Source organism: Pleurodeles waltl, chromosome 4_1 (assembly GCF_031143425.1).
Source record: "Pleurodeles waltl isolate 20211129_DDA chromosome 4_1, aPleWal1.hap1.20221129, whole genome shotgun sequence".
Classification (NCBI taxonomy): Eukaryota; Metazoa; Chordata; class Amphibia; order Caudata; family Salamandridae; genus Pleurodeles; species Pleurodeles waltl.
The window spans coordinates 140,958,278-141,096,740 of NC_090442.1; the positions used below are offsets into that span (position 1 = coordinate 140,958,278).

The 138,463-nt window shown below is 44.2% G+C and overlaps 1 protein-coding gene across 1 annotated transcript; it reads left to right on the plus strand.

Moving 5' to 3' along the window:
* Positions 1–39,154: 39,154 nt before the first annotated feature.
* Positions 39,155–100,406, plus strand: LOC138287478 (aldo-keto reductase family 1 member B1-like). Its single transcript, XM_069227921.1, has 10 exons — positions 39,155–39,308; positions 49,677–49,844; positions 62,020–62,136; positions 62,556–62,633; positions 63,524–63,646; positions 66,711–66,817; positions 75,488–75,569; positions 89,188–89,271; positions 92,715–92,797; positions 98,127–100,406. Exons 1-10 carry the CDS (start codon positions 39,243–39,245, stop codon positions 98,167–98,169), a joined length of 951 nt encoding a protein of 316 aa, XP_069084022.1. The 5' UTR covers positions 39,155–39,242; the 3' UTR covers positions 98,170–100,406.
* The last annotated feature ends 38,057 nt before the right edge of the window (positions 100,407–138,463 follow it).

Consider the following 138,463-nt stretch of genomic DNA (forward strand, 5'->3'; position numbering starts at 1 on the left):
CATCTTAGCAACACCATAAACCAGTGTACTACATTTACTAACATTAGGTGCTACATTTGCCCATATGTCAACACTAAGCTTACACAAAGCAACATGGTATTTGCCTTCTCTACTTTTCAGAGTAGTACACCCACATCAGTAGACCATTCCACTACATATACATATGGATGTATATGGTATTTCTATAGCATGAACCTAGCAAAAGTCAGCCAAGCACTGGACATGGTCAAAGACAAGAATAAAGTCAACCAGTAATAGGAGAGAAAGCTGGGTTGTGGACAGTTAATGCATTGTGCTGTAGTGTTCTTTAAAGAGGTGAGTCTGCAATATTGAAGCAGCATTGGGGCGGTCTTGATGGATATGAGGATGTTGTCTTAGATCTTGGGTGCAGAGATGGTAAAGGCTTGCTGCCTTGTTTTCTCTTTTTTGCACTTATTGGTTTGCAGTCTGATGATGTACTGGCTGCGGGTGTGCAGGGAACTACCAGAAATGGCGGCTGTGTTTGCAAGGTAAGCGTTGGTGCTGTTTGTGATGGCTTTGTAAGTGAGGCAGCTGTTTTGGAAGATGGTGGAGGGCAGAAAGGGAAGCCAATAAAATGCCATAAGTATGGGGTGTTTTGCTCATATTTATGCAGGCCCTAGATTAGATGTGCTGTATTGTATAATGCCCCAAAGGGGTGTCAGTGTGGAGTCTGGGAGGCTACAGAGTAGGACATTACTATCATCCAAATGCAAGAGTACGAGGGCTTGAACAGCAGTTCTGAATTTGCATTCTGAAAGAAATAGTTTGACTTTCTTTAGAAAGAGACAGTTGGTGTCATACTGTCTTTGTTTTTTCGCAGTATGTTCCTTGAGGGCGAGATTGCTTCCATGATTAATCCAAGTGACTTGGTATTCAGTTGAAGTTGAGATTCAAAGTTTTCTCGGTGTATGTAATTGAGACAGGTTGGTATTGTATCTTCTTTGTTGTTCTTGCAAATAACATGATTCTTTTTTAGTTGAGTTGAGCTTCATGTAGGACTGGGGTCCAGATTTACAAAGAAATCACACAACACAGCAAGTAAAGTTGCTGCGCTTTGGTGTGTGAATGGGAGAAAGCATAACAGTGCCACATCTACTAAGATGTAGCACTGTTTTCATCTATTGCTTCGCTAGTGCACTTTAAGCATCCATGTGCTAATGCAGACACTCTTGTGCTACAGCATTGTGGTCCCTTTCTGTACACAAATTATGGTATTAGGCATTTCCCTCTTTGTACGTTTGCTGTAGAATGCAGCACATTTACAAACAGGAAAAAGCAAGGAGACTTGAAAATATTTCTTCTCTTTAAGGATGCCTCAGAGAGACGCAGGGTTTTGGTGGCAATTTCTGTGTACAACTCTGTGTAGATAAGAGTCAAAACTCATGGGTGTTTGCACTAAAACACTCATGCACCACCCATGGAGCGCATTGTGCAGCTTTTGGTTTACATATGCTTACAATACAATCCAAATCGCAATCTGCATTGGATTTTAAGTATCAACACAACTCTCTATGTAGCCTTTGTGTTGGAAAAGTAACGCAAACCTAACACAAATTATTTTAAAATCTGGGCCTGGATTTCAGAAGCAGAGGAGACTTTCAAGTAGAGTTGTGTGTCATTGGCATATTGGTGAATCTTTTTGTGTGTCTTTTTTTTATTGACATACCGATATATCAATGTAACACAAAGTGCAATGATGGTACATGTCATAATTAGCAGGAAACATCAAATATGCCAGAAAGGTAATGTTTCACAACTTGAGCCATAAAGAACCAATCATCAGCAGGGAGTACAATGTAAAGCATTCCAACGTTCTAAAGAATCAACCTAAAATCATGATTTACCAAGAGAGTGCCTCAGTTTTCCCAGTCTCCTCTGACCTGTAGCCCTTTAAAGTGCACGATCATTGAGAAGTAAGTCTTCCAAGGAGCACAAAATCAGTGCGAGTGTAACAAAGGGAACGGAGTTAGGCAACAGAAAACAGCTATGTGCAGTTATTACTTCAGTTCTCCACAGCTGGAGGTATGTCTCTATGTAAGGTCCCCCTTATTTCTTTACATAACTGTAAAATGTCCTTCATTTTTTCAGATCAGCTTTTCAAATGTTGCCATGTTATGCATATTTTCTGACCAGGTCTGGAACGCCAGTACTATGCTTGTTTTCCAGTGGTGCAATATGCCTGTTTTAGCGAAACTCAAAGCTGTAGCCATCCATCTATTTGAGTGAGATTGGGGAGGGCCAAGTCATCGTGCAGAAGTCCCATATGCGCTGTCAAAGCGGTAGCCGTCTAAAGTTCAGCTTTCAAACAGTCCTACACCTTATGCCAGAATTCACTGATGTTCAGGCAATCCCATATACACAATGTTACTACTGTGTGGTCCACATTTCCAACAGCGGGAGTCAGTACAGCGTTTAGCCATATACAGCTTTACTGGTGACCAATGCCAGTGGGGGAGAATCTTGACAAAAGTTGTATTTCAAGCGAGACTCCTTCACACCTTTGTTATAGTCAGCAAGTATGTTTTCCCACTCTTCTTTCCATTATTAGGTAATGTTTCTAATTATGTGCATAATGTGGAAGAGGTGTCTTGGGAAAAACAGTGATCTAGCAATGTGACGTGTAGCCTTGATAGTGCCCCTCGGTATACTTTCCGTGTATGTCAGTACTGTAAAACAGGAGACCTTTCAGGGGCAATAAGTGGCCATCCTAATTTGCCATTAAGCACATGGCACAGTTGGAAATATTTCTGTGTGTTGCGATTCTGACATCTTAGCTAAGCTTAGGATGTCACCAGTATATCTTATTTTATGTGTTTACCAAATAGACCAATTCATTTACTCCCTTCCTACTGCAAATTCTGCATTACTTCGTAAGGACGCTTTTGAGTGTATGTGTTCTGGCACCTTCAATAGTTTGCAGCCGTCTTCCACACCAATTAGGAGGTGGCTATGATCGGGTTATCAAGGGGGTTTTCAAGGTTAGTTTGTGTAATACAGGACTTGTGCGCCCCTTGTGTTTAAGATATGTCATTTAATAGTAACTCATTGTGGGACCTCTGTGAGTTTTCATCATAGATTTAGGGAAGCAATTTTTTGTGCCAACCAATGTACTTCCATATGAGGTCAGAAGAGACCTCCCTCATCTGTGGTACCATGTAACTTAGAACTCTTTAAACTTGTTTCTTCCCCATTCAAAGTTAGAAATACTTTTCACTATTCATCTAAAAAGGGTCTTGGAGATTAAGAGGGGTAACATACCAAAAACATAATTACAATTTTGAGTGTCATTTTAATGATATGGACTCTACTACAGAGAGACAGATTCAGGTGTGCCCATTTTGAGATATTGTCCAGTATCATGTCCTGGAGTCCTTAATTTATGTAAACTTCTAAGTATTTCAGTTACCTGTGTAGTCACGTAAAGGGTAGGTCACCTAAGGATTCTTTTGTGGTAGTGGGGATTAATTCTATTGCCTTACATTTGGCCAATTTGTCTTGTATCCTGAAAATTGTTAGGAGGAATCCAATTGATTCACCAATGAAACTGCAGACTCATTGGGATAGGATATGGACATTAAAATGTCATCCTTGTGAAAGAGTGCCTTAGGCTCCTTTGTGGTTGTCATTGTCACCCTAATTTGCTTGTTTGCGCACATGGTGATCACCAAGCTTCCAGGGCCAAGAGAAATAATAAGGGTGATGGAGACAACGGAAGGCAGTTCCCCGGTGCATCTCGAAGCAGGGTGTTCTGCTTAGCTTCAAACTAAAAGGGAACATGGCTAAAGAATGCAGCACTCTTAGTCTGAGTAATGAATTTATTAAGACACATTTCTCAGGTCTCAAACGCGGGCATAAAAAAATATTAACATGAGCATTTAACTTGAATGCAGTAAAACATGTGGAGATACTAAAATAATCACAGAAGTTGAAAATAATAAGCAGAAAAAGTACAATACATCGACAGTGAATATGTATGCAGTGAATATATATTTATGCATGCACACAGCAAAGCTATATAATTAAGAATTAAAAATGCAGCACCATGGGGATCGAATCCAACATCATCCTTGTCCTCGCCAACTTTAAGCTGTGGAACCCTGGACAGCTGAGACAGGAGAAATATTCCCCAAAGGGACTCTATTTTTTTGAGCAGTGCGTCCACCCTCAAAAATGAGTTCCTTCTGCCTCATCGCCATGCTTTTTACCCTTATGTACGTTTTGCACAAACCCAAGAGGAAGGTTCTGGTAACCTTCCTCCCTCCCTCCCTTCAGGTAAGTTGTGAAATTCAAGCGCTGGCTGAACTTGGTCTGTGTTGAAAACATACAAAAGAACTGGCCAGATCCCAATGTGCATTCCAAAGACAGAGCCGTACCTTTCTCTGCTATAAACATTCTCATCCTGGTACACTCTATCACCTTCACATCCCCCACAATATGTTCCCTTCGCTGGTTCGAAGAGCAAAAACATGTTAAATGTAGAAAACAAGCTGTGTGTGGAAAAATACCTGCACCATCTATGTGACGGCATTTAAAGCTAAGCTAAGCACAAAATGTCAGTGGTCTAGATGCAATCAGTGGTTAAGTACAGATAACATTACATAGGCTGAGCCATAACCTTCATAGTTTAATGACGCAGTGGGATTATGATACATTTCTGTAGTTAGTGTAATGACACTCTGACCAATGAGCATCCTTTCCTTTGTCCAGAATAGATTACTCCATTTTATCCAATCAAATGTCTTTTTGACATTTAAGGATAAGAGGACTTTCTCATCAGGATCTTCCCTCACTTTTCATAAAATATATGAGTGAGTGCATAGGTGATTTGTTGAGAAACGATGGGTAGTAAGCCCACTTGTGATGAGTGAATCACTAGGGCTACAGTCCTCATAAACCGATTCGCTAGGACCGTAGGTAGAATCTTTACGTCCACATTTATAAGCAAAATTGGTCTATAGCTAGAACACTTTAGTGGGTCTTTGGCCAGTTTAGAGATTATGGATATTCTTTCTCTTATGAATTAGTCATTCAAATGCCCTTTGACAAGGGCTTCTTTGAACACTAAAGGTAGTGTAAAACTCCACTGCAAAGTCATCCCCTGCAGGGGCTTTAATTGTGACTGTATCATCAATTGGGCTTGCGATCTCTTCTTCTGAGATTTCGTTCTCCATGACATCAGGTTCTTCCGTAATGCATTTGGGCACCTACAACCCTTTGAAAAAATGTGGCTCTTTGTCTGTCCCTGAATAACCATTAGCCACATGGAGGGTCTTGTAGTACTTCTGAGATTCTTTTGCTATATATATTGGATGTGTTAGGATGTCTTCTCCAGTATTTCGGAGGGCTAAAACATTTTGGATGATTTGATTTGCCATGCTGTGACACCAAAAACTGGCCTGTCTTTCCCCCCCCCTCATAGTGATGTCGGCTTAAACAGAAGAGAGATGTAACGGACATTCAAGTTTGTTTTACCTTTGAGTAGATCTTGTAGAGTATCTTGTGTAGGGGATTTACAGTAGTTAGAAGTCAAAGATCAGATCTTAGATGCTAATTGGAGCCTTGTCTGATTAACTTGTGTTTGTTTATAGCTGAGTCTCTCATTAAAAAAAAGTCTCTTACACAGGCTTTCTCCACACCCCCATAATGTCTGTGTGAATTTTACTGAATCTTTATTCTCCATGGCAGCATAAGCGTGCCTTATCGCTTGGGTCTTTATAGTTAGAGTTATTTACTAGCCAGAGTTGCTTGGTGGTGCCATCAAATCCAAATCTATGTGTTGGTCAATAAGATCATGGTCTGACACGCTGCATGGTATTATTGAAGTGTTCACCAATTGCTAGAGAAGGTTAGGCATTATCAAGAAATAGTAAATTCTGGTCCCCATATTGGGAGGGCATGAGGTAAAAATTTAAACTCTCTCTCATTTTCCTGTAAACATCTAACAAAACATATCTATCTCTGTTATGGCGTGTGCCCAAATCTAGCCAGAATTGGGTCTATGGTTACATTCCATTCCCTTCCAAAAAGAACTCTTGTGTTCCCAAATGAGGTGAGCAGTCTACTTATATTGGAGAGGACCCAAGATTTGTCACTGATAGGGGCATATATGGAGCTCACAATTATGTACTCATCAGGTATTCAGAGTTTTGCAAAGACTCTCCATCTACATATAACCACGTTTGTATTACTTTAAAAGGAAGTGATTTGTGTAATAATATTGCTACTCCTCTTTTCCTGGTGGTCATGAAGGTAGCCCAGTAGTTTCCCCCATTTAGAGTGGAGCTAACGTGTTTGACACAAACCTTGTCACCCTCCTCCGGTGTAAGATGAGTCTCCTATAGAAAAGAGGCTTTCTACAGCTAAGAAACTTAAGCACTTTTTTCATTTTAGTCTAGTAATGTTAAAGGATGTCACCATTAACTGTTTCCGAACCTGTGGAGGCATGTGTTTGTGTAGGATCTAAGTTGTGTTATCTGATATAAGTCCTGTATGTCGAGAGGAAGTATTACTGATGTCTTGGGAGAGGGTTGTAGTCTTGGAATATGATGGTTCATAAATGTCCTGAGGGCTGTAAACAATTAAAGCCTTACAGGGGGGAACTGGTATTTATCCCTCGCCCCTGTGGGCTCCCATGTCCGCTGCTTGCCTCCTTCGTCGGACCATTTATGCGCCATCTTTTCCCATAGTAGGTGTTTTTCTTGGTCAGTGTGTTCTTTTCTGTCCAAGTACCTGGCCAGTTTGTCCTTGGATTTTTTTTTTCAATGATGCTGTGTCTATATTCGTGTCATCCAGTTCTTCTAAGAAAGTCTCCAATATCTCTGGCTCATTGTGTTCCATCCTTCGGCCATGGACCGTTATTAACATAAATGCAGGTTCCAGAGGTCCATATTTAATTTGTTTCTTCCACAACCTTGGGTGTAAGTCTTTGAACCGTTTCCTCTTGGCATTTGTATTTGGGGGCAGGGGGTGGGGTGAAGGGGTGGGAGGTAGTCCCACAAGACAAAGACATAATATTGTCATATTGATATGGGCCATGTTTTTTGCCGTCATGATGATTTGCCGTGTTTGCTGATGCCGTAAACAGCAGCCTAGGATATGTCAGGGTTGACTTCCAATGGAGGTGTTGCAAGACCGTTCTCGATGTGCCCTTTGAAACTCCAGTGGGGGAGGGGAGAGGAGGGAAAGTCAAACTGATGTTAAGTTGCCCAGGAAAGCATTCATATTATCTTTTTTGGCATGTTACAGTATCCACGAGATTATTGTCCCTGCGCCTGTGATATTCCAGGGCAATACCCTTTTTGTGTAGTCTCCCTAGTTCTTGGCCCCAGTCTTCTTGGAGTGCTTTTCCACTCCAGAAATTCCTCCTTCAACCAATGTCATTTATTTTTGGAATGTAGTGCTGTCTTCCTCATGGGAACTGCATTATGTGATCGTCGTACTCACTGCAGAGTTGATGGTGCCAATGGAGACCCTGATGTCCGCTGATCCTTTTCAAAGAAGGACTATTGCTGAGTCTGATAGATCAAGTGTGTCTGTCATCTCTGGCACTGGTGGTTTCGCTTGTGTTCAGTTCGCCACAGCTTCAGAGAAAAGGAGTTGTTGTACTTGTCTGACCCTCAACATGATTGTACCTGTATTGTCTTTTTTTGTATCTGGGCCAGTTCAAGACACATGGGGCCAGATGTATCAAACAATTTTGCATTCGCAAACGGTGCGAATCGCAAAATTCCACTGTTTGCGAATGCAAAATAGCCTTTCAGGATTTATGAAAGGCATTTACAGTGCAATTTTAAGGAATCCCTAAAATAGTGACTCAATTTAGCGAATCGCAAATTACGATTTCCTAAATAGGTAATCGCAAATAGGAAATACCTATTTGTGATTACCTATGCACATTCATCATGCATTTCCTAAATGTGAACTGGGAATTTAGGAAATGTAATTACCACCAAATCCAATTTGGTGGTAACCATGTGCAATTTAAAAAATGCATTAAAAATGCATTTTTAAAAGTGCCATGCAGCGCACACATGCCTTTAAGGGCATATATGCGCTTTATATGTGCACAATGTTTGAGGGGATGGGGTGCATCAAAGGCAGCCTTAGCCCCCCCTTCACCCTTGGATTTCCATTACCCAATTTGCGAATTCGCCTTCAGGCCCATAGTGATGAATGGGGTCCCATTCCCTAATAGCAATTCCCTAATTGCGATTGCAAATTCAAAGAAATCGCTATTAGGGATTTGCTATTTTCTTACATACCATTTTTCATTTCTTAAATAGAGATTTCTTAAAATTGTCTATTTAGGAAATGCAAATCGGTACTTTGATACATTTGGCCCTTGGTTCTGGAAATTGCTATTTTCACCTGGCAGGGATTGGAAATCAGAGATCAACAGATGTGCCACAAGTTGGAAAGTTCACCAGTGGTTGTTATAATATGTAATTGTGGACGCAGCGATGTTAGTGGTAAGTGGAGCCTGGGTTAATCAATATAGTATTTGTGGATAGTGAGTTAGACAATCCGGTTAGTGGCTGATAGGCGGCACTTTGTTCATTTACTGATTCTTCCAGTCAAGGTCTAAGCAAAGATAGAACGTTGGCATTGCTGGCATGTAGCATAATTATGCCCAAGTATTGGGCACATTAAACTCATCTTGTGTACAATGGAAGCTTGTGTTCAGCTTAGTAACTGCGTATGCAACTGCTTACACAAAGAAGTGCAGTGTTAAATCTAAACCCTCTTTATGCCACGTTTACAAAGAGGTTAGTCCCTTCCTCTTTCTGTGACCTTACCTACTGCACACTGGGTGCCGGTTCTGGCCTGCCTTCTTCATCAGTGAACAAACCCCTGCACCTTCCTGACAGTACATGCAGGCATCATGCAACCTCCTGGTGCTGGAGGTGAGAAGTTGGCTTATTTTGAAAGGGAGTCATCCTTTGCGGTAACAACTCCCGCCGGGGGAAAGAGGTATCAGCCTCAATTTGGTGTTTTGGTTTTAGAGGGGTCTCCTTGAGCCTTGGAATGGCAGGTTAATGTGATCGTCTTTGTAAGGGTTCCGGTGGGACATGATGTTAACCCTTATGCATGTGGCCTCAGAGGGATTCTAAGGCTGAGTTTGTTGGCGGCTAGAGATGAAACCATCATCGGGTTTCCACCTGAGCAAGCTGGCGTCAGTTGGAAAGGTAGGAGGAGAACCAGTGAAGGACACTGCCCATGAATCCCAGTGGAGACTCCAGGGTATGTGGGATGGTGGAAAGGTTGACTGTGTTGAAGGCAGTTCAGAGATCCAGCAGTATCAGGAGGCTGGGCAGATCTTCATCTATGGTCAAGAGGATATCGTCTATGATGTCTAAGGTAGTGATCTTCGTGGTGCAGTGTGATCTGAAGCCAGACTGTTAGTTGTACTGGAGATGGTTATCACTGATGCGATCTTGGAGTTGAACATAGACTACTTTTTGAGTGATCTTGCAGATGAATGGTAGGTGCCCATCAGACCCTTCCCCATTCTAACAACCAGACTATCCCTCTGTCAACAAATATGTCCAAATTAACTTGAAGGAGGGTACTTTCAACCTTCCCCAACCTTGAATGAATGCTCATTTTGTTTCCTTCTACCAAAGGATCGACCGCTGACTGCTCCAGGACGCCTGCAAAACCGCAACAAAGTAGCAAGATGACTACCAGCAACATTGTAGCGCCTCATCCTGCTGGCTTTCTTGACTGTTTCCTGGTGGTGCATGCTCTGGGGGCTGTCTGCCTTCACCCTGCGCTGGAAGCCAAGAAGAAATCTCCCGTGGGTCGACGGAATCTTCCCCCTGCTAACGCAGGCACCAAAAGACTGCATCACCGGTCCTCTGGGTCCCCTCTCATCCTGTAATAGAGGTGTTTCTGGCAGCTTAGGCTGATAGAAGGTAGCTATGGCAAAGCAGCTTAGGCTGAACTAGGAGACATGCAAAGCTCCTACTATACCACTTATATCATATAGCACAATATCATAAGAAAACACAATACACTGAGTTACTAAAAATAAAGGTACTTTATTTTTATGACAATATGCCACAAGTATCTCAGTGAGTACCCTCAGTAAGAAGGTAAGTAATATACACAAGTTATATGTACACAAACCCAAAACAGGTAAGTAATAGTAAGAAAAGTAATGCAAACAGTGTAGAATTACAATAGGATGCAATAGGTGAATATAGGTCTAGGGGCAACACAAACCATTGAAGATGGATTCCTGGACCTGAGGACCTACAAGGCAAGGGGACCAAGTCCAAGAGTCGAGATAGTGTCCAGGGGGGGCAGGAGCCCAGGAAACCCCAGATGAAGGTGCAAGAAGGCTGCCTCCGGATGGAAGAAGCCTAGGATTCTGCAACAACGAAGAGAGACAGGAACTTCTCCTTTGGATGGAAGATGTCCCACAGTGTGCTGGAGGTTGTAGAAGTGTTTCCACGCAGAAATACCACAAACAAGCCTTGCTAGCTGCAAGGGTTGCGGTAGAGGTTTTTGGGTGCTGCTGGGGACCAGGAAGGACCAGGATGTCTCCCCTTGGAGGAGGCGACAGAGGGGGTGCTCAGCAACTCAGAGAGCCCCCACAGAAGCAGGCAGCACCCACAGAAGTCCCAGAGCAGGCACTTGGAAGATTTGTGAACCGGAGCTGGCTCAGAGTCACAAAGGAGGGTCCCACGACGTCGGAGTCCAACTCAGAGGGTTGAGCACTGCAGGACGGAGTGCCGGGCACCCAGGCTTGGCTGTACACGAAGGAAATCCTGGAAGAGTGCACAGGAGCCGGAGCAGCTGCAAATCACGCGGTACACAGCTTTGCAGTCTAGCCTGGGGAGGCAAGGACTTACCTCCACCAAACTTGGACTGAAGAGTCACTGGACTGTGGGAGTCACTTGGACAGAGTTGCTGTGTTCCAGGGACCACGCTCGTCAGGATGAGAGGGGTTCCAGAGAACCAGTGTTGCAGTCTTTTGGTGCCTGTGTTAGCAGGGGGAAGATTCCATCGACCCACGGGAGATTTCTTCGGAACTTCTGGTGCAGGGTGAAGGCAGGCTACCCCCTCAGCATACACCACCTGGAAACAGTTGAGAAAGCCGTCAGGATTAGGCGCTACTATGTTGCTGGTAGTCGTCTTACTACTTTGTTGCAGTTTTGTAGGCGTCCTGGAGCAGTCAGCGGTCGATCCTTTGGTAGAAGGTGAAGAGGGAGATGCAGAGGAACTCTGGTGAGCTCTTGCATTCGTTATCTGAAGAATTCACCAAAGCAGAGACCCTAAATAGCCAGAAAAGGAGGTTTGGCTACCAGGTTAGGAGGATTGGCTACCAAGAGAGGTAAGAGCCTATCAGAAGGAGCCTCTGACGTCGCCTGCTGGCACTGGCCACTCAGAGCAGTCCAGTGTGCCCCCAACACCTCTGTTTCCAAGATGGCAGAGGTCTGGGACACACTGGAGGAGCTCTGGGCACCTCCCCTGGGAGGTGCAGGTCAGGGGTGTGGTCACTCCCCTTTCCTTTGTCCAGTTTCGCGCCAGAGCAGGGCTGGGGGATCCCTGAACCGGTGTAGACTGGCTTATGCAGAGATGGGCACCATCTGTGCCCATCAAAGCATTTCCAGAGGCTGGGGGAGGCTACTCCTCCCCAGCCCTTCACACCTATTTCCAAAGGGAGAGGGTGTAACACCCTCTCTCAGAGAAAATCCTTTGTTCTGCCTTCCTGGGCCAGGGCTGCCTGGACCCCAGGAGGGCAGAAACCTGTCTGAGGGGTTGGCAGCAGCTGCAGTGGAGACCCCGGAAAGGCAGTTTGGCAGTACACGCGTTCTGTGCTAGAGACCCGGGGGATCATGGAATTGTCACCCCAATACCAAAATGGTATTGGGGTGACAATTCCATGATCTTAGACATGTTACATGGCCATGTTCGGAGTTACCATTGTGACGCTATACATAGGTAGTGACCTATGTATAGCGCACGCGTGTAATGGTGTCCCCGCACTCACAAAGTCTGGGGAATTTGCCCTGAACGATGTGGGGGCACCTTGGCTAGTGCCAGGGTGCCCACAGACTAAATAACTTTGCACCCAACCTTCACCAGTTGAAGGTTAGACATATAGGTGACTTATAAGTTACTTAAGTGCAGTGGTAAATGGCTGTGAAATAACATGGATGTTATTTCACGCAGGCTGCACTGGCAGGCTTGTGTAAGAATTGTCAGAGCTCCCTATGGGTGGCAAAAGAAATGCTGCAGCCCATAGGGATTTCCAGGAAGCCCAATACTCTGGGTACCTCAGTAACATATACTAGGGAATTATATGGGTGTACCAGTATGCCAATGTGAATTGGTAAATTTAGTCACTAGCCTGTTAGTGACAAATTTGGAAAGCAGAGAGAGCATAACCACTGAGGTTCTGGTTAGCAGAGCCTCAGTGAGACAGTTAGGCATCACACAGGGAATACATACAGGGCACATGCTTATGAGCACTGGGGCCCTGCCTGGCAGGGTCCCAGTGACACATAGATTAAAACAACATATATACAGTGAAATATGGGGGTAACATGCCAGGCAAGATGGTACTTTCCTCCAGTCATTGATACTTTACCCCTAAAAACATGTCACAGACTCAAAACACCATCCACGCCGGCACATAAAAACATATTATCACCCTTACACTCTGCCCATCCCTGAACCTTAAAAAATCGTCACCATCTATTAACTCCACTCATTCCTGAACCATACAAAACGCTAACCACCCTACATTCCACCCATCCCTGAACCCTAAAGCTCCTCATCACACCTAAACTCCACCCAACTGTGACCCGTAAAACCCCTACACCATGCCTAAGCTCCACCCTTTTCAGACCATATATTTAGGGATGTAAGATTGTATGTACCATCATAAGTGTTCTGAATTCAACTCTAGATCATGTGGCAGTCTGGGCAGGGTTCTTAGGAATGGCGGATGCATTTTGCAAGAGCTTAAATTGATGTCGGTGTTTTTCTGCGATGGCTAAATAAGCGGTTTCAATGTAATTCAATCCACATTAAATCAAGACTTTGACTACTGGCATGTGCCAGTGTTTTTTTCTTCCAAAAGTTGAGTTAGCCAAAGCACATACCAGCTACTTTTGTAACTTGAGGTTAGACTGTTAGATGGGAGTTTGGTTGGAGGCCCAGATTGTGTGTGCCCATGGGTGAGGATGGAGGAGATGGCATACATTTAGGCCAGCCAGCCATGAACCAGGAAGGATATTCTTTGGTCTTTGGCAGCTTCTCGGTTTGGGTAGAATGTATCTTCTGGAAGTTAGAAGATTTCCACTAGCATCCCCCCTTCCTCCTCCACTTTCCCCCCATTGGGTCCACAACGCTTGCTCTGGTGCCATTGGGATCGCAGACCACTCATAATCACTGCACACGTTTTTGTTGCCTCATGAGCTCGGGGTCTATATCATCAGAGAGGCATGCTTACGAGGAGGCGATGTGGCCCGGCACCACATACCTGCACTGTCTCCGAATGCCAAGGGAAATGGAGATACACTTTCCCAGTCTTCAATTGAACCGTCGTTGGTGTGCTCAGCCAATCCTGGTGCTTCTCTTATGCTGTTGTAGTAGGGATGATGAGAGCAGCAAGCATTAGGATAGGCTTGGATCTGGACTTAGTACAGACAAGCATTCTCAGCAGGCTATACATAAAATAGCTGAAATGTAGCGCTGGGGGAGGAGGTCGGTTAAAACATGTCCAGTCACTGTTTGGCTGCGTTTTGTATCTAAAGAGTGACTGGACATGTTTTTTACCATCCAGTTTGATGGCTCGTCCCTCTCTTTCATCATTCTTCCACCCACAGCATTGCCAACGATGGGACTGTGAGCCAAGCATAAGAAGGTGTTGGTGGACAATGTGAGACGACGTTCTGACTTTTCCCCTGCAGAACACAAGGTTTCCTGGTCCATGCATGATGGGCTGCTCCGTTCCATGTTTTTTCCTTTGAATTCTGGGACTTGTAGTCCTGTTTTTCCATTATAAAACAGGACTACAAGTCCCAGAATGCACAGAAAAAACCTGGATTGGAGCAGCACATCACGCATGGCCTGGGAATCTTGCCAGCCATGTGCTGGTTCCGGCTGTTCATGCTGTATTGAGGTTTCTTGAAGTAAGTAGCAACCTCTTTTGAAATAAACTGATGTCATTTCATATAGATGAGATATTTAGTGGAAAGCTACATCGCTGCATATAAGTGAGCGATGATTATTCTCCGTTTCCCATGTTTAGTTATTAACAATTACCCCCTCTCATTTATCCAGTGATGTAGTTTGACAAAAAAATATTTTCTGTGTACAGCATATAATCAATCTGCGTGTAAATGGTTTGAGAGCCACACCAACGGAGGGCGCAGGCTTTAAGAGCCTGTGCATGGACCAAGCCCTGAAAATAACCTGCTTGTAAATCATGCCACAAACATCATGTCAGAATATGATAAAGAGTCTGCAGAATTCAAAAGTGCATTTAGTTAACACTCGGTAGAGTTTCACCTTGGCACTTCAGATAGACATATCAAAAGTGAGAGTTTTTTAAAGAGGTGCCAAGAAACATTCATGCCCCTATCCTAATGAGAATGCTATTATTGAACTAAAAGGCAAGTCATTTGTTATGTGTATTTTATGTGGGGACTAGATTATGATTATGATTTTAAATCAAACACGAGTTTTATTTTTGTACAGTGCACATCCTGAACACAGGAATTTGAAGGTGCTCCGATATGGGATAATGAACAAAAAGGAGGGTCAGTAAAATATCTGCCTAGGATGAATCAAGCAGGGAAGCTTGGATTAATCCCAGATTTTCCAGTTTCACACTGTAATTCTACCAATAAATGGGTATCTCTTTCTGAGAGCAAAGTGTATTGCTTTTTACATACTTCTTGCAGGATCAGATTAGAGAAAGGATGATAGTCATAGTCTACATTTCATTTTGGGCATAGTGCAAACATTACCCAAGGACAGAGGGCTCTTCACGAGAGACAAACTGTGAAATGTGCTTTGTTTTTTACGACACAGTGAGATGTGCTAGCATTCACAGCATGCTGAGCTGAAGCTGGGATTCAACCCCAGTTCTCCGTGACACATGGTCAGCAGATAAAGCCACAAGGCCACGTCGCCTCCCGTGAAAGCTCGGCTTGTTTTCGACTCGCGATTCCAAGAGAACCTCGTACCGAGGCAGATCCCGGCTTCTGGCTCGACCCTGGATTGTGAACTTTCAGTGGCTTGTCCACCTCTGTAAAAGGCGCGAGTTTACAGTGCTGACAAATGCAGCTGTAGCCAGGGGGTGTCGTCTGGCGATGTTCCTGCACGATTACTATACGGAACCGGCTGAGCAGGCTTGACTGTGACCAGAGCCTCGGCCAAGGAGAGTCAAGGCACGCGGCACACCTCCATTGTCCCAAGTTTCTTCATGGAAAGGACGGTGCCCACCAATGCAGCGACAACCAGAAACATGTTTAACTGACGAATGTTACTCTTACGTGCAATGCTTTTACTATGGACCCATATGGGACTCCCTGTCGCCTGCAGGCTATACACATACTCTCAGGGAGTTTCTCTACCCACTGACCTGTGTTGACGGTGTATGTTTTACTTTATTCTACATATTTACATTACCAAATGAAAGTACTTATGGTTAAAAATGCTTATGAATGTATCTTGCAAAACATATTTTGAAAATAACTAGCACAGCAATCAAGGTAGCTCAGTTACTTAAAACACTGTTAGCCTCTGTAGGACGCAGGGTCCCCAGTAGGGAGGACACCTCAGTGTTCTATACTTCCTAAGTCTCTAAATGGAATATGGAGTACCATTAACTTGGAGACTAAGGCCTGTCAGATACAGCACATAGACCTGTTGATGCACCGAATGAAGTGCTATGATGTTATTTATTGGTAGTTGATATTGCTTTTTGGTATGGGATGTTACTTTTTTAACAGTGCAGGGGGAGGTAACCTATGCTGTCTGTAGGCCCTGTTCAGTTTGTTGCTGCTTCTTCGGATTCACACATCTTAGTTTCATTCCCATGGGAAAGAGGAAAATCACTTCAGATGTTTCTGCGTTAGCGCGCACAGCCACAATATCAAACCACTGGTGACCGAATTGTGGATGTGCCCCTTATTAAGACACGACAGATTGTTTAAGCCTGTTTTTCTTACATATGGATGGCTTTTACATTTATGCACCCATGATATAGAACATCCCAGTATCCATAAGGACTGCCCCAACGCTGCTTCCATTTAGGAAAGGGTTGAAGACTCGCGTCTTAAAGAACACCGCATCTCGATGCATTAACAATCCAATAATCAGCCACCTTTCCTAAAACTCCTTGACTGTATGCTTACCTCTGACCCTGTACAGACCTCTGCTGCCTTCCTGGCTAGTTTCAGGACATAGAAAGGCTTGTGTTTATATGATAGTTATGAATTTTTCTGCAAAGAGCAAATAATGCCATTGTCACAAGCTCCAGTGCTCTTCAATGGGCCCATCATTCACTCCCTAAATATTCCTTGAAAATGAGGCAACGGTGTCTACATTTCATGGTAATACAGTAAGAAGTGTGGACTCACAATCAGCCAGATCTGAAGCAGGCAGGTCCAAGTGAAAAGCTTTCGCTGGATGAAGATCACTCTCAAGCGTTCCTCACAAAAGGCATGAATGGGAATGATCCGTTTGATCTTGAATAAGATGAGAGGGGCAAGTCTCATATCAGTGACCCACCCTGTGTTAATTGCGTCAGTGACAAAAAATTAGGAAGTCTCTGCTTCACTTAAAAACGCTTACAGAAATGTCATCTTTGCAATCTTTGTCACACTATCACAGTCCAGTGGGTTAATCTGCCTTCTGCATTAATCTCTGGGGGTTGAATGTTCTTGGACTCTATCGTAACCTTCTGTCCATGCTTTAAGTAGGCTGGTACTGAGTATGTGAACTTCTTTCATTTGAAAGAGAGCGTACCTGAATTTCTCAGAAGGGTTCAGTACATATAATGAGAGAGTATGGTTATTTCACATCAGCAAAATGACAAGAAGGTACTGTGGGATAGTGATGTCACTTCAAGATGCTGACCCACACCTTCAAGGCCCTGCACATGAACCAGCATTCATCAACAAACGCCTGACCTTCCACCCACCAATCAGACACCTCCAATCAGCTTCCCTCTCCCTCTCAGACACCCCCCGGATCCGTTGAGCCAACAGTGAAGGATGCTCCTTCTCGCATCTGGGAGCCAAAGCTTGCAACAACCTCCCCCTGCATCTCAGGACCACACCGTCACTCCAGCGATTCAAAGGAGAATTAAAGACCTGGACGTTCGAATGATCATACCTCCAAGCAACAGCATACCGCTCCAGTGCCTCAAGATCCTCATGGGTGATTTGTTGCGCTCTATAAATGTTTGATTGATTGATGACCAGCTATTCTATGTTTCCATTTCAATCATTGCTTCCAGTTCTAATATAAGTATCATTAAACTTTGACACAGACACAATTGCTTGCAACACTCTGCTTTCTCAAGACATCTGAAAATAGTTCTTGTTCAGAGGAGGTTAAATTTGGAGGAAGGATGGATGTTCTGGCAAATCCATACAAGTGAACATTTACATATAGCAGTCACAACACTGTCATATCTGTTTGAGAGGAAATGAATTGAAAATGTATTGTTCTGCTGCTATTTGATACATACTAATACTGAAGAGGTGGATAACACTTTGAATAAATATCTGACTTCAAATATGATTCAGTGTTCTAAATGCATGGTAATCAGCACTGATGGGGTACTTGCCATGTCTGAGAGGCTAACTGGACTCATTCTCACTCTGCACTTGGACACTGGGGCGGAAGGCTGGGATGAACCACACCTCCCAGCTCAACCAGAGGGATGAGGCCGCCCACAACGCTCAGAAGCCCCAAAGGCTCCATAATTGGGACTCGCACTTCCGCTGAGTGCATCTCACTGCACTTGGACACGGGGCGGAATGCTGGGCTGAACCACACCTCCCAGCTCAACCAGAGGGAGGAGGCCGCCCACAACCCTCCGAAGCGCCAAAGGCGCCATAATTGGGACTCGCGCTTCCGCTGCGCGCATCACTCTGAACTTAGACAAGGGGGCAGAAGGCTTGGCTGAACCATACCTCCCAGCTCAACCAGAGGGAGGAGGCTGCCCACAACGCTCAGAAGCGCCAAAGGCGCCATATTTGGGACTCGTGCCTCGGCTCCACGCATCACTCTGCACTTGGACACAGAGGCGGAAGGATGGGCTGAACCACACCTACCAGCTAAACCAGGGGGAGGAGGCCACCCACAACGCTCCAAAGCGCCAAAGGCGCCATAATTGGGACTTACGCTTACTTTGCACGGAACGCGCAAGGGACGCGCCCAGGCATATGCCTGGGCAAAGACCAGGCTAAGAGCAGGCCCGTTTGCACCCGTCAGCGGCCGACAGAGGCTGGGCTGGGCCCACCCTCTTGGTTTTACTTTTTAAGCTTTTATTCCCTTATGTTTTTATACTCACATATATGCATTGACTTTTTAAATTTTGCTATTATTTTAGGATACAGTATGCCAGGGTCTGAACTGTAATTAGGCCAGAGCTAACTATATAATCTCTGGATCTCAGGGTAAAAGCCATAGAGAGAATACGACTACTTAAGGAGGTGGTAAATCTATATCCATCATGGGTAAGAGAAAGGTGGGGGGGTCAAAAGGTGGACACGGAATCCGGCCGCACAACAATTGACTCCTTCCTAGTAAGAGCAGTAGGGTTCATCGCAAAAGAAATTGACCTTGCAGAAAGACGCTTATTTCTGTTGACAGCAGGATTGGGAGAGGCTGTAGGGGGAACCTTAGCACCACATGAATATACACCAGCTATCCACCGCCCAGCAGACACAGTGGCTATGATGAATGGTGATTCCTTTATAGTACCAACGCCCCCCACAAGCAATAACCCCATATCACCAAGTCAGTCACCCTTTATAAAAAGAAAAAAAAAGATGCAGAAGGGGGGCCGATAGCCAACTGGGCCCTGTCATGGGTGAAAATATGGTACCTACTGACTGGAAAGATCTCACACTCCTCCTTGATAATTTTCTTAAATCTATCCTTACGAAACTGGACAAATTGGAGGAGGAGGTGGGGAAAATTCTGAAGACCTGCCAGAAACCCCCTCCACCAACACTGCCCCCTAACCATATGAACCCTGCAGTACAGAACTCTATTCCTAATGTACCAAGCCACTCGCATGTTTCACAGGGCACTGAACATTAGACTTGCAAGGAACCGTAACGAACACTAACCTTAAAGCCCCTTTACAAGGGCAAGCTAGGGAAGCCCTAAATACAGCTCACCCTAGGCAACTGAGGGCGACCCAAGACACTGATCACCCTAGTTCGTGGAATATAGCCTCTAAGAACAGACCACGGGATTCCACCCCAGATGACCCTCACTTGAGACCTAAATATACAGCTGCAGGACACCTTTCCTCAAACCCCCCAAAATATAGCCCCCCCACCTCCATACAAGTGAAGAACTGCCTACTGTCAATTTACCCCGAGTCCTGTCCCTATGTAATTATCATGACCACAATCCCCCCTTTACGGGCTGACCAGACAGAGCAACAAGGAGACCCGAAGAACAAGGTTATGCATTGGTTAGTGCACAACAATCTTTTCTCAATGAATGATGCCCACCAGATAATCCTAACCCGGAGAGTAAGATGGGTGGGCCCCCAAGGGAAATATCAAGGGGGGGATTGTGTACTCATTAATTTCAGAAACCTCTGGATGGTTAGGGACATCCTGTGCAGGGCCTCTTTTCGCCCCCAAGATAGAAGCTCCCCGGAAGTGTTTCTGCTAGGTGTATTTTATAGACATGTACAACCAGGCCAGTCAGGACGTCGATCTGTGCCCAGTATGCCACTAAGGCCTATACTGACTTACCCAGGTCCCACTCTCACTAATAATGCACACACTACCATCCCATTACTCTTAAGCAATAAATATCAGATATTAAGTTCATTGTCAGATAATGACCAACCATAAGATGGATCCGAGCCCTAACAGGCTTCCATTACTGCTGCAGGACAAGGATGAGATGGACATAAGGGATATAATATACAATGGGGAACCAACTGAGGTAGCCCCAACTGCAGCAAGGTACGGCAGGGAGGAATCATGCAACCAGGAACCTGTTACTAACGCAATTGGGCGCCAATATCTTGCTACATGGAATGTGCAGGGCCTACGCAGCAAAACCGCGACTGAAGAGTGGGGTTCATTAATGAGTAAACTAGATGTGCTTTGCATCCAAGAAACCTGGTGTACTACACCTACCTATGTGCATGGACTTACCTCACACTCACTGCCAGCTACATCATCACCTTCATGGAGGGCCAAGGGGGGCTCTTTGTGCTTATTTCTAATAAACTCACTGTAGTGGATAAAAAGATCTCAATGGAGACCACACATTTTCAACTCTTGTGGCCGAAACACAAGAATAAGTTATATATAGTCATAATTACCTACTACAATAACATCTTTGACACCACCCGATGTATGGTTGCCCATGCCCTGAACCAAAGTTTAGACAAGTTTCTAAAATCCATCAGCTCCAACCCCATTATTATTTGGGCCCGGGACTTTAATATCCAGCCTTGCACACGCACCTCCCCCCGGTCTTGTGGATTTACTACCCCCCATGGGACAGGATATGATCATTTCTCTCACAATGAGTATGGAGAAGCCCTTAATCTTTTGCTGTCCACCTATGACCTAACGCTTATGGAACGCAAGCACGATGTTTCTGACAAAATTATCCCAACTCACAGGGGCCCCAACTCAACCTCTGTTATAGACCACATTATCCTGTCGTCTTTTGCACTAAATGGCACAGACACACCTTATACGGTGCTAACCCTTCTTAGTGATCATGACCCGATTATTCTTCCTACTTCCTTCTGTGGCCTAAGATATGTGTTTTATACTACCCCGAATCAGCTCGAAGTACATAGAACCATGGGGGTGAGACGGAAATGGGAGGACATTGTGCCTGCTTACATTCTGTGGGATGTTATATGTGACTGTCAGCAGGAAGTAGGTTATTGCCTGCAGGAGGATATTAAGGTCCCCAGGTAATTAAAATGTTTTGGGACTATTACCGCGTATATGCAGGGTCTGCTGACCCACATCTTAGATGACCTTTGCATAATAAGGGGTGGTTCGACCGGGCCTGCATGAAAGCTAGGAGGAATCTTAAACTAGCCCTGCAAACATCACCTAGAGACCCAGTAGTTATTATGTCCGTGAGAATAAAATATAGGAAGACACAGCAACGAAGGTAACAGGAACTAAGAGAAGAGGCAAGGTTCCAAATTATCCCTGGCGGCAGAGACTAACAGCACTAAACTGTTTTGGGAAACCATTAATGCCCCCTTTCTTTCAGAATGGATGCCATCAGATCTAGGATCCAGTGTAGACTGCGCAACATGGGTGGCCCATTACTCAGAGGTCTTCATGGAAGGGACTTGGTCTGTAGATACAATCATGCAGAACGAACAGGGCCAAAATGACTTTCTTGAGATCAGGACAGATGAGGTTCACTGTGCTATCCTTGCTGGAGCTGAAGGCAAGGCCCCAGGACCAGATGGTGTTCCATTGGTTGTTTTTAAATATAACATCACATTTCTGGGTACCAATTTTGACTAGAATATTCAACTTGGCCCTAGCCGGCGATATCCCGCTGACATGGTATACATCATCATCATACCAATTTATAAGAAGGGAGATAAGATTGACCCTAAAAAGTATCGACCAATCTAATAGCTGGATTCCTCCTTGAAAACATGTAGTAGAATAATATTGGAAAGATTAAATGACTGGGTCGTAGAAAATAAATAACATCTTATCTCCGGTTCAATATGGTTTTAGGAAAGGCCTAGGAACCATAGAACAATGTGTTAACCTAGACCTAATTATAGGAAAGTATACCAAGGCAAAGACATTTATGTTTTGCAGACCTTAGTAGTGCTTTTGACCTAGTTGAACATGCCCTTTTATGGTCCACCTTAATTGAGATAGGCGCTCCCAGGTATATCATCAACTTCTTGGTTGACCAGTATGGCGATCTGACATGCAAAGTCCGATTCGGCCAACTTGGAGAATGTACCACCTTTTAAGATAGGTACAGGTATCCGCCATGGTTGTGTCCTTGCCTCGTTATTGTTTTCTCTATACATCTACAATGGGGTAGACTAGCATTTGCAGGGCTTACAGGCCAACACCCCCATACATGGCCGGTCGCCCAGTGCCCGCCCTACTTTATGCAGACGATGTTGTCATGCTCTCTAGAACACCCATAGGGCTCCAAAAGTTAATGTGTGGTTTTGAACAGTTTATGCCATCTAAGGATATGATAACCAATAAATCCAAGTACAGTTGACTGCTTTAACTATCTGGGGGTAGTTAGCAACGGTAAGTGGGACCAGCTGGGTAGGAACAAACTTAAAAGAAACTCAGGTGCTATATTCAGATTTGCTAGCAAACTAGGGAGTCGTCCCATAGGCACCATGTTGGATATCTACAGGGCCAGAGTTATCTCTACGGTTGCGTATGGTGCCGGGGTGTGGGACCACACCAAAAGTGCTCCCCTACAAATAGAGAATAGCTTCTTAAAACGCATGTTATGTCTACCCACTTCAGCCGCTAATTGAATTACGTACCAGGAAATGGGTCTACAATAGTTGGAAGATGTGCTACAGGTGAGACCCCTGCTTCTTTGGCATAGTATATGGTCAAAGGAAGCGACTGGTTTCACTAAATATCTTATACTGGGTTGTATGAATTTGGATAATGCCTTGTGTATAATCTGGATAGCTTTTATTGAATCATCCTTTAATTCTGTTTTCAATAGATCTGTAATATATCATCCAGTGGACGTGCTGTCATTAAAAAAGAAATCCATTAAGGACACTTTTATGAATCTGAATCTACAAAAACCATTGTTGTTTTTTACTTATCATTCTTGCGGGATGTAAGTAGATTTGGCTATCTTTCAATAGTCACCAACATGCAGCACAGGTTTGTGTTAACTAGACTTAGGCTGGGAATAGCTCACCACCTAGTAGCATTTCCCCATACTAGGCATTGCCTTTTAGAGTCAGACAGATGTCCCTGTGATGCAGTTAGCAAACAAAGCACCTTGCACTTCGTTTTATTCTGTAAATTCTATGAATATATTATAGCCACCTATCTTAAACCACTCTGCCATGTATTTAATATAAGAACCTATCAGGAAGCATTAAAACTCCTGTTAGCCTTAGACTCCCGGAATGTATGCTACAGGGTAGCAAACTTTATCTTAAAAGCTATACATATCAGGAAAAGTCTTATCGTACTCAAAATTTTGTTTTATGTATCAGTCGAATTATACCTATCTAATTGTTTATTTTTTAACTCCTATGAGCTCACTGTTTTATGTTCTACTGTTTTATTGTATACTATTATGCACTTTTATGGCTTACTTATGGTAAAGCTGAATAAAGATTATGAACTGAACAGACTCATTGGGCGAATAAGGGAAAATAATATTTTATTTAGATGGCATTATTGTTGGATCTATTGAGAATCATTAGCCACTGAAAACATGACAAAAGAATTGAAAAATGACTTGGATGAATCAATTAAAATTGTAAATGTTATCAAAGCTAGGTCACTAAATTCAAGGCTTTATGAGCAGCTCTATCAGTCTATGGACAGTGATCGCCATCAGCTTTTACTGTGTACAGAAGTCCAATAGTTGTCTCACAGTAAAGTGTTGTCTCTGCTTTCCGAAATAAGAGATTAAAAGAAAGTGATCTGGAATGTCCATTTGCACTAACAGAGCGCTTAAATGACCATTTTTAATGTTGAAGACAAGATTGAGGCATTGGTCATAAAACTGGAACTGTGGGCTTATTACTTATCAAAAAAGAAATTTCCTGGATTATACTGATGAATTTTCAAACAATTATTATCATTACTATTAATTATTAATTGTTGGGAGTTTTTATTTAGCATCTGCAAGGTATGCAATGCAATTGTTGCGAGTGCCTTTCACTTTAAAAATTTGAAAAAAATATCCTTTTTATTTACTTATTGATGGGACTAATAGCAGCTAAAGAAAATGGCTTGATTGAAATCTGTATAAATAGTGAACTAAAACTTCAATTCAAGGGACATTTTCTCGCAAGGTTTTGCCTATATGTATGGACATATTATCCTATATTATCGTACAAATCACAGAACCACTGAGATGTTATATGCATAAAAAATAAATACAGAAAATGCTCCAGAACTGTAGACTATGACCTCAGGATTTAAGTTACAGAAATAAAACCAAACATTGAAAAACTAGTCACTAAAATGCAGCACCAATCTTCAGATTGAAATTAAAATTCTGTTGTTTGTCTATTTTTTGGTTGTGAATTAGTAAAATATTTTTTAGTCTGAGTGTTTGTTTGGTGCATAGTTGTTTATGTATTTTGGTGGGTTATGAATCGCTAAGGCAACTGGTCAAATCTTTCCATCTTGTGCAAGGTTCACATTTGCACAGAGATTAGGCATGCTAATTATGATTTGAGTGTAGTCTACATACATATAGAAATTGCCCCACCTAGGTGTTATAGGAGAGTGGAATTAAAAAGTAGTGGCCACAGCCAGCCCCAGCTCCCCTTCATTTTCACGATAGAATGGTTTATGGTACTAAAGGTCCCATCCCTTGGGGTGTTGTAAGGTTGCTGAGGAAGTGAAGGGGATTGGAATTCTGATGGACAGGGGAGGACCAAATGCAGCAGGGTTGAATAAATTATAAGGAAACAAAAGTCACATTGTGTGTCGTAATGCAGCATATTTATTTTGACAGGGTCAAAGCTTTGGAGATACATCTGAAAACTAGCTTTTCTTGGCTTACCTGATTTCAAATTACCGGTGGCAGCTATGTTGATATACTGTTATTTTATTTATATCATAGTCTCTACCACACTCTCTTCGTTCTCTGCCCGATTTGAGAGATTTTACTTTTTCTGCAAACTGGTGTTTTTTTGACCCATATAACTAAATCCCAAGAAGGTCTATTGAGATTACTTGGGCAGAATTGCAGTCCATGTTTCATTCCCTGTGTTACTACAGTGAGGGTGGGCAACCTTAAACAAATCAGTCTTGGGTCTGCTGAGACAGAAACTGTCCGACCATGGCATGTCATGTACCCGCTCAACTGAAACACAAACAAGACTGGTTAGGCCTCCTCAGATACATACAGGTTGAGGTCTATGCCCAGTGTGCTACAGAACTCACATTTGAGCATGCATCACCATTGCACTTAAAGAGTTTCACCGACAAGAGGGAAAAAGTGAAGAGTAGAATGCTTGAATTAATTTCAACACTTGTAATTGTTGAATTAAGCATTCCAAGCTATCATTATTTTCCCTAGTGTGCTACAGACGAGGATCAACCATGGACAAATCAGCTTTGGTCCTCATGCAGAAAAATACCAGCTTGTGTTCCTTTATTCAGTGTTTCTTCGGTTTATAAATGAAAATACTGGCCATGCCTGTAAAATACTAGCAGGTGGTAACTCTGGAAGTCTGATGTCTCTCCACTTGCAGCGATTTTCCAGCACTGTGAGACCCAAGGAAATTTGCTTTTTGGTGAAGAGGATTGAGACATTATTTAATTGCATTTGGGCATGTGCTTTTCAGGAGTGCTGGAAAACTGGGCACATCATTGTAAGTAAAATAAAGGGGATATATCTTTAAACTGTTAATTGGATCTGCATCATTCTAATTAGCAAAATTAAATACTGTCTAGATTTGCATACGTGTATACTAACAATTAGTATCATAACTTTAAGAGCTGAAGAGTGTGTTGATAGGTGTTTTGTGGCCATAGCTTACGGCACATTCCATTAAACCATTTTAGTGTACATATCATTGTATTCTGTAGTTTCTGGTATTTTACAGTGACTTGAGTGATGTCTTTAATAGATGTCAATCTATTTTCAAATCTTTTCATCTCTTTCTTGCTCAAAAATCGCTTGTGCCACACATCTTATCTTACAGTGGGTATCTGAAATACCATCTTAAAATTCTAATCCACACTTCCTTGTCCCAGTAATGGGATCCTAAACGCTTCAGCACATCCCATTTGGAGTCGAAGAGATTATGACCACATCACCCCACACACTTGGAAGTACACGGGCTCCATTGCCAGCCTTCACCTCCTTCAAAATCAACTGCAATATCTACAAAGCCATCCCGACTATCACCCCTGCCTATTCAGGTGACAAGCTCACCATCTCTGGTGGCTCTCTGCACACTAACAGCAAGCACACCTTTCAGGCTGAAGATACTGAAGAGCAAAAAAAGGAAAATCTCAAGGCAAAAAAAGGCCTTCCCAGTCCATGCACCAAGGATCTGGGATGATATACCCATATCCATTAGGACAGCCTAAACCCTGCTCTAATTTAGAAAACAGCTAAATGCTCACCACTTTAAAGAACACTACATCATTATGCAGTAAAAACCCACAAACCAGCTACCTCTCTGAGCATACTCAGACTCTGTCTTTGGCTTCAACCCTGTACAACTCTCTGCTGACTTTTGGCTAGGATTGCACTTTGCAAATACCACATTCATACATGAGAATGCACTAATCTGGAACTAATATATTAGCATTTAATTATAGATATGTTTTGGCGATTCCTATGCCAAACTTTTCCACCCAGTGTGACTAATTTCAAAATATATGTACTTATTAGGATTATTTGTTTCATTGTTTTAGTAATTTATGCACAAGGAAAGTTGCTTCTACCAAAGTTACTTCAACGATGCCAGAGGGCTAATAGTCAAATGATAGCACTTATTGTGATGTAATTTGCTGTTTTGTCATGTTGTGTGCAAATTAGAGGAGCTCACACATTCCTTTTCTGCCATAGGCCCCAAAACTCCTAGAACCGCTCTTGGGTGTCTATCATTGGCCTGAGAGAGTTTTAAAAGAACCCTATGTAGCTGAGGTCGGTCTAGCTCATAGGACTTTTAACTGGAGGGGAGAGGGTGGACTTTACTGTGTTCCCTGGAAGAGGGTGCAGACGCCTCAGTAAGTACTGATTTGGTTTATTTGTTGTGTCTACAGGCTGTCTTCATTTGTATGTATCATTTGAAGTGCGTAAAAAAGTATGGCAACTGTGATCCTGAGCCCTGTAGTGGCGGAGTCAAAGAATAGAGTAAAAATAATAAAATATTCTACAAGCATTTTGTTGTTCTTTTCACCTTTAAACAACTGCATATAAAATAACGCATACATGTTAAATGAAAAATAAATGCACATTAGACTAATCAGTGAGCGAGACACCCTTTTACATTATGAAACCTCAGTTGATTAATGCGATCACTCTCGGTGTCTGTTTCTGAGACCAGTGAGTTGCAGAATTATAACATGGTTGTCACAGTTTGGAATAGTGGCTTGTGTGTTTGGAATAGTAGCCTGTCATAGAAATCACAGTGAATATATTTCATTATTCTAAAATTGTGTTACGCACATAAGCAAGTCCACTCAAATTATGTGGTGGTGGGGGACCAAACTATGTAGCAGGGTTCAATACATTATGCAGCAAGAAAAGTCAGATTGTGTGTCGTAATCCAGCACATAATGTGATAGTATTACTTCATTTTTGTAGGTTCTACACATGGTAAGGCTGTCTGGGCCATGAGTTCACCTTATTAGTACCAGCTGAACACCCAAATACAGCAATAAGCAATTGAAATATGACCAGTCAACCTTTGTGTAGGCTTTTCACTGTGTGGGGACGTGTCAACATTTTTAGTAACTTTAGTTCTGTTCAAGCTTGAAACATTTTTTGTTAAAATCTGCAGATTATGGAGTTGACAGTGGATTATGTGGCAAATGTAGTAAATCTATGTAATACAGAAAATATTGAAGCCGCAGAACCGCATATTTCAAGTGGCCCCAAGAATAAGATAGGCTGCGATAAAATGATTTTGTGTTTAAGATACAAGTGCTTCCGAAGAATATGTTTTAGTAGTAGGTAATAAGACTGTAACACCTGCAAACATTTTATAAGTACATTGAAAACACAGTTGGTTATTAATGAAGCAAGTACAGTGGCTGTGGGGCCTGAAAGTGTGACGGGACCACTGCATCGCAGATATGGTTGTCTTACTTTACAGAATGGGCGTGGGGGCTCATTTTCCTCGTTAGAATTAGGGCTGGGGGCACCCTTGCTGCAAACAGACTTGCAACATGTGGAAGCTCCTTTTTCTCTGAAAGGGACAGTGCTTTTCAAGGTTGTTGTGAAGGTCAGGCATGGTGGGGAAAGCGTGAAAGAAGCAGAAAAGACAGCCTGCTACTCAGTGCTGCAGCTATAGTGCAGAAAATGCAGTTACACTGGGGCCCAGGAGCGTGAAGATCTCAAAACACCCCAGTTGTGGAGTGGAGTGTTTTGGGGGTTAATTTCTATTTTTTGTTTTAATTATTCATTCTTAGGTCTCTTATTCATTGGGAATTTATGAGCTAAAGTAGTGCCCATGGAATGATCTCAAACGCCCCTTCTCCCTGCGATCAGCCCTTCTATTCCCCTAAGCCTTGCCATATGTTTTGGAAGGGTGTCCTGATTTAAAAACATATTGCTTAGAGGGGCTGCGAGCAAAAAAGTGTGATTATCTCTGATCTAGCTTCTTACCTTATTAGTAGGGCACACGTGAAGGGTACTCTCGGGTAGACCGTTTTCATAGGGTGGACGTTGTCTAACCTGCCAAATGTTGGGCCTCTTGGAATCTTGGTAAACTTGGCCCAATGTAATTTTCAGACACGGGGACACATTCACCAGCACCTGCATGTTGTCTGCTTTGTTCCGAGTAACAACATGCAGGCGAGCAATAGACATCAGATTCCAGCTGGGCCCATAACAAGACCGAAGTTAAGGCGCCATAATGGCCCCCTTTTGTTGGAGTATCCTGGCTAGGAGCTATTCCAATAGACGGGAAACAAAGGCACACACAGCTTATCACTTAAATGGTACTTAAGAGAGCTTTACTTTCGGCTTTGTTCAAGAGATTCCATGCATTCTAAGAATGTCAGATGTTTTGGTCTGTCCACGTATTTACACAAACAACAATTTAAATATTACTAATTCTTTTATAGCACTACTCATCCCGTTGAAGGGTGTCATATCGCTTTACATCAGACGCACACATTATACATTGACAATAAATCTTATACGTTTAAATCAATGTATAGGATGTTTTACATTGGACGGTGAGGGTTACAAGGTGTAGTAGCCACATGTCCTTCATAGCTCACTGTGCTATATGAGAAAGATTACAATTTATGAAGTAAAGTAACAAAAGGATCTCTGTGTTAAAAGCAGAAACCCACTTACACATTTACACAAAATAAAAATGTGTCATCTGTATGTTACACAATGTGCTTTGGGGGAGAAATACTAACCCTCTATGCTACTTTGATTAAAAACTGGGACCAGACAAAACACAGATCTCTCCAGCAATTATGTTAACCTCCTTAGTCACTATTATTATTATTCCCTGAGGTTGATTTAATTAGCACACCAAGAGCTCTGTAGCACGTGCCTTAAACCCATAAGATATTGTGAAATGTAGACAATTATGCTGTCACGACTCACGTGCTGCTTGCGTCTGGAATTTGCAGATCTAGTGGCGTGGATCTTCGATGTTCGGCTTTGGCCCAAAAAGGGGCGACTCTTTCTGGTAGCCACGGTGCTGTAGGTGATGGAGACGCCAAGAACAGACCGTGGCCTTCAGAAAATAGCGCCAGAGGGAAAAAAACCCTTAGAACAAAAGGGGAAAAAACCTCTAAACAGGAGGACTCCTGAAAAACAAGAACAAAAAGCAGGAATCAAAAAGAGCAAAATTCAGGAAACACAGAGCGATGAAATCCAGAACCAAAAAGGCGAGGAAATCAGGAGCGAAGACACTATCTGAGCAGAAAGTGTTGCAGCGCAAGGAAATGAAGAAAACACAGCCCTTATATACCAAAAGACAGGAAGTGACCCACAGGAAGTAAAAGGACACCATATTAGACAGGGAGAGGTACATAGAACAAAACAGAATAGAAACCATAGAGAATAGGGAACAATGAATGCTGGGAAGAGAAAGGTAACCTGGGAAGGGAAGAAGACATAAAAAAAGTACAACAAAAAGACCCCAGAAAGAAGAAAAGAAAGAGAACAAGAAGGAAGAAAGAAGAACAGGTAAGGGGGTCAGGAGACCCCAGCAAGGCGGTGGAAAACGACAGAGCGAGGCCCCATGCAATGCCTGGGGCCTCGAAAAGTGCATGAAAGGCTGGGGGCGCGCCGCGTTTTAGAAACGCGCTGTGCGGCCCCAGCCGAACGCCCGGCTTGTGCCGAACATTCGGCTCGCGCCGCACCACGCGGTGCGACAGTAGGTCCCCCTCCCGAAGGTCCAGGTTTGAGAGGAAATAAACGGTGAAAGCGTTGAATCAGGAGAGGAGCGTGAACAGAAGATGCATCTTCCCAAGAGCATTCACTGAGAGGATAACCCTTCCAATGAATCAGATATTGAAGCCGTCTGTGAAATAGACGAGAGTCACAGATTTCTTGTACCTCATATTCAGGAACATCGTTCACCAACACAGGAGGAGGACAAGGAAACTGACGAGAGAAAGGGTAAGGTACGTAAGGTTTGAGCTGGGAAACATGAAAGACGGGATGAATCTTCCAAGTATGAGGTAAGCGAAGACGGACAGTGACAGGATTGATCAGCTGAAGAATACGGAAAGGTCCGTAGTAACGAGGTGTGAACTTGTTCAGAGAAAGACGTGAGGGTAGGAATTTGGATGAGAGCCAGACTTTATCTTGCGGGTGATAGTCTGGAGTGGTTCCACGTTTCTTGTCTGCAGCCTTCTTCATATATCTTTTGGTTTGTAACAGATTGGATCGAATTAGTCTATGGATCTGTAAAAGTCGTTTGGAGAGGTGAGTAATAGCGGGCAAAGGAGAGGTGGATGGAGGAGAAGTAGGAAAGGAGGTAGGATGAAAACCATAAGAGCAGAAAAAAGGAGTGACCTTGGAAGCACTGTGGACAGTATTATTGTAGGAAAATTCAGCAATAGGGAGATAAGTGTTCCAGTTGCTTTGGGTTGAATTGCAAAAACAGCGAAGGTATTGCTCTAGTCCTTGGTTCAGACGCTCGGTCTGTCCATTGGTCTGTGGATGGAACCCCGATGACAGGGCTCTGTTGATATTGAGTGTCTTACAGAAATACCTCCAAAACCGGGAAATGTATTGGGGTCCTCTATCAGATATAATGGTATGTGGAAGTCCATGAAGGCGGAAGATATGATCAATAAATATCTGGCTTAGTTCTTGAGATGTAGGCAGCCTTTTTAGGGCAGTGAAATGAGCCATCTTAGTAAAGGAATCCACAGTGACCATGATAACCCGGTTTCCTGCTGAAGGTGGGAGCGAACACATGAAATCGGTAGAGATGGTGTGCCATGGAGCTGGCGGAACAGGCAAGGGCTGTAGCAATCCTGCAGGTCTGGTACGGGGAATCTTGACTTGAGCACAAATAGGACAAGCCTGAACATATCTTTCAACATCCTGCTTCCAGGTAGGCCACCAGAAAAACCGTGAGAGAAGTTCTTGTGTGGCCTTGATGCCTCTATGACCAGCCACCGGTGAATCATGGCACATTTGTAATGCTTTTTCTTTCACTCTGTCAGTAGGGAGGAATATCAAGTTCTGATAATAATGGAATCCTTGTCTCTTATTCAACAAAGGTCTTAGGTTCTCTACTTCGTGGTCCGATAGTTTGGTGTATTCCAGTTGTACTTCCTCCAGAAAAGATTGAGCCACTCCAATGATCTTACTAGGTTCCAGTAGATACTGAGATGGGGAAGGAGTACAATTTGGATAACGACGAGACAGAGCATCAGCCAGAATGTTTTGAGATCCGGGAATATAGGTGACGTAAAAATCATACTGACTGAAGAAAAAGGCCCAACGAGCCTGGCGACTATTCTGGCACACAAAATTTCGTAAACATTGTAGGTTACGGTGGTCTGTTCTAACCTCAAAAGGCTCTTTGGAACCCATCAGAAACTGTCTCCACTCTAGGCAGGCTGTTTTCAAAGCCAATAATTCCCGTTCAAGTACAGAGTAATGTTGTTCTGCTGTAGAGAAGATATGAGACAAATAGAAAACAGGATGTTCAAGACCATCATCCTCTTGTTGTTGGAGTAAGACAGCTCCGATGGCTCTTTCAGAAGCGTCGGTGACAACAATAAATTGTTTGTTGGTATCTGGATGCCGTAAGATGGGAGCTTGTGTGAAAGCTTTCTTTAAACCTTGAAAGGCTGTTTCAGCCGCCTCAGTCCAGATAAACCCTTTCGTTAAATTCTCCTTCTTTAAGGTATGTGTTATGTGGCTAGTTTGTTTTGCAAAGTCCAATATAAACTGCCGATAAAAGTTTGCTAATCCTAAAAAACATTGTGCTTCTTTAATAGAAGAAGGAGAAGGCCAGTCTAGAATCGCTTGTACTTTTTCTTGGTCCATAGCTATGCCGGTGGAACTTAAATGATAACCCAGGTATTTTACCTCCGTCTTGTCGAACTCACATTTTTCTGGTTTGCAAAATAGTTGATGTGCCCGGAGTCTTTGAAGGACTTGTTTCACATGGGACGAATGGAGTTCAGGATCTCTGGAATAAATCAGAATATCATCTAGGTAAATGACCACTGTCTGGTTCAGAAGGTCAGAAAACACCGAATCCATAAATCTCTGGAAGATTGCGGGGGCATTAGTGAGACCAAACGCAATAACTCTGTATTCAAAGTGACCAAATGGGGTCCTGAAAGCTGTCTTCCACTCATCTCCTTCTTTTATGCGTAAAAGGTGATAGGCTCCTCGCAGATCAAGTTTAGTAAAACGTTGAGCCCCTCTAACTGCTTCTAGAATGTCCCTGATGAGAGGCAAAGGATAACGGTCTTTAATGGTTATCTTATTCAGACCTCTAAAGTCCAGGCAAGGACGAAGATCCTTTGTCTTCTTGGGTACAAAAAAGAGAGGAGCCCCGGCCGGAGAAGATGAGGGAACTATAAGACCACTCTGGACATTGTCATCCAGATATTCTTTTAGAACTTCTTTTTCAGGTTCCGTGAGGGAATACATCCTCCCAAAAGGAACGATTGTGCCAGGTTCTAAGGGAATAGCACAATCGTAGTCTCGATGTGGAGGTAACACAGGCTTGGATGGTTTTTGGAACACATCTTGAAACTCCAAATAGTGTTCAGGGACTCCTTGGACTGTATTAATGGAAGAACCAGTAATACTTTCAGTGACTATAGATCTTTTCGGTGACCAATACTTGTCGGAAGCAAAACAGTTTTCATGACAAAATTGCGAAGACAAGGAAACTGTCCGGGTTACCCAGTTCACATATGGATTATGTCTGATGAACCACGGAATTCCAAGAAAAATGGTATGGTTGGGGGACGTGATAAGATCAAAAGAGATGTGTTCTTGATGGTTTCCGATCTGTAAACTTAACATCAGGGTAGTGGTGTCCACTGGACCAGAGGATAATAAGGATCCATCCACGGTGTGCACCTGTTCGGGAACTTCTTTAGATTGTGTAGGAACTTGGTGAGTAGCAGCCCACGTCTGGTCCATGTATATTCCACTAGCACCACAATCTAGTAATGCCATAGTCTCTTCTTGACGACCGTCAGGAAGTTGCAACAAGACAGGAAAAATGAACAAGGAGGTTGTATTGTCATTAAAGGAGCTGATGGAAGGTATAGCTGTAGATCCCGTCCCCTCCCTTCTTACAGAGGACGGGAAGTGGCGTTTCCCGATGGCCTGGGCGGACGTACAGGACAGTTTCGAATTATGTGACCAGCAGAACCACAGTACAGGCACAACCCTTTCTTGCGTCTGTCTTCTCGCTCGCTGGCGGAGAGCGGACCTCGGATAGTATCTACCTGCATGGGTTCCCCTTCGACGTCTCTAGCAGGAGGGCGAGGTTCCTCAGAACGCTGCAGACCAGCTCGTGAGGTACTTGGCTGGGAGAACCCTCTACTCCTTCTCTTCTCCGATCTCCGTTCCTGAAGACGATATTCGATGGACAGTGCTTGATCCATCAGGCCACGAAGATCTTCCACTCTGGTAGAATGTACTAGTTCATCCTTTATTTCTTCTTTGAGTCCTCTGCGAAATAACGTTACCAGAGTACGTTCCACCCAAGTGGTCTCTGCTGCTAGCTGACGAAAACGGGTTATATATTGCAGAACATCTTGTGAGCCTTGGTGAATGTCGCATAAGGCTTCTTCTGCAGAGGCTTCCAATCCAGGTCGACTGAACATTTGTTTGAAGCGACTCACAAAGGTGGAATAGTCTGACAAAACTGGGTCATTGGATGACACCATCGGGGTTGCCCAGGCCAAGGCTGGACCGGATAAGGCACTGATGAGATAACCCACCTTGGTCCTGTCGTGGGAGAATTGGGTTGGTCGGAAGGCGAAGTACACCGTTAATGCATCCAGGAACTCACGAAGCTTGGTTGGTTCGCCGGAGAAACGAGGGGTAGAAGCGGAGATAGTCGGAACATCACTAGTGCGGAGAGCCAAAGCCTGTCGTAACGCAGCATTTTCATTGCGTAGTTGTTGCAATTCCTGAGCTTGTTGCTGAATCGTGGTCAAAAGAGATTGATCAGAATCTGCAGCAGCCGCCACTGTATTATCCATGGTGCTTGAGGACGTCGGAATGGTTGGGCGCTGCAATCTGTCACGATTCACGTGCTGCTTGCGTCTGGAATTTGCAGATCTAGTGGCGTGGATCTTCGATGTTCGGCTTTGGCCCAAAAAGGGGCGACTCTTTCTGGTAGCCACGGTGCTGTAGGTGATGGAGACGCCAAGAACAGACCGTGGCCTTCAGAAAATAGCGCCAGAGGGAAAAGAACCCTTAGAACAAAAGGGGAAAAAACCTCTAAACAGGAGGACTCCTGAAAAACAAGAACAAAAAGCAGGAATCAAAAAGAGCAAAATTCAGGAAACACAGAGCGATGAAATCCAGATCCAAAAAGGCGAGGAAATCAGGAGCGAAGACACTATCTGAGCAGAAAGTGTTGCAGCGCAAGGAAATGAAGAAAACACAGCCCTTATATACCAAAAGACAGGAAGTGACCCACAGGAAGTAAAAGGACACCATATTAGACAGGGAGAGGTACATAGAACAAAACAGAATAGAAACCATAGAGAATACGGAACAATGAATGCTGGGAAGAGAAAGGTAACCTGGGAAGGGAAGAAGACATAAAAAAAGTACAACAAAAAGACCCCAGAAAGAAGAAAAGAAAGAGAACAAGAAGGAAGAAAGAAGAACAGGTAAGGGGGTCAGGAGACCCCAGCAAGGCGGTGGAAAACGACAGAGCGAGGCCCCATGCAATGCCTGGGGCCTCGAAAAGTGCATGAAAGGCTGGGGGCGCGCCGCGTTTTAGAAACGCGCTGTGCGGCCCCAGCCGAACGCCCAGCTTGTGCCGAACATTCGGCTCGCGCCGCACCACGCGGCGCGACATATGCAGAACATATTTCGTACAATGTTTCTCCTTGTTGCCAATTGCTTTGTGGCAGTGTTTTTTTTAAATAAATGTATAAGTTGAGGCCCATATTTTGCCTCAGGGATTGCGTCATTTCTTGGGCACAACCCGATGCAAAATCTCCTTTGTTAATTGTTGTAATGCACTTATATGTACTCAGGATAGACCTGCTAAAGATATTCCTCAGAAGTCATGGGTTGTGCTGCCATGTGCGATGTCACTCGCCTCCATGTCACGTACTGTGATGTCACACTTTATGATGTCACTTGCATACTACCTAACTTGATTAGAACCCCCCTTCTTTTTTTACAACTTGTGCCCTGGTTATGCGGCCAAGCTGAAAATCTGGGGCCTTGTTGGGATGAGGTGCAATATAGCACAGGCTGTGACCATGCACCGCATGAATGTAACACAGTATGACATTTACGTTACTGCAAGAACTCAGGGCACAAAATGAGGGTATATGTGGGTATATGGCGTCTACCAACTCTTTTCACAGGGTGGACGCTCTTCTCCCCTGCCAAGAAGTTGGGCCCCACAGAATAATGGTGATCTATCTGTATGCACACCTTCAGCAGCACCTGCATGTTGCCTACTTCCATTTGAGACAGCAGCATGGTGGTGGCCAGGCCCAAAACAAGAGCTGAAGTTAAGGCACCATCAGACCTCCGTTCTTTTGAGTATCTTGGATGGGAGCTATCTGGAACCTCATACCTATCTGCAAATGCAATGGAGGGGAAAACAAAGAAATCACAGCTTATTAATGTGCTTAAAAGAGGCATGCATCTGACTTTAATCACTACATGTGAATATGACATCATGCTCTGTAAAAATGTCAGGTGTATTGGCCTGTCCCAGTATTTAGACAAATAACAATTTAAATACCACTATTTTATAGCACTGCTCATCCCAATCTAGGGTGTATGAGTGCTTTACATCACACATGGGTACTATACATTGACAATAAATAATGTGTGTAAATCAGTGTACAGGATGTGTTATACAAGACAGCGAGGGTTGCCAGGTGTAGGAGTCACATGTCCTTCTTAGGTCACTGTGCTTTATTAGACGGGTTACAATTTATGAACTGCGAGTTACAAAAGGATCTGTGTTAAAAGGAGTAGCCCACTTACCCATCTACATAAAATAATAATCTGGCATCTAAGTGTCATATGATGTGCTCTGTAGGACACATATAAAACCCTCTATGCCAGTGGTTCCCAACCTGTGGTCCGCGGACCCCCAGGGGTCCGTGACACATTCCCAGGGGGTCCGCAGACCTGGGCTGGGAGAAAGGCACTTCTCCAGCTGGGGCCTCCGACACACATGTGCGTGTTTTTATTACTTCCTTTATTCAGCAGTTTTAAAAGCACTGCAAAGCTCCGTGTGCAGCAAAAATGAAAGCGTCAAGATAACTCTAGTGATTAATGTACCTGCTGAAGAGGAAGGAGAGTTTTGGGCAATGGCAGTTTTGACTCAAAGGTAGCGCAGGTGGTTAATATGCCAGCGGCAAAGGACATGTATAATGCAAAGAACAGTAATGGATGTGTAGTGGATGGCACAGTGCGTTACTGCTTTTGTCAGAGATTCTTTTGTTACTGTGCAGTTCGTAATCGTAATATAGCACAGTGAACTATGAACTGCCATTAAAGAGCTGCATGCAAACTGCAGGTCACAAATTAGAAAGTTGTTTTTTCCTAGTCTTTCATTTTCCTTATGATGCTAAAAAAGGTTTGCTTGTGTAGAAATACATTCTTATCTTTAAAGACAATGCTAACAACTACGTTGTGTTCTGAATCCTGGGTTTGTGCTTCTCCAGACCAAGCACTCTTAGAAAATGCCTACCAGTGTGGATGACATGTGAATCCTACACCTTGTAGCCCCCTGTAAAGTGGTCTGACAGTGGTAGGAGAGGTGCTATAAAACAAATGAATTACATGTGACAGAGAGGGTAGAGAGAGATGAGAGGCCCTTATGATTTACTTCCTTTCCCCACCACATATTTATGTGAAAAAGCTTTCTCAGATCTTACTACCTAAAAAATAATAACAGAAATCGCCCGGAAAGTAAGAATCTGACCTGAGGATTCACCTTTCCTAAATAAAACTAAACATTGAAAAGTTAGTTGCCGAGATGCAGCACCAACCTTCCCAATAAAATGTTTCAATTTTTGCATATTTGTTCAATATAAAAGAATTATATCTTTAGTAATTTGAGTATTTGTTTGGTGTGTACTATTTATTGCGCATTACTGTTTGAATGTTTGAAATTTAAATTGTACAAATTGCTTGGGGGTCCCCGGCTTCCAGTAATGATGCAGTGGGGGTCCTCAGAAGTCAAAAGGTTGGGAACCACTGCTCTATGCTAATTTGAGTCAACACTGGGATTAGACAAAACACAGCTCTCCAGCAAGTGCATTGACCTCCAGAGTTAATATTATTCCCTGAGATTTACTGGGCACTCAGAGATCTATACAGCAGGTGCCTTAAACCCATAATATATTTTAAAATGCAGACGTTGCAACCAATTAGGCAGAACAGATTTACTGCCATGTTTCTCCTTGCTGCCAGTTTCTTTGTGGCAGAGTTTAAAAAAATTAATGCATATGTTGAGGGCCAGATTTTGTGTCAAAATTGCATCGCTTTTTCTGATGCAAAATCTAATTAGAAAAATGGTGTTATGCGCTCAAATGTACTCATGTGGAATGCTGAACAATGTCAAATATCAAATATTTCCAGTACAGAGATCTGGGCCTAAATCCATCATTTGTTTGCTACCCATGCTATTCCAGTTTGGACCCAGGCATATGGAAATCTGCCTTTACCCTGCTCCACATGGTAACAGTCTAGCCCGAACTGCCAAGCCAGGTCCGCCCTGGACCAGAAACAAGCATCACAGAACCGGTTTCAGAGTATCCTCCTTCATCAGCCAGGCTAGCTTATGATGCAATGTGCGACATCACGCACGGTGTCCTCACTTGATATGGCCTAACTTGCTTAGGCAACACCCACTTTTTTATTTTTATTTTAAACTTGTGCCCTGCAAGAACTCAACTTGTCCTCCAAACCTGCGAACTTCACTCGTAATTATTTTAACTAAAGACCCCGACATGAACTGAATTAAGTCTCCACACCCACTGGCGTGTGAACATATTTTCATCCTTTCCCATATACAGTCATTGTGAGGAAGGATATTAGAGCCCACTCGATGCTCTTGGGCCTGCTCGTCTACCACGGCCGGTCCAACTCCGCACCCCGAGTAGCCATTTGCTCCTCGTGGAACAGCATCCCCTCCCTCTCTTGTTACCGCTCTCGTGAGCGCGCTCGCGCTGCGAGGATCACCTGAGCCCCCTGTCAGTCATCTAGCTCGACCCACCGCGACTTGGCCAATGCGGAGCCTCGTCGCCCCTTCGCCGTCCAATGCCGGAGGTGGGAGGTGACAGCGCGCGCCCGCCGGGGAGCTAGAAGGCTCTGGGCGTCGCGTGCACAAGTTCACTTCCAGGTTCACTTCCAGGAGCGGTATTTCCTTAGCACGTCCAGCAGCCATGGCCACCAGAGTGAAGCTGAACACCGGGGCTCTCATGCCGGCGCTGGGGCTGGGCACGTGGAAGGTAAGGCGGGGGCTGAATATGCATAACTAAACAGGAAGGAAAGGAGGGGGCTGAATATGCATACTTTAAAAAAATTGTCTATGTATATATAAACATAGATGTGTGTACGTTCGAAATCTGACGGGACCAGACCACGGGCTCACTTTGCCCTGTATCTGAAATTGACCAGCCCTGTTTTATTTTTTTCCGTTTATGTTTGCACCTTTCCCCCTAGGAGCACAGGACTTTAAGTGCCAGGATGCGTGTTAACAAAAAAAAAGGGCACTGTGGGGTTACACGACAGATCTAGTGTTGTGTTTCTGTACAAGCCGGCGACGATAGTTAAGTGGCATTGTGCCTTCAATAAAATATGTATTCTTTAAAGTGAGGGGAGTTATGGGGTAGGCGTGGCGAGGTGAGAAGATGCCATTCATGTACACTTCGTTCCAGTCAGTCGCCATAATGTAATGTTCAAGGTCTATGAAATAGGAAACTCTTGAATATAGAACAGTAACTATTACGAAAATCACACCCTGGTTGCGATGCCGTCCCCTAGACATGGTCAGCGATCAGCAACGCATGAACCGGTTGTATAAAAGTGAATATTCTGCCAGTGCAACTGTTCTTTTAAATGGGTGCATGCTGCCTGGCCGTGCTTGATGTGTCTGACGTCTTTGGGATGCCGTTCTTTCAGTTGAAGGTCATAGTTGCTGATTTCCTCATATTACATTTCGAACAGTCATTTAGCGAAGGAGTATGTCTGACTTACAGCAAGTGTTGCCCCCTCGTTCTGGGTTTTGAGATTAATACCCTTAAGGTGGAAGAAAACTCCTGTTACTTTTCAATGCCTGATAAACCATGTTATCACAGGTTTGGGAGAGTTCTGTGTGGCCTTAGATGACATTGCTGTGTTCAGGGATTCATGGGAGGACCACATGAGGCACGTTGAGTAGGTGATGGACAGGTTACACAGCGCACAACTGACCTAGGTAAACTCTACCTAGAGCCTCAGGTGGGCAATGGAAACATTGGCCCATTGGATGTAAAAATACAGTCTGCTGCAGTGGGGAGTGTCCGCTACTTGGAGAGAAGTGAGTCTTTTTAAGACTCACTGTTTTCTATAGAAGCTTTATAGTTAGCTTTGGGACTTGAACCCTGGTAGTTCCATAAATGTGTAAGTGAAAAATGGTAGACAGGAGGCATGTATGAGATGGATCAGGCACAGATATGTAGTAACAAACAGTTCAACAATACTTGTGATAGGCAAAGGTGGGTGTTACAAATGGGGTCTCTAGTTGGCAGTGGTTTGCACCCTGTCCAAGTAGGGACCCTCACTCTAGTCAGGGTAAGTGAGTCACATTGCTACGATGACCCCTACTCATCCCCTTGGTAGCTTGGCACGAGCAGTCTGGCTTATCTCGTAGGCAATGTGTAAAGTATTTGTGTACACACACAAAGTGGAAACACTACAAAAATACTCCACACCAGTTAAGAATAATAGTCAGTTTTTTACCTGAGTAAAACGAGACCAAAACAACAAAAATCCAACATACACAAGTCAAGATATCACTTTCAAAAGCTTAAGCAAGTTTAGTTCGTAGAAATCAATGGCTGCGTTTGTTTTAGGGCAAAGTACTATAGATGGGTAAAAAAATCAAAGAATAGCAGGGGAGGTGAGGCAATGGAGTAGCAAGTAATGCACAAGTTTCTTATAGCCAGGGGAGGTGAAGCGTCGGTTCCTTACTGTTGCAAGGAGGTGATGTGTTGGTTCCTTACTGTTAAGGGAGGTGATGCATCTGTGTCCGGACCTACAGCCTTGGTTACTTACTGCAGTGCGGTGTCGATTAAGAAATTGGCGCATGTTAGAAATGGGGTTTTTGGTTGGCAGTCAGATTACCCCCTGTCCAAGCAAAAGCCCTCACTCTAGTCAGGGTAAGTCACACACAATCCAAGATTATCCTGTGCCCACCCTCTGGTAGCTTGGCACGAGCAGTCAGGCTTAACTTAGAAGGCAATGTGTAAAGTATTTGTGCAATAAATCGTACAATACCACCATATAGCACCACAAAAATACACCACACAGTGTTTAGAAAAATATATAATATTTATCAGGATAATTGTAGGTCAAAACGAATAAAGTTGCAATTTGAATTTGTAGAGATATCACTGAAAAGTGATATGAAGTGTCTTAAGTCTTTAAAAAGCAAACAAAGTCCTTTTCAAGCACAAAGTACCTGGTTTGGAGTGGAAAATCTCCTCCAAGGGCCACAGAAGAAGAGATACGTGGAAAAAATGGTGTGTGCGTCAATTTCTCCCCAGCACACACGGACTTGCGTTGTTATTTTCCACGCGGGGAAGTCGTGCGTCGTTTTCCGGCGCGCGGAAAGTTTCTTTCTGTGGATCGCAGGGATTGCCAGATGTCCTGGGTCTGTGCGTGGATTTTCCTGCTTGTTTTCCGGCTGCGCGTCGTTCTGCGGGGCTGCGTGTCGCAATTTCGAACTCGCGGCAGGCGTCGTGTCGATTTCTCCTCCGGAGGTCGGGCGGCGTTGTCTTTGCAAAGCCGTGCGTCGAAGTTTCGGTCGTCCCGAAGGCGTCGCTTCGGTGTGCGGCGTTTTTCTCGCCGCGGAACAAGCTGTGCATCAAATTTCGGCGCACGGAGCGTCCAAGTGAAAAAGAGAAGTCCTTTTTTAGTTCCTGAGACTTCAGGGAACAACAGAAAGCTCTATCCAAGCCCTTGGAGAGCACTTACTCAGCCAGAGAAGAGTTCAGCAAGGCAGCAGGCCAACAGCAAGGCAGCAGTCCTTTGTAGAAAGCAGACAGGTGAGTCCTTTGAGCAGCCAGGCAGTTCTTCTTGGCAGGATGTAGTTTCTGGTTCAGGTTTCTTCTCCAGCAAGTGTCTGATGAGGTAGGGCAGAGGCCCTGTTTTATACCCAAATGTGCCTTTGAAGTGGGGGAGGCTTCAAAGAGTGGCTAAGAAGTGCACCAGGTCCCCTTTCAGTTCAATCCTGTCTGCCAGGGTCCCAGTAGGGGGTGCGGCAGTCCTTTGTGTGAGGGCAGGCCCTCCACCCTCCCAGCCCAGGAAGACCCATTCAAAATGCAGATGTATGCAAGTGAGGCTGAGTACCCTGTGTTTGGGGTGTGTCTGAGTGAATGCACAAGGAGCTGTCAACTAAGCCCAGCCAGACGTGGATTGGAAGGCACAGAAAGATTTAAGTGCAAAGAAATGCTCACTTTCTAAAAGTGGCATTTCTAGAATAGTAATGTTAAATCCAACTTCACCAGTCAGCAGGATTTTATATTACCATTCTGGCCATACTAAATATGACCTTCCTACTCCTTTCAGATCAGCAGCTACCACTTCAATACTGTATGAGGGCAGCCCCAATGTTAACCTATGAAGGGAGCAGGCCTCACAGTAGTGCAAAAACGAATTTAGGAGTTTTACACTACCAGGACATGTAAACTACACAGGTACATGTCCTGCCTTTCACCCACACAGCACCCTGCTCTAGGGGTTACCTAGGGCACATCTTAGAGGTGGCTTATATGTGGAGAAAGGGGAGGTTTAGGCTTGGCAAGTACTTTTAAATGCCAAGTCGAGGTGACTTTAAAAACTGCACACACAGGCCCTGCAGTGGCAGGCCTGAGACAAGGAAAAGGGGTTACTTAAGGGGTTGGCACAACCAGTGCTGCCGGCCCACTAGTAGCATTTAATCTACAGGCCCTAGGCACATAGAGTGCACATTACTAGGGACTTATAAGTAAATTAAATAGCCCAATCAGGTATGATTCAAGGTTACCATGTTTTAAGGGAGAGAGCATATGCACTTTAGCACTGGTTAGCAGCGGTAAAGTGCGCAGAGTCTAAAAGCCAGCAAAAACAGTGTCCAAAAAGTTAGGCGTGACCACCCTAAGGCTGTCAGGTCTAACAGCGCCCAGGACAATGTGTCGAAAATCTAGAGACTCTTTGTTGGTCTACAGCGGTGAAGTAGGTGCTGTTGGTTCTGCAGCACAGGTGCAGCATCGATCCTCCCAACACTGGATCAATTTACAGCAGCGCTGAGAGTCGATGCATGGATTTTCTCCTTAAGCTCTCAAGAACCCACTTCCAAAGGTCTAGGGACTGGATTTGGCACCACTTGGCAGATCGGGACGCTCAGCAAGAGAACTCGGGTGCTGGCAGGTGAAGTCTTTGATAGCCTTGAGACTTCTTAAGAGGGAGCAAGCTCAACTCAATCCCTTGGCGAACTTTGGAAGCAGAATGTAGAAAGCAAAGTCCAGTCCTTTCACTCCCTGGACAGAAGCAGCAGGCCAGCATAAGAAAGCAATTGGGAGAGTGGCATTCTGTCTTACAGCATTCAGCTTTTCTTCCTGGAAGAATATCCTAATTCCAGAAGTGTTCTAACTATGTGGTGCCAGAGGTCCAGTACTTGTACCCATTTTTGTCTTTGAAGTAGGCAAACTTCAAAGAGATGTCTTTGTAGTGCACAAGACCTTGCCTTTCCCTGCAGTGGCCCCAGACACACTCTAGTGGGTTGGAGACTGCTTTGTGTAAGGACAGCCAGTGTCGGCTCCTCTCACCACTCTAGCTAAGGTAGACCCATCAGCCTGGTGATGGGTCATGGGGCTATGCAGAGCACACTTCAGCTCCATTTGTGTGACTGACTAGAGTGGATGGACAAACAGCCGAACTCTTATTCTGGCCCAGACATGCATTCAGCAGACAGGCAGAGGCACTGAATGGGTAAGCAAGAAAACCACCACTTTCTAAAAGTGGCATTTTCAAACTTACAATAAAAAAACTTCTTCACCAAAAGATGTATTTTTAAATTTTGAGTTCAGAGACCCCAAACTCCAAGTCTCTATCCTCTCCCAATGGGTAATTACACTTAAAGGATATTTCAAGGCAATCCCCATGTTATCCTCTGGGAGAGACAGGTCTAGCAAAACTAGCAGTGTTTCACTATCAGGACATGTAAAACACACCAGTACATGTCTTACCTTTTTAAATCCTCTGCCCTCTGCCCACGGGGCTACGTTGGGCCTACCTTAGGGGTGACTTACAGATAATAAAAGGTAAGGTTCAGGCCTGAAAAGTGGGTGCACTTTCCGGGTCGACATGGCAGTTTAAAGCTGCACACACAGGCACTGCAATGGCAGGCCTGAGACATGTTTGCAGGGCACAATCGGTGCTGCGTTTCATTTACAGTCCCTGGGTACACACTGTACGCTGTATTAGGGACTTATAAGTAAATCATATATGCCAATCATGGAGAAATCAATCGCCAATACATTTTAGACAGAGCATATGAACTTTAGCACTAGTTAGCAGTGAAAAGTGTCCAAAGTCCTAAAGCCAACAATAACTTGTCAGAAACAAATACAAGGAATATTGCAAAACGTTTGGGGATAACACTGCAAAAAGGGCCAGGTCCAACAGCGCAAATGGCAAAAATTGTCTAATGTCTGAAGGTGCAGGAGCGTCAAGACCACTGATCAGATTGGTTCTTGGAGTCAAATTAAAGTAGGGCAAATTGGGCCATGTCTTCCTCCTTGTCATTTGAAAAGCAGTGTTAACTAGTTTCTGCTTTATCTGCTCCCAAATGTGCAGCATTTTAGTCCGAGCCAGGAGTTAGGATGAGCCTCTTCCACAACTGTGGAGGCCTGTAGATGTTTTTGGATAATTCAGACTTCTCAAGTTGCTATAATGGCCAGAAGAGTAATACAACCCTGCATCTGAGCCTTTATTGGTTTGGTGTGGAGACCTCAGCACAGGAAATAGCTGTAGTCATTACGGGCATTGTCCCTTATAAAGCACTGGGCTTAGATAAAATCCCTGGGGATCTTTTTAAGAATTAAATTCAAGTATGGAGTAATTATTTTGCTCCTTTGTTCACTGTTTTATTGAAAGGGGCTCTACTTCCCGCCAATCTGGGTGGGGGCAGAAATTATTCCCAGGCCTAAAAAAAAATCATAAAAATGTTATTAGACCTGCAGGTCGAGTAACTTGAATAATTTACTCAACCATAACTGTAATGTACTTGACCTGTAAACAGGTCTCAAATTGTGTGATCCTAGTCCAATATTTTAGTTTAGAATCACCTTTTTCTTCGTTGTCACATGAGTGTACCTTCAAATATGTGAGCTCAGCATTTCTGCTGTACAAAACAAACATCTTTGTTTGATTAAATAGACTAAGGCCCTCATTACGACTTTGGCGGTCTTTCCAAAAGACCGCCGAAGCCGCGGGCGCCACTATACCGCCAATGCTGGCGGTATTGGTGGCTCCCTATTATGACTTTTCTGCTGGACCAGCGGACAGAAACAGCATTTCTGTCCGCTGGGCCAGCGGAAAAGTCACATCAACAGTGCAGCCGGCTCATAATAGAGCCGGCAGCAATGTTGACGTGCTGCAGCACCCGTCGCCCATTTCACTGCCCGAAATTCGGGCAGTGACATGCACGATGGGGCTGTGCTAGGGGCCCCTGCACTGCCCATGCCAAGTTCATGGCCAGTGCAGGGGCACCCAGAGTCCCCCTTACTGCCAGCCTTTCCATGGCGGTGTTTACAGCCATGTATAGGCTGGCGGTTGGGGATTATGACTGCCTGGCGCTCAAGTGGAGGGGCCGGCAGTATGGCCGTGGCTAATGCGCCACGGTCATAATACACTGGCGGAACACCACCAGCCTGTTGGCAGTGTTACTGCCAGTGTACCGCCGGCCGCCAGGGTCATAATGAGGCCCTAAATGTTTGCTCCATGTATAAAAAGAATCTAGCCCACATATAGGAAACTCATGATCCATTACGCGCCTCTTAGTTCACTATAGCATTGCCATCCGGGCAGGAGTGTTTCTCAGTTTTTCTAAACACTCACTTTTAATAAATATATGACTAATGCATTAATTGGTTGCACACTGTCACATACAGCCAGAACGTTTCCAATAAATGTCCAAAAACCTTACCACTAACTTGCAGCTTTACTGATAAAACTACATAATGTATTAACAATCTGTGAAAATCGGGTTGCAGAAAACATATTTATTCTTTGCACGTCGCCAAGTGAATCTGATTTGTTTTCATCCTATTAAAATATTTTTTTCCATCACATAGAAGTACAAACAATGGGATTTGATAGCTACTGAAATATATGTTGGAAATGTTTGTACAGTTGATTTAGCTATTTAAATGTTGTGTGTTAGGAAATACCGTAGCCTTTCATTTCACATAGGTCAGACAGTTCATCTTACAAAATACTGGAACTCTGCATCACAAGAAAAAGTATTTGCATTGCAAGAAGACAAACTGACTTTTGACCTCTGTCTCTGGACACTGCAAATGTGACAAGAATAAGATTTAAAGGCATCTTAATTGCCAGTTCAATTTCTGACTGAACAGGACACCTGTTCTTTGTCCACTGGCCAGAAGCATGAGTAGGATCTAAAAATAGCTCGGCCTCATGAAATAAGACTCACCATAGCAAGTGGTATTTTTTTTAAGCCCTGGATGGGTGTGCAGTGGGCGTGGTTAAAAGCCCACAGAGATTTTACAACAGGCCATAGTGCTTGCACGCTGGACCTAAAAACCTAATTCAAGACAAGTTTATTGAAATGATGAAAGTGGTACATTTTAGAAGAAGAATGAAAGGGGTGATCCCACTTGTACCTTCTGGAAACCCATAGCTATCTGATGAAAGCTTGTCCCTTCAGTAGAAATCTGTGAAACTTATGATCTTCAGAAACACTGGAGTTTTGGGGGCCTGGCACTGTCTGGCCACATCAGTATTGATTAGCAGTAGGATTCCATCTGGTTAGGCAACCTCTGTAGAGATACACCCTAAGCCAATCTGTTTGTCATCCAAAGAGAGTGCTTGTGTGCATTATTTGCTTTGGATTTCCTGCTATTTACTCAGTTTGGTAGAGACCATTCCTACAAAAGCGACTGTGAGGATAAAAAAATTATCACCATCCATTCTGCTGCCCTCCCTGTCCTAGAGGAGACAACTTTCTAAACATGCCAAGAACATGGAACAAAAGCAAGGAGCCAGTGACTCTCAGCTGTAGTTCTCCACCTCTGGAACAATCTTCCTCTGACATATGCAAATCCCCATCCGTTATCTCCGTAGTTGCATACTGAAACGGACCTTTGGCAACATCTCGACCAAGTTCCTCATTGCAGCTAGACTTGCATGGGTTCTGCACAGACACAAGAAAATATGTTTTTTCTTGTGTCATACTCGAGCTTTTACATTTTCATCGCCCTTCTCTACTATCCACTCTGACCTCACTGAGCATGACAGACCTAGCACACAGTCTCTCACCTACTTTTCTGTTACCTGGAATACACTTTTTGGTCACGAACTATGGCTGTTAGGCACATGTTGTTTTATTTACTTTTATTTTTGTGGCATCCCCTAGGTTGGGCACTGAATACCACCCTTTCAAGGCGGCAGCTGTATTCGATTTGCCATTAGAAGACGTGAGGTTAAGCACACAGAAGGGAAAATGCTGTCTGCAGTTTGCCCCTGATGAATACCTTCCATGTTCCCACAATGCTCCATTATATTGAGAGCTCTGGTCAATTTCAGAAGGAAAGCAGCACAATCGTACAAAGCTATGCTGTTGGTATTTGTATATTCTGTATTGTGCCATTAATCTGATTCCATAGTGCTTTCCATTCCAATGTTTCTCGCAGACCGCTGTCCAAAAAACTTTATACCATTGAAGGTTTTGTGGTCAATGTGCAACACTGAATGGACTTGCTTTGAGGCTGAAGAATATAACGCTTTTATTGCTCAGTGTGCTTAAAGTTGTAGGAGAGTAGAAGTAATTCAAAAACTTGACCGCCCAGGTTATGTCGCAACCAGTCAAATAAACCTTTTGACGTCTGAGGACCCCCATTTAATCACTACTGGAAGCCGGGGACCCCCAAACAATTTGTACAATTTAAATTTCAAACATGAAAACACTAATTCACAAAAAAAAGTACACACCACACAAATACTTGAATTACTAATGATATAATTATTTTATATCGAAAACTTATGCAGAAATCAAAACAATTTAATGAGAAGTTTGCTGCTGCATCTTGGTGACTAACTTTTCATTATTTGGTTTTATTCAGGAAAGCTGACTCCTCAGGTCAGATTCTACATTTCCCAAGTGATTTGTCTTTATTTTTTTAGGTATATAAGATCTGAGAAAGCTTTTTCACATAAATTTGTGGTGGGGAAAGGAAATACAACCATAAGGACCTCTCAAGTTTCCATAGCCTATCTGTCACATGTAATTCATTTGTTTATAGCACCTCTTATACCAGTGTAGGGTTTTGGAGCACTTTTCCAGTGACTACAAAGTGTAGAATTCACATGTCATTCACAATGGTAGGCCTTTTCTAAGAGTGCTTGGTCTGGAGAAGCACACTCAGGATTCAGAACATAAAGTGGTTAGCGTTGACTTTAATAAGAATGTATTTCTACGCAAGCATAACCCCCCCCCCCCTTCTTTTTTTTTTTTTTTTTTTTTTTCAGCATAAAGATAATGAAAGGCCGAGAAAAAAATTAAAATTTCTAATTTGTGCCATGCAGTTTGCATACAACTCTTTGGCAATTCATAGCTCACTGTGTTAGAATACTATTGTGACTTATGAACTGCACAATAACAAAATAATCTCTGACAGAAGCAGTAACCCACTGTGCTATGCACATAAAGTAATTTTCTTTGCATGATACACATTCTCGGCATCAGGCACATTAACCATCTGCCTACCCTAGAAACTGTCACTAGACAAAACTCCCATCTTTCTCCAGCAGGTGCATTAATCATCAAAGTTATCTTGATGCTTTTATTTTCACCCGAAAGTTGCTTGTTGTACAAGGAACTTTGAAGTGCTTTTACAACTACTGCACAAATAAAAACACGCAGGTGTTTCTGTCAGGCCCCAGCTGGAGAAGTATTTTTCTGTCATCCCAGGCCTACGGACCCCCTGGGAATGTGTCACGGACCCCTGGGGGTCCGTGGACCACAGTTTGGGAAACACTGCTTTAGATGTTATGGGAAGGAAAAGTTTGAAAAGGCACTTCTGAAGCCAGTGGGTATCCTTTGTAACTGAAATGCCTCTTCACTGGCCGGTGAGTTTTGGGTGCGTGTTTGGTATCGGTACTGGGAGAGTGCAAGGATGAGGTGGAATGTAGATGAATTAATTTATGAGTGATGGAGTGCCCGGATGGTCAGTTATGTAGATGCATAGAGGATTGTATAAGTGATCCCAATGAAGAGGCAGGCCGGACCTGTTGACTCTGCCAATGTGTGTTTTTATGGATCTCGTTTGAAACGCCACTCAATTGCATTAACGATTGTCCCCCCTTTTTTTATTTTTATTTTTTATCTTCAGTCACCTCCAGGAAAAGTAACAGATGCTGTGAAGGCTGCTATTGATGCAGGATATCGCCATATCGATGGTGCCTACGTGTACGAGAATGAAAACGAAGTAGGGGAAGGAGTTCGTCAGAAAATCCAGGAGGGGGTCGTCAAACGAGAGGACTTGTTTATCGTCAGCAAGGTACTGTTCTGAGGGAGATGCCGGGCAGACTCCATTCTTTACAAATATCTAAATATCAGTGTTGCAGTGCGGTTTATAGTTCCATTGTGACGAGGTTTGCTCTGGAGCATGAGAGCTCTCAAAACTGATTTCTTACACAAGTGGTGAATGCGAGTTATACAGGAGCTCCCTCCAGAGATAGAGGGGATTTGTACTGCCTAAATTATCTGGGCAACGCCCTGTCAACTTTATATATTTCAAGACCTCACATCAGTAATGATTGGCAGTAGGACTCCATCAAATCTGTCGGATGTGTGCAGGACATGATACTGGCAGCCACAATCTAACTTTGTGAATTTATTTTTTGTATAGCACAGCTCAAGCCCATAGTAAAGTGACCGAGCAGTTACATTTTACATTTGACGATCATAGTATATAAAGAATGTGGTGAAAATATAGACCATGTAAAAATTATAAAACATCTGAGGAAATATGACCGATATGGATCGTATAACCAATTACACAATTCCATCAATCTGCATGAATCTACAGCATTACAAGAAATTCCATGGGTTCGTTCAATAGATGTTGAAAACCCAACTGAAGGATTAACCTCATGCCACAAACTAGGCCGAACATTTACATGTTTATATACAACTTATGTGCTTCTTTAAACTTCCTCCAATATCCCTTCTGTCGTAAGTTAATTTAATAATCTATATCTCACCAAGTACAAAACTTAAGAGCCGGGCATATCCTTCTTCTGTGAGCCAATACGCTTTATCCTTATTTAATTAGTGCTTCTTCAGTGCAAGTCAAAGTTGGTTCATTCTTTACTGCCAGTTATCAGTCTGTTGTACTATAACTTTCCATGTTACATTAAGCACGAGATGCCTGCTTCAAAGGTCAAGTGTCAAGACTTGAGTGCCGCAGTTTGATGTTCCTTATTTGTCTTGTGCCCCTCAAGTCATATTCAGTAATGTATGGTTGTATATTAATCATATAGCAACCAGAAGATATGGAAGACCTTTTTAAGCAAAACTAAAGTCTGGAGAGCACAGTGTCTAGATTATGAAGATGGAGGTCTAGAAAAGCAGAGTCAGGTGTGGATGTGTCCATCTAGCCCAGAGAGTCTAGTAAGAATCTTTTCATCCCATTTCTGGACTGGGAGAATGTTGGTACTTTCTGTAGGCCAGCAGGGTACAAGTTTCACATTTGGAGCAATGCCAGAGAAAGCGTGTTTCAGTGTAGTGGTTTTCTTGACTTTAGACAACCTAGTTTTGTTCCTTTTTCAAGGGGAAGTTTGAAGGTGCAATATGATGGGGTGCATAAGTTTAAGGCCTTTTATGTGATGCAGGCAGTTTTATGTACACATTGACCCTCAAGAGGTAGCATGTCCATTAAATATAGGATTGGGGGTGATCTTGTCTAATTTTCTCTTGCCGGATGTAAACAGGGCATCAGAATTCAGCACCACTTTCAGAGGTGCAAGTCAGGATACAGGTTTATCTGTGAGCGAAGAGATGCTAAATTCAAATGAACTATGACTTGCACCAGTTTTATGTCAGATCTTGGGAGAAATTGGCATAGAATTCAGGGTGGTGGTTTGCTTCTTTGACAATAGCTTTGATGTGGGAGTTGACGCCTAGAGTCCAGTTACAGACGAAGTGAATTTGCTGTAGTGATTTTTCGTACTGATGCTTATGTCATTATGGTTTTCAATCTGTGGTGTTGGTAGGCAGTTGATAGTTTGGGGAGCGAGAGTAAGAAATTAACGTTTCTCAGAACTTCATATCATCCATTCAGTTGTGGATGTGGAAGAGGTAACTTATTAGTCTTGAGTGTCTATCCAGCAATCCATTTGTTTGTACGTCTAGGTGTCACCACCATATTGGTGGGAGGAGGCATCATGTTTGAAGAACTTTATGCGGCTCAACTCTGATTGAATAGGGTTGGAGACCTAAACCGAGCCGTGTGGTACTGTAAGTAGTGATGAGCTGAATTTGGAGGCAGAGTTGCAGTTTCTTACTTGCTGGAAACAGTTTGAAAGATGGGCTTTTTACCAGCTTCGACAAGTTCCAACAGTGTCTGTGTTATTGAAGGATGATACGATAAATTGCTTTCAAATGCAGGCAAAAGGTCCACTACAATAAGGAGACCGATTTTCCCTTGGCCAGAAAGTTGGAAAGAATCTGCGACAATCTTGGAATAACTTGCTCTGTTCTGGAGCCTGGTAGACTTCTAAAAGATGACTCTTAATAATGTGTTCATATTATTGTTAGACTGCACATTTTAAATCAACTTAGACAGAAGTAGGAGTCCAGTTATTAGTATGTAGGTTTCAGTTTCCATCGGAGCTTGGCTCCATTGTTAACATAGGATAAATGTGATTAGAGTCCGCTACAGAGCCTTGTGGAGGAAAGTATTAATGCAGTTTATTCACACTGGTGAGTTGGCATCTGAGCTCTTTGCCCAATGGAGAAAAAAGGGGAATATCTGCACAGTGTTATTGTTTAGTCTCCAATTATTTGTGGTTGCATATTCCTCAGCTCTTCCTGTTCTGAGGGTACAGTGAGTACAATCTAAGTGTCCATGCCACTACAGGGCATCAAAACATTTAAATAAGTAGATGTCATGCATGTTATTACATTTGGCGAATTTACTCTAAAATATTGCTTTTTAACCCTTTTGCTGCCCAGTGAACATACTTGTATGAAGTACCAAAGTATTTCCACTGGAAGTGGATAAATGCTTGCTGTGGAGCATGGAAGGGGTTAGATTGTAATCAAGATATCCAAGTTTGATTAACATCCCAGTAGCTCTTTGGATTGTGCTGTGGTGGAAAGTGCTCAGGTCTTCAGACAAAGGTTCTCCCAATGTCCAAGGAGATCTGCAGCCAAGTAAGGTAAACCAACACTATCTAAATATTCCTCTAGATGATCTCAATGCAAAGATGTGCCCTACTATATAGTGTTCTTCGAAGTGTTCATTCAACTTTCATTGTATACCATGTCCCCAGTAGGCTAGGTAATCCAAACAATACGATCAACTCTATTGCCTTTCACAAGCCACACTAACAACGTTGAAGATTGATCAGCTTCACCATGCCGTCATTTAATTACATGCTTGTTGATATCTTTACTTGGTAGTCATTGCTTTGTTTTGATGTGTCCTACATAATTGGACTGTGTCTCTGTGAGTTGTACTGTCTCTCTGACTATCTGGTTGCTCAGATTTTCTGCTTTTGGATCACCTGGTTTTTGACCTTTTACTGTGAGGGAGCCCCATAGTTTGGGACTCACCCACAGTAAATTCATGGTAAAATGGACTGCTCGTGTTTACTGCCGGTGCCTTCTTGTTAAGCCAAGTCTGCTGTGATTCAGCAAGTCAATGGCTGGTTACACGTGATCACATGTGCACACGTTGGCACCCGTGCGAGGGCTGCGCAAAAAGGATTCCTGTTGTGCGCAGCCCAAGAACTGAGCCTAGGAATCCTGGCGAAGGATATATTGTAACTTGCATTGCCAGAGTTTTCGTGAGTATGCCACAGACCCTTCTTGTTCTTTTGCGTTGGATCTCACGCTATGTCATGTTCCCACTTCTGACTAGTTGACTGCAAAGGATCATGTAGCGTGTATGCTAAGGACCAGGTGAACCATGTGATCAGTCTGCAGCCACTACCTATAGTGCGGAGCGTATGTACCAAGAGGTGTGATTGCAGCTCTGTGCGACTATCTGCCAGTCATTGCATTTTGGCCACCAATCTATGTTCTAGGAAGTGACCCACTGGTAAGTTGTAATTTGTCTGTAACTGCGTAAATGGGATGAGAACACAGTTTTGAAACAGGATGCCAAGGGTGTCCACTCCTGCGGCCTCCCATGCCTTCAGACCCTCTCTTCCATTCACGTTCCGGCAGGGTCGTATAGAACTAATGCAGATCTCTGAGGTGTATTGTGTTGTGGCTGGCAGTAAGTACAGGTTCCTGTAATAGCTGATTTGTGCTACTTGTAAGGTAAATTGGACTCTTCACTGTGGTAGGAAAGCCTCTTGCATAGTGCACTGCACTCAATCTGATGTGGGGGAATCCCAGTTCTTCTAGTAGGCATCCCGCTAACCAGCAAGATGGCTGATGCAATTGTGCCACCAAGTAATAATGTTCGAAGCTGAGGACTTTGAGTCCTCCTTTTTCCACTGAAAAGCAGGAGCTGTGTAGTGCTACACAGTGCCTGCTTTTAGTCTAAAGGAAGCCCGCATCCCCAAAACATGTTTTGCATAGCTAGAAATGTGCTGTGGGCTATATGCATTGGAAAGTTTAAAAAATAAATAAATTAGCAGGCACTGGAGAGTTATCATTTTAGGTAGGGACACTCTACCTTGGACGGTGAGTGGGAGTGTGGTGCTCCAGTATGTCATTTGGTATGCAAGGAGGCAATGGCCCTAGCAGGGTTTCCATCTATAAGGGCTTGGTGGTGTGGTAAATTTGGATGCCTAAGTTTCGGAAGGTGTGTGGCTCACAGTGGAGAGGATGTGGGTTTACCATCAAGTGCTGCGGCAGGCAGTCTGAGCAGAGTGGGAACAGACCAGATTTAGCCCAGTCCACCCCCTGCCCCCCACAAACATGAGACTGGCCAGAACTTCGCCAGGACATCTCTGACTGCTTCTATGCCATTTCGTATGGCTCTGATGTAGATGAGCACGTCGTCTGCGTATGGAGAGACAATTTGTATTTTGTCACTAATCGGTATGCCCCATGCCTGCCCCGGTTGTCTGCTAGTGGATCCATTGTTGGAGCAAAGAGGAATGGGGATAGAGGACACCCCTGTTGTGTTCCTCTGCTTATTATAATAGAGTCTGAAATGCACTGTCCAGTTTTCTCCCAGGGCATAGGATCCATGTAGAAGTCTAGTGAGGCACTAGAGCCTGCCTTTGGTGCCCATAGATGACGACAATGTTGCAAACATGTACTCGGAGTCTACTGTATCGAATGCCTTCTCCAAGTCCAGCACTAAACAGGTTGTATGTGGCCAGTGGACCAATGCCAGTTCCATCACTCTATGAAGTCTGCATATATTAAGGGTGGATGATTTACCTGGGATGAAACTGATTTGTTCCCTGTGGATCAGAGGGGGCTGGCACTCTAGGAGCGATGATCCTACTAAGTATTTTATAGTGGGTCCCCAGCATGGACAGTGGGTGATACGTCACCTCCAGGGGATCTGTATCTGGCTTTAGAAGAGAGACGATTAAGTATTCAGTGTCGGTGGATGTTTGCCTTCCCTTAAGGCACTTTGGTGGAGCTCGAGCATCTTAGGAATCAAAAGGTCCTCGTAGTCTTTAAAGAACTCTATTGGAAGTCCATCCAGTCCAGGAGTCCTACACATGGCAGATCCTCGAATGGTCCCCTCCTGATCGCCTGCTCTCTGATAGGCACATTGAGGTCCTCCCGGAACACACAGTTGACAATCGATGGTGTGATTCCGCTGAGGAAGTCTCAAATGTGCGTCTCAAGATTGATGGGGAGAATCGTAAAGGTAAATGGGCTGTGAATTCTGTGTGTATGTCTCTTTGACTAGTTACTAGGAAAGTCGTTGAATGTTGAATCATGGGCAGTTGGTGTTGTGCTATGTAGCAACCATGCCAGCAGATGGCTGGACTTTTCACTCTCTGCATGTGTTTTTGCCTTGTAGGCCCTAAACCTGAGTTGTCCAGTCAATCGGACATGACAGTCTTTGTCTGCCTTTAGTGTCTGGTGAATGGCAGGATCCTCACACGCTTCCACTTCCAGAGCACCAAGGGATGTCTCTAATCGGACCAAATCCTTATGAAGGCCAGCCCTACCGTTTTATAGGCCTGTTGGAAGTTGTGCTCCTCTTGTCTGCCAAGTAGCGGGACAGTGTTTCTCGAGTCGTATCACGAAATGCAGGGTCCTCCAACGTGGCTGGCTGTGTGTGTTTCTTGGAGGAATGCTATCTGGGTATCGCGTCGTCTAATGCAGCGTGCTGCTTGTTCACTGTCCCCATATCATGGACATTCCTTTTTATCTGCAGCCTAGCCATGACATCTTGCATTCAGAGACATTGGAGGAGGGACTGGTGGGGTTCTTGTGCCCTCAGGTGGTAGTGTAGGGGGCGGGTTAAGCCCAGGGCTGGACCGTGACATGCTGAATGACCTTAAAACTTGCAAAACTGATCCCTCAGCTCCCTTCCCAGGGTAGCTGTGAAAACTATGACTGTCTAAATACTAACAAACAGACCGGTGGGTGAGTAACTCCGGCATGTTAAGTTAACACATAGAACTCCAACCAGGGTGAGTGTTTCAGGGGGTGGCTGCTAAACCTCGGCTTAGTACTGCCTTACTGTCAGGTGCGTGAGACCTAAGTAGACAACGGGTAGTGACCTGTTGCGACATAATGAAATATAGGAGCAAAAAAATAAATGTGGTGGGTCTCTGCAAAAACAGACTTAAGAATCTTACTAGCCTGGACACCATCTCAGCATTGCTCAGTTAATCTCTGGTCTCTTCATCTGCAGTCTGCGGGGTGATGGCATGCAATACAAATGAAGGGGCACTATTTTACAAGGCACTAGAGCCAGTTCCCGAGAGTGCGTCGTAAGAGGCCTGCAGAGGGGAGAGTGCCGCTCTGACAGCAAGTTGGCTGCAACTGACAGTGCCTGACTTTGTTGTTCAGAGGCCTACACTGGGGTGGGAGCAAGCCTTGCTCTAGTCTCCCCAGCTCCTTGTCGCCGGTGTCTGTTCCGCCGACCATGTCTATCTATGCTGTGGTAAGGTGCTTGTGGGGTGAGGGACTCTTAGTGGTGCTGTTCCACCCAGTCCCTGGCATCCCCGGGCTCAGTGAAGAAATAATGTCTGATCAGTACTTTCAGTTTAGCTGGGAACAACAGCAAGTAGGTTATTCCCACCTGTCACAGTTGCTTCTTTACTCCCAAAAAGGAATCCTTGTGACACTGTTCCGCCAGTGTGAAGTCTAGAAATAGGAAGACACATGCGTTGTTGTATAGAAATTGTTCTGCAGCGCGAGCAGAGCTTAAGATGGTTTAAGATTGTCTCTGAAGTTCATAAGTCTGACCACTACTGGCCTGGGGTGTGACCCCCAGTGCCAGCACTCGATGAGCATGCTCCACAAGGTAATGAGCTGAAAGTTTCACTGGAGCCACTGCTTGTGCCAACCATGTTTCAAAGAAGGGCATTGGGTCCAAACCTTCTGCTCCTTTGGGAAACTTGACAGTTTGAAGGTTATTGTGGCTGTATCACCCTTCAGAATCCTTTGCCCTGTTCTCTAGATTGCACCTGGACACTCCAAGTCAGATACTGCGCCTCAAATTTCATCTAGTGGGCGCTCCGTTTACGTGACAAAGGCTGTGGGTTTTCTGTAGTTATCGCAGAGCAATCCTACTTCCACTGCCATTGCGTCGACCCGGTTGTGTAAATCTTGTGTCAGCTATTACCTCAATTTTGTCTAACTTATAGACACGGGTGCATCTGCCATTGGTATCTCTTGTTCAACCTGGTCAGTGGGCTCGAGTTCCAGGCATGCCAGTGATAGTGCAGCAGCAAGTGGAGCGACAGCAGTCTCCAGTGGAGTAGTGAAGGTGGTTGTGATCTTCCACCACCTCTCGGGCCAGATTGTTGTCGCAGTGTGCCTTTTCCTCCTGCAGTAGTGGACTTTCACCGGCCTCGGTTTAGTATGAGCCGAGTTTGAAACTTAAGTTCTTAATTGTGAGGAGAGCTGTAGGGCACAAAGTCGTGGTTCATAGGAGGAAACCCACAGCATTTATTTAGACTAGTCAATAATGTAAAGGAGGATATGCTGCTAGTGGGGCCCAAAAGCATTGTGGGGGAATGATGCGCACACCCCACTCTGTAGATAGGCTGTCACGGTGCACAAAACTCTGTATATTGGGGCCTCAATATTAAGTACTGGCAAGAACTTTGAGTGCTCAGTTTTCATAGTAGACCACGCTGACACTCGCGAGGAGGGGACCCACCCTCCCTATTCAAGAGTTTCACCAGCAAGGACGGGACGACTCCCTCCAGGAAGGCCTTGTGACGAGGTAGAAAGGGGGCACCTCCCCAGGAATCAAAACCACTGGTGCAGCAATGGGAACAGTTCGAATTATGTGCCACAGTTTTAGCTCCCCGGCACCAGGAGGTGTACTTGCTGTGGTCCTTGGTTATTGAGCAGAGGGTGCAGTCGGTGAGTGGGGGATGAGGAGACGTGTGGCATGGCTCGCACCTTGTACGGATGCGATTAATGGGCTGTCCAAGCCGCCTGGGCACGCACCTTTTTGTCTGTATGTTGCGGTGGTTTCCGCGTAGACATCTGTCTTACGCGATGTCCACTCAAAGGTGGGGAACTCCTCTGTGTGCAATACTGGAGGAGTCTGATTCAGGAGGTTCCCCCCTTCTCTGGTATAGTGTGCAGATCAGAGGCCCTCAAGGCTCCAGTGTACTGCTCCAAGAGACCCTCACTTGGGCCACATGGCCACTGGCAGGTAAGTGTTGCTCTGCCGCATGGCATCGCTGCAGTTCCACCAATCTATGGCTGTCTGCCCAGGGGTCACGCAAGTCAGGTGCTACCCCGCTAAGCAGCGCCAGCAGCCGTCCCAGGCCGCTGGGACATTCAGGCCTTCATGACAGTCCTAGGACGCCAGTCCAGGCCGCTCATTCATGACATGTCTCTTGGCATCTTGATCCAAGTCAAAATGCTCAAGTGATGTGTGGTCTCTACATTGTAGGCAGTTGCTGCCCGAGCTGCAACAGCCCGAATCACAGTGGATGTTGCTGGATCATGGATCTTGGAGCGAAGCGGTCCTAGGTCACGACCACCATCTTGCTGCGGCCAGCCACACCCCTTATGTTAATCACTAGATTTGTCAAAACAAACCCTGAGATGCATTTTGGAATTGTGAAGGCCTTTTGCTATTTAAAGTGCAGTTTATCTTTTTGATGTGGTGTTCCTATCGGAACGGTGTCCTTTTCTCTTTTAAAAATAGAAACGTATTTTTTTTAAAAAAAGGTTTGCACAGCAGTTCTGCTGCAATACATTATACTAATTTAGGCTTTCTAGTTTGTTTTAAATACATTGCTTTCACTTTAGAGGTAAATTGGGAAGAAATGCTATGTCGACATAAGCATTGTTTACAGCTGGATAGATTTATTTTTCGGAAATTTGTTCCTGCATCCCTCTCAAATATATTGATTAAAATGTATTTGCTTAGTAATTGTTGGATTTGAGTGCAAACAAGTGTTATAGGTTAGTTTTTTTCCTTCTATTTTAATGTAGGTGTCCATTTAAAATTTCCAAGCTTTTGTGTTGTAATGTTTCAGTTCTAATAAGGTTACAGAAGAGGGGATTGTAAGTTATTTTATTTTCCTTTATTACTCCAGCAATTCAAAGAATGATCTTAACAAGGTTTTTTTTTTTATCAATGGAAAATACAAAAAACTACATTTCCAATGGAACCAGGAAACAGTGTCATCAGAATTCTGAAATTGATGAATCCGCATAATACAGTTCATCATAATAAATATATTCCCTGATGCTTCCTCCTCTGGTTTAAGAGAATAAGCTTGTGATGATTGCAGTCAGAACAAACATCACCCCTGCTTCTGTCAGCAACTGTGATTAAAAGAATGGATAAACCCATAGAAATATAAAAGATTCACGGCAGTGTCAACACATGTGAGCAGTGGAAATCATAATAATTGCCCATCTAATATATAACATAAAATTTTAATATATGTTGATGTGAGGCCATGCAAACAACCTTCAAGCAGAGCAGTAAAGGAAGAATACTTATACGTTACTTGATAACGACTTCTAAAGACGGGAAAGGAAGCAAAAAATCATTATAGTTTACTATGTGGGGATAATCTTCAAGTTTGTGTCCTTAACAGAATTGAAACTTTATGTAATGAAAACTAGGACATTTTACATTCTGTGTCCCAATAAGACACGAGGATTATGCATGTTCAGAGTTTACCTATTACCAAAAAAGCCATCCTGGTCACCGGTTTGATATAAACTTGTTTGAAAATTCATTTGGAAGACCAATCCACAGCATTCATGATATCCCTCTGCCTCCCTCCCAAGGAAAAGGCTTGGATGTCATAGCGCTTCTCGGTGAATGGGCTCCAAAAATAGCAAAATACCTGCCTCTGACATAGGCAAATAGGCCCATCATGCAATAGTGTAGTGAATCCTGTCTGCTTTTAATGGGAAGCAGGAGTTAGCTTAGCCTTCTGGCTTGTAGACCTGTGCCCCCGTCACCCAGTGACTTTTACCCTACTTAGCTCGCTCTGTTTTAGCGCAATTATTTAATTATATGTTTCCAAGATGGCTGCATTGTTTTTAGTTAGGACAGTGTTTTAGTTTCCCGCTATCAGTGCCACTCTGCTAAGGCGTCGCTATCAGCGCCAGCAGATGGATAAAATGTAGGTATTCACATTGGGTACTTTCCCACTTTGGGCTTTTCGTGGTATTGTTTATTGTTTTATTGTCTTATCTATTGTTTGGGAACAGAACTACTTCAGGGGTCCAAGCAGATCTGTATAAATGCACCTCACATAGACAGATAGTCAGAGAGATTGCGACCAGATACCATCGCTGCTTTCAATGCTGCACGTTGCCTTGACGCTGACCCAGTCTTCGTGTCCCTATGTAGTCTGAATTAGAGACCTCATTCCAAGGTAACGAGGGTTGGCGGACTCTTCTCATGGACATGGCATTGGCAGATTAGATTTAACACACCTAACTTTCTTTGGGTTAAAGATTGGGTTCATCGTGCTAGGGTGTTAGGACATAGTTCATATTTTCATGTCACTTCATCTTATTGCAAGATGGTGGGGGTCTTTGTACTAATGACTCTCGTGTTCACAATTCTGTTTCTTTCATTATTGTTATCATTGCACCCCATGCAACTTACAGATTGCAGTGTTGTTAATAAAACCTATTGAAAACGTTACTGCATCTCCTTTATTGCCTGTGTTTGAGTGAGACATATTGTGCATGTGAAGAAAGGGGTAATCCCCGTTTAACCACGACACTCCCTGAGATGTCACACTCTTGAGTCCATGCGGAAAGGCTGCCACAAATCACCTTTTACTGTTTGAGTTTTTGGTGAGGTGCTGCTTGTGAGCTGGCAGGGTTGGGATGACAGTTGCGACTTGTAGGTTTGGCATAGTCGCCTACAAACATAAGTACTGTCATCCTTAAAACAGCAGCCTTGCCTAGAGGAAGAGTCAAACTACGACAATAGTGACTGAGAATGCTGTGTGGTATTTTTGTTTGTTTGTTTTGCTGGATATCTGTTGAGGAACAGGAATTCATTTAAAGACCAAAAATGTAACTGGTTCAGAACCCGAGTAACTTCCCAAAGATTGAAAAATATATCTGGGTTCTGGAGGTCTAGATGGTTTACTACCTCAATCCACTTTACAGGTGAGGGAATGATCTTCTGTCTGAGAGCCTGCTATCAGGAAGGTGATTAGCTGAAATTGTTGAGCTAAAATGGCAAAATAGAAAATTTACAGAAAATATGCCACATAATTTGCTTTTTGAATTTTTTGCTGTACTACTTAGCCTGGTGCATAACTTGGTCCTCCATTGCCCCATAATTCCAGAGGCCCTGATATTGGTACACTTGTGTAGTAGCAGCTCCTAATTCGTCTCCTACTGCAGAGGCAAGTTGCAGCAGTATTCCCTTTTTTTTGTTCATTGTCTAAATCTAATAATTCTTTTCAGTACATATGGTGTAACATTACATCACTCATGCACTTTTTTGCTGGTGAAAGATGCCTTCTATACTGTACTTGGAAACTGAAGTCTTCTAAGGAACTTGCTGCTTATTTCACAACTTCCTGCATCAACCCTGTGATGGAAGGAGAGAATAAGGGTAGTTCATTACTCTCTGGCAACAGAACACATGCCCACTTCAGCCAATCCGATTCCAATTTGACTCCAAAATGAAACCTTCATCTAGCCCACTGAATACACACTGGATGGGAATGCATTTCAAAATCTGTTCACTTGGTAAAGAACTGTGATTAGTCTTGTGTTTTTTTTTTTATTTATTTATATATTTTTATTTTTTTTCTTTCTAACCTTGCAGTGATCTCGAGCTTTCACGTGCATGAGCTTCAGGTATCCAGTAATGCAAATTATTTCTCTTGTAGCTGTGGTGCACATTTCATGAGAAGTCAATGGTGAAGGTTGGATGTCAGAAAACCCTAGATGCGCTGAAGCTGGACTATCTTGATATGTACCTGATGCACTGGCCGATGGGGTTCAAGGTGAGGCCTTCATGGCAATGATGCTGTTATTAATGGATTATATACTTTGTGACAGTTGACATAGACTTACTGTTTCAGTATTAGTTCTGTCCTATTGACACATTATTGGTGCTCCATCTTAGGTGAGGCCAGTTCCTTGCCTGCAGGAAGATTGCCAGGGAGTGTGTATTAATATAATGGGTGGACTACAAACCAGGATCAGTCTTGGCAAAAAAAAAAAAAAAGTACAGACTAGCCCCACAATGCAGGTACCTGGCACTATGATGGGTCAGGAAGGGCATGTCTGGGTTGTGAAGCTCGTCCTGGTCTGGAGCAGTCCCTTAGCCTACAGCCCACAGGAACAATTCCAGGGGGGACCAGTGGTCCAGCACTGATGTGCACCTTTCCTTGTTTGAAATGTCTTTATGTTCCTTTGACAGGCTGGCGACGAGCTGTTCCCCAGTGATGAAAATGGGAATGCAATTCCTAGCAACACTAGTATTCTAGAAACCTGGGAGGTAAGATTGTGGAGCCTGTGCTGGACTTGGAGGCCTTCAGTCAATGAAGTACAGTATAAATGGTGGAAGCATGCAGTGGTCTGCGCTGTCTGAAGACTGAATCTTTTGCTGTGTTTTGTCACCACTGTTTACTTTTTTGTGAATGGCATTAATTGTCCGCACAGAATTTGACTTCTTCCTATGATTGTCGGTTTAACTGAACGCATACTTTGGTGATAACTGTTGCTGAATGTAGTAGGCATGTTCTAAAAAAATTCGAAAGTTATTTTATTTTTCTGATTTTTTGCTTTTTGAATTTCTGGAATTCGTTCAGCTTATCCTAGTGGATTTTTGTATTTCTAAAATGTGACATTGCGAAAGCATTGCATGAAGAATGCAAATAAATGAACTAAGCCTCGATGCACTTTTTAAATAATTGCTGTGATTGTTTTTGATGACATTTCTTGTTTTGATTTCCGGGTGAAGCTTTGATGCTTCCCTTGAGCAGTGTGTGATTGCGCTGTTCTCTTGTGCGTCTGGGGTGTAGGATTATGTGTCTCTTCTTATGCCTCGCAAGATTGTCTTATGCGCTGCGGAACGTCTTTTGGGCTGTAACATTTTGTGAATTCTTTCTGCTGTATAAAGTTGTGCATCTGTGGTGCTGCACTGAATAGTGTACATTACGTGCTCAGTGGGCTATTGGACTTTGTTATTGGGGCTGTTCAGTGGACTGTGTGGGGAAGTAGCTCTTTTGTGCTTAGTGGGTCTTTTCTACTGGATATACTCTTGTAGCTCGGTGTTAAGGATCCTCATATTTGCTGTGTGTGGGATTGTGATTATTTCTGTCTGTGTGGTCGCAAAGTCTCTTAAATTTGATTGTTGGCACTCCTAACTCATCTTTCCTCTTGAAGGCCATGGAAGAGTTGGTGGATGCAGGTATGGTGAAGGGCATTGGAGTTTCCAATTTCAACCACTTACAAATAGAAGCCATCTTGAACAAGCCAGGACTAAAATACAAGCCAGCAACCAATCAGGTAAACTTTCTTCAGTGCTGGGTGGGATGGGTGGAGGGAGGAACTAAAATACACTAGTAAGTCTCATGCATTCCTGAGATGGTTTGCTAGTGTGATTTGGGGACCCTTAATCACTCATAACAAATTAACACTGTTTTGAGCCTTTCTCCTTCCAAGAAAAATGGTTTCATATCAGCTGCTTGTGATTTCTTTGTGCGTGCAGAAAAGTGGACTATTATGTGGTGTGGTTTTTGAGACTTCACCATGTAATAATTTCACAACCTCTATGAGGTCCAATTAGGTTTCTTAACAAAACCTTTTGCTCAGTGCTGGGTAGTTGTGACACAGAGCAGTCAGGCTTAGTCAAAGGAACAAGTGTCAAGCATTTAAAAGTCCCAAAACAAATAAGTAAGCAACACAACACAATAAAAAAATACACCAATTTATAACAGTAGTGTATTTTTTCTTAAATGAGACCAAAACGACACACATCTATCGAAGGGACTAGCATTATGATTTTTCAAAGGAAAGTAAAATACTTACGTTTTTTGATGCAATAAATTGTTAAATTGTTGTAAGAGGTTAATAGCCAACAGGCTGAAAAATACCTGTTAGTTTTCTTGAACTACCCACAGCACGCTCTGGCTAGTCACAGTGATCGCTCTGGTCCAGGGGAACAGTTTACATGTTGTAGTGCACAACCTTTAGGGTCCTTTGTGTGTGTGTTTTTTTTTTTTTTTTTTTTTTTTTTTTCTTTCTTCCCTTAAAGCAGTCCATTGAAGAAGTGGTCCTGATGCTAGGGATAAACAATGCTGAACATGCTGAAGAGATGCAGTGAGTTTTCCTCTTCTGGAACTTCCGGACTTGGCCAGCCAAGTGGCACCTAGTTATGCAGCGGTAGGCCAGTGTTCTGGGCATCTAGGCTTTTGATGGGTGCAGTGTCCTTTTGCTTGTCCTGGAGTTTAATAGGAGGCTAGCCACCTAGCCCATGGAGTCTCTTCTTCCATCTTGGCCCACCTAGAGTTCTTTTCCACTAATGGTCACAGCTGGCACAGCCCTCCATGCAGGTCCCTTGGGTGCAGAAGGTACACTCCAGTCTTGGGTGCAGCCTCTCTTTGCTGGGACCATGGAGCAACACGCTGTCCTTCTTCTGTCTTCCAGTCCATAGTGATCTGAGGACTGTGGGTCTAAAGTGCCACTTTTATGCCATTTTATCATTTGTGGGAGGAGAGGGCTTACTAGCCCGCTGGGCTGCTGTTCCCACAAGGCTGTCTTTTCCACTTTACATCACTTCTTGAGAGTTTTGCCAATAAACTGCCCCAAGTTATCCCTCTCTACCCTAAACCAAGATGGCAGAAGCCTTTCTTCCCTGTGATGAGCCCTAGGTACACCCATCGGGTGTACTCGGCATAACAAGCCCCTCCTCCTGCAAAACCGGTTCTGCAACAGGTTCCCCCCCACCCCCCCCTCTGGCGGAGATGCCAGCCTGTCTCCCTACTCAGAGAATTGGGAAGGCGAAGGTATGATTGCCATTTCATTCACCGGAGTAGTAGCCTCTTTGAAGTTGGGCCATCTGTGGCTGACGCCCAGTAGTCATCCTGCTAGAGGAGGTCACACTTCCTCCCACGATTCCTCTTTGTTCCTTGGTCGTGGGAGTGCTCTAATCTTCCTAGTGGCGGAGGTGGGCTACCTGTTGTTTCAGGTGACAACGTCTACAGACAGTAAGAAAGGGTTGGACAACAGCGTGGTGCCTTTCTAAAGTCACCTTTATCTTGAAAAGTTACCTTAAATCAGAATTCAGCTAGGAGTCAAATTGAATGCATTTTGATACCTTGATGTACCATGTTTGATGGTTCTGTATGGAAGATATAACTTAGTGTATGGGTAAGCGTGACCCCATGTTTGCCGATAGGGCTACTGGCCTTACTTCAGTAAAAACGACAATTTGAGTTTTTACCGTCTGGACACATAAGGTGTATTTTAGACATATATCCTCCTTTATAATATCTGCACCCTACATTATGGACGCATAAGCCCTACCTAGGGGTGACTTATAGATATTAAAAAGAGAGGTAAAAAGTAGACCTAGACCTGACAAAAGGATTTTTTGTCACTTTGAGTCGGCAGGCTGGAAACTGCTCGAACATGTTGCAGTGGCATACCTAGAGCCCTGTTTCCCCTTTGTCACAACAATGGTGGCACAAAAAGTGCTTCAGTCCACTAGCAATACTGAACTTTGTAGCTCTTTACCTTTTGTACCATATACTTGGGAATTATAGCAACGTTAAGTAGGCCAATTGGGCACTAACCAATTGTACCCAACTTGGAGAGACCAGAACACGTGCTCTGGGGACTGGCCAGCAAGGCCCAGTGCACTGCAGAGTTGGAAAAACCAGCAGCGTCAGTTCACAATTTGGGGTTGGGGGGTACAAAATGACACTGTAATTCGTTGATATAAAAAAAAATCTGTTTCCTGCCAGTGTACATAAATTTGAAAACGGAAAAATGCAAAAATTGGATCCTCTTTTAAATCTATATCTCAATGCTTTTAACTACAATGGACAGAGTTAAACATGATTTCTAATGAATGTCACGTTACTTCAGATATTCACATGCACTATAACTTTTAGCACGGTTTTCAGGTGATTGTATAGTATACAGACGTGCACTAAAAACCCTGTTGGGATAAATGTGTGTGCTCATTTATTATTTAAATACATTTGGAAATGTACTACTTGTAAGTTCATTTTTTTTTCACTAATAAAAAATTAAATATTAATACCATTGTGATGCAAAAAACATACTGATATAGAGAGAAGGATATGCACCGCATATAAAAAGCACCTTTAAAGACGACTATCGCAGATCATCCAGTATCTGTGCCAGAAGTGTAATCTGTGCTTGAAGGACAAAGACTGAATCATCAAGTCTTCACTACTCCTCCAGAGGCCTTGCATTGAGCTGAAAGAGCAATCCTATTTTTTTTTTTTTTTTTTGAGCGAGTGCCTTTGCTCATAAAGATTTAGATTTTTTCTTGTTGTCACTTTATGCGGTAACACTTGTCTTGACTTCTCTTTGCTTGCAGATTGAGTGTCACCCATACCTAACCCAGGTCAAGCTTGTGGAGTACTGCCAGTCAAAAGGAATTTTTGTGACAGCCTACAGCCCCTTAGGCTCCCCAGACAGGCCGTGGTGAGTGTTTGTGTGTTGTGTTTTTTTTTATTTTATTTTTTTATTGCAGTTTAAAACTAATAAACAATTGTTAACTGGCAAATGGGCCAACGGGTCGGTGAATTATTGACTATGTCGCCTACTCCAGTGATCTAAAGGTCCTAATTTGATTCACCCTTCTGCTTGCAAGGTTACATTTAGTAATCGTAGCACCTTAGTACAGTAACTTTTTCCATCACAGATGGTGAACGACTGCAACCTTATTTTGCGTCTGCTTTAAAAAGTTGACAGAGAAATATTGAAGCAAACCGGCATGTGCAACCTACTCTACTTAACTGTTATGTAGATTTGTAAAGATACTCTCACCGAGAAGCTATGATGGCACTAAATGTCAGAGTAAATGTTAGAGTTTACATGACCCAACACAAAAGCACAAATGTACTTCTGCTTCAGTGTATTCTGCCAACATCTCATGCACCCATTCTGCCAGTGTCCAGGGGACAAGTCCACTCTAAAACCTGCAAGATCTAAATTGTATAGAGACTGCCACAGGGAAATGGCAGCCCGTCAGACTCTGCATTGTGCGACTGCTGCACAAAGATGAATCACAAGGGCACTTGTGATCTCACAGCCAACGTTGCAGTTGGAGAATTCGTAAGGAAGCTGAAGACCAGGTCTCGTGCTAGGACGCGGGCTAAAAGTAAAAGTCCAAACATGGCCCCTGTTACTCCCTCTGCTTGCACCATTCAGAGTTGTTCAACACCTTGAATATTTCCAGGCTGCAAATTTCTGAACCGATCATGACACTAGTCCGGATTCACTCGACTTCCCTGGGCCATTGGCGACACTGAAACAGCTTAAACAGCTTAAAGAGCTGAAAATAGCCCTTAACAAAATATTTGGTACTCCTATGGATCCCTGTTGCACACCTACTGGCTCCAAAGATCCGAGGTGGCCTCCAGTTTGGTTACTCCTGCAGATTTGCCCCTGACACAGACTGTGCTGCTTGACATTGAGGCCAGCCCCTTGTTCAAGCTCAGTTCCTCTGCCTCCAGCGCAACATTGTGTGACCAACGCGGCTAACCCAAGTCTGAGTGCTAGCACAAATGACTGCAGCAGAGCCAATGGTTTTATTGGATTCCGAAGCACACCAGCACCCTCCCCCGAGGTCGCAAAAGGTTTGTCACTTTTGATATTGGGATCCTGACATCCATCACCACGGTGATGACTATAGGAGCTTTTTTTAATGATAACTTATTTCAGGATTTGCAACATGCTACTGGCCAGAACGATATGCCCCCTAAATATTGAAGCTAGAATATCGAGGGTTACAATTATCAAGAACAAAATATTGTATTCAAAATGTCGTAAAATAAGTATTTCTTTGTAAGTAAACGTAACTGTTGGTATGTATAGCTTCCACGTATGTAGTTGTATAGTTAGGAATAGTAAATCTGTACCTCCTCTAGATCCGCTTATTTTTTGATAATTGAATCTTTGATCTTTTATCCACATTATTATTGAATTTCGATATGCTTTCGGTATTCAGCACTACAATAACCCGGACACTTCTCCACCCTTTCCTCACCCAATTCTGACACAGAAACAGTGAAAGCAAGAAAGCATCGGAAGTGTTGGATTTCCCTCTGCCAACTACAGAGAGGTCCTCCAACCAGGACAGACTAACCAAGAACTTTTTCATGAGACACTTTCGATGTACTGATGGGCACTTGGGCAAAATAAAAATGTTGCCTTCCTGACAACAGAGATAACCAGGTGGCATGTCTGCCCCCTGGATTTCTTAACCCAACATCCCATCCCAGAGAGCAGTTATCTATGAGTTGTCTCAGTCCCAGTCCCATTGTCGCGCACGCTGCCACATAGGAAATCAAATTGAATGAAGTAATTTGTCAATTGTGTGTTGTCTGCCGACCTTGCCTTCAGATCTGTCAACACCAGCTGCCTCCTGGGGAAGTAGTGCTGCACTGTGGGACAGTGGCAGATATCTTTTCACCCATCCCACAGGCAAAGGCAAACTTGGCCTTGGGAATACTTAATGAGAGCAAAGCCACAGCGTGTTCTTTATACTTAGCTCCTCCTGTTCAACAGTTACCCCAGTAATTTCTGCAGGGGACATCAGCAGATGCAACATCAGAGTGTACCTCCAGTAGCGGGCCATTAAGTTCCCCCAGGTCAGAAGATCAGGCCGACGGTGACCAGGACTTGACCCTACCCTTGCCCTCATTTTACAAAAAAAAAACACTTTAGTCCCCCCCCCTTAGCAGCTCACAATTGCCCGGTGGGAGGCTACATCACTTTTTACCTCCCCTTTTGGAGGAGCATCCCTTCCAATCAATGGTGCTCCAGATTGTGCAACATGTATGCTCCCTATCCTTCCTGTTACATCACACAAATATGCCACCTGCATCACAACACTTCCAGGAAAAACACTTGTCCAGTTGTAGTTTTTTCATGGTTGAGAAGCGCAAACTCTCCTGGCTAAGAGAGACATAGAGAAGGTGCTGGCATTAGAATTTGGGGCTGATGTTAATCCCTTTAATTCGTGGTGCTGAAAAAGGATGGCATACTTTGTTCCACCTTCAGACGACAACTGGTTTGAAATTGTTTGGCTCTTCCTTCAACATGCCAAAGTCACACCCGACTCTTTCAAAACAGCTACTGTTCATCTGAGCCACCCTGAATAAAATGCTTTTCTTACCCTTTCCCCTGCCTGAAAAAGTCCGGGTTATTTGTACTACGATCCCAGAGTCGACAAGCCCATAAAGTCTTCAGGACAGCCCACGACCTTACCGAGTTCAGCTTCGAGTAGTCTCACTTTACCCAATGCTTGGCTAGACTCTCACCTGTTCAGCGCCAGGATAATCGCCTGGGTCATAGTGCGCTCAACAGATTTGGAAAGCGCAACATCCCAATGTTTCAGCCCTAGACCTGGGTCTCTGTGAGCATGGCTGTGAGGCTTCTTGGCCTCTTGTGTCCTGTTTAGAGACCATGCCAGGTAGCACATTCAGGCTCTGCAGTGGGCTCTGAAGTCTCTATGGGCTCAGCACCTGAGGAACGCGTGAAATTCTATCCAGTTATTTGAGGAGACACTGAACAACCTGCAGCTTTGGCTGCTCGACCACAGTTCGACCGGCAGCAGACCCCTCTCTCTAACCATCCAAAGCTAGCAGCTGTGACGGATGCATTGTTGCTGATTTGTTAAGGTTATCTGTGAGAGGTGCCGATCATAGGATCTGAGACTTGCCTACACATTAGCTTGCTGGATTTGAGAACGATTTGCTTGCCACTGAAGGCATTCTGTCCATCGGGGAGAACATGTACTGGTTCTCAAGGGCAACACAACCTTCACGAGGTATTTTAGCAAACAGGGTGGCATGGGTCCTGTGCATGAGACTGTCCATCTCTGACAGTGGCTGAGCACTTAAGGAATTTCCCTTATTACCCAGCACCTGGCAGGATCTTTAAATGCAAGTGCAGATGAGCTCAGCCAGTTGCCTAGCAGATCACTAATGGCAGTTACACTTTGAAGTGGCACACAGCCTTTTCCAACAATGCGGAGAATGCTGGCTTGATCTGTTCGGCACCACTCCAATCATGCAGTGTCCAAACTTTTGCATGTTGGTGTCCCGAAGGCAGATTTTCCTTGGAGATGCTTTACCCCTAAATCAGGATTTAAACTCCTATGGTACTCTGAGCATCTGACCATGAGCATTTGTACTCCAGTCAGGCTGCCCTCTCAGGAGACTCTCCTGTTGCGACAGCAGTCTGGGGTTCTACACCCAAGCCTGCCCAGCCCCCATGTGTGGAGAGTGAACAGCAATAGATTATGGCTTTCACCCCCTGAAACCCTAAAGTGGTTGATGTCATTGTGGCAGCCAGACGTTCCTCGACCAAAACTATACATGCAGTCACTGAGAGATGGTTGTTGTCTGGTGTTTTACCCATAATATTCAACCTTTACAAGCCAAGCTATCCAACATCCTAATATTTTGTTTTTCTCTAACCCAACAAGGCCTATCAAGGGTTATCTTTTGGACTTAAGTTGGCCATATCAGCCTGTCATAGGGCTCCTGTTGTAGTAACAAGACTGCTGGGTTTTGGTAGGCATCACCACCGGGCATAGGGGGACTGAGTCTGATCCCACATTGTGTGACAGCTGTCAGCCTAACACTTCAGGCTAGCTAGCAGCACCTCACCAGTACCAGAGGTAAAAGTGATTTGTGGCAGCCTATCATATGACACTAAGACTATGCAGGGAAGCTGTGATAGAATAGATTGTACCCCTTTCTCTCAGTTATACAAGTCTCCTAATTGCAAAGACAAACAGATGCAGGATCTTAGTTCAATAGGTTTTATTATAGCAACTACGTTCTTTGTAAAAAGGCATGAATTGCGATTATGAGGAAAATGAAATGCAACACTATCACAGCAGTGACTAGGAAAGTGAAACACGGGAAGAGTCCCACCATATTGTCACCATAGTGCACTAAGGTTCTACATGAGAGTAGATGGCAGTGGTATCCCAAATCTGCCCATCTAGTCCCAGGAAGGACTCCAATCCCCATACATGTTTTCAGAGGTCTGTTAGTCTGCCGAGAGTCCTCCCACGTAGACCAAGAGGAAGCCCGGAGTTTCAACAGAAACTGCGACAACGTGCAGCATAACATGGCAGGCTGGCTGGAATGTCCCCTCTGACTTTGTTTGGGCAGCATGTTGTTTTATAATAAAACATGTTGTTCAGAGATCTGCCCTGACGTGACCCATCTTTTCTGTGGAAGGTAGACATTGCAGTCTCTGGACTGGCAGTAGCCAGCAAACTATTGTGTGCAGCCTTGGAGTGAGCAAAGGATGAAATGTTGTGCACAGAAATGAATAACAAATTCTGCATGGAAGTGCAACTAATAAATAATAAAACATCACCACTAAAAATTAAGCCTTGCTATGATGATAAGGGGAATAAAATGACAAGTGACTATGTGAGAGGGCGCAGATCTCAGACCCAAGCTAAAATACATGTGCCTATATAAACACTAAAATAACCTCGCAGCAAGCCATGGTCCATTTCTTGAAAAGGCTAATCCACATCTTTCTGACAACAGCTTTTGTAATGCTGCAGTGGGACCTTTATTTTATTTCTCATGTACCTGATGCTCACGCACTTTGAACCGATGTACAGCTGCTCGCTTTACCAGCCGACCATAAAAACAGTGTTTCGTATCGATATACCGTCAGCTTGGTGAGTGAGCAAACTCCAAGTTTTGTCTGTGCAACGATCATGACTCTCTTCATGGACTTTAGTTGATCCTCCGGCCAAAAGCAGCATTCCTGGCAAAGGTATTCATGCCTTTCTATTGTAAGGTAATCCATCACCTTCCTGGCTTTTTACGTGGCAACTCTGCCCTACGGAGCAAGAAGGGCTCCAGTGCCTTAACCCTAAAAGGGCCCTCTGCTTTCATATCGATCAGGTCTATGACCATCGACTAGATGATCAGCTTTTTGTGGGCTTCTCTGGAGCAATCGAAAGGGCACACAAAGCAGAAGAGACCCATCCCGAGATCAATTGTATTATGCATAAAGAGCTGCTTGGGCTACCCAGAAAGAAACCCCCCAGAAGGCTTGTTCTCTTATGAGAGTAAAGGTTACTACTACTGCACTGTCATGCAGTGGTCATTTCTTGACATCTGCCATGCTGTGACATGAGCATCCCTCCAAGTTCACGAAGCATTACTGCCTGGATGGCCTGGAGGTACTGGCATTCTGCTAGATAAGTTTTGTAGAATTTCCTGCTCCACATATCCACCACCTTGGGAGGTACTGCTTTGGTGTCTGTACTCAAGGGGAGGAGCCTGTGGTTAGATGTCTCTATCAAAAGAACAAGTTACTTGCCTTCGGTAGTACCTTTTTCTGGTAGAGGCCCTATCTAAAGTAGATTCCTCATTGACCCACCCTCCAACCCGTTCTGTGGAATGGATCTAGAGATCTACATACAAGCATCATGGGCTCTGTGTCCAACAGTGCAAACCGAATCCAGAACAATACTGACTTCTGCACATCGAGGTGACACAGATACATTGTCCCCGATCCAACATCTAGATGGGAAGGATCAGATGCCGAGCTGCACAAGGGAATTGCTATCAAATTCTCTGGGTCCAGTCTGGCGCCTTAGGGTATATTCAAGGTGAGAAATTTGCAGTTAGATGGCAAATCTACCAGAAAAGATGTTACCAAAGGTTAGTAACTTGTTTGTGAAGTCCTTTGGTAAACCATGTTTATCGGTTAGAGGGTGACTTGGTTGCAGAGCTACTGATTGCCTCTATCTAGTCAAGAATGACCAGCTCCATTCCATCTCCCTTTGAGTAGGAGTGGATCGTTAACCATGTCATGGGAGCATAAGTGGTAATAATACAAAGTAAAGACTGCTAAGTACCACTTCTGTCAGCAAGGCAAGTGCTAATAGCAAGTTGAAAACCTGGCCATAAGCTCTGGGAACATTTCTTTAGAATCCTGCAAGTTGTGTGGCTTTCTTTATTTGTTCTTTTTTTCTTTCTTTCTACTCCAGTCCCGCTTCTTGTGCCCTCGTACGTGATGCAGCTCATCCCGAAGATGCTGCTGGCTTGCACAGAAGGGCTATTGTAGTTCTTTAATGGTTGAGATGATTCGGTCTAACAACATTTTGCTTATAAGTGATGCTACATCCTTTAGGATGCCTTTTGATGGGCCTGCATGAGGAAGAGAGCAGAAGAATTACTTCATCGGAGTGTGAGAGGCGGGCTGTTGTTCTGAAGTCGGCTACAAGGAAGAAAGGTTGCACTTTCATGAGGAGGGCATACTGATGCCATGCTGTCTTGGTTTTTGTGATCTGTTCTTTAAAGAAGAGGTTCTTGTAAAAAATGAATCCACAGGGTTTTGCGTTTGATGTCACTAGAAGAGTGAGGCCCTCATTATCACTTCTGGAGACCCAGACATGTATTTATTTGCAGTTCTATTTTACTGTTGGTGAACCGAAGAAATTCTGTTTTTACCTAATTGGATTCTAAGTGGGTGCCAGGCATCTACTTCTGAATGTAATTAAGGAGGGTTTTGTGTCACCAAAAGTTGTGGGTAGAGATTTTGCAATAGAGCATGTTATCAGCATACTGATGGATTTCCATTCTCTTATCTTCGACTAAGATTCCACTTTAAGGCTGCAGATAATGTAGGACAGAATAGAGCAATACTGAGACCACTGGAGACTGAAATGTTCTAGTATGTTGAGATTCCCTTTGGGATGATGTGGTGGGGTAGGAATTGAAATACTGCAGGGCCATGTTGTAGAAGCCCATGCATGACTGGTTTACTGGGGGATGGGAGGACCCAGTGTATCAGCTGGAGCTCTCCGTGTCCCCCAGAATCTATATCTGCTCTTTGACTCCCTGCTCCCTACAGCTATGGCTTCAGTAACTAAAGTGGTATTCCTTGCCTGGTGTGCGGCTCTGCGGCGCACTCTGTGTTGGGTCAGAGTGTTCATCCATTGACACCCCTCTGGCAGGGAACCTGGTTGAAAGAGTCCGCAGCCGTGCAAGGCTTTGGTAAATGGGACTTAATGGGCATTTCTCAACATGGGGATGTATGGGCTGGTACATCCATGAGATCCTTCCAGGACCTACAGGCTACCTATCAAATTTCCCACACTCAATTTCCCACACTCAATTTTACAAATATCTGCAACTCCGCCAAGCCCTCAATACAGCATGACTCCCTCCCAGAATACAGTCCGCTTGAGGCCAAGTTGCTTATGGTGGCACTGGGAAGGGGAGGTGTGTCTCAAGTGTACAAAATGCTGATTAACCATACGCCAGGCAATCTGATTCATGATAGAGTTTGATGGGAGCAGTGGATGGATCCCCTTGAGGAAGAAGACTGGCGAGATGCCTTGATGGCATCGAGGGTGATAACTATGTCTTCCAGGTTACAATTGCTACAACTGTATGTCTTACATGGGCCCTATCTCTTGCCCAGTGGACTATCCAGCAGGACTTCCTGCCCCCCCCCCCCCGCCCCCCCGACTCTAATGCCCTAGATGTTCGGCACCATCTGCAGACTTCTTCCACAGGATATGGGCTTGTCTACTCATTGCACGGTACTGGATGGAGATTCTGAGGGAACTCACTGATACAGTGGGGTGAGAGGTTCTACTGTCCCCATTGTTGTTCCTCTTGAGGACAATGGAAGGCATAGATGGTCCACAACCAGAATATTTTCTTGTAGGGATGGGCTTGATGGTGGCAAAGAGACATTGCAGTCAGTTGGATCAACTCAAGTCCACCATCTCTCTCGAAGTGGAGACGAGGAGTTGATTGATGTGCCCAACAGGAGAGACCAGTCTATGAAGCACAAGGGTGTCCTGTTTAAACCTGCCTGGGCGTGGGGGGAAATTGTTGGGCCATCTATCATGAACTTCCACGGGGCTGAAACGATTTTTGTGAACATGCCTGTTTTGACATGGCTGTGGATGATGAGGTGGTTATGCAGAGAAATGTGTAAATGTGGAAGGATTGGTGTTGGGGACTATTGTGGTTTCCCTTTTGTTTTCTTCGTTCAAAACTCCATAAAATTGTTTATAAAAAAAAAAATAGATCTGTGTAACCTGCATTATCTTAATTTTGTTATATTCTACACTGCTCCTGCTAGGGCCAAGCCTGAAGATCCTTCCCTTCTGGATGACCCTAGGATTAAGGAGATTGCAGCAAAGCACAAGAAGTCATCTGCTCAGGTAAGTGGTAAAAGTGATGTTTGTTTAGAAGTATGCTATGAAAGCGATACCTTGGTTTCCTCTGTTGCCTTTCTGGCACTGCTTCCATTTTTCCTGCACTATCTTTTTGTCTCTCACCTTCCCGGTACTGTGAGTCTCATGAAAGACTAGTGTGTTTGTGATTGAAATTGAATTACATGGAATAATAGATAGACCGCATCATGCTGTCATCTCATTTTGAGCTATTTTTTATCAGCATTAAAGCACCCAAAACCCTGAATGGCATCTCAATTCTGTTACAGGAGACTCTTTAGACACGAAGACAGTCTTCGAAGGCTGTACTTTCAACTTGTAGTTAGAAATGTTTGGTATCGGTAAGGTGAACTAACTTTGGTGCACAGGATCCTGCGGGAGCTATACACTTTTCTTTCCCTTGCTATTCTCCCCCCCCCCCCCTCCCCCCCCCCCCACCCGGTGACCACATACGTGGAATTATGAGGGGCAGTGTAGCAGCAGGAAAAAGGGAATTGGGTCTAAGAAGTCACAGGACTCCCTCATTCTGACTTATCTCCTCAGTTGGTCAAGGACCCCCGCAGGATTTAGTGGATATCTACAAGCGAAAAATGTATTTGTGATTGGATATATCTGTGTAACCAGCAGTCAGTACTTTGACATGAAACTGATAATTCACAAACCTAAACATTCAAAGGATCAGTATCTCAAATGTATACGTGCACTTACACTTCTGCCTATGATATGAATAATTGCCTCAAGCTTCGTCACTATGCACGTTCTTGAGGAAGATCAGTTTTAATGCCACCTTGACTTCAGAAGAACTGCAAGACAACCAGCTGTGTTAATCTGCACACGACGGTTCTAAATACTTCAGTGTATTGTCCATGTCTTGTGGTAACAAACCATTAGGAAGCAATAGGTCTTGGCAAGGGAAATCCGAAATCCGTGAAGCGAGGTTCTGGCAGAGCAGCATTGCATCACAAGCATCTCCTACCAGAGACTGTGAAACTCATGGGAAGTTATAACCTGTGACCCTAAATAGCTGTCGCCTTTCCTGGATAAGCGAGAGTTCATGGCCTGCTGGGAATTATTGGCTTGCTGCTACATAATGTGTTCTGCACACATGGAGAGTCCATTCAGACAACGCCAACATTCTTTAATGACCACCAGCCCTCCCTTCACTGAGAAACGTGGTACGAGTGGGTTTGGAGTACGTTTCTCCCTGCACTTGTGCCATACTCTGTATTACGCATAGTCTGTAGCCCTGCTTCCTGACAGTGTCTACACAAAGATGTAAAAATAAACTTGTTCCCCATGTAGTACCCACTCTTCACTGTACAAGGAAATGTCTCTTTCATATGATAAATGGACCAAAGAATGTGCTACAGCAAGCTCAGACCAATCCTGGATGCCATGCGACTATAAAGTATTGTCTGATTGCCACCAGTGTGGTCTGTAGTGCTTAGATAGATGCTTTTATGCCAGCGCTAGGAAGACATTTAGCCAAATCTCTCATTTTAGCAGTTGAGCTTGTACAGCATCCTATCACAAATACATCACTACTGGGATCGCCACACCCTTCCCTTGATCTGCTAAAGATCCACTTCAAAGTGAAACCACAAGGCTTTTTTTCATCTCCAATGGTACCAGAGCTTGCTTTTATTATATTCTACTTGTAGTTTTTTGGCAAATGAATACATATGAGCACTTCTATACATTCTGATGAACTCTTTGACACTGGTGTTAGAGATGTTGATATTTCTCAGTCTGGGTCGGAACTGTTTTAATTATTTGCCATTGCTCACATGAAAGCAAAATTAAGATGATCGAGACAATAGACTTTGTGTGCCAACATGATCAAGGCTTGGCTTCAAATTGTGGTGTACAGTACGCAATTGAGCGTGTCTCCTGATGCAAGTAAACTGGATGCATAAAGAACTCTTGTATTTATCGAACATTTGTATATCATGAACCTAGCCAAAGGCAATGGCGCTCTGTACAGGATCAAAGACAGAGTGCAGTCTGGTTTTCTCCCTCCAACATAAATGATGAGCTTCTTAGTCAGATATGGGTCTTGATAATTTTCTAAATGGTGCAGCTGGTTTTGAAGATGAGCTGGCAAGGGGAGCTGATGGAATTCGATCAGGAATCTTTAAATAAGAAACCTATTTTGTGATGTATATTGTTTGGTGCAGGTGAGGTACAGAAATGACCACATATTTCTTGCCTTTCAAAAGCAGCGCTGACAGCTCTTTTAAATACATTACAAGCCAGATCTATTGGCTTTACCATTACTTGTTCTTCAGGTGATTTGGGGCCATCTATTGTAGGATAGGTTCCAAGATAGTTTCAGCAATTTACTAGTCCTCCACTATATCTTTATTTTCCTTCTCCTCTGGTGAGGCCTCTCCAGTCTTCTTGCCCAAAATCATGTCTATAGTTGCTATTTTTTAATCTAGAATGTATTTTCCTATGAAAGCTCTAGCTCATGCCACATTGTGCCAAATAGAGCCACTGGATAGAATGGAGAAAATATTTATTTTTTTGTCATCTGAACAGAAGTAGGCTGCAAGGTAATCATCTCAAAATAAGTACGAGGCAGAAACAAGAACAAAGGCAATGGTTCTGTGTGAGACTGCACCCATAGCTTTGACTTTCACCACACAATGATTGTTGGGATGAGAATGTCCCCTGTACGTTAAAGACCATGTGCCCAACTACTCGTGAAACCGGTATCCATACTTGTATTTTGCTCTAGAATCCAACATGTATGTAGATGTCAAGGCCTGTCCCTGGCATTGCGATGTCCAGAACCTGTTTGGTGACCTGGAGCAGCACAACAGGCATCCCCTCACACTAGGCAGTGGACTTCTGCCCATTGTGTGGGTTTTTCACACAAAGCAATTTTTTTAAAATCTATGGTATGACCACCCCTTTTTCCTGTGCCAGAGTGCAGTCTGCTGACCCTTCTTGTAAATTTCCACTGTGATGTGAAGCCCAGAACTAGGTGCGGACATCCTGTGTGCATGTCAAGTATGTGTCTACTGTGTGTTTGTAGCACATGTATGGTAGTAAGGCTACCATACCCCTCTATGTGTTGTGCGAGTACTGGGGTAAGTGGGATCTATTCTGCATGCGCCAAGTTAAAGGGTGAGGATAGCTTCCCCAGACAGTATATTTATACACACAAAAAGGGGAGAGTACACATTATTTGATAGACTAACAGTGAAGAAACCCTAAGTGGAAAGCCCATGGGGTTTTAAAAAATGCCCTCACCCATTGGATAGTGGCATGCTTCATCATAGGGCCGCTAACACATCCTGGCACAGGCCAGTGCTCGGGGTGGAGCGTTGTGTTGTGTATTTTTTTTTGTTTTTTGTTTTATTTTTATTTAAGAGAGATTCAATCTGCAGAAAAATGTTAAAACGGTCTAAGAGGGTCTACCCTCACAATTTTATTATGGGCCCCGCTTGGCAGGGTTAAAATAATTACAACCGAGTGCACCCGGCAAACTAAATCCCTGTCACCCTCTCTGCTGGTATGAACATCTTTCAGCCGTTCTATTGCCCCTTTGGGTCAATGGCCTTCCTCAGGATACAGATCCCTTACAAAGAGCCTCCTGGTCTATGGCCATATGAAGGCAGTCAGTTAATATTAGGCCTTACTTGCCACTCGTAGAGACATGCCACAGAGTTCCTGGAGTTTCATTATCATTCCAAACCCATGGTAAGAGTGGGAATGTTGCCCTTTCTGCAGTGTGGATCCCTTTTAAATAAATTATTATAATATATATATTTATTTTTTTAACGCAGCGCACCACCCTGAGTTTTGGCCTGTGCCAGGGTGTGTTAGCAGCCCTATGATGAAGCATGACACTATTTAGTGGGTGAGGGCATTTTTAAAAACTTTATGGGCTTTCCACTTAGGGTTTCTTCACTGTTAGTCTATGTCAAATAATTTGTACTTTACCCTTTTCTGTGTGTATAAGTGAACTATTTTGGGAGGACTAGGGAAAGCTTACACCTCTCGTCCCTTCTATTTTGTGTATGTAGAGTAGAAGTGTATTGCCTGCAATCCTGTGGCTGGAGTGTAGAGATCGACACATACTAAAATGAGGGGTGGAGAGAGGGCTGTTTTTAGAAATTCTTTGAAGTCCTCTTTAGCAAAGGACTACTGATTCGTTCTTCTGGGCACAGCCATTTGGTAGAAGAAAAAAAAACAGACCGTGCCAAGACAGTTTCTCATCTTGAACAGTAATTAATTGTAGCCCTACTCTCACCCGTGTCATCTGTCTGATTCTGCTTTTGAAAAACTGATGACACTGAAGTGCAGAGATCGCAAGCGTTATTTTGCCCCTGTTTTGGGTCCTTCTGCTTGTAGGCAGCACCTTTGCTACCTGCTGTGAGAAACATCACTTTGAACAGTGGCTGTGTCTAGAGTGCCGCCTGGAACCCGGTTTTGAAACCTTAGAAAATGAATCCACATCCCCGTTTTTATAACGTTCCACCCCACCCACTTTGTTCCACACCGAGTACTTCTTGCCCAAGGAAGGGAGTGTCCACCAAGTTTTCAAAGAGCTGTTGTGTAACCAGGGGTGGTGTCTACCTGACAGCAAATCACCCAAACATGAGTGGTCATCACCTGAAGTCTGCACTGTATGTTGGAAGGACGAAGGATCTGCTTACAGAGCCTAGCAGTTTCCCTACCTGCTGAGAGAGCAAAGCTGCTTGTCTGACTCTGCAGGAGGAATGACTGTCCAGAAGCGGCAGAGTTGCTTCTGGTAAGTGAAGCACTCAGAGGAAGTTGTCAAAAAAGCGAGACGGGAGTGACCCGTGTTGCATGGGTGTCTCCGATCACATCAGCCAATCAAAGTTCTTGCCCCGACACTACCTTCCTGAGAAGCCAATAACAATTCGCCTTCACTACCGTGATTGTCAATTGCAGAAGTGTTGTACTTGGTCCAGTTTGCAGAACCACACTTAAGATTTACCCCAGGGCCCCAGTGCAAACTACCCCAGCCACCATAGTTGGTGCCCAGTAGCTGCTGTCTGCACTGTGGCCAATGAACTGGGCCCGACTATGAACTTTTGAATACAGTTATGGGTTTGCTATTTGAAGGTAGTCCTTTTTTTTTTTTTTTCTTCTGATTTACCAGTAGCCTAAAACCACTTGGAACCAAGGTCCTCAGCAGCCCTTTAAGGCCTGTAAAGAAGCATCAAGTAAGAAGAGCATATTTTGCTCTGAATCAGAAGGAGCAACTGCTACTCCAGCGCAAGACAACAAAGAGTGGTTGACTGTCTCCCAGGGATGTAAGAATCCCCAATATTGAGTATGTAACCCATGTTGGACACAGGACATACTTTTGAATCAGTGGGCATTTATCACTTCGGATCGGTGGCTGTTCTGTTCCTTTTTTCCTGCCCCCTCCACTTGTTCTCCAAAAAAACAAAGTGATATTCACAGTTTCAGGCAGAAATTGTACAATAACTTCTATGAGAAGGTTAAATGAGAGCGGTGTCTACTACAGATACTTTCTTGTGTCCAAGAATGCCATAGGCATCTGGCTGAAAAGAACTTTATAAATTTTTTTGTATTTCATTCGGTTTCACCAACATACAGCACAGATCTAACACATTACCGCATGATGTTACAGTACTCCTTAGCATTACATGTTGCAGGGGACCAGGCAGGAAGTAGAACAGAATACAACAGAATAGCACAAGTCTGATGTTAACCCCTCTCTGTCCTCAGATTTAGACAATAAATACACTGAAACGGACTCCAGTATTCTTGGGCCTTGAGGGTTCCGGTAATTCTTCTGCATATAGTTCAAGTTGCTCCTGGCAGTACGTCATTTCTAGGAGCCATACCCCAATGTATTACAATCTGATGCTTTGCCAGTAAGAGTGCCACGGCCACCAGTTTCCGATTTGTGGGATGCAGCAGTTTGACTAGGCCAAGCAGACAGAGCATAGGCGATAGTTCAGCCGGTCCCAGTACCATAGCAGAGATAGCCGCCACCCACACTCCCAGGCCAGGTGCAAGAAGCCTACCTCCCCCACCCCATTGCGTACACAATGTGCGTCTTCATGCAAGCCTTATTTAAACAGTTGCGTAGGAGTATAGAACATTTGTTGGAAGAATTTAAAATGAATACTTCTTGGATTAGAACTAGAGGTGAGCATTTCCACTCATCTACACCAAGCGGCACATCGATCACCCCGTTCCACTTCTCCATGGCTCCCTATGTCTGAAGTGGCCTGTCCCCGTGAGACGTGCAATAAGGGAGCGTGATAAGTCACCGTCTAGTTGAACTGATTATTGTTTGTAGTGTGTCAAGGGCTTGGGGCTCCTCAGAGAAGTTGGGGTACAAAATCCTCATAGCAGCCCTAAGCCAAAGAAATGCAAAGGTCAGGAGAGGGGCCCTTGCTTGGGTCTGAGGTAAATGAGAAGTCCATGAATGATCCTCTGGGGCAGGTGTCTCCCGTGGTGTGTAGCCCTTGTGCCTTCAGTGTGGCAAGGACTCACAGTTCCTGAGTAACAGAAATCTTGGTATACCAGAGAAGCGGGAGTGCAGGGCCATCTAAGGGGAATGTTTTAGCCTGGATGCCTAATGCTCTCCAGGCCCCCGGAGTGCATTCAATGGTGTTAACTCATAACATTGGTGTGGTAGTTACAGAGACTCCTGGGCGATGGCTTTTTGCTTTCATTTGTGCTCCCACTCTAGGAAAGAGGGCTGTGCAAGGTTCGATCTTGAAAGTCACTCTAAAAAAAAAACTCCTGTTAGGGAGTCACTCAAAAGATTATTCCTCCTTGCGGCACTATGATGCTCTGATGTGGGTGACTTAAAATTCATGCAGGTCTGAATGGGAAATATGCTGCCAAGGCCATCATTATGTGGTTCTGGCTAGCTTGTAACCGAGAGTTTTAAATCGGCCATCCGGAATAAAGGCAGTTTTTGTTTCCCTTCATTAATTTTACCTCCTAATCAGGAGAAACGTCGATAATGGTCTGACAACAGTGCTGCAATATTGTATTTATTTAAACATTGAGTGACTCTGTCATCGTGCTACTTAGCTTTTGACTGGTCCTTGAGAACAATGTTGTTCTAATTGTGCTCCATGAAGGGGGATAAGTAGAGCTAAGTGGATGGAATATACTCCTTGCTCAACACGGGTAGAAGATCAGTCACAACCTGTTGCTGATTTCAAGTTGTGGGATTCCCGAAATCTATCTTTGTTTTTCAATACTTTGTCATGGCCCAGATCTTAGATCAAAAGGCAGCTTTGAATCATCACCCCTTGCTATTATATCTGATCTAAAGTGCTTCTCAAAAACTTGACTAGGAAACCTTCCCTATGTACTGCTAGAAAGGAATCCAAAAGAAGTCCTACAAACGCAAATGGTTTAGATTTGGATCTTGAAAATAAATTGTAGTCTTCATTGATGTTTATAATCTTGTCTTGTTTTAATGCTACTACTTATCCAAATATGTTTGGCAGTTTGATACGAGGGGCTTGTGATAGGGGAAATTTGAACTGACAAAATAAATGACACAAACTGTACCCTGGCTGCTTGTAACTTGTAAGGTTTAAAAAAAAAAAAAAAAACAGCCAGCAGCTACCCAAACTACAAATCCTAGCCATGACCCAATATAGATGTCGAGCTTTGTACTTGTTGACACATAAGCTTAGTGACTGTAATGATGACCCTCTCTGTTGTGCCTGAGAAGCACTTGCCATCTTTCGATAAATGTTCACTGCTCCGATCCTGCCTATGGAAAGTTTCAGAAATGTATGCATTGGGTGCATTTTGCTTGGGGTTTCCTAAATAATTTTACCTCTTAGTGAAAAATGATTGAAAAAGTCATTTGTAAGTTGGTTGTGTAGGAAAGTAGCATCTTTCTGACATATTTACTCCCACTTTTTGCCTGGTGTCCGTGTGTTTAGACTGTAGTGCACGTGGATCCTGCTAATCCGGACCCCAGTGTCTGTGCTCTCTCCTCTAAATTTGGTTGCTGGTAAACGTTTTACACCTACAGTTGGCATACTGGTGCACCCATGTAAGTCTCTAATATATGGTACTTGGGTACCCTGCCAGGGGCGGCTCCTTGGCTATTGGGAAGGAGCGCCGCCCGACTGGCTGAGCCAGAAAAATAAAACAATAGTTTTCTATTGTTTTATTTTTCTGCTTCTGGCACAGCAGTATAGGGAGAGGTGGGTCTGGGCCACGGGAGGTGGGAGGGTGAGGAGGGGAGAGTGCTCATGTGTGTTTGGTCAGCCGCCTGAGTATTGTCAGACCCCAGGCTTGTGTTTGAGCAGCACTCTGAGTCGCTTAGACCAATCCTGGCACTGCCTACATGCTAAGTTAGCATGTAAGCAGTGCCAGGATTGCTGGGGAGATTCGACACCACATAGACGAAAGAGGGCGACGAGCAAGGCTGCAGCCTCCCCAAAGGTAAATTCCATTTCTTTTTCTTTTATTTCCTTTTTTTTTTTTTTTTTTTTTTCTGTACCTAGGGTATTAGTACACCAGAGATCGCCCATGGGCTGCAGCATGTATTGTGCCACCCATGGGGGCCCATGCAAACCCTCTGCCATTGTAGCCTGCATGAAATGATGCATGCACCTTTCACTTCAGATATAAGGCTTGCCTTAGATCGTGGTCACTGCACTTAGAGCACTGTAAATCACCCCTCTGGTAGGCCCTTCAGCTCAAGGTCAGGGTGAATGTCCCTAATTGTGAGGGTACCCCTGCATGAGCAGGGTACCCCTACAAACCCCAGACTCTATTCCCTGGGCTTTGTAAGTGCGGGAAATCCATCTTAAGGTATGTAGTGGACACTGGTCATCACAAGTGGTCCAACTACATACTGTTTGTTCCGCACGTAGGCATGTTTGGTGTCACACATTGGACTCATACAACTACACCGATTCCTGTGCTAGTTGCATGATACTGTGTACTCTGGGGGTAGCTTAGAGGATCCCTCAGTTCTGCCTGTGCAGCCTTACCGGGTCTGGCTGTCCGCCCACGCTGCTGCCAACCAAAGGCACTGTTCTGCCCTCCTGCTGATGAGCCTAAACTCAAGCAGGGATTCTGCCATCTTCAAAATAAGACGTGCACAGGCATCTGGGAGCATCTGACATGTTAGACCAGGTAGATGACGTCCCTGACCCCCTCCGATAGTTGAGGTCACTTCAGAGAGTGACTGTAAGGAAATGCCTCCTTGGCATGATTACCCCCTGACTTTTTGCCTTTGCTGATGCTATATTTTGATTTGAAAGTGTGCTGAGGCCTGCTAACCAGGCCCCAGCACCAGTGTTCTTTCCCTAACCTGTACTTTTGTTTACACAATTGGCACACCCTGGCATCCAGGTAAGTCCCTTGTAACTGGTACCAAGGGCCCTGATGCCAGGGAAGGTCTCTAAGGGCTGCAGCATATCTTATGCCACCCTGGGGACCCCTCACTCAGCACAGACACACTGCTTGCCAGCTTGTGTGTGCTGGTGAGGACAAAACAAGTAAGTCGACATGGCACTCCCTTCAGGGTGCCATGCCAACCTCACACTGCCTATGCAGTATAGATAAGTCACCCCTCTAGCAGGCCTTACAGCCCTAAGGCAGGGTGCACTATACCATAGGTTAGTGCACCAGTGCATGAGCACTGTGCCCCTACAGTGTCTAAGCAAAACCTTAGACATTGTAAGTGCAGGGTAGCCATAAGAGTATATGGTCTGGGAGTCTGTCAAACACGAACTCCACAGCACCATAATGGCTACACTGAAAACAGAGAAGTTTGGTATCAAACTTTCTCAGCACAATAAATGCACACTGATGCCAGTCTACATTTTATTGTAAAATACACCCCAGAGGGCACCTTAGAGGTGCCCCCTGAAACCTTAACCAACTACCCATGTAGGCTGACTGGTTTTAGTAGCCTGCCACATTCGAGACATGTTGCTGGCCACATGGAGAGAGTGCCTTTGTCACTCTGTGGCTAGTAACAAAGCCTGTACTGGGTGGAGATGCTTATCACCTCCCCCTTGCAGGAGCTGTAACACCTGGCGGTGAGCCTCAAAGGCTCACCCCCTTTGTTACAGCACCACAGGGCATTCCAGCTAGTGGAGTTGCCCGCCCCCTCCGGCCATGGCCCCACTTTTGGCGGCAAGGCCAGAGGAGATAATGAGAAACAAGGAGGAGTCACTGGCCAGTCAGGACAGCCCCTAAGGCAACCTGAGCTGAAGTGAGACTGACGTTTAGGAATCCTCCATCTTGCAGATGGAGGATCCCCCCCCCCCAATAGCCCACACAAAAAGCCTCAGCCTATCCAAATACACTAAGGATACAAGCTTTCCAAAACCTTATACCACAAATGCAGCCAAATCAACAATACACTGTAAGAATTATCATGAAACTATTGGGCATTATGGCATCCTGCATAGCAATAGTACCACAGGCAAGACTAAATATGAGAGCATTACAACAGTGCCTCTCACAAAAATGGTCTCCAGCACAGGGTCAATTGCAAGATCTAATGTTAGACCGCCAAACGCACAAGTCCCTTCAGTGGTGGAATCTCAGCAATTTAATGAAGGGGCGGTCATTTCAGGACCCTGTACCTCAGACTGCAATAACAGGTTGGGTATCTCATCTCAACAACCTTACCATACAAGGGGAATGGGATTCAAAACAGTTAAATTATCACATAAACCATTTAGAATTATTAGCTGTGTTCCTTGCCCTAAAAGTATTTCAACCACTTTTCCAACACAAGACTGTCTTGATAATACATGTTGTCATATTGTCTGTTTTTATCTAAAGAAACCAGGTGGGACACAGTCATCTCAGCTGTCCCTTCTAGCCCAAACAATATGGAAATGGGCAAATCATTCACTAACTAGCAGACTACATTTCAGGAATACACAATCAGCTAGCGGATCTCCTAAGCAGAACACACCAACATATACACGAATGGAAGATTCACTTTCGGGTACTTCAACAGTACTTTCAAAAGAGGGGGCGACCAGAAATAGACCTATTCACAACAAGCGAAAACGCAAAATGCCAAAACTTTGCATCCAGATACCCACATCCCCTGTCCAAGGGCAGTGCTCTCTGGATCAACTGGTCAGGGATATTTGCTTACACTGCCCCCCCCCTCCCACTACTTCTGTTTCTGGTCAACAAACTTTGTCAAACCTCTCACCATGATACTCCTAGCCCCCATGTGGGCACGACAACATTGGTACACAACACTGCTAGACCTGTCAGTAGTACCTTACTGCAAACTTCCCAACAGACCGGATTTGTTAAGACAAAACAAAGGACAAATCCGACATTCCAATCCCAGTGCTCTCAACTTAGCGATTTGGCCCCTGAAGTCATAGAATTTCGATATTTACAACTTCCGTTACAATGTATGGAAGTTCTCAAACCAGTACGCAAACCTAGAACTAGACAATGCTATGCTAACAAGTGGAAACGATTTGTTTACTACTGTCTATCTAAAAATATTGACCCAATTACAGCATCAATACAAGATATTGTATGCTACCTACTTCATTTACAAAAGTCAAATTTAGCTTTCTCATCTATTAAAATTCTTCTTACTGCCATATCCGCGTACTTGCAGACTAACAAAATACCTCTCTTTAGAGTTCCAGTTATTCAAGCCTTCATGGAAGGACTAAAACTTATTGTTCCACCGAGAACACCACCAGTTCCTGCTTGGAATCTAAATATTATACTCGCAAGGTTAATGAGCCCACCTTTTAAACCCATGCATTCCTGTGAGATATAATTTCTAACTTGGAAAGTTGCTTTCTTAGTAGCAATTACTTCATTAAGAACAGTTAGTGAAATACAGACATTCGCTCTCGAGTAACCTTTTTTCCAAGTACACAAGCATAAAGTTGTACTTAAAACTAATCCAAAACTTTTGCCAAAGGTTGTGTAGCCTTTTCAGTGGAAATTGCCAGTCTTCTTCCCACAGCCAGATTAAACTGCTGAACGAGCTCTTCACACTCTTGACCTTAAAAGGGCTCTAATGTATTATGTGGATAGAACAAAAGAGTTTAGAAAAACTAAACAGCTTTTTGTTTCCTTTCAACAACCACATAAAGGTAATCCTATCTCTAAACCAGGATTAGTTAGATGGAATGTTAAATGTATTGAAACATGTTACATTAAGGCAAAACAACAATTTTTAATAACACCTAAAGCTCATTCCACTAGGAAAAAAGGTGCTTCTTTAGGAAAAACACCAATGGCAGACGCATGCAAAGCTGCCACATGGTCTACGCCACATACATTTACAAAGCATTACTGTGTGAATGTATTTTCAAAGCAACAGGCCAGTGTTGGTCAAGCTGTCCTAAGCATTATTTCAAACAACTCCAATTCCTACAGGCTAGCCACCGCTTATTTTGGGGAGAGCAACTGCCTTTTGGTCATGCATAGCATGAATATCTGCAGCTACACATGCCATCAAACAGAAAATGTCACTTACCCAGTGTACATTTGTTCATGGCATGTGGTGCTGCAGATTCACCTGCACCCTCCCTCCTCCCCGGAAGCCTGTAGTCGTTGCAGTTTCTTATTTGTTCATATGTATATACATTTACATTCTTTCACTCTATCACTCCTTCCTACATCCTTTTGCTGCAAAACAATCTAACAAAGGAGTCGATGCCCATGCGCACTATGACCGAATAGAGGAGTCAGTCAATCCTGTGACTCGAAAAAGACTTCTTTGAAGAAAAACAACTTGTAACACTCCGAGCCCAACACTAGATGGTGGCGGAAGCAAAGCAAGCATGTGAATCTGCAGCACTACATGCCACGAACAGATGTACACTGGGTAAGTGACATTTTGCTTTTGCAACACCTGATGAGGTTCTTTCCTGTGATTGGCTACTGACTGACTATTGCGGTATTGCAAGTGCTTTACACTCCTAGATAAGCTTTAGCTGCTAACCACAGCTATCCTTAGAGCTTCTGCTATCTGGACCCCTAAACACTATCACTAAGGCTTGCCTGCACTCAGTACAAAGTGCCACACCATAAGTGTACAGCATAAAATGGGCCAGCCTCCTACAGGTTGCAAGTAATAAATATGAGGAATTAACAAAAGGAGCTTTCGGCAGATTCAGATAGTTGTCTTTTTCAGAAAGAGAGGGGGAGAGATTAAATGTATGTAGTATTTATACGTATAAATAATAATAATAATATAGGTCTGGCCAGGACAAATTGGGTTTGAATTTGAAATGCAGATACAAATAGATCCACTATTTGCATAAAATGTATAGCAATATCACCAAAGTAAAACTTAAACAGTATGATTGGCTCTATTTTTCCTTTTATATCATGCACACAGAAGAATTGAAATTACCCAAGCTTTGGGGCTTTACTACTAGAATAAAGGTATGTGTGTTTTTCTTAACAGAATTGCTTTTTTTTTTTTTTTTTTTAAATATATTTTATTAGAAGAACTTTCTCTGATAGATCCTCACAGAGCTTTATGGGATGAAAAACATCTGTGTAACCTGTGTCTTTGAAAGACTTGCGATAGTTTATTTAAATATATTCAAATGTTTCCTTGCATTTTATATTTTTTATTTTCTAGATTATACTCCGGTTCCTAATCCAGAGGAATTTGATTGTAATTCCAAAATCAGTCACTCCAGAGCGCATCCGGGAAAACTTTCAGGTGAGGATAAGCACTTGGGCTATGGGGGGTTGGGGGGGGGGGGGGGTGTAACAGTACTGTGCAGTTCAATTCAGTAGGGTTTGTTTTTGTAGAGGGGCAAAAGCATTGACCGGTATTGCGATTTTAATTGAAAGAGCATTCTGGTAAAATGGGGAAACGTTTATGGGAAAATGTTTGCTGGCTTTTTAGACTTTCAGCTGGTGCACGCTTGCAGCACTGGCTTCAAATAACTGCCTGTTTGCAGGACTTAGTATAAGGTACATTACATGTAGATCTATTGCTTTAAGGGGAAAAATGCATACTTTATAAAAATCCTATGAGCTGTACATGTGAGAAAATGAGTTGCCATTGCAGATGTTGCTACCTTCAGCTGTGAGTTTGATGTATTCGGTCAGATAGAGCTGTCTGCATGTTGGGCCATTTTAGAGGCTCACTCTTATTTTTCGTAGATTTTCGTTCAAATATTTTTTTAGGTGTCGACATTTTTTACTTCCCAAAAGTCATAGAGTTGGTGAATGTTTTGTCTCAACTGGAACTATAGCTCGAAGGCCGATAGTTAGTGATTTTCCATCGCATACCTTCTTACCCTAATAAGTGTAAAGTAGGCAGTTTGATTATCTACTGACTTCATGACAGAAACACACACATATACTCACACATTCTTTCTTGATGTTCTCTTTCTCCTCTAAGGATAGAATTTTCATAATTTGTTTTCAAACTATTTGAAACATTTGAATCTATTAAAGGCTGGGTTTATCGTTCAGTGGCATCTGAAAAGCCTCCAGACGTCTGGAGTAAGACTCTAAATGTGGAGTAGAAGCTGCCAGTCGAATTCCCATCACTGTAATATCCCCATAATGTAGAAAATTCTTATGCTGAATGTCTTTTTTTTTTTTTTTTTTTTTCCATTTCAAAAAATTGTTTATTGGGTTTTACAATATGGTATCCAGCAAATAATCATAAAAATGAATAATTACATCTCAGTTTAAGGAACACAAACATACTAAAATACCGCCGTAATTAGAATAACAGCTTTGTTCAGGTCAGGCCCTAGTAGTTTAATGCTGATAGAGAATGTAAAGAGGTCAGATTTGAACACAGGAGTATAGGTCTTGCTTAGAGTTCGGTGGATGAATATTCTGTCACAAACGTGGCTGATATCCTGTCCACCATATTAGAAATGCATTATACCCTGTGGCACTGGTAATACGGTGGACAGGATAGCCGCATGTTTTGACCGCGTACTCCATCAGCCAAACTCTAAGGAAAGGCCTGATTCTAACTAGAAACTGATGGCTAGATCCAGCAGCATAATTACGGAAACTAGAGGGGTGTTTTTTATTTTTTCTTTATAGATGGCCGGATAAACAAATGGGTTAACGTGTAGACTCAGAACTACGCTAAGTAAAAGAAAAGATGCAGAAAACAAAAATGGGTAGGTAAGCTAGTTAACCTTCAGGTGATGAAGGAAACCACAGCTCTCGTCAGGTCCATGTACTTGATCACTGAGTCTGTAAATCTGCCTTTCCTGGCCTGTCATGGTCATTTGTACTTGATCTAATATGCACGAGTTGGTGCATCACAAGATGTGTTTTAAAAATGGCCAAGGACGTTGCAGACTACCTTCAATGGGCATTCACACCAGCAATATGTGGCATGTTATGCAATAAAGGTAAACAGGTTGACACCTAGAAAAGCAGTCCACCACACCCCTGAATTGACGACAAGTAGAACATCTGGTTGGGATAAACCCCAAAAATATGTAAGATGTGGTCATCCAGGTTGCCATATCCCCAGCAGTCTGGGTTAGGGTCAAGATAAGTGGGTTAGAACCTTTAAGGTGACCAGTGCCAGTTGTGCAGGGTATTACAGTAACAACATTTTACCATGACTTTCCCAAAGTCCTGTCAAGTATAGTCAATAGATCTGTTTTTCTCTAACTGTTAAGTGACTCTTCTAACTAAGAGTTGGCATTCTTTGCACGTACCAAGACCCACCTCCTTAGCTGGATATTCAATGTTTACTTTAGAGCTTAGAAGATTGTCGGGTACTACAAAAAGCTAAATAGCCTCTGGGTTTGACACACTGGGACCTATGACATTCCCAGCTTATTGTCTTTTTTCTGAATGCATTTTAAGACCTTTTATGCAGTACTTAATTTGTGATTTTTAGACATAGCTTTTACAAACTTATTGAGGAGTACAATGTAACCTCAAAACATGAAATGGTCTTAAATTTTTAGAAAATAATCCATAAGTGTTTTTTTCTAATAGCTTTGTTGACGCTGCTGTTTTAATGGCAAATTACTGCATGATGTACAGCTCTCATGGCTAAGCATTTTGTGTGACAAATTGTGCTGCAGAAACGGCAGCCTCATTGGATAGGAATTTGTCACTTTTTCTTTAGAGCCGCAGCCAGTGTACCAGTTTGTAATGTCAGTTAATTAATTAGCCCCTACGTACATCCTTCTCTATTTGGCTTCCTAATCTACTCCAAAGTGTGAGAATCTATAAAAGATCCAATGCAAAGAAAGACATTACTATAAATTCATGCGAGTCTCCCTCCCTTCACAAGGCTGTACTTCAGCTTTGGACATCTGAAGGTGACCACCTTGGGAGGTGGAGTTGAAGTCTGTCCGACTCAGTGACTGTTTAATGACACGCACTGAGGGTCTTAAGCTACTCACAAGTGTGCTACAATTGCATGTCCTAAGTGTTGATATATTAAATGCATCTAGAATTCCCAGCCCCGCAACGGGGATTAATGGAAGTAAGTTGAACCTATGAGAGATGGCGAAACTAGGGGACTTTAGTCACTGGTAAGCAATTCTCATGTAAGGTGTCAACATTTCAATACTTTGGAAAAAAAAATAGTAAGTAAATATTAAGGCAGGTGTGAGAACTGTCTGTACATAATGGACTGGGCATTTTGAGCAATGACTGATAAATTGGTAGTAAGAGGGATCGGACGGGCCTGCCCACATATTCTTCAGTTCATGAACAGAAAACTCATCTATGGGTTCTGCGCATCTGGTTTTTTTTCTAAATATTTTTCCAAAGCGTTTCTCCTCTTAGAGTGCAAAAGTGACTTGCCTGGTTGCTGCTTCTTATTCATGAACCAGAAGAACTGATCTTTATATGCCATGTGTGATTTTGGTGCAGGTGACCACTATTTTTATTCTTCTACAAGGTCTAGAGGTGTATTTGTCTGAGATCTAAGATACAAATTGTCAGATCCGCTGGATGACCGGTGGTAAACATCTCACAATGCAGACGCTTAAACATGGAACAAATTACCCTATGGTTGTCTGTGGACACTGTAGTCATGTAGCGTCTAAACAACACATTGCTTCTTCCTTCTGTGGTTGGCACATAAAACATTCATTGACTATTTTCTCCATTTTGCTCATTGGAGCCAATTCATCTTTCTTTTCTTACTCCCAGATATTTGATTTTGAACTTGCACAAGAAGAGATGGACACTATTCTGAGCTTCAACAAGGGATGGCGTGTGTGTGCCATGAGCATGTGAGTATCCTTGTTTAATGTTTACTGGCTAAGGTTGGGGTTCATGTGTTTCTAGTTATAATAATGTTTTATTTGTATAGCACTTTCTGTCACAAATGTGTAGCTTTTCACAACTAAGGGTACTTGTGAGATGGACAACAGTGTGGTGATTTCTCAGTGATTCAGTTTTGTGACTTCCATGTTGTACACAGATCATAAGCGTGTGGCTCACATCCTGACTCTTTTGCCCTATGACTGTTCGGCAGTGTAATCTGGAAAGGACACATTAATTAAGCATGATTTCATGGCCTGGATGTAAGTGGCAGGAGTGCGACCGTATGACACCATTAATCTCCCTTGACTGCTTTTAGCTGCCCTTATAATTTCTATGGGTGTCATGGGATATTTTGTTTTTAATAATGAAGTGTACCTAAATAGCGACCACAGGACTTGGCACAGGTTGTGGTCAAAGGTTGTGACCAGTGACTTCTGGATGTAAACAAAGATTATGGTCAGAAGGTGGGAAGGCGAGGCGCAGGGTGTGACCACATGTCGGATTCTTTGCCTGCTTTGCATGCCTTTAACAGGTCCTTTGCATAGGAGGGGGATCAATTCACTACCAAAGGCCATGCTCACAGGAGCCAAAGTATATCTTTGGGAAAAATACATAATGTCACTGAAAATAACTTAAAGTAATGCTCTAGTTGAACACGTAGCTCAGACTTCACACGCGATTAAAAAAAAAAAAAAAAAAAAAAAAAAAACACCCTTTATCTTCGGAGACATCAGGATTGTGATCCAAACCAGTAACATGCCAGTTATGGTCTGCCACACCTGCATGAAGCAGTCTCGATATGCTTGCTCATTACTGCACGCAGTGTTCACAAATGACGTCACTGGTGACCTCACAACAGAATCCATGACATCACTTAAGTGACACATGCGAGTGAGCATCCCTGCCACGTCATCTGGTTGCTAACATTAGAACAACGCCCCTTTATCTCTATTTATTGTCTGTGTGGCTATGTTTTATTTGTGAATGGAAATCATGATTGGTACCTTGTGGACAGGAGCAGTATTCTGGTTGAGCAGTTAACCATACCTATGATGTTACGTGGATTTGTAAAGTGCCCTATCCCCTGAGAGGGTATCCTGGCGCCGAGCAGGTGTGTGCACGTCTATCCTGCCTATGGTAGGTTGGTTAATTGTAAAGCCAGGTCTTCAGCTTCTTGCCGAATTCAAGAAGCGAGGAGGACACGCTGTTGTGGAGTGGGAGGCAATTGCATGCTTTAGAAGCGGTGTACGAACATTTGTCCTCCTGATCTGGTTCTGTGTATATGTGAAATGTGTGCGAGATGGAGAAATAAAAGGTGATGATTGCCCCTCTAATTATGGTTTTGTTTTATCCTTTAAATGTTCTGGCAGACTGGTCAAAGGGTGAACTTCTTGAATGAGAGAAGAGGTTCTAAAGCATGACTTCTCCATTTTACCTCCTGTCAGGAGTTTTGTGATAGGCTTCATTCAAGCTGCTGGTCAGGACGGTGGCAAGTGTACCATGCACGCAAAGACCAGATTCTTGGGTTTGCTTATTTGGGTTTGGTGCTAATGTGTTCAGTAGTTTTAAATTGTGTATATATCTCTGGGTGACAAAACGTTCTATGTTTACATACTTGATTTTTTGATGAATGACTACGGCATATAATGAATGGGCTGTAGGGAACTCATCATTTTACTCTGTCAGCCATACTTTTGTAGTTTGTGAATCTTGGAGACATGAGGGAAGTGCAGCATATTCTTGCACCAGGGTGAGCTTTGTCAATCCCAGTGCGAAGGAAAGTTCTTCCCTGTCACCCTAGTTCTCTCTCAGGGGAATCTTGATTGAAATCATAAGCACTGAATAGTCTGGAGATCCTGGGGCACTTCTTCCAAAGTCACATTTTCTGCAGTATCTTTCCCTTATTTCAGAAAGGCCAAGATATGAATGTGACAAAACTGTAAACTTTTGCAGCTTTAGGGCCGGCTGCATTGACAATTCCATTAATCTACTTTAAAATATGCAGGAAAAACAGCCAGCTTTCAAAAGTCAAACATGGAAGTAACAGTGGCATTTCAAAATGATCCTTCCCAAAACCACCTTTATTCTCTTTTTCATAGTTGAATGACAGGGAAGGTTAAGATAATGTAACTGCATAATCTGCAACACTGTAAGACAATAGAACACATTGTGCCTTTTAAAGGTACCTTGACCTCCTCCAGTGTCCCATCATGCCCTGTAGGTGGAAGTTGACTTGGTTCTCTTTGACACAGTAATTAACAGGATATTATTAACCAAACTTTCTGTTTTGAAGTAGACTCTTAACATGGAGGCAAGATTGCTGGTTCTGGTCGGCAGCACCACCCTGTGCAAGGGACTGAATTGATCCTACACTGCCTAGTAGCTGTCGGCCTAACCCTTCCGGCTAGCTAGCAATACCTCACCCAACTCTAAGAAGTAAAGGTGATTTGTGGCAGCCTGACGCATGCCACTTTGACTTCTCAGGGATGTCATGTTGGCAGATCCACCCCATTTATCTTATTAGTACAAGTCTCACACAAGCATAAGCATAAGCAGACGCAGACAAAGAGATGCAGGACAGTTTTCAATGCATTTATCAAAAAGCCTGCAATCTATGATGAAATATGAGCTGCGATTATTAGGAGGGTGGAACATATCACAGTTAGAAATATGACGATGAGTGTGAAACAGATAAGGAATCTCCGTTTATTGGAATAAACAGCACCTACAAATCCCTACCTATACTTATAGCTTTCTACACTAGAGCATAGCAGTGATAGCCCTTCTCTGCCTGTAATAGTCCATGGAAGGAACACCCACCCTCATACCTGAAAAACAAGGGTCTGCCCACCGTCTCTTCAGTTGGTTGTAGAGACAGGCAAAGGTAAGCAAAGTGGTAATGAAGTGGTACACAGCACAGGATGGCTCCTCTGACTAGAATGACCTCTCTAGCCTTCTTTGGCCTGTGCAATGTTTTTATAACAAAACGTGTTTGTGTTCTGAGAAACAGGCCTGATGTGGTAAGGTGTCTGTGGGGAGGTTGGCTGCACACTCTTGTGGCGACAATACTAGATAGAATATCATGTACAGCCTTGGGAAGAGGAACACAGTAAAGTGGCATGCAAGGAAATTATTAACACTTCCACTGAACAGTAGTTTATCAGAAAAATAAAACATCCCCATTAAAAGCAACCCGTGCTAAAATAAAATGAATAAATGAAAACAAATCCTATAAATAGGTAAAGGGGCACAGGCCCCAGGGCTGAGCCAAAGTGAGGGTACCCAAGCAAGGCTTTAAAATGAACCCACAACAGTTCCATCAGGGAGGAGGAAGGGTTGACTATGATTTCAGTGGCGATTCCACTGAGAGAGAACTAGGATTACAGGTAAGAGACCATGCCTTTTGCTCTCTGGGGATCTCCATTAATAATCATAAGCACTGATAGAATGGCTAGCTCATACCTTATAGTCATGAGGGAAGAGATAAACAAGGTATATAACTTAAACTATACACAAAATAAATGGATGGAATGCTTGAATTATTTCGGCCATTTTGTAATTACCTAGGGCCACATCCCAGTCCATTTTTGGTTTGCATTCCATGAGACTTAAGATTGGACCCAGTCTTATACAATTCAGTCTTGACCCTGCTTCAGTGGGAACAGTCCAGCTGTACTGCCAAACCAGGTCCTGTCTGAACCAGAACACAAGCAACCCAGGACCGGTTTCACCCTAGATAGGGCTCATCAGCCAGGTATAGCTTGGTTCCAGTGACAGTGTGCACGGGATCCACGCCTGGACATACCTGTCCAACTTAGTGCACTGATTAAAGTATGCAAAAAGGAGATAGATTAAATACTTGAATTATCTGAGCCACTGGTAATTACTTGGGGCCACATCCCAGTCCATTGTTGTTTTGCACACCATGCCACCTCAGTATGGACCCAGCCTTGTTGGTAGATCCCCTGTATGTGATGGGTATGCTCAGACGTGGGTCCTGTGCACATTATGCCATTGGACTCTAGCTATACCTAACTAATGAAACCCAAGTAGGTAAAAACTGGCCTGGGGTTGTTAGTGGACCTGGTGAAGCAGTATGGGCTGGATTGGAGCCAGAAGCAAGACTGATTGGCATGAGGCAGTTCTCCCTTTAGAGTGGCACAGTGTATGCAAACCTTTGGTCTGGAATGTGGCCCCTCGCGATCGCTAGTGATTGAGATGGATTCAAGCATTCCTTCCATCAGCTTGTAGTTTAGCATCATCATTTCATGACCACTTTTGTTCAAAATCCCGCATTAATGGTCCTTGTTACTGCTGCCTCTTTATATCCATTATCTTCATAAAAAGATTTATTTTGAGCTGCCGGTTCTTACGTCTGAGTAGTTTGAAAATTGATGATCATTACATTTTGGTCGGCTTATATTTTTACTTCATGTGTGAAGTCTGTCCCAGTGTACTAGGGGTTGTGGCACAGTGGTCAAGGAGAGCATCATGAAGCTGGTGCCAGGCTGCCCATCCAGCTCGAAGCACTAAGTGGGTGGGCGGATGCAGATTAGAGGTTTTCCTTTATCTGTGTGTTTTAATCTCCTACATCCGGGATCCTACGGTCTGCTTCACTCTCACCTTTCGCTCTCCCTTGCTGCACACCTGTGGATCATAGAATCTTCCATAGGCTTTCGTGGCCCTTCATTAACCTGTGTCTATCCAATCCTGGCTGGCCTCTCGCCGCTATCAGTCGGCTTTGGAACTGTCAGCATGAAAGGATTCTGCCATTGTACCCTCTTGTCTGTGAAAGGTGGGGTGCTACACTGGGAGTGTCTGCTGTCTCAATCACCCTTACCCAGTGCTTATAGGAGGCACATGAGGGTCGGATACTTGCTGCCTGTTTATACTTGCAGTGCCAGAGAGCAAGAAGCCAGTAAGTAGTGTAGGACTTCCTGACAATGATCCTCCTGCCGTCACTTTCCTGCCAGTTCTTAACTTTGATCCCACCTCCCACCCCTTTTCCTGCACTTAGCTAGTCATTCCCCTCCGCCCTGAAAGTGATCCTGCTTTAGCCCAGAGCCCCCTATTCCACAAACCCTTTTGCATCCCCTCTCTACTGCACCATTTGGCCACCTGCCACAGTAGTTGATATTGGGGAGTTCCCAATGAACACCCGTATTTTACAACTGCCTGTGAACCCCCCTGTTCGGACATGGTTGCTGAACTGCTGCTCCTGGTGTGGATTAATGCTGTGATTAATGTACTTTCATAGTTGCTCTTCTCAGTTATTGTTTCCTTCTTCTCTTACAGGTGCAAAAATCACAAGGACTACCCTTTTGCAGCAGAGTTTTAACAGTTTAAATGAAGACCGCGCCAGTGTTCAAGAACTTTAACAACTGTTCAGAAAGTTGATTTGCCAAAAAAGCGGACTGGAGAAACTGAACATTCTCTTCAGTGCCCTGTCAATGGGACTGTAAAACAATGGCGCTGACCCAGTCATTGCAGTAGGATACATGTATGTAACTCGGCCAGTCTCTGTGAACCCAAAGACCAACGCCTAGCGACCCTTTCCCTGTGCCTTACACCGTGTGAATGAATCGGACCTTCAAAGTATTTCTCAAGAAGTGAATAATCATGGGATGGGAGGAACAAAGATGAAAGCGAGCACTCCTCACATATGAAGTACATACGATATAAAGTAAAGTTGTTAGGGTCCTGAATCGTCATATGATGGGAGGATGAAGAGGTTGAACAAGCGCTCCTTGCATTTAAAGTACATATGATAGAAATTAGAATTCGTAGTGCCCTCGCAGTGTGTCCGATCAGAAGGCTGTGATATTCTTGGGTGTCACGTCAATTGAACTGCAACCTTAGTGTTTTGACACACGAGCCAGAGTTATAAAATTGCAATATGTCTTTGCAGTAGTGGTTCACATAGTACGCACAAATAAGTTGTCTTGGGCAACGGCACATTCACAAGCATAAAATAAGCAAACAAAACACCCTTATTCATTTACGCTATCAGGCATACTCACTCTTTCCTTTAAAATCACTAACTCGCACTCACTTTTACTCGTGCACTCACTCACACACAGACATACTCACTAGCTCTCACTCCTTGAACACACTCACTCTTTCACACCCTAATGTATAGGCACTCTGCTACAGTAAATACGCATCAGTAGGCCCCTGGGACCCGGTGCAACTGCACCCCCTAGCTATGCCCCTCACTTACTTTCACAATAGCCTGTTTAGCCACTCCTACCTCACACTCCTTCTGATTCTCACTTTTTACTTAATCGTACTAACTCACTCAGATTATCACTTTCAGTCTCAAAACACTCACGCAATCTCATTCACTCCATCACTCTCAAACATACACAAATAACGGAAAAACATGTAGTATTATTATTACTTTTTTTTTTTTTTTAAACTTGCCTTCCTTTCTTTGCTGGCAACTCGGAATCTCCACGGCAGGAGGGCAGGACCCCGGCCCGGGCATTGGAGCCCACAGAGCAGCATGGCTAGGTTTGAAAATGAAAAGACCCCTTTCAAGCCCTCTCCCAACTTCTTGACAGAAATGTAAGCACAGAAGAAGCTGGGACAGTGCTGGGATCCTGCCTCTGCTGTTCTGTTGCCTCAGGAACGCACTGATGTACTCCATGTGCCTCGGGCAGCACAGTGTATCTGCTAAAATGAGGCTGTCGGGGAGCACATCCGCTAAATGGATCGGATGGTGCTGATGTGAGGGATCCGTAGTTTAACTAAGCCCCTCGCACAATCCGGGCATCCACCTACAAAGTACTGTTACTGCAGCACTCTGTAAATGGATCCTGCCTCGGTCACCCCTGCTCCTGTCATCGGGAGGCTGCAGACCAGGCCAAGAGGGCCGCCATGCCTCCTGGCGGTTCTCGTGACAACATGGAAGTTGTGATTTCATGAACACTGCTCAGATAATTAATCAGCATTTGTGGCAGTGAGTGGTGCCTCACAGAAGGCAGGGCTGCGCTGGGAAGCCTTTGTTAAGCCACCACTGGGCTTCATCACACTGATGCATAAAGCAAAGCGTACATCACTTAGGATGATGTCTCAGTAAAGGGAATCAAAGCCTGGCAGAAATTCCGTTGGCAGCAAAAACTTTCCAGGCATAAATTCAAAACCAAGTTGCATTTTCGTAACGTCAGATTGTAATTTAAATGGGCCTGAGAGGTAATTAATGTAGCATTGATTGCTTGTGTTCATGTTGTGAGATGTATAAGTACTGTTGTTTGCCTGGGCACTCCATGTATTTAGGAAGGTAAATGTTTTCCCTGTTGGTTTTGTATGCTAGGTGGTATTGATTCAGTTTCAGAGAATTGTATAGTTAGTCTTTATGAGTTTGTTGTTGATAAAGTAGTCTCTCTTAGGTCGAAGACTGGGTTTTCATGTTTGAGGTTTTTGCAGTTCTGAATAAACAATTTTGGCATGTAGCAGACACCTTTCCCATCTATGTTGTGTTAATTCAACTTTTTTTTTGGTTTGACCTCCCTTTGTGCAATATGGCAAAACGATGTCTTGTTCGCCATGGGTAATAAACCTTTGCAATATCTACTTCATCGACTTTGTTGTCCTTCACTCCTTACTTGCCAACGTGATGAGAAGTAGCTTTGGCTGGACCAGAATAAGCTTCTTAAAAAACAGGATGCTGCCGCTTGGAAAGAATGTTGTAACCCTGTAAGTACGCCTCCTTGTGCATGGGTGCCACCATTTAATTGCCAATTGCCACACCTATTTCTTTTTTTTTCTGGCAGGACAATGGAATTGGCTTATCCATTGCCTCTTCAATCATTGATGCCATATTGAGAATTGTGATTTCAGTTTCTTTAAAGCAATAGCCTCCCTCTGCCACAGATACTGTGTTCTTCTTATGGATTCTTCAGTCTACAGATTAATCATCCTTTGAATTCCCTCATAGGTGCCAGTTTGGATCCAGGTGTTTTTTATGCTCCTGCGTGATAGACTGCCTGGAATTCTGCCCCTGAACTTTGTCAGTGCTTTACTGGCTCCCAAAATTACATGTTTGTGACATGTGGCTGTAGATACTCATACTGTGCAAACTCCTGCTATCTAGTGTTTGGCTTGGATGTGTGCAAGTTATTATTTTTACACCTATTTCTGGTAATGCCGATCAGCTCCATTATTAGATTGTTTCTTTTTTTTTCTGCCGCTAAGTGGTGGTTTTGCCGGGCCCCCTCGGATCGTTGGCGCTTTTCAGTAGTAACAATCATTGCGTATCCTATTCAGTTTAGTTTCAAGTTTTGTGCATAGTCTTCCTCAGCTCCATGACAGAAACCCTTCTCCCCCAGACAGGGCCTTGGCCATCCAGGGCACCATCAGTTCCTCAACACCAGAGAATGTGGTTGTGATGGAAAGGACTCCATTTCGCTGCTGCCTTAAGGGTTGACGAAATACCTGAAGACAGTCCTCCGTGATGTTTGCAACCTCTTTCTGTCCCCCAGCCATCTGGAGTCCTCCTGCTTGATATGCCTTGCCTTCCAAAACAAAAAGATTCTCCGCTACCTTGGTGCTGAGTGCATCGCCTCTGCTTTGATGGTGCAACAACAAGTGGAAGATACTCTCGATCTCTTGGAGACCAGAGCGTCGAAGGTGACCTGAAGCCTAGGTCTTTCAGTGCTAATGCCCAGGTATCCCCACTGGAGAACTCTGGCTCCAACACCGAAGCGGATGAGCTGACGCCAAATCCAGCATCCTACATCCTACATTGAAGTCGGCTGCAGTTAAAACTGACTTGTCACCTCTTACCCCTTGACACCACTCCAATGCTGAGCATCACCCTCAAGGGGGTCGAGCATCAAGCTCACAGGCCTGTCATGAGGCCTCCAGTCCACCATTGCCACAAGGCCATGGTTGGCACAGAACTTCTTCAGACCTGACTCAGGCGCCAATAGGTAAGAGGAATCCCCAATGAAGCCACGCCAAATGACCTGCACCAAAACCAGCATTTAGAGCTGAGAACCGTCTCTGTGCTGCTAGGACAACATGACGGCTTAAGCCAACACAGTTTCACATCCATAGAAAGCACTGCACAACTTTTGGTCTGGTCAGCTGTGGAAGAGTATGCTGTTTTTCAGTTAGGCTGCTCCAAATACACACATATATGTGTATATATATATATATATATATATGTATGTTCGATGGCATGTGTAGCTGCAGATACACATGCTGTGCATTATCCTGCCATCTAGTGTTGGGCTCGGAGTGTTACAAGTTGTTTTTCTTCGAAGAAGTCTTTTCGAGTCACAAGATCGAGGGACTCCTCCCCTTTCAGCTCCATTGCGCATGGGGGTCGACTCCATCTTAGATTGTTTTCTTTCCGCCATCGGGTTCGGACGTGTTCCTCTTCGCTCCGTGTTTTGGTTCGGAAAAGTTAGTTAACTATCGGAAAATTTGACGGCATGATTTGCGCTCGGTATCGGGTTAGTAATAGCACATCGACACCGAAGAAAAGAAGAGCTCCGGTAGCTCTTCGGGGCTTCCACTCCCCGGTGGGGCCTGGTCGGCCCGACCGCGTGCGTCTTCAAGGCTTATGGCACGGACCCCATTCCGCTTCTGCCCTGAATGCCACGCTAAGTATCCTTATACAGACCAGCATTTGGTCTGTAATTTTGTGTTTGTCCCCCGAACACAAAGAGGATACCTGCTAGGCCTGTCTGGCATTTCGGTCGAAGAAGACGCTACGGGACCGGAGAGCTCAAAGGCTTCAAATGGCGTCGACGCCGGCTGGGCACCCCGACATCGAAGAAGAGGAGACATTCTCCATTCCTGACTCGGACGAGCCAGAGAGTGAGCACCCGTCGAGGCAACAAACAGTGAGTAAAACAGCCCCGGCCAAAACTCACTCCAAAATTATTAAAGCCCAGGGGACGCCACCGCCGACAAGCCATGGCTTAACCCGTAAGCACGGTGACCACGCATCGGCACCGAAAAAGGGCACACACCAGCCGAAGACATCCGACTCCGGTCGAGATATCGGCACAGAGTATACTCGGCACCGAGATACCGTCTCGGACCAAACTCGGCACCGAGAGATCGGCACCCCGAAACCTAAAAAAGTAGCTTCGGAGCCGAAAAAGACTGCTGAAAAGGTTTCGGTGCCGAAACATCTAGCCTCTGAGCCGAAACAAAGCTCCTATACCGAAGAACAAGGCCTTTCTTCACAACTACAAGGCCATAAGTTTGGACAAGAACTAGAGATGGGAGAGCCAGACTGTACACAGAGAAGGCTCCATATACAGAAGGACACAGGGAAAATAAGAACTCCCCTCCCCCCCCCCCCCCCCCTCTCCCCCCAATTAAAATGAAATGGAAACTCGCTTTCCAGGAAACTGAAAAACGGCCAAAAGCAAAGGTGGCTAAAGAAAAAACTCCACCACGTTTTTCATCACAGCCATCGCCACAGCACTCACCGCAACTGTCCCCAATTGCAACACCCCCAATGATGTAATCACCAACGCACACAGGGATGAGCCAAGATGACCCAGATGCATGGGATCTATACGATGCACCAGTATCTGATAATAGTCCGGATTGCTACCCGGCAAGACCATCACCACCAGAAGACAGTACTGCTTACATGTAGGTGGTTTCCAGAGCAGCTACTTTTCATAACGTAGCACTGCATTCTGAACCTATAGAGGATGACTTCTTATTCAATACCCTGTCATCAACACCTAGCCAATACCAAAGTTTGCCTATGTTACCAGGCATGTTAAAACACGCGAAACAGGTGTTTCAAGACCCAGTCAAAGGCAGAGCCATCATACCTAGGGTGGAGAAGAAGTACAAACCTCCCCCTATGGACCCTGTGTACATTACGCAACAACTAACACCTGACTCGGTGGTAGTAGGGGCAGCCAGGAAAAGGGCAAACTCACAGACTTCCGGGGATGCACCACCACCCGAAAAGGAAAGTCGAAAATTCGATGCGGCAGGGAAAAGGGTTGCAGCACAAGCAGCCAATCAATGGCGAATTGTCAATTCACAGGCTTTATTGGCAAGATATGACGGGGCACATTGGGATGAAATGCAACATTTCATTGAACACCTTCCCAAAGAGTTTCAGAAGCGTGCACAACAGGTTGTGGAGGAGGGCCAAAGTATCTCCAACAACCTAATAAGATCGGCTATGGACGCAGCAGACACAGCCGCCAGAACAGTAAACACGGCGGTCACCATTCAGAGACACGCATGGCTACGCACCTCCGGATTTAAGCCAGAGATCCAGCAGGCTGTGCTGAATATGTCTTTTAATGGACTACAATTGTTTGGGCCGGAGGTGGATACAGCTATAGAAAAGCTAAAGAAAGACACGGACACGGCCAAAGCCATGGGCGCGCTTTACTCCCCACAGAGCAGAGGCACCTTTAGGAAGCCACACTTTAGAGGGGGGTTTCGGGCCCAAAGCACTGAACCTTCAACCTCACAGGCAAGACCCACATACCAGGGCCAATACCAAAGAGGAGGCTTTCGGGGACAATATAGGGGTGGACAATTCCCTAAGACACCAGGGAAATTCCAAAGCCCAAAAACACCACAAACTAAACAGTGACTCCAATGCCACAAATCCATAACACCGGGGGGGGGGGGAGGGATTCACAGATTACAAAAATTGGGAAAACATAGCTACGGACTTGTGGGTCCTAGCCATTATCCAACATGGTTATTGCATAGAATTCCTACAATTACCACCAAATGTGCCTCCAAAAGCACACATGTCCAAACAGCACTTGGATCTATTACAACTAGAAGTCCAAGCGTTGTTACAAAAAGAAGCAATAGAACTAGTACCCAACCATCAGAAAGGAACAGGTGTTTACTCCCTGTATTTTCTAATACCAAAAAAGGACAAAACACTGAGACCTATCTTAGATCTCAGAACACTAAATCTTTACATCAAATCAGATCACTTTCACATGGTGACACTTCAAGACGTGATTCCCTTGCTCAAACAACAGGACTACATGTCAACATTAGACCTCAAAGATGCTTACTTCCACATACCCATACATCCTTCCCACAGGAAATACTTAAGGTTTGTAATCCTAGGAGTACATTACCAATTCAAAATGTTACCATTCGGGATAACAACAGCACCAAGAGTATTTACAAAATGCCCTGCGGTAGTAGCTGCACATATCAGGAGACAGCACATACACGTATTCCCGTACCTAGACGATTGGTTAATAAAAAGCAGCACTCAGAAACTGTGTCTTCAACACACAAAATACGTCCTAGAAACCCTTCACAAGCTAGGGTTCTCAATAAACTACCAAAAATCACACTTACAACCGTGTCAAATACAACAATACTTGGGAGCAACAATCAACACACAAAAAGGGATTGCCACTCCAAGTCCACAAAGGGTACAAGCATTCCAAAACGTAATACTAAACATGCACCCAAACCAACACTATCAAGTGAGGTTAGTGATATAACTTCTGGGCATGATGCCTTCGTGCATAGCCATTGTCCCAAACGCAAGACTACACATGTGGCCCTTACAACAGTGCCTAGCGACACAATGGACACAAGCACAGGGTCAACTTCAAGATCTAGTGTTGATAAACCGCCAAACACACTCCTCGCTTCAATGGTGGAATCCTATCAATTTAAACCAAGGGCGGCCATTCCAAGACCCAGTGCCTCAATACGTGATCACAACAGATGCCTCCATGGTAGGGTGGGGAGCACACCTCAACCAACACAGCATCCAGGAACAATTGGACACTCAACAAAGCCAGCTTCATATAAATCATCTAGAACTACTAGCAATGTTTCTAGCATTGAAAGCATTTCAACCGTTAATAGCCCACAAACACATTCTTGTCAAAACAGACAACATCACAACAATGTATTACCTAAACAAACAGAGAAGGACACACTCATCACAGCTGTGTCTCTTAGCACAGAAGATTTGGCATTGGGTGATTCACAATCACATTCGCCCAATAGCACAATACATACCAGGAATTCAAAACCAGTTAGCTGACAATCTCAGTCGAGATCACCAACAAATACACAAATGGGAAATTCATCCCCAGATACTTCAAACTTACTTTCAAAACTGGGGAACACCACAAATAGACCTATTTGCAACCAAAGAAAACGCAAAATGCCAAAACTTCGCGTCCAGGTAACCACACCCTCATTCCAAGGGCAATGCATTATGGATGAGTTGGTCAGGGATATTTGCTTACGCTTTCCCCCTCTCCCACTTCTTCCGTATCTAGTAAACAAATTGAGTCAAAACAAACTCATACTAGTAATACCAGCTTGGGCTCGCCAACCATGGTACACAACACTACTAGATCTGTCAGTAGTACCTCATATCCATCTACCAAACAGACCAGATCTGTTAACTCAACACAAACAGATCAGACACCCGAATCCAGCATCTAGCAATCTGGCTCCTGAAGTCTTAGAATTTGGACATTTAGACTTTACACAAGAATGTATGGAGGTCATTAAACAAGCTAGGAAACCTACTGCACGACATTGTTACGCGAATAAATAGAAAAGATTTGTTTATTACTGCCATAATAATCAAATTCAACCACTACATGCGTCCACAAAAAACATTGTAAGCTATTTAGTACACTTACAAAAATCAAAGCTAGCTTTTTCGTCCATTAAAATACATCTTACAGCAATATCTGCAAATAACACATTCAACATCACTCTTTAGAATTCCGGTCATAAAAGCATTTATGGAGGGTCTAAAGAGAATCATACCTCCAAGAACGCCACCAGTTCCCTCATGGAACCTCAGTATTGTATTAACATGACTCATGGGTCCACCATTTGAACCCATGCATTCTTGTGAGATGCAATACTTAACCTGGAAAGTAGACTTCCTAATAGCTATAAAGTCTCTTAGAAGAGTAAGTGAAATACAAGCATTTACTATACAAGAACCCTTTATACAAATACACAAACATAAAGTGGTTCTATGCACAAATCCCAAATTTCTACCAAAAGTTATATCACCGTTCCACCTAAATCAAACTGGAACGCCCAGTCTTTTTTCCACAACCAGACTCAGTAGCCGAAAGAGCATTACATACATTAGACATCAAAAGGGCACTAATGTATAACATTGATAGAACAAAACAATTTCGTTGTAGCCTTTCAAAAACCTCATGCAGGAAATCCAATATCCAAACAAGACATTGCCAGATGGATAGTAAGGTGTATTCAAACCTGCTATGTTAAAGCTAAAAGAGACCTGCCTATAACACCGAAGGCACATTCAACTAGGAAGAAAGGTGCTACTATGGCCTTTCTAGGAAACATTCCAATGACTGAAATATGTAAGGCAGCCACATGGTCTACGCCTCATACCTTCACCAAACATTACTGCGTGGATGTGTCAACAACACAACAAGCCACAGTTGGACAAACAGTACTACGAACTCTATTTCAAACAACTTCAACTCCTACAGGCTGAGCCACTGCTTTTGGGGAGATAACTGCTTACTAGTCTATGCACAGCATGTGTATCTGCAGCTACACATGCCATCGAACGGAAAATGTCACTTACCCAGTGTACATCTGTTTGTGGCATGAGACGCTGCAGATTCACATGCGCCCACCCGCCTCCCCGGGAGCTGTAGCTGTTTTGAGGTTGACCTTGAACATTTGTAAACTTGTAAATATATCACTTTAAACCACATTATGTACATACATTTTTACTCCATTGTATGGGCACTATTACTATAATACACAACTCCTACCTCACCCTCTGCGGGGAAAACAATCTAAGATGGAGTCGACGCCCATGCGTAATGGAGCCGAAAGGGGAGGAGTCCCTCGATCTTGTGACTCGAAAAGACTTCTTCGAAGAAAAACAACTTGTAACACTCCGAGCCCAACACTAGATGGCGGGATGTGCAAAGCATGTGAATCTGCAGCGTCTCATGCCACGAACAGATGTACACTGGGTAAGTGACATTTTCCATATATATGAAGCACCAACGTTGCCAGACATCCAAAGCTGCTACTTCAGTAGCCGTCCAGGCGTGGACCTAGCCATCCACATATTATTGCCAACAATCCTCCTGTTACATGCAGAGAGTTCCCGGACACCAAGTGGAGATCCAAAAACTTTATTCACAAATGCTTCCTCCCAGAACAACGCGTTTCAGCTGTAGCCTTGATCACATGATTACATGGATCTGGATCTTCACTTGGTGTCCGGGAACTCTCTGCATGTATCTCCTCTCTGGAGGTCACTTATTTTCCAACATCTGTCCCAGTTTCTGAAACTACCTCCTGCAACACATCAGAGCCTCCTTGCTTCTTGAATTCGGTGAGAAGCTGAAGACCTGGCTCTTCGATTAACTCTGCGAGATCCAACACCGTTCAAGTGCCTGGATCCCCCTCACAAGTGATTAGCATCCTGCACATATCCATGTAATTGCTTTGGACCCGAAACAACTGTTGTCCAGGACGGCTTCTTCCACCGCTTCTTAGGTACACAAACAGCCCTTCCTTTGGTGTATGCAGGAGGAACTCCACGCCAGGCAGCAGAGAATTTTCATCCACCCCCAGGCTGGAGAGATCCTCGCTAGGCCTCCCTCCCCTTACCACCACAAGCCAATGGACCCCTTCCTTCCAAAAAGAAAATTTACTTTTGAGGAAGGCATCAATCCACCATCCGAGCCTGCACCATGAGACGTCTCTCCTCCTCCTCTTTTGCCTTGTCACACTCCACTTTCCACTTCTCCTGTACACACTACTACTAGTAGTAGTAGTATACCACTTACCTGATTTGCCTTGGGGTTCCCTCCCTTCTGGTTTTGTAGGTGGTAGTCCTAGGTCACATTGTGACCCATATATGCCTGGGGACCCATGTCCCCATGATGACCTGTGGGACAAGTGTGACGTCAATCCACTTGGGGATAGTGTTGGCAGGTCACAAATAAAGAACGACAGGACTCCGTTTGGCAATTAATATGAGCATTTATGAATAACGGCTGGGAGGGCAGAACAGCTCTATGTCTGAATCCGCACTCAAATTCATCAACTCAAGCAGCCCTTTTTATATGTTTTTGCCACCTTGAAGGCGTCTTATCACTTATCATGCATTTTTAATTTAACTGCTTGTTTGGTACATTGTATCACTAGTTACGTCAGCATAAAGCCACGTTTCTCATGAAAAAGCATCTAATTACACGTTTGCAGGAAAGCGAAGGTTACATATCTGTCATGTGCACATTTATTAATAAACGGTAATACCTTTTTATCTCGCGTTCTAAAGGCTGACTGTATTTCCTCCTTTCCTAACTCCAGACTTGTAACCCCCCGTCTGTCTGGCCTCCCTTACACAGCTGCTGGCCTTCAAGCATCAATCTTCATTGTGTTCCTGTCCTGAAACTCCCTTTCCTTATGAACGTGGATTTGAAATGCGTACCTTTCCTGTGACCATATTATCGAGTTATGATTCAAGCTTCTAGGCCCTTATACGTGCAATTGCATTGTGAATAACTATGCCTTTGTCTCACTTCTCTGCTTCCTGCACTGACCTTTTTACTTGGATGCCATGAGCACTCGGGCCTGTATTCCTCTCTGAGCATATATGACTCTGCACGTTTTCCTCCAAACTCATGCATTAGCAAAAATGGGCCTTCTCTTTCTATATTTTCAGTAACAATAGCAACCCTGACCTACACAACCAAGCCTCCCCCCTGGACGACACCATCTCTTTCCACAAGGTATTGTAAAGGTTAAATGCCTTTCACAAGCACAAGGTGGAAACAACCAAAGGAGGACTACTTCCTCATGGAAACCCTGTCCTCTGCCCAGGGTCCAGTATTTGCCTATACTTAAGCGGATGCTTAAGCCCACTCCTGACCTCTTTAAGGAGCCGGTAAAGGCCCGTATTGGTACTTCTAGGGTCTCTATTTTATATATATATATATATATATATTTATATTTTACAGTTCATCCTTTTCTAACCCTGCTTACATCAGGGGGCAACTTCCTTCGACCTCACTCCCTGGATGTCCACAACACCCGAAAATGTGCCAACTCAGGGCACGGGAGATGCACCCCTCCAGATCAGGGGAGTAAAAAGACACACTGTACTGAAACGATTGTAGCCCAGTCTGCTATGCATTGGCATATCCCCAGTTCTGTAGGTATGATGGGGCTCACTAGGATGAAATAGAGGAGTTGCTTTAGTACCTCTTGGACCACTACAGAAAAAGGGGACAAGAATTGCTAGCAAAGGGTAAGATTATCTCCAATACTAACATTTGGGGTGCCCTAGATGTGGCAGATACTGCTGCCCCTGGTGTAAACACCAGTGTCCTCCCCTGCTACCATGGCTGGCTCCATGTTTCTGGCTTTAAGCCAGAAGTGCAGCAGCACCTAGCCAACTTGCTCTTGGACGGGGACCACCTGCTCAGTCCTCAAATTGACCACATGCTGGAGAAAATAATAATAAAGAAAGGACACTGAGATGGCAAAGGCCATGGGTGCTTCCAGACTCTGTCTACCCGCTGCTCACAATACCATGGAGGAACAAAACCCGCTACCCCTGAGCCATCCACTTCCTTGTCCAGGCAACAGCAGCAACACGCACCCGCTCGAGGTTATTACAGGGGAGTGTACAAAATAACAATGATAGAGGCGGGGGCAAAAGCAAAGCCCCCACAGGGGCCATACCTGCAAAACCATGACTCGCTTACCCTTTCCACTGACCATCTAACACCTATTGGGGGAACAATGTAGGGTTTCTGTCCCCTAAATGGAGATCACCTCGAACCAGAGAGTTTTTGACATCAGAGCAGATTGATGCTGCAGCGAACTCATGCATACACCAGCAAACACTTCCCCCTCCCCCCATTCCCAAAAAGGACGGGTCACAAAGGCTCATTCTCCACCTCAGGCCCGTCAACAAATACATCCTGTCTGAACACTTTTTCACATGGTGACACTCCAGGATGTTATTCCTCTACTGCAGCAAGGCGATTTCAAGATCAGCCTCGACCTGAAGGGCCCCTACTTTCACATCCCCATCTACCCTGCATAACATCGGTTCCTCCAGTTTGTGGGAAATGGTCAGCATTGGTGGTTCGAATTGCTGCCTTTCAGGGTAACCACAGCCCCCAAAGTATTCACCAAGTGTCGTGCCAGCTGCTCACATTAGATGGAGTGGCATCCATGCCTTCTCCTTACTTAAACGACTGGCTGATCGTACAACAACAGTGCCAAGTGGCCACTCAAGTCACCATAGATCACTTATACAGCCTAGGCTATACTGTCAATATAGTACAATTTAATCTCCATGCTCCTCAAGTCCAGCCCTTCCTAGGGGACATACTAGACTGTCACATGTAAAGCATAGCCTAGTCCAGCAAGGGTACAAGCATTCCAGAAGATTGTTGGGTAATGGTCAGAAAGGTCACATACCTCCTTGGCCTGGTGGCCTCCTGCATTGCCATAGTCCCAAATGTCAGGTTACGCGTGAATCAGTTGCATAAGTGTCTAGCAGCACCATGGTTACAAGAGAAGGGTCATTGGGAGAAACTAGTGTTGATCTGGGACCATACTTGTCTTTCTACAGTGGTGGAATGCCAACAACCTCTTGCAAGGTCAGCCCCTTTTGGGTCCAACACTGCAGATGACCATCACCACTAACACTGCTCTCACTAAGGGAGGGGGACGTGGGCACACTTACAGGAGTTGACTGCTCAATGCATGGGTCTTCACATCAACCAACTGGAGTTGCTAGCCTTTCAGCTAGCCCTCAACACCCTACCTCTAGGTAGTATATGATGGCACAGACTACATAACAGCTGTGTTTTTCCTACAGAAAGAGTGGCCAGCACTCACTCTCTACTTGACTGAAAGTCTTTATTCTATTATTGATCTATAATCTTGAAAGAACAAGTTACAGCATGAAATCCATACAGATAATAAATAGAATAAAAACGTAAGGCGACCACGCATAAAACCAATACACACAGAGCATATATCACGTCCCATCTGTACAACATGAGCTGTCATCCGTATACTTTTTAACGGTGCTGTTAGAAATGTATTGATGCATCCAAGTACAAAGCACTTTAAAAAAAAAAAAAGGATACAACAGCACTTATAACAGATGGCTCAGAGAGCATCTGAAGATAGTAAAATACTGGATTGTACTGATAGAAGCCCCTAGACCTAAGAATAAGTTTGTATCTACTCTGGGGGAAGTCATACTGCTTACAAAATAAAACTGGGTGCTCCACGGTCTGCAGCGAGCCATCATCACAGGGACAGATCGATATCAATTGAATTTTGTAAGTTTGCGCCGATTTTGTGTAAAAAAACTACGCAAATGCGGCGCTAAAAAAGTATAAATATGGGCTATAGTCTGTAACGGATTGGGCCTAGCTGAAACTTAGTGAGCAATCATCTCTCCCACTGGTTTCTGGCTAAGAAGAGATATAGGGCCAGATGTAGCAAAGGGTTTTACCCACTCTGTCCTTATGGGAAAATGTGTTTGTACATATGGCCCATAGTTCCTGACCTGCATTTGTTTGGAGAATCGGTCCAGCACTCGAGGTTGGCTTATCCAAAGCGGTGGTCTCCTTCGCTTCATTTGCATGCTTTAAAAACAACTCTAACCTTTGCCCCATCACTTTTATTTATCCATGGATGGGGGATGGGGGATGAGGGGAGGGGCACTTTACAGATCGGGCATCCCAAGGACATGGTAATACCCTTATATAAGCCAGCCATTGGCTTTTATGGCTAATGACACAATCCAAACAATCTTAAATCACATCCCTGGTAAATGCTATTTGATCTTCAACAAAACCCAGATTAATCTCTTCATGCAGAAAGATTAGAGATGGCAGGGCCCATACCTAGAAATCTAATTATTCTGTTGGTCAAAAGTGCTGCTCCGATATGGAAACCCACTCACCCTTGATATGACTTATCCTTTAATGGTTATTGGCCTGGCCTTAGACAGCTGCCTCCTACAGATCACATAGTGTGTTTTGGCAATGTTAGTGTCCAGGTAGGCCTGATCCATAAATTTGACAAATCCACAAGGCCACTAAGGCTGTTTGATGTACAAGCGCTTAACACTGCATCATCCACATATGACAAGGAAGGGACGGACGTGGATTTATCCTTAGGCATATCCTTCCTATTGACTGCCAAAAAGTCATTCAGGCCATTATTGTGTAATAGGACTAGGAGAGGTGCCAGGACACAACCTTGCCTAACCCCAAGCGGGAGGCAGGAGTCAACATATTTCCCTATAATTAAGGTTTAAACACTGCCCCAGTGTATTCCTTCCTTCTCTGAAGCCAAGCTGGGCTGGGCTGGGCTGGGCTGGGCTAAGCATGTTGTTAAGTTTGACCCAGTCATCTATTCTTTTCAGCATAATAGAGTTTAATAGGGAAATGGGTCTCTTGCTAGGGTAATATTTTGTTGGATTCTTGGCCAAGCATTGACTTCCTAAGTTGCTGATTTCCGGCCCTACAACCTTTATCGAACCAGCCAACCTTAGTGGCCCCGCTAGCGCCAAGAAAGTAGGGCATAATCGACGTTGCAGAATGATTGAGGGATACGAAGGCATCCATGACATCTGCTGGGGAGGTGCCTACTGTTATGAATTAATGAGCAGGCTCATATTGGAATTGATCAAGCGGTTAAACAGAGCAGGGATTGGGATGCCATTTAATTCTAAGGCCTTTATCTTTAACAACCAGGCCGGTGAAACCCCAAGTGGCATGGCATCGTCTACTGCCTGGCAAAGACATAACAACTTCAATAGAGTTATGAGCACTATGACATGTGCCCAGAGCCCCACCCACCTGCACCAGTTTTTCCAAGAACCTTGAGATAAAGGCATAGTCTGTGACTTACACTTTTCCCCAACCTACAGATGTTGCCTATTGTCAAGTTAATTCCCCACGATGTCCCTAACATTGAGGAGATCTGCCGGGCCTAAGACTTTAAGCAGTTTCTTACCCTAAGCATCTATTGTTAAAGAATACACAGGATTGTCACTTAGCTCAAAAGGGTCAGAGCCAGTAGGATTCCAGCCCATCGTAGCGTTAAAATCGCCACTCAGGGTCACACTAGAACCATTTAGCATGAAGAGGGACCTTGCCTCAAAGACTGACAGCACCTCAAATAAAATATGTATCTGACATCCAGGGTCATATATTGAGTTGTAAAAAATTAACCAAAAAAAAGTTAAAGATCTTTGACACCATTATCCACAGAACCTGGATCCCACGATTTTTTATTGGAACAGAGATGACCCTAAGGAGTTTAGAAATGTGGATCATGGTAACTAATCCGCCGTGCACTCTGTCCTGGGAGGACTTTAGCTGGTACTGAAAAACACTCGAAGCCATCCAAAAAGATTGAGTCCAGCGCCCAGGCCTCTTGCAACATTATCACATCAAACTGGGCAATATCATTTCACCACTCGGGATCCAATATCTTAGTTCTGATTCCAGCTATATTCCAACTGCAAAGCCTTGAAGTGGACTCCTGATTGGGACTCTGGCTTGGCAGGGGAACATAACAGTGGGGCTCTAGCCTCGCCAGTGCTATTTAGGTCAGGAGTCAGTCATTTTTATCCAAGTCGGACACAGGGAGAAATCTGTTATGGTTAGTAATGGAAGGTTTCTCAGCTACTCTTGCTGACAAGTGGAGCCCGGGTCTGACGTTTGCCTGCAGGTGCCTATGTAAAAAAAAAAAAAAAAAAATACCTGGGGTACAATGCTTATGCCCTCCTCCAATGAGGGCTGCCAACTGGTAGTCTGGATCAGTTGTCTAGCTAATGCGGGATTTTTACAGTTAATTACCACACAATAGCCCCCCCCTAATTCCACCCCTCACTTGTTTAGAGACACAGCCAACCCACCCGACTCTCCTTACAAACAGAATATCAGTATACTCGCTGATGTTAAAAGTGGCTTTTCTGCAAAGCCAATGGCATACTTTATTTTTCAGCTATGAGGTATTTTCCTCAGGGTTAGGAATTAGTTGTGGCACCCCAGCCATTATGGCAACATACGGACAGCATGCAGGTGGTAAGCTTAAGGAAGGCGTACTGCTTCCGATCTGAACAACTCCCTCTGATTCCCTCCCCCCCCATATGTTTCCTCCTCCAGCATCCCCGTTTCCACACCTAACTCACGCTGAAGAGGCCAAGTTACTTCTGTTGGGTAAGAGAGGTGGTGGCGCAGTGTTGGTAAGTGTGAGAAGAAGTACGGGGTGTACAAACAACCTCTGAGGAGGAGTTCAGCCCAACACCTACAGCATTACTAGGAGCAACTGATATACGCACAGAGTGATGGGTATTAACTGTGGCAACAGACTTAGAAAATGTGAGACCAATACTTTTAGAGTTTGCAGTCTGTCCATCAAAGGGGCAACACGCTGAAGTTATCCGGAATAGTGTCCCAGTCTGGCAGAGATATGCCTCGGGCACCTTGTTGTTCTAACAGGTGGGCAGTGACCAACACCAACACCATCACTTTCGTGAACACCGAGGGGGTCAACGTAAGGCCAAAGGAAAGCATGGCAAACTAGTATTACAAACCCACCGTGAAGTGTAGGTTGCTCCTATAGAAGTGAAGGGTGGGTATATGTAATTTGAAAGTCCAGGGACTCCACTGGCTGTCCTGTATCCAGAGCAGGAAGCAAATCAGACCGGGTTAGCATATTGAATTTGTCTTCCAGAGACAGTGGGGGAAGGTTCAGTATAGGCCCGGGACTGCCGCCCTTTTTCGGTATGAGGAAGTAGCATGAAATAGCGCCCCTCTCCTTTACCCGAAGCAGGCACCTGCTTGATGCCACCTATCGCCAGTAGAAAAGTGACTTCTTGCAGCAAGCGTGCAGAATGGTCCACTGACCTTCACTCTGATGTGGGGAGAGGCGGGGGGACAAAATGAAAAGCAGGGCATAGTCCCTTTGAATGATTTGCAAGACTGACCTCTGTAATGTGGAGGTGGTGGTTCTCCAGCCGGTAAGGCAATGTCCTACCCTGCCTCCTACCAGCTAATTGTGGGCCTGTGATGGCAAGTGTAAGTGGTTTGACTGCCGCCGCGGGGTGGTGCTGTCCCTGATGGTACGTACGGCCTTGGCTGCCACCACCAACTCAGCCCTGGAAGCACCGGGGCTGCTGCAGCTGTGCAGCTTGGGAGGGCTAGCACTGTGTGTAGGTGAGCTCCCAGGATACCCCCTAAACTTCCTGTACTGTTGGTAGAGCTACTTGACAGAAGACAAAAGTCCCAAGGCTCGAATGTCCAATCTAGAGCCCTCAAAAGGAGTGTCCATAAGGGATGCTAACAAACCCCTGAAAACATGGTCGATCGCATGCCGGCGTCCCTTCTAAGCACTGTGGCCATCACACATTGTTTGGAAAAGCAAGGGTGCACCTACCTAAAAGGCACATGTCCTTCATGGTTCATTATGCCAAACTAACCAAAGAGAACATGTGATTTCTGAAGGACATCAATACGTGTACTACCAGGCTGCCTTGTAATAAAATCAAAATCACCAGTAACCAGCCTCTGTCAGATGGCATCAGGTGGTCTAAGGACAGCTTGGACCAAGTGACCATAGGGGTGTCTGTAAGAGCCTCATTCAATGCAGTAGTGGCTAAGAAGATGTTGGACTTGTTTAAAGGATCTCAGTAAATAGGTGTGTTTTTTTTTATTTTAACAGAAGGCAACTATAAATGCAACCCGTCTGCCGCTGTTTGCACAACTACTGTGAAAGAGGCCCTTTCTTCCACTGGTGGCCGAGGTAATGAGTCTAGCTTATCCTCTAGGGATGTATACAGCCTACTGGCATTTTGTGAATCCAGGTAGAGACCATCATCTATATGGGGGGGGAGGGGGAGCAGGATGTCTGCCTTCTCATCATCACTACTGTCATGGAAAATATTTTGCATACCTGAATCGCATCAGAGTTGGATCCCAATAAGACCTATACAGGGCTCGAAAAATCATTCAAATGTTACTAGACCTGCAGGTTGAGTAACTTAAATAATCTACTCAACCTATCTGTAATGTACTTGACCCGTAAACGGGTCTCACATTGGGTGATCCTATGCAAACACTTTACTGTCTCGCCTTTTTCTTAATTCTCACTTATGATTGCACCTTCAAATGTATGCTCAGCATTTCTGCAGTACAAAAAAAAACCTCTTTGGTTTGATTATGGATATTAAAGTATGCTGCATGCATCACAAGAATCTAGCCCACATACTCATCAGGTCTAGCCCACGTAAACTTTTTAGTTTACTAACAACATTGCCATTAGGGCAAGAGTGTTTCTCAGTTTGTTTAAACACTCAGGTCCATATTTATATATTTTCTGCACCGCATTTGCGTCACTTTTTGACGCAAAAGTGGTGCAAACGTACAAAATATAATTATATTTTTTACGTTTGTGCCGCTTTTGTGTCAAAAAGTGACATAAATGCGGTGCAAAAAAAGAAAAAATATGGGCCTCAATTTCAATAAATATTTTACTAAACCATGATGTGGTAACATATTGTCATCTACACACGTTACCTTTCGAAGAAATGTCCAAAGACCTCTTCACTAACTTGCAGCTATACTGATAAAACTATATAGTGTTTTAACAATCTGTGAAAATTGGGTTTCAGAAAACGTATCCTTTGCACATCAACATGTAAAGTATTCTGATTTGTTTTCATCCTATTAAATATATTTTCATCACACAGAAATATAGAAAAAAAAGGCTTTCACAACTACTGAAATATATTTTGAAATTTTTGCACAGTTGACTTGGTCATTTAAATATTGTGTGTTAGGAAAAACCTGACACCCTATATCCTTTTATTTTACATTCTAAGCAGCAGGGCACAAAGTGCACCTTGCAAAATCCTGGATCTCTGCAGTCAGAAGGCAAATTAGTTGCAAGAAAAACGGACTTTTGACCTCTGTCTTTGAACACAGAGCAAATGTGACATAAGAACAATATTTGAAGGCATCTTCTATTGCCCCTCCACTTTTCAACTGAGCAGAACACCTGTTCAGTGTCAACTTGCCAGAAGGGACAAGTATTAAAAATAGCTCGACCTGATCAAATAAGACTCGCCAATGTGAGTGGTCGAGTGTATTTTCGAGCCCTGCTATTGCCTCTGATAGTACAAGAGTTGAGGAGGATGTTCAGGATTACAATCCGATTGCAATTTTGTGATCTCATAGCACAACATAGTTCTGGAGTGAGCAAACAACTTCTTGAGTTCAAATATGTGTCAGAATCAGGGCCTGAACTGGCACAAAAAGTACTGGTATTGACTCCGAGACTGGAGTAAAGTATGAACTGGCAGAACGGGTCCCACAGGGTTAGTTGGTGCTGAGGGGAAGCCTGTTGGAAGCCCAACTTTAGCACCTCACAGCTTCATGGGGCCTGAAGGTGCACCAGAGAGAGTCAAAAGCATATTAAAGAGCTGCAATATGGATTCCTTCAAGGCTGCAGGGTCCATGATGACCCAGCATATTCCAGGCATGTCGGACCACATGCTGGATTGGATGGGCATGCCGGGACCACATGCTGCCAGATCAGAGGCAGAAGATGCTTCTTTTGTATGACCTTTCGATTGACACCCTTATGCCTTCCCGTCCAATTTCAAGGGGAAACAACCATTACAATGCAGCCATAATCCACCTTACCACAAATCCTTTACCATGCATATGCCTTTACCACGCATGCCTATACAACAAATTTTGTTTTAAATGCATATTTGTGGTAAGTTTTACAGGTAAGTATTAAGCTATATATATATATATATATATATATATATATATATATATATTCCCTGAAAAAAAAAAACAACAGTTACAGGGACATTATACTTAGGTTGACGTTTTACCCTTACAAAACCATGGAAATTCAGCAGTTATAGTTATACTTAAAAAACTATAACTCGTTGCCCAAGTTACTTTCCGGCATGAGTTATAGTTTCTTCAGATAAGTATAACTGCAGAATTTTTATATTTTTGTATGGGTAAAACATCAACCTAACGATAACATCCCTATAACCTTTGTTTTTTTTTTCCCCCCACTGAATTTTTATTATTTTTTATTTACACACACAATATCTGTATCAGTTTGTGGCAAGCCAACCAGGGCTTTGTTTTCCCCAGGATCTGAGGAGGATCCTCAAATCTGTGGATTGACTGAAAAAAGGGCAATGTTTTGCCCTTGAGGGGTCCCCCTCCAAGTGTCCAAGGGGTCAGAATACCTGTATCCTGACCCTTTATATGTTTTTACAGATTTGTTGTCCACCCCCAGTAAATGTGAGAAACAAAAAAAGGCGACCGCAACTTTTCGGTCAGGTTGCGGCCAGCCAATCAGGGTCTTGCTTTCCATCCGAATCCGTGGAGGATCCAATGAGGACCAGCGTCCTTATATATACAAATTTGATTTTCATTTAATAACTAGAAAACTACTGAACGGATTTACACCAAATCACAAAAAGGTTGGTTTCTGTACCAAGAGCTAGCTTTCAGCCAAATTTGGTGGTTCAGTGGTTCAGCTGTTATTTCTGTTCAAAATCTCACTGTAAATTAATATGGAGAACACGTTTTGGGACACCTCTCCTTTTTGTCAGCCTCCGCTTGATGGATCACCCCAAAACTTTCCAGACAGCAGTTGACGTGAACATCTTATTGTTTTGGAAAATTACGTGAAGATTTGTCAACCGGTGCCAAAAATATAGGCAAGTAAAAAAAGTGTTTTCTATAGAAACAAGGTCCTAACTATAAGTATCCAATGGCAACCGCCACTACGTAATATATATATATATATATATACATACATACATACATACATATTTTTTTTATTTTTATTTTATTTCATATACACTACAAAAAAAAAACACAAAGGTTATGGGGACGTTATAGTTAGGCTCACATTTAACTGGATTTGATTGGTTAAAAGGCATTGCATAGATAAAACAGTGAGCCCCACCCATTTCTTCTACCTTTTGGAGCCTGTGGATGTGTTTTATAGAGCTGTCTTATGGATCACAATATATATTTTTTTTAAATACGAAAATGGCATATGTTCCACTACCAGCACCTGAGGACGAAAACAACAGCAGTTCTGATGAAGAGGCGCAACACCTCCCAAGTAGCAGAGCATTGTCTTGAATTTTGTTTACCATCCCCTCCTGGAGACAAAAAAAGTCAACGCTCATAAGGTGACTTGCAGGCTATGTAAGAAAGTCTTGTGGCTCTGATCGCAAATACTCTTGTGGAACCAAGAGCATGCTAAAGCATCTCCATTCATTCCACCCACTTATCAAGAGCACTGATGCAGAAAGAGAAGAGGGATAACCCACCATCTTCTTCGGAAGGTGCTCAACCAAGTACATCAGCAGGTTTGACTTGCTAGTCCTGCCCCAAACCGGGTCCCAGAATTTGTAGATGCTGGACTGTTTTGCTTAAGATGCCGCACCATTCTGACAGTGGAAGAACAGTCGACCCCTGCACTTGTGTCTTCTAATAAGTCACCAGTGTTAGTTTTTTTTTTTTTTTTGCTGAAACATGTTACTCAAAGTTTTGTGTTTTAAGTTTGAAAGCACTCTGTTTGACTTTTCTTTTTTTAAACACCAAAAACAACACAGAATTGTTCCAAAAAAAAACAAAAAGTTTTACAAAATGGGTCTTCTCAGAGCCACATATTCTGCTTAAAGAAAGAATATATGTAATATGTTTGTTGCTCCGACATACCCCACAAAGAGTTGGTCATCCACTCTGAACTCCTTTGTGCTGTCAAGGTAGAATGGCAACACCCTTTTAAGGTTCAGATGGTGAAGTCGCTCTCCCTCCTTGGGCTGCGTCAGAGCGTGAAAAGTACGCACTGATAGAGTGGCCTACGTGAAAGAAAGTGACTATATTCAAGCTCCCATATGAAGCACCAGTCTGCCTGGGTAGATGTTCAAGTATGCAGGCTTGGATGACAAAGTCTGAAGCTCACTGACTCTTCCGGGCAGATGTTATTGCCACGAGAAAGCCTGTCTTGATGGTAAGGAGCCTGACAGGACAATTGTGCAAAGGCTCAAAAGGAGCATACATAAGGAAAGGGAGGACAAGACTGAGGTCCCACCGAGGCATAATGAAAGAAGGTGGGAATACATGTTGCAAACCTTTAAGAATGTATGTACATTAGGGGATTTGAAGAGGGATTGCTGGTCAGGCAACCTCAGAAAAGCTGATAAAGCAGAAAGATAGCCATTTAACGTGTCAAGAGCAGAGCCCTGCTGTGCAAGAGAAAGAAGAGAAGAATCTGAGAAAGAGGGGCAGAAAGGGGGATCAATGCGCCTGTACACCATTCCACACATTTTCCCAAATGGCAGGCATATACCATCTTGGTGGAGGGAGGCCTGGCTGCCAAGTTAATGTCGCAGACTTCGGGAGGAAGTTTGAAAGCTGTCAACTGTTACTGCTCAATCTCCACTCAAGAAGGTAAAGAGTGGACAGGTTTGTGTGGAGAACCCTCCCCTGCTACTGTGACGGAAAATCCTCTTAAAGGGGCAGCCTGCTCAGACCACCAATAGCCATGTTTAACAGCTTGGAATACCAAACTCTCCCTGCTCAGTCTGGGGCCACAAGGATGACTTGGGCCCAGAGTATTCCTAATCTTGAGAATTCTAGGCAGGAGTGGTATTATCAAACGTGTACAGGAGGCCAAAGCTCCACTTGAGAATAAAAGCATCTCCAAGAAAGAGCAGTCTTGGAAACTCCAGTATGCAAAACTGCGGACAGTGTTCTCAACAGTGGTGAACAGATCTCACCAACGCTCTGCCCACTGCTGAAAGAGACCTTGAACCACCTCCAGACGGAGAAGCCATTCGTAATCCGCTAGGCATTGTCAGCTCAGTTCCTCCGCCCTGGAGTTCAGAGAGCCTGTCAGGTGTTGAACCACCCGGGGTTATGCCCTAACATTCCAGCCATGTCCAGAGACATAGGACTCCTTCACAAAGAGTCCACGACCCCAATCCACTCTGTGTGTTGCAGTACCACCTGGTGGTGGTGTTGTCTGAACACCTGCATTATGCTTCCATTTATGGAGGGTAGAAAGGCTTTCAAATAAAGCCGGATCACACAGAGCTCCAACAGGTTGATGTGGAGTCCAGATTCTGCCAGAGGCCTTTGATCTCCACCTCCCCCAGGTGGCTGCCCCAGACCAGAAGTGACACATCTGTCACTATTGTCAGATCTGTTTAAGCAAGGGAGAAACGTCTACGACTGACCCAGTCCTGGTTCGTTAGCCACCACTGCAGGTCCTTTGCGGTTTCCTCTGAGAATTGGACCATGTCTGAGAGATTCTCCTGATGGTGTTCCCACTGGAACTTCAGATCCCATTGCAAAGCCCACCTATGCCAGCAAGCATGTCACCAGCAGGATACAATAGGCTATGAGCCCCAGCAGACTCAGTTTCACAGAAATCCAGGATAGAGGATGAAACATCAGCATCATAGCCTGAATATCCTGGACTCGCCGTTTGGGAAAATAAGCCCAAAACTGCACTGCGTCCAGAAAAGCTCAGATGAAAGGGAGCGTCTGACAGGGTGTCAGGTGTGACATCACCATGTTGATGGGGAACCGTAGCGAGTGCAGGTGGTCTGCCGTAGTCTGGAGGTGGAAGACGACAGCTGGGGGCAAGCCTGCCTTCAACAGTCAGCCATCGAGATATGAGAAGACTGGAACCTCTGATCGCCTCAGATGAGCTGCAACCACCATCATCACACCTTGGTAAACACCCGAGGGGCCCTGTAAGGCAAAAGGGGAGCACTGTGTACTGAAAGTGCTCATGACCGACAGTGAACCGCAGGCAAAGTCCATGGGCAGGCAGGACAGGGATGTGAAAGTATGCGTCCTACAAGTCGAAGCTACCATCCAATCTCCCGGGTCCAGAGCAGACAGAACCTGAGCGAGCATGAGCATTTTGAATGTCTCCTTTTAGAGGAAGAAATTGAGAGGGTGCAGGACTAGGATAGGACAAACGTCTCTTCTTTTTAGGCACCAAGAAGTAGTGGACTTAGCAACCACAACCCACTTCAGCATCGCCACTCTCTCTATGGCTCCCATCACTTGCTGGCAGAGAAAGAACCGGTGGTCATCTGTCAGCCTGTCATAAGTAGGGGGCATAGGTTAGTCATGAAGAGGAGGGAGACAATCAGCAAAACCCACCGGTCTGATCTTATAGACTGGCAGGGGGGCAGGTGATGGCACACCCCCTGCAACTGGGTGCCCATGATGGTAAGAGGACAGACTATAGAGATTTGGAGGCTGGCAGCTACCAGGTGGTGGTGGATTGGCCTGACCTCTGGCTGCCTGACTCATGGTATCTATGGGTACCGCATCTTTGGCCACATAGAGGCTGGGCAGCTTGCGTGCCACAGTGGCTAGGAGGGTATAGACGTGACTGGAAGCCCTTCCGTGGCCAGAAGCCCTTCCATGGCCAGAAAAGGAGTGAAAGACAGATAGGGTGTGAAGAGGGGCCATGGAAAGGCCCAAGGACCTGGCAGTAGCATAGGTGTCATTCTAGTGCTGAATCCGCCTTGTCTCCAAAGAGATAGGACCCATCAAATGGAATGTCCATAAGCGATGCTTGGACTTTACCAGAAAATCCAGTTGTCCTCAACGAGGCATGTCACCGTAAGGCCACTGTTGACAAAACCGCTCTGCCCAGTGTCAGTGGTGTCCAGTCCACATCTGATCATTACCTTAGTGTTATATGGTTAGTACCAATTAAGTAGGACTGCGTATTAAGTCAACATGAACTGCAGAATATAGGGACTTAGTCCATCTATACCATCAGGAACTTCTGCCGTTTCCTAGGTAGCTCACAGTGCTCCATTCAAACACCTAACCTTACCTGGTAAGAGATGGTATCAGCAACTTCGAATATGATCAACTTTATTCCCAGTGAAATTGTGGAACCAGCTCTACCCTTTAGTTTTCACTCTGCATACCCAAAGCAAACACAAGAAAGATATGAAATTAGCTTTTCAAACATTTATTGAAACAATTGTATTTGTGTACAGAAAGAAAAAACTGTGATTATTAGGCAGATGAAACAAAGCATTGTAACCAGCATTCTGAGAATGGTGAAAAATAAACTATTCATCCATCCGCCCGTTACTATATTGTTACACTTCTATCTGCCAATACTTACCCTATTGACAGCATAACAGAGTACCCTCTGCCAGATCCACTGGGATAGCCTAACCCACATACCTGGGTAAGATGTGCCAGGAAGCCGGTCTGGTCCAGAACAGGTTATCGTCCATTGCAGGATAGAGGTCACAGTCAACATCTCAGCCACAGTGCACCACGTTCTAGAATAATCCCAGCAGAAGTGCTTCTTTGCTGAATGTAGCACAGAGGCTGTTTATATAATGGAAGCACTGTACGTATCTCACTGTGTCAGAGGTGCAGAGCTGATGCAATGGTTTGTCTGGCACCTCAGAATTGTCTCCAATGGACGACATAACACAAGGGAAATGTGTTTTATATGCCCAGCCTTGGACAGCGTGCACAGGCTACGTGCCAGCAGTGCTTACTAGGAATAAGCTGCGTATAAAGTATCGTCTCAGTATATTATCGCGTGAATGTAAAAACGTGAAAAAGTCACCATTAGAAAAGATGTCAAGCTAAACGTGAAATCTAAAATGGAGAGTTGGCGGGCCCAAATATACTTCACTACAGTAGCTGCATCTCTCCTGTCTGCAACAGCCTGGGAGGTTATAGCCCAGGCCTCCTCCAGAACCACAGGCAGCACCTGCACAACCATATTCCACAGAGCATGGGAGTAGCGTCCCAAAATGCATGCAATGTTCATGGACTGCAGTGCCAGGCTGGTGAAAGAAAATTGCAGTGCCAAACTGGAGGAAGAAAACATCTTCTTCCCTAAGGTGTCCAGCCTCTTGGATTCCCTATCGCTATCCAGGATTTACGTGGGAGGTAAAGGATTGGACCCCCAAGCTCTCCAAGGTAGGCACTGAGTGAGGAATTTGGGTTCACAGGAGCCCCCTGTGCTCGGCTTGGACCAGGTCCAAGCAGAACGTCAATAAGGACTTTATTAGATTGCAGAAGCAGTTCTGAGGGGGGTCACTCCCAGCTGCAGCACCTCCATCAAGATGTTTATCTTGACTGCCACAGAGGGTAGGCTAAGGACCAGGACCTCGGTCACCCTCCTCTCCCCCATAGCAAAAAATATTCCTTTCTCCATAGCCACAGTGGGGGGAGAAAGCACACCAGTATCTGGAGAAGTGTCCAGTAGGCTGGCCTCCACCAACTCCTCACACCAGTCCATGTTTGGGTTCCTCAGAGTCCAGGGCCCACTCCTAATCCTCCCCAATTCCTAGCCCATAGGCCTGGAAGGCATGGCTCCAGTTGACACCGGAATTGGCATTGGTTGACACCCCTCCTGCATCATGTCGGAGTCGGGGATCAGAATGGGGGTGACTACGAGTATTGGCACTGGGACCAGAGAAGTTGGAGATGGTATATCCGGCGCCGGTCAGGATCCATCTGTGGATTCAAGGGGCCAGACTGGTGCCGTGGCTGGAGTTGCCCGCCTGGAATAGTAGGGGCCCCTCCCAAACCTGCGGGCCCAAAGTCACCCGGGCAGGAATAGACCACTCAAATATAAGGTGCATAGCCTCATAAAAGAGTTGAGAAGTGCTCACTCCAGCTTCTGGAAACTTGTGGGAGCCTGGAGCTGACCCAGACGCTGGCTCAACTGCAGAGCCAGGCCTTGAATGTCGACGCTCCTTCATCTCTACGGCCAACAGACGAAGTGTAGTCAAGACCTATTTGACTATTTTTCTTCTTAAGGAACTTACCCGAGTGGCCTGACGACTTGGAATGCGATGACGATCGTGAACTCCATGACTGATCCCGGGACCTTCCTCTCGAACGGGGCCAAGAGCATCGCCCCATTGCTCGAAGGGTGGCAAGGAGCTTGTGAGATCGCTTCCTCAAGGCCTTAGGGTGCAAGGCACAGCAATCAATGCAGGTTTTTACGTCATAGTCGCGCTCCATGCACCAGAAGCAAACAAGGTGCAGGTTTGCCACCAACATCTGTCTATGTCAGCCACCACAGGGTTTGAAGCCGGTCTTCCTAGAGGACATCCCTGCCACACCAAGAGTAGAATTCTTGAAAAAACTTTGACAAAGCGTTGAAAAAAGCACAGTCAAAAAGTGACTGAAGGGGTAGCTATCTCCAGATCTATGTTGACTGGTGTGGATAGAAAAGAACTGATGTTTGTGCGTGGGGTGGCATTTATATAGGCACTGCGCATGTCACTTCCTGTGTAGACGATGTCATGTGGAACTGAACGACGCCACCTACCGGTGTCCAGGTGCTGCTCACGAAAAAACTTCTGGATCCAGTCTAATGCCTGAATATATGTACAAAGACATCAATCAACAATATGCTACGGGGTTGAAAAACTCTCAAACAGGATGGAAACCATGGCTGAACAGCACACACCACCAACCTTTGCATATATTGCCAACGATAACACTCATCAGAGGTGGAGGAAACAGGATACATAACAATTACAGAGAGCAAAACTGTAATGAAGCACATTTACACGAAGGCCCAGAACTCAAATGTCACAAGAACACAAGGAGGTAGAATGCAAGCCTTAAGGTTAGGTCATGTGTTCTAGTTCAGGCACACAAAGGTGATGGGAGGAATTCTCGCAAACTGGCAATTGCTTGAGGTAGCATTCCAATACATCATCTTTCACCCAATTTAAAGAGAGGCCAGCCCTGTGCAAATCAGTACTGACCCTGCTCTTCATGAGAACAGCTCATCTTGAACTGCAGGGACCCCTATAGAAGGGAACACATGCAACCCCAGATCGGTTATGTCCTTCTTGGGCTTCATTACTGAGATAAGCTTGGAACCTATGACACAGGGAGCAATGGACCCATGTCGGGGCATATGTTTGGCCACTTAGGGCGTTACATCAAACACAGAAAAGGTGATGGGAAGATTGCTTGCAATAACTCTAACCACTGGCAATCGCTCAGGTTAGCATTTCAACAGGCAGTTTTTATCCACTGTACAAGTAGCACAGAGACGTACCCTAAGCAATCTGTACGGACTCTGCCCTTCATGGGACAGTCCATTCTAAACTACCCAACAAGGGCCCTCTCTCCCAAACTCCCACGAGGGAACACCAGCAACCCCAGACTGGTTTTGGCCTTGTTGGCGAGATATAGATTAGATCCTATGACACAGCTAAACAAATATTCTTAAATTAGGTAGCATTCTCTACACTACGTTGTGTGAACGTAAACGTATCCTCTTTCGGAATCTTTATCTTGAGATAAACCTAATCAACAATCACCACACAAACAGTTTCATCAGACACAGGTTGAACTCCACCGAAATGTACAACGCCATTAGTACCGGCCACTCACTGGACCTAGTTTGCTCCAAAGGACGGTCTAATCCATTATCTTTTAAATCAGACTCACTGCTCATGTGAACAAGGAATAAATGAAAGAAAGAACCTCCAACAATCTGACTACACTCCTTAAACAACTGCTAGCATCAATGCCACAATTTGTCTCTTTCAGCACCACCAAAGACCATGAATTTCTTATGGGCTTCTGTGAACCCCAAGCAGAAGGCCATCTGCTCTAGAATGTTGATGTGGAGCCACGCTCCACCGAAGATAGGAGACCTCTGATTTCCATCACTCAGATGGCTGCCACAACCCAGAAGCGATGAATCGGTCACCACTGTCAGCTCCTGGAGTAGAAGGGACTGGGGGTTTGCTGCTGACCTAATCATACTCCGGCAACACCACTGCAGATATTTTGCAGTCTCCTCTGAAATCTGGATGTGGTCAGAAGGTGAAGTTGGGCTCATTGGGACTCCAAATCCCACTACAGTCTGCATATATCACTGTAGAGCTTTTGCAGTCTCCGACGAATTCTGGATGTGATCAGACAGGTGATGTTGGGCCGACTGGGAATTCAAATCCCACTGTAGAGCCTGCATATGCCACCTGGTGTGCTAGACCAGCAGAATGCAGAAGGTTATCAGTCCCAGTAGCCTCAGAGTCCACCTCACTGAAATACAGGACAGAGGCTGAAAGATTTGGATTAAAGCCTGAATGTCCTAGACTCTTTCCTAGGGAAAAGGCATGAAGCCAAACTGTTTCCAGAATGCCTCCGATGAAGGGGAGCATCTGAAAGGAGTTAGGTGCGACTTTGGCATGTTGATAGTGAACCCCAAAGATGACAGGGGGTTCGCAGTAGTCTGGAGGTAGGGGACAGCTGCCTAGAGGGAGCATGCCTTCAACAACCAGTCATTGAGGTAGGGAAAGAACACCCCAGAACTCTGAATATGAGCTGCCACCTCACTCATCACTTTCATGAACACCTGAGGGACACTGGCGAGACCAAAGGGGAGTTCAATGAACTGGTAATATTCCTGTCCTACAACAAATCAGAGGTAGTGCCAAAGGGTCGGCAGAACAGGGATATGAAAATAGGCATCCTGCAGGTCCAGCACCACCATCCAGTATACAGTGTTGGGGGCAGACAAAACCAGGGTGAGCATCTTGGAATTCTCCTTCCGGAGAAAGGCATTGAAAGGGCGCAAGTCTAGAATAGGCTGAAGGCCTCCATCCTTCTTGGGCACCAGAAAGTGGCAGGAATAACAACCACATCATATTTCTAGCACCAGCACTCTCTCAAAGCCTCTAGGGCAGTGGTTCCCAACCTGTGGTCCGGTGACCCCTGGGGGTCCGCGAAGCCTCCTCAGGGGGTCCCCGACTGCTTCGAAAATTAAATAATATTAACAGATTAAGTCCCAGCAGTCAGTGTAGGGGGTCCTCGGATTCTATTAATGATTCAATGGGGGTCCCCAGGTTCCAGTAATGATGAAGTGGGGGTCCACAGAAGTCAAAAGGTTGGGAACCACTGCTCTAGGGCCAAAAGGGCTTGCACTGGTTGCTGCAAAAAGGAGAGATGGTCCTCCATCAGTCACTTGAGAGGTGGGGGGAGGGGCCATGGAAGGTGCAACAGGGAAGAAAGGAATTGTACAGCATTACGGATGTGAATTATCTGCTGGACACACCTGTCCGAAGTAATTTCCTGCCATCCCAGAAAGAATCACAGGATTCTGCCTCCAAATGGGTGTTTGTGCTCTGCTAAGAACATGCTAAAGAGGTTTGGCAGTTGTAACTGCAAGGGGGGTTGGTGGACTGGGTGGCACACTGTCCTGCTGGCACCACTGCTGCTACCGCAAACCTGCTGGACCCCCTGAGGGGGGTTGGACATGCTGGTGGTAGGAATGCTTCATCCAAAACCGCGAAAGGAGCATTGGAACTAGTGCGGTTGCACAGGACAAGTGGAGAGGCTGAGAGAACAAGCAGTAGCCCTGCTCTGTTTACCTTGCTTGAGAGCAGAATCAGCCTTGTCCCCTAACAGGCACATCCCATCAAAAGGCATTTTCATCAGGGAGGACTGGACATCACCGGAGAACCCAGTTGATCTGACACACATGGCAGCGAATGGCAACACTGGTGCCAATAGGTCATCCCTGGAATCTGTGGTATTCAAGCCACAATGAATTGTGAACTTGGCCGCATCATGACCATCCTCTGGTGCTCTGAATTGCTTGAGCCAAGACAGGGTGAAAGCCATCAGGCACACCATGAAGAATAAGTGCCACCGAATCCTAAAGGTTATGGCAGTAGCACCCCAATAGGAAGCTGGCGTTGACAGACTGGAGGGCCAGGCTGGTGGCGGACAAGACCCACTTGCTGAATGTTTCCACTCACTTAGATTTCCTTTCAGGGGAAGTTGTAGGAAGCATGTTTGGATTAGACAGACTCCTCGAGGCTTGTACCACAAGGCCGCCAGGTGAAGGGTGCTGCAACAGGAAAGCAAAGTCACCCAGAGTAGGATGATGGCACCTGCCAATCTGTCAGTTGACAGAAGGCCCATAGCAATGTTTGGCCCATACCCCCAAAAAAGTGTCCATCAGTGACTCATTAAATGGGAGAAGAGGATCAGTAGAAGTCTGTCTGGTTTGTAGGACCTCGGTAAGAAAATTAGTTTTACCAACATGGTGAGGAATTGGATGTCGAGAATTTTGGCAGCTCTACGCACCACCATAGCGTAAGAGGTGTATTCCCCCATGGCTTGTTCGAGGGGGAGCAAAATGAGCCATCTCCAGAGTCATTAGCCTCCTGCAACTCCTCGTACCGATTGTCATAATTGTAACAACCTCATGATAGTTTTCAGAATCAGTAATAAAGAGGGATTGCAGGGTGGGCTGCCTCCCTTGAGGGGCTGGTATGTCCAATGGAAGAAGAGCTGCCTCAGATGGAATCGGGTGAGAGTTTGGTCGATCTGACCTCGATGCCAGTGAGAACGAGCAGGTCCTCCTCCAGCATCGATGGAGCTGGCATTGAGGAGGCTGGCACAGTTCTCAGTGCCAGAAGGGGAATTTAATGTTTTTTGTGTTTCTTTTCAGATTTACCTGATGACTTGGAAGTGTGATGAAGACCGGTCGGTGCAGGCCGTGGAGTCGTGGCTCAAGCCCAAGCAGCACAAGGACATCTGGTGGGGATCTGTTTTCAACAGTCCCTACAAGGCTTATAACCTGAAGTTCTTTAGGGCGACATGCCTTGTACGCTGGAGAAATTCTGAGATTAAGGGCCAGATGTACCAAAGGATTTTACCCATTCTGTGTCTATGGGAAAAAGCTTTCGTACATATGGCCCTAAATGTCTCTGAGAGACACGAAGGGAGCTCTGGATCTGCATCTGGTGGTGTGTAAAGAAAGGAACCAACTTCAGCACGTGGGAGTGGCATCTATATAGGCCCTGCATGTTATTTCTGAAGCTGAATAGCATCTGTGCAGAGCAGCAAGGTGCCACCTTCTGGCATAAAGCTGTACTGCTAAAAGTGTCCGGATCCAGACTAAAACCTGGGGAATATTAGAAGGTGAGGTATCTGAGGCTAGAAGTCTCTATTCTACAATGCTTAGCCAGGATTGAAATCAGTAAAGCTCTTATACAGAGTTGTATGACAAACACTGAATCTATGGGTTATTCTTGACAAGCAACTTAAACATACATTGAAATTAAATTGAAGATGCGTCTACAGACAAGATGTCACATTTGAGATCCTGCTCCACATCCAAAGGATTTTTTTTTTTACATGATCTTGTAACATATTCAACCAATATACCTATAAGGTAGTCACAGCCTCCTCAGAAGAACTTTCTAGTAAAACAGCTGAGTTGTCAGTTGAGGACATGGCTGGCAGAAAGAGCAGTAGCCGATCCCTAATGCAGCTCATCCTCATAACTAAAATGAGGCAAGACCCTATCCCTGACTTCAGTACAGGCCACATCTCTGGTATTGGGAATGAACCTATTTTTAAAATTATTTGCTATATACACAAAGACAACTAGATTAAATGACATGGAATAAAGCACTTTTGTATACATCCAATTTGCAACCGTAAAAAGCAGCATGCTCAGTAGAACACCAACATAGAGAAGAAGTACATAGCAACAAAGACTTGGAATTCAAAATGGATAATATAACAAGGTGGATTTCAGTTTGAATGAAACGGATGGAAATAGGAGTAACCAAATGTGACATGGCCACGTATCGAAAGGTAGGAAGTATACAGTTCAGCCATATCGTTGCAATATGTTTTATAGCCAACCAATGACTGCAGGTGGTGCGGAGGAGAATACATCCAGGGCGCCGCCATTCTCCATTCAGACAAGAGGAAGGTCATGGCTGTGAAACTACTATGTCCCAGGATGCCCTCCCAAAAGGTTCGCCAATCGAGGACTGAACTTCATCTCCATCCCTTTAAATATCATGTAAAAATGTACTTTCTATTATTTTTTTTATCGCGATACATGCTCAAGCTAAAGTGGTGAAATCTATGTCTTGCCACTTGCAGCAAAGGCACTTTGCTCCTATTAGCGGGTCAAATTACCTAATCAACACCGATGTACAAAAGCACAATAAAGAAACTAGAAATGGAGCAACTTTAATCTGTTGTTATGTTAGTTTAATTTGGTTTGACGAAAGTAGAACAGGTACTGTTCTTCAGAAGGCACAACTTCTAAGCAAGTGTCCCACCGGCTAATATAGCACTTTGGGAATCCCACACTCAGGTTACCTGCTGTGCTTTCCATTCTGCATCTGTGGACGGTAATCTCTTGCATTTTGGTGACCATAAATGCAACAGTGTATTCCTAAGGAGAAGCTGAGAATGTGACATATAGAGCCTTCAAAATATTGTAAAGTCTATAGTATAAACAGTGCAAATGATCTAGTACCACCTAATCTCTTGAATGAAAGTAGTCTTAGGAGTTTACATTAAAAACAGGACACACATGCCTCAGCCCCAGGTCAGCAAGTATCTGTTTGGGGGAAGGATCCATATGGAGTGGAACACTGGAGTTATCTGTCAGTGGAAAACTCGAGTATACAGTACCATTAATCTCTGTAGCTTAGGCTAGAGCATACCAAGCACACACAGTTTATTAACAGTTTCTTGTATGATCTACCCAACTTCAGTCTATACACTGTTTGCAAACTTTCCTGGACTACTAAATCCTTCTCAACTACCAGGCACGGTGGTGGTGCGGAGGAGAGTATAAATAAACTACAAAATAGATATGAGCTGCTAAGGATTATAGCTCTGACCACAAAACCAACACTATGAAAGGAGTAAATCCCAGTTGCATAAAGAAGGATCTATGCCTTTTGAAAAGCACTCAGGACAGCTGCATGGACATGTTGAGAAAAAGGCCAATAAATTAGCACAGAACAACCATTTTGACGATGTCAAGTTAACCCAGCCAACAATAAGGATAAGGTTCATGGAGATTCATTCTCTAGAGCCGAACCATAGTTTTCCACAACCAGTTCAACCAAGCCTTTATGAACTCTACGAAGATATTTAATGTAAACTCCGCCTCAGACCTCTGTGTTCTCCGTTACTTGAAGCATCTTTAAATATCCCAGTTAGCTCAAAGGTCTGGGAGTACCCCAGACTGAACAATGGCACACATTACTCAAGGCATCTTCAGATCTGGATTCCCTATGTACAGCAGTGTGTTTATATGCATAGACGGCAACAAAAGGTATTGATCACGAAACCCAAGGCCTCTTTGAGGGTTGTGTTCTTCCAATGAACATTCTAGTCTCCAGAGTCACTGTGAAAAGGAGCAGTGGCCAACCCAACCCTGTCTTGTATCCTCATTTTAATATCTTTACACACCTCCAATACATGCTGAGCATATAATGAGATCAGTTTCATCTAGTAAGCACCCACTCCGATACGCTGCAATACCTCCATCCTGAAATTTCACACCTAAGGCTTAAAGATCTTTGTGTCTAAAAACACAGTGACTGCCTGTACATGTGGATTTATGCGATACAGGAAGGTGAACGCCGTGACCATAAGTTACACAGGTTCGATCTACCAGGAACAAATCCAGCAATACCAATAGGGGCATCAGGGTCGCCAGACAGTTTGCTATATTGTAGCCAGTATCACCTTCTTAAATAAGTTCACTAAATACAATGGCCTACATAAACACCACACAGGGCAGTATTCTTTCCCTGCTGTGGAGGGAAGAATTAATCTCTTATGGCCTCCTTAAAAAAAATCATCAATACATGAGGCACCAAAACAACGACAAATTACGTCTAAAATTCTTATTGAAGTCAACCTACATAAACGCCACGGAGGGCAGTAATCTTACCCGGTTAATTAAAAATATTATAAATAGCGGAGGGAAGAATTAATTTCTTATGGCCTCCTTAAAAATCATCAATAAATGAGTCACATAATAATAACAAATTACGTCTAAAATTCTTATTGAAGACAACAACTTACATAAGGGTCACACATGGCAGTATTCTTACCCAGTTTAAGTAAAACTAGTATTACAGCCTGTCTTATAGTGGAGGAAAGATTTAATCTCATATCTTCCTTAAACATCACCAATAAATGAGGCACCAAAAAAACATAAGGCAAAACATTTGAGGAGAGGGTGGACCCTGCAGAAAGTGACAAGTCCAACACAACCTCCACCAGCCAAAAGCCCAGGTAGACAAATCAGTACTTTAATGGGCGCCCCTGCTTAGGCAATAGAACAGTGCTACTCAAAGGCCCCCATGACAAAAGCAACACTGCACTGCTGTTTACTCGACACAGCACTACCACCAAACATATGTGAAATAAACATGCAAGTGTTTGTTAGAAGGTTAATCAAAGTTTAATAAAGAAAGCAACTAAGGTGCCCTGCCTGATTAACTTTCTTTAGAAACAGTATTTTTAAAGACATCTTGCAGCAAGATTCAACATTCAAGTGTATTTCATCAACATGTAGAACCGTTTCAACTTAGTACATCGGATTGTTATTTTTAGGAACAATTTTTTTAAAGTGATAGTTTACAAATGTGAATTTAGAAACATTCATTCGTCGTCGTCGTCCCCATTCTGACAACAGTGCCAATAGTGGACTGAGAGGCACGTGAGTTGTTATGTGCACTCTTTGGGTGGCCTGGGTTGCTATTATACACAAACAACATTATAGTTTATTAAATCAAACATAGAGCACATCTTGAAGTCATGTATTTCGAAGTCCTCTAATATGTCATAGTGAAGAAAATGATGGAAAATGAAAGAAAACAATTGCATAGCATCACAGAATTTCAATAGAGAAACTGGGATTAAAACCAGGTTTTCTTGTTTCATATTGTGCAGGTCACCCACTAGATGTATATGCTTTGCTTTCTTTCACCCACCTTACCGGAATCCCCACTCCAACCCCTTCCCACCACCCTGCTGCCATAAAAGCAGCCCTCGGTCACATCACAGACCAAACATTTTGGATCCTGGGGAAATGTTTACAAGTACCCATGCAATGGAACATGGGCAATGGGTCTCTTCTGCAGTGGAAATTGACAGTTCTATGCCCCTCTGAACTAGACTGGATCACTCTGTCAACACTCTTCTGTGCCACTGGACTCACCCATGGGGAACCCTTCTCCTCACCTGTCAATCCGGGAAGCTCCTAACATTAACTTGCTCACAGGTGACTTGTGAGATATTATACCATACGGCTTGCTTCTTTCGAGGAGTTACCCAAGTAACATTTTTACAGCATGGAGTGTTTAACAACACTGGCCAGAGTTAGTAGGTGAAAACTTGATTAGTTGAGTCCGCGTGGCACAAGCTGAATATAACGGCAGAAGTGACGTCTTGACCGAGTGAACTCGACAGTGGTGTTAGGGACAATCTACATCTAAGACTTGCAGTCGTTTATGTATGATCACTAAGTATTTCTTATATTTTTAGAGCTTAGATAATAAGTAACGTTCTTAAAGGTACATTCTTGATACTTTTTTGGTAAATCAACTACTTTACACAGTGTGGTAAAACCATTATTAAATGCCAACTGAGTGAGAGTCTAAACAAATGAGAGCATTAACATTTTCACAAGCGCCTCAGGCTACACTTGTGATGGATAAATAGTGTTACATTTTGATCATCTTTAATTCACATTTTTGGGTCAGATAAAGTTTGGTACTCTTTGGTTACTTTCTGTTTTTGCACAGATTTGGACCACAAGTTTATAGATGTCATTTAACAGCATTCAAATGATATGCTGGATGCTAACATGTCAGACGTATGGTAGGAAGACAACACATGCAACACTGAGCTCATATATATTTTTCACTGGTTCAGAAATGTATTTCCCCCTAAAGAAGCACAATAGTGCTAAATGGATTGGGACCTGCTACAACTATTGATGCATCTAGTAAATACATATTGGAAACAAACGTTTTTGAAAGGAGAATGAATGAATAAAATAACAGCATCTTTATATTTTGTGTTTAGAGTTCTTTAAGGAATTTTAATGAAGATACACAAGATACAACATTAGATTAACATTGATTGCAGATGAAATTGATATAAATCAAGCATATATGTACCATTCAGCAAAAGAGTAGAGTAGGTATGCTGGGGTCAGTTGTCCACAGACTGAGCATACCTGTATCCTTTTCCCAGGTTAAAGATGCTAAACAAAAGGCACCTAAATAGGTCCACTCATTAGACAATGGACCTCACTGGCTCAGTCTAACACAGTTCATCCTCTAGTGTGATAAATCACACCATAGGACACTGAGGCACACAGAATGTAATAACAGTACATAGCCTTTTCTTCCCTCACTGGTACAAATATCTGTCAGACAGTCATCTCTGATGTAAAGCCATCTGAAGCAGTCAAGAACTGAAGAGTAGAACTTCTGTCCTCTACCCAAGAAGACAATAGGCAGAACCAACCAACAACACTCCGTAGCACTGCATGGGCTGCCAATAGCCACTAAAAGGCACCAAAGCAAGAGATGATCTCTCTCACAGGAAGCCAGCGATGACTTTACTTGAGCCTCATCAAATCAGAGCTTGCTTGCCAGCCTCCACCTGGACCATGGCCAGCCTCCATCCCGCTGCGGGAGGCTGAAGCCCCATCTCAGGTCAAGCAGAGTAATCAGATGAAACATCAATTAAACAAGACCCACAGCATGGAAACGGGGGCAGGTGCGCTGCCAGTGGGAGTACGAGCCACAGCATGTCAACGCTCTGTCACCAGCCTAGAGCTGCAGCCTCCACCTCCCGCCCCCGCTTCAGGCACCAAAGCAAGAACAGACATCTATGAACAAGGTAGGAAAAGCAGGTTCAAGACTATACCAACATTGGCTGAACAGGCCCTTGGCAACAACATGCACAAAACAGGGCCACTGTAGGAGTCACAGCAACACATACAAGCATCAATTGCATCCAGGTAAGTTGTAAAGCACTGGGATGCACAGAATAAAATGGGTGCATTTTTATTACAAGTCTGTATTATCTATACTCATTTTATGCTGGGTGCAGTACTGTATGTGTTTTACAATAAATGTTTTACTCCGACAGGTTTGAAAGAAGAGTGTTAATAAAATTCCATGTATGGGTTTCCAATAATTATTGGTGAATATAAGTTTGATTAGTAGGATCTATCGAATGTATATGGTTGTCTTTCTTATGGAAGCTACACATTTTCCATAGCTTTAAAATCCCCTTTGTCCGCCGTCCGCCTAGGTACCGCCGACAAATGACCGCACCGCGGCGGCCATTCAAACATTTCCGCTGGGCCGGCAGGCGCTCTCCAAAAGAGCACCCGCCGGCCCAGCGGAAATGCCCCTGCAACGTGGACGCCGGCTCAGAATTGAGCTGGCGTAGTTGCAGGGGTGCGACGGGTGCAGTTGCACCCGTCGCATATTTCAGTGTCTGCAAAGCAGACACTGAAATACTTTGTGGGGCCCTCTTACGGGGGCCCCTGCAGTGCCCATGCCATTGGCATGGGCACTGCAGGGGCCCCCAGGGGCCCCACGGCACCCCCTACCGCCATCCTGTTCATGGCGGGTTTCCCGCCATGAACAGGATGGCGGTAGGGGGTGTCTGAATCCCCATGGCGGCGGAGCGCACCGGCGGGAGACCGCCGGTTTACCCTTTCTGACCGCGGCTGAACCGCTGCGGTCAGTATGCCCTTGGGAGCACCGCCAGCCTGTTGGCGGTGCTCCCGTGGTCGGTGACCCTGGCGGTCACCGGCCGCCAGGGTCAGAATGACCCCCTATATCTCTTCAGAAATTACTGCATAATTTGCATAACAAAATGATATGCTTTATAACTGGTCATTCATTAGCTTCATGATGTAGTCAACCCTATGCCATAATGTGTCCTCAATATTGCTGAATAATTCTAGTGTCCCTTCACAATACATACTCTGGTTCTCCACTTTATCAATACCTCCCTAAACTAATGTTCAGACTTACAGTGATATTGTGATTGTAGCAAATTGGTTCCACCCATTTAGTCTAACAGGCTGTTTCACTTATGACTACCCAGTCTATGGACCTTTACTGTGGGTGAGTCACTCGCGGTAATTGGTCTGAGCATGTTTGCCGCCAGTGTCCGTCTTTTCAGATAAGGCTGCTGCTGTGGAGCTTCAGTAAAAAGCACTGGGCTTGCTACATGTTAATGTGTGAGACTACTGCCGTGCGCAACCTGGTAATTGTGCACAGGTGCAGGAGGGACTCTGGAAGGACTAGAGCTGACCTAGGTCTAGGCCTTATAATATTAATGGACATTAACAGGTAGGCCTGTAAGGCTTACTGGTAAATATGTAGTGCTTTTATTGTATTGTACATAAAGGCCAAATCTGCCTTAAAGTGCAGTTATGCTTCATTTTAGCTCATAGTCAGATTCCAGGCCTTTGTACGCCCCACCGCCCTCCCACTGGGCCAAGTTAATTACTCTGCTCCCCAGCAGAGCGAACAAAAGCCTCCCCACACAAATGGAGCAACCATCAGTGATTGCGTCACTTCCTTTTAGAGGAAAGGGGCGTGGTGGAATCTGCATCTAATAATTCGCTGTCACACTTAACCCCAGCGGAGTAAGCCCAGGCCCACTGAACAAAGGAGGGGAGCTGGACCTCTGGAGTCAACATGG

What these genes read in the sequence shown, in the direction of transcription:
- LOC138287478 (XM_069227921.1), top strand. Translation starts at nt 39,243, where the DNA reads ATGGCCACCAGAGTGAAGCTGAACACCGGGGCTCTCATGCCGGCGCTG. An exon ending in GGCTCCCCAGACAGGCCGTG is followed by an intron (nt 66,818 to 75,487) that starts GTGAGTGTTTGT and finishes TGCTCCTGCTAG; the next exon opens with GGCCAAGCCTGAAGATCCTT. An exon ending in ACAAGAAGTCATCTGCTCAG is followed by an intron (nt 75,570 to 89,187) that starts GTAAGTGGTAAA and finishes TTTATTTTCTAG; the next exon opens with ATTATACTCCGGTTCCTAAT.